The 144,179-nt window shown below is 36.0% G+C and overlaps 1 pseudogene; it reads right to left on the bottom strand.

Moving 5' to 3' along the window:
* Nucleotides 1–40,641: 40,641 nt before the first annotated feature.
* On the bottom strand, nt 40,642–103,001 carry LOC118927847 (vasculin-like; annotated as a pseudogene).
* Between the last annotated feature and the right edge of the window lie 41,178 nt (nt 103,002–144,179).

Below are 144,179 nucleotides of genomic sequence, written 5' to 3'. Positions count from 1 at the left end.
AAGTCACCACGCTAGAAGTTGCTGGGGATTCAAAAAAAAACAACAGTAATATGCTCCCTGTGCTCAGGAAACTGTTAGAAAGTATAAAATGAATACACATAAGGACAATGGAGGTCACATCAAAATAGTCTATTTTTTATGTTAATATGATTATGAGATTGATAGATGATACCATAGATATATTTTACCTTTATATTATTAAGACACTTAATAAAGTGTCTTATGAATCTTCTGTCAATAAAATGACAAAATGTGGCTGAAAAGGGGATTAACAGGTGATTGAAAGTTTCATCTCAGAGAGTTGGTTAGCATAGTGGTGAAATAGGGCAAGGACATGGGACAAGTATCATAATTAACTTTTCTTGCCTATGATGAAAAATTTCAAGACATAAATAGTATAGTAAGAACACCCTACTTTCTTCAAGTGTGTACCTTTTAAATAAAACCTCACTGCTCAACTTACCATGTTTTGTCTATGTGCTCTTCCACTTACCAGTGTCTTTGTCATTTTGTTATTTCATTCTATTTTCCAGATACAGGTCATTCTGTCTCTGTTCTACTCCAGATAAGTGGAGAGGGGCTCCTGAGAGCTCTGATTTGGGCTGGTAAGTTCCCATTGCCTGGGTGACCCAGACAGGACTGCCGCTGTATGATCATGGTCTTTAGTAGCCTGCCTCAAAATCTCCTTTCTTTGCCTTTGGGAAGTTCTTGGAACACAATCTCACTCCATCCAGTGCTCTGTGGCTCCCCCATATTCTGGGGAGGTAGGGGCTTAGTCCCCACACTGTGCAGATCCAAGTGGACACTGGATGCCAGGTGACCCTGGCTTTAGGAGTTGTCAAGGGATTTGTCCCATACTGAGGAGGGGGTTCAATGAGCTTCCCTTTCCTTTCTCTGCTCTTGCTGTCTGCTGACTGCAAGGCAGCTGCTATTCCCTCCTACTCAGGCTTTAATGAATTCCTTCCTTACCTACACTCATTCAACCTGCTTGAGAATTCTTTCTCATTCAGAGTCAAGAACTCTTCTCCATCCAGGTTGAGGTTTCTCCTAGTGCACAGGGAGAGACCACCCCAGATGCAGCTGCCTGGCAACAGTGGTGTCAACTGAACTGAACTTTCAAGTAGAGTAGACTTTGGTAATATGTACCTCAATTTATTTGGTGGGATTTATTGTTGCTATGATTACCTTCAGTGTACCACAGCCTTCAAATTCCCTTAATAATGCCTTATACCTAGAGTAGGAATTGGGGATGAGCCTTGGGGGGTGAGATTTTTGCAGCACTCCTGCCCCTTCTGCAAACTCTATCTTGTATATGTGGCAGGATTTAGGAAAAATATCACCTAGTGTATTGTTCTCAGCCTTTTTTTTTTTTATCCATATCATCTAGTAAGGAGTCTTTTAAGACACTTTTTTTCTTTCTCTGTCTTCTTTTGAAATTTTAATACCAGAGAGATATTGTATGTCTCTTTATATATTGTGGCCCTTTGTAAGTTCATAATTTATTACTATTTTAGATTTTTCTTTTTTTTGCCTTCAACTAATGTGTTTTTGCACCTATGGGGAATATATTTATCTTGAGAATGTATGCCTCAGTGGTATATGATCTTTAGTCTAAGATCCTGGATTCAGGACTGTTTCCTATTCCTAACCCAACACAATTTTTCCTTCTATTCCTCCTGCAGCAACAATTACCCTGAGGGCAACAGACTTGGCTTTCCCTACCCCAGAGGATTAAGGCTTTTGAGAGAAGAGTTAACACAGAAGGCTGTTTCATTCCCCCCTTTCCTCATCGCTGGGTGATCCCCAACTGCATATCTGCACCACTGAGGAAAGGTTATCTGCTTTCTTGCACAGTTCCCATGCCATGGAGCTTTAAAGAAAGTGCCTACACCTGGGTATAAATGCCCTTGTTTCTGTAGTTCCTAGAGATTTTATACTTTCACACTAGCCCACACTTGGCCTTAAGAATGTTACAGTTTTATGTGACTTCTTACTTGCTTTGTATGGTGACCACTCTTTTCCAAGTCTGTGTATTCCCTCTCATCCTACATTTTCAGCTCTTTGATGGATTAAAAAAATTTGTGGTTTTATAGTTTATCTGGGTATTTCTCACTGTTTACCTTAAATTGATGCTTTCCAGCTTTTTATGTGCTAGGCAGAATTGAAATTTGATGCCTAACATTAGGGTCTTTTATGAAAAAAATGTCAAAACTGAACAGTTTTATATGAAGAAAGCCTGTAGTTCATAATCTCAATTTTCTTTTTCCTCTTTAGTTCAACAGTTTTTTAGTACGATTGAAATTATGTCTCAGATATTATTTGGGGAGGATGTGGGGTGTACTTAGCTTATCCATTTGTTAAATTCTAATTTTAAGATTTATATTTTTTAGAATTTGAATTCTCCTTTCTAGCTTTAGAAGTAACATTTAAGACTTCTGTTGGTGATTTGCCTCTCTGGTTCTAAATCTTTTCATTTTGGAAACATGTCCTATAAAGATTCATCTGCCTCATTTTTACAGCAAATCTTTATTGAGCACTTGTGCTATACCAGGCAGTATCTGGGATTTAAGCGATGATTCTTAGAGTGCTAGAATGGTGATTCAATATGGAAGGTAGTAAAAAAGATAATTAAAATGCAGCATATAATTATGTAAGGGGAAACTTGGGAACAGTACCTGGGAAAATCATGGCAACATTACCTGGGAAAAGTACCTATCTAAGCTGAGGTCTAAAGGATGAGGAGAATTTAGCTAGGCAAAAAGTTGGGGATGGAAAAGGAGAACAGTGTTTCGAGTCATAGAGGAAAGTATGCGTAAAATCCTAGAGTAGGAGAGTACAATGTGTTCAGGGGACTGAAGACAACTCAATATTGCTAGAATACAGAATGTAAGGTTGGAAAGTGGTGAGAGATACATAAGAAAAGTCACTGATGGCACAATGATGATGGACCTTACAAATAATAACCTCTTTGATTATTTGATAATTGTTTGCATATATTAGAAGTTATTATTAGTATAGATTGTAAGTGTATTGTATGAGGGCAAAATTAGAGTTCAGATACCAATTGGGAGTCTATTGCAGTAATCTGGTCAAGAGATGGTAGTGGCATGAATGCTAGCAGAGTCAAAATGGAGAATATTACATGAATTTGGAAGGTAGTTTGAGGTTTATAGTAACTGTATTTGGGTGATAAAAGAGAATAAAGTAATAAAGTTGATTCCCCAGTGTCTGGATTAGGCAACTATGATGACAGTAATATGAGTAAGTAGACAGGAGGAAGCTGGAGCTGGCAGCAGGTTTTTGAGGAGATGACTTCATTTGGGACACTCAGGGTGAGCTACCAATGACGCAATGATGTGCAGGTGTACTGTAGGTAGCTTGTTAGGTGGGCCTGAATTCGAGAATTAGATTTGCAGATATGGGAAGGATAAGTACAAAGACAGTAATTGAAGCCATAGAAGGGAGTATTGGACAGGTGCCTGAGGAAATATTGACATTCAGGAGAGATGCAGAGCCTGAGAAGCCTGTAAAGCAGATGAAGGCTTCCAGATAGCCGAGGAACAATAGGAAGTAAAAAGCCACTTGAACCAAGGAAGAGAATATCTTGAGAGAGTAATCAATAATTGTTGAAGGCTACAGAGAGATCAATTAGATAAAGACTGAGTAGGGTATATTGGATTGAGAAAATAAGGCATTGATCTTAGCAAGAGTAGTTTTAAAAGAGGGATGGGGGCAGTATGAGCTTATTGTGGGTAGTGGAGCAGTGGGAGGTGAGGGAGTAGAGATAGTGAATATAGACAGTATTTTGAGAAATTCAGCTATGAAGAAAGGAAGAGATTGATCTATCATAATGGTTAAATGTACAGGAGCTGGTAGCATATTATTTATACCTGGATTTGAATGTGGGCTTTGGCACTTACTGGTTTTATGAAGTTGAGCAAATAGGTTACTCTAATACTCAGTTTTCCTCAACTCTAAAATAGGGATAATAATATAATTACTGAAAAGGGTGGGTTAAAATTATATAAAATATGTCATACCTTTAATTATTATAAACACACAGAATAAAATAGGGCCTTTAAAGCTTGATGTATTAATTAACCATTTCTATAGTCTTTCTATGCACCAGGCACTGTTTTAAACAATTAATACTATTAATTCACTAAGTGTCAGCTATTGTTATGATTGTGGAAGCCTGTATTATTTTAGGTCCTCTGAGAAGGAGATACCAAGATGAGATTAGACATACAAGAAATTTATCAGAGGAAACACTTGTGAAGAAAAGTGGGGAGGGGGCCAGAGAACATGGAGAGAGTCTTCAGATCACTGTGCACATGTGACCACAGTCTAGAGAGAGAAAAGGAATGAGGGTTGGTTAGGGAGCATCTCAGATTGCGACATAGTGCTTATCAAGCTTTGGCCAGTTCTTAGAAAGCTGATGAGGAATGCCCAAGCCAAAGTTTCATGTCAGAATGCCACATTTCACAAGGGAGGATTGGTGTCCCTGCATCAGTATTCTCTGGTGTGCCCAGTCATTGGCTGGGAGCTGCTTTTAGGAAGTGTGGCCTGGGCATAAACACTGGTGGTGGATTCAGAGCCCAGGAGCTAGGGACTTCAGGAAATCTTCACGGCACATTTTCATGGCCTCCAGAAAGGATGAGGATTATTTTTTAATGGTATACATTTACATAGTATTAATATGCATGACTATATAACTTTTCCCCCTAGCAGATTTCAGCTGGCTGAATCTAAACATGGAAGTATATAGTTTGAATGATTGATTCAGGATTGAAGTTTTTTCCAGGAAGTAAATTGGATAGGAGGTAAGGTGAATGTAGAGAAGGCAGAAACAGAGAAACTAATTGTGGTATTTTGAGTTTAATTCTTAGAGAAATTGCAGGTCCAGAGAAGAGCTGGAAAATATCCTGCCCATACCCTGAGAACATCTGCAGGGCTCAAGTCCTGCTAACCAAGAGACAGAAATTCTTGCACCTGTGTCTGCCCAGATCCTTGGGAACGTCTTCTTGGCTAAAAACTGATTACTGTAAAACCCTAAAACTTCTTCCTTTCTCTGCTGTAGTCTCCCCGACTCAGCCCTTCACTACCTCTGTAGTGAAGACTGTCTCTGTACCTCTGTAGCAAAACTGCCTTCCACCCTCCTCTCCAGATGCCAGTTGCAAGCTCCAGACTGTTCCCTGTGCTTCTGACCTACCGGCTACAGACTGGAGGTTTCTACAACCTCCCCTTTAGGTTCGATTAATTTGTTAGAGTGGCTCACAGAGCTCAGGAAAACACTTAAATTTACCAGCTTACTGAAGAATACCATAAAGGATACAAGTTAACAGACATGAAGAGAGACATAGAGCAAGTTCCCAAATAAAGGAGCTTCTATTCTCAATGGAGTTTGGGGCCTGGCTCCATGGCATATGGAAGTGTTCCCCAAGCAGGAAGCTCTCTCCGAAAGAGAAGCAGGATCCAGAAGATCAAAAAGCTCTTCTCAGGGGTTTTTGTGAGGGCTTCAGTGAATAGTCACGATTGACTAAATCATTGGCTATTGGCTGATTTAATCTCCAGCCCCTGCCTTTGGGTGGGAGTCCAAAAGTCTCTCAGTAACATAAGACACCCATTTTACCTTTAAACTCTGCAGTGTTTTCAGGAACTGTGGATGAAGACTAAATATACCTGGTAAATATGTATTTGGTAATATGAATGACCAAATATGTATTTCTTATGGCTCACTATATTCCACTCTTGTTTCATTCTGGATTTAAAAAACAAACAAAAAAACTCTGGTTTGTGGTTGAAACAGTTTGAAAGTCTGTATACTAGACTACCCCTATTTTCTTGCCAAGTCATGCCACTATGATCTAGGAAACATACCTTTGAGTTGGGGTCAAAGCCTAGGGCCATAGTGTAGGGCTTGACAGGAATCCAGACTTTGATCTCATTAACTTTATGCTTTTACTTTCATTCAGCCTAGTATTCTATTATACATTCTATTTTCTTTTTAATTTTCTTCCTTCCTTTTTCATGTTCTCTCTCTCTTCTCCTCCTCCTATCTCCCTTCCTCCTCCTCCTATCCTTTGTGGCTTTGCTGGTGGACTTAGTTTTAAATAAATAAAATGATTATCACCTGCCAGGGAGTGTGATCACTCTTTTTTCCTGATTAGTGAAATCGATAGATACATCACTTCAGTTGTTTCATTTTTAGTTGCTTTCACTTATTTTTGTTGCTTCTCATGCTTGGGAACTCTGGGAAATATTTGTGAGTTCATGGTTTGTGCAAGTCGTTTAGGATATTGGGAAAAGTGGGATGTTACTCCATCAAGTCTGTTATGCTTTAACTTTTCCTTTGGGAAGGTAGAAGTGTTTTCATTGGCAGATGAGGAAACTGAGGTACAAAAAGATCATGAATCTGCTTCACCTTTTATAAACTAAGAAGTGTGGCCATCTCTTATGTATTAAATAGATTCCCCCAGTGCTAATCATGGTGAGTAGTATTAAGCAGAATATTCACTTGGGTTATTCCTGGAAAGGCATTTAAAGACTATCTCTGTGGATGCAGATACAATGATTCTATCCAAATCTTCTTACCTTGATTTAAATCTCTTCATTTCAAAAAGATACTCTCCCAGTGAACTGTATAGTAATTTGAGGGTTTTATTTATTTATAAATAATAAATGTTTATTTATTTATTTGTATTATATATTGTTTATTTATTATTATTTATATTGGCCAGGAAATGTTTTCTCCATTTGTCAGGTCTATGCATATCTTCATCATAAGCTCTTTACACTGTGAAATAGAATGCTCAAGCAGATGATTTTAGAAAGCTGCTTACTGCAGACTGTGTGCCTTTAGATCTCTTTAATAGCCTGACATGAACTGCTGTCACTGGGCATTAAGGCAGCTGCAATATTGCCTGTCATTAATAGTCTCTGCTACTCTGCCATCGTAATTGCTGACCTTAGCTTGGCCCTCTGCTATGAATTAGAATTTCCGTTAAGAGCAAATATTAATGAAACAAAGTTAAATTCCACAGCAGTTTGCAACTACAATTAAAACACTTGCCATTTCTTTTTAAAAAGAGAATGGTTTGAATCTATAAACATTGCTATTATGATTTCAAAATGATAAGCAAGATGCATGAAAATAATTATTCTTAGAAGCTTTTCTTTTTAAGGTGGTTGGGATAGGTATTTTGTTCACTTTATAAAATTTCTGGGAGAATTAAAACATTTATTCTGAAGCACTGAAATAAATAAATATATAGGGTATCAAATAAATGATATATATAAAACATCACCTGAAGAATTAATGAAAACTGTAAGAGGGAGAAATGCCCTATTTCATCACCATGTATTTTGTTAATTTGAAATAAAATAAACTAGGCCAGGACATTACTTTTCAAGAAATGCACAAATATATAAAATACAGAGCATATTTATCCTGTTTCTGAATATGGGTTTTTAAATATTTTACTCAGCTACCAAAAGGTACCATATATACAGATTAAGTGTTCATTTATATTTTTATAGTGAAAATGAAATAAAGGTTGAGTGATATGTTAACTGTACTGAGTCATGCATCAGGTCTATCCTGAGAAAGACTATCAAGCTAATGGAATTATGACTGGCTTTGGAGACTTGATATTTGTGATGTGTTAAAAATGCTCTATAGCCCTTTTTAGGGGCACTGTAATTTCAGAAGTTAAAAACTTACCATTTACTTTAAATTATTTCTTATCATACTGTCATATGGGATACCTGAGACTGTGGAATCCATAATCATAGAATCTAGAAACTGGAAATCTTCTCAATCATATATTTTAATGACCTCATTTTCAAAAATGAGAACTTTTTTTTTGAAATTATAGCTAATTTCTAGTAATTTATTTCAATAAAAATCATTTTTTAATTTATTGCTCCAAATATATGTTTTGCTTTTAAGATTATTTCCTTATGTTGGACCTCTTTGCTGCTGTGTTTCCTAGGTTTGAAGGCCATACTGCTTCACTTATCTTCTCATTAAGGATATTTGCTAGGGTAGCAAAGGTTAGTAGCAAGAGGAATTATGCAATTCACCTGGCATTTTGAGTTTCATTTAATACCTCAACATGATTGTATTACTTCTGAATATGCTGTGAACCCTCAGAAATGGCACTGGGGCTCATTATATAAATTTAAATATATACATGTATATATTTTTAAAATTGATTGATAATCCCAGAAGTGTCCAGAGGACCCCAAAACTGCCATTCTCATTGTATTGCCTACCTTCTATTTTTTTTTTTTAAGTGGAAAATTGATTTGCAAGCTGAATAAAATTTTACTTCATGGCTATGGGCAAAGCAATAGGTTTGAGTATAAGATAGTGGGGATAGTGGACTCTAAGTGAAGGGAATTTAACTAGAAGATTTTATTTGACTATCTACTATCACCCATTCTCTCAGAAGTCTACTGAGAAAAGGTTTCGGAAGTAGTCATCTGGGTCAGGACATTATCATTGGTCTGATATCTGTGTTTACTTGTCTGGCAAGAAAACTCTCATTTCCAACTCCAGTTAAAAGGATATGTGGTTTCAGGACAGATATGGAACAAAAATTAATATTAGAAGATAAAAAATAAGAAGACATGTCAAGCTATGTAATTATCAGGGCAGCTCATAATAATTTGGAAATCATTTTATAAACACAGAGCTATTTTTCCTCTCCTCAATCTGGCAACTGTAAGGGGAGCCAAGGAGAAAATTAAAGAAACTTTAGCAAGGTTAATTAAGTCTGATCTTCCTGCTCAGACTCAGTGCAATCCCCTTAGAAATTAAATTGCTATTTGGTCTTTTTTCTGGGTAGGCAGTTGGGGTAGCTATAGTTCAATTTGAATGTAAAAACAAACAAACAAAAAATCAATGTTTAAATTCTTGTTAAGATGATAGTAAAGTTAGGCTGTTTCAGTAAAACCTAAAAAGAAAAGACATTTCATTTTGCTTTCAAAGTATAAGCATTTTTGACATAAATTTTACTCTGGAAAAATGCACATTAATCACTAACAAAATTATTTTTAGTTTAAAAAAACTTGGAATATTCAGATAGAAACTCGGCTGAGGTTTGTTTTGATCAGCTGTGAAAATGGAATAATCAAGCAACTTAATATAAATAAAATTTTATAGAACTTGTTAGTGAACACAGTAAAATGAGATTGTTTCCAAATATTTTGCATATATTAATATATAAATAATTTATTGGGTTGGAAATCATTTCAACTTTTTGTTAGAATACATCCTTATGAGGTAACATTTATCTTAGTACTGCAAATTAATAAGGTTTCAATTACTTAACATAAAATAGAAAATAAAATTCATTAATTTTGTTGTTCTTCCCCTCGTTCTGAATTATGAGGTATGGTAAAGTATGTGATTATTCTTAAGTTATTTTGGGTATTTTAAATGAACAAATAACTTCTTGTAATATTGTGTTGGTAGCAAAGAAATAGGGCATATATAGTAATATCCCAAACATAAATAAAAGAGAGATAAGGTGACCTAAAGGTATCAAAATGCACCCCATGACGAATGAGGACTTTGGGTCAAAACAGAAACAATTTCTGATAATTCCAAGTGTATTAACTATTCTTAGCTAATGGCTTTAGCTAGAAAGAATGTATCAGTACATATATCTGTTTACTCTCAAATTACCTTCTAAGCCAGGGAGGTGGTCAGATAAGAAAAGGGTACTAAATTTCTGGGGAAGAAGTAGGAGGAGGTGACAGGTGAAGTCAAGGTTGACCCAGGGTGAACACGTCACAGGTGAAGTTTGCTTATTTTGCATTTTGACTGACTGGGTGTGTATTGATTGTGTGGGTAAAGTGTTAGAAAGTGGGATGAAATTATGCTATTGTACCTTTCAAACCTATGCTGTGTCAAACTATTGCCATGGTGAATATTTTTTCCTTTAAGTGACTGCTTAATGCTAACTTCAGGTCATAAAGTAATTCCTAAAATTATGGTTACAATGTAAAACATCCTGTACTTTTAGCAGAAAGTTACTGTGGCTCAGATGCAAATCAGTATCAGATGTAAACAACTTTGTGCTGTTTGACTCTTATTCTAAGACCTATAGCTTGACTTGAAATAAACACATCCTTTTTGTTTTGTAACCCTATTGAAGCAGCAGAAGAATTTAGACCCAGTTGACAACCAAGTCATTATTTGCGAGTGAATTCTGTTACCTAATAACACTTCTGCACATAGAGAAATTATTTAATGGAAACATTAACCTAAGTTATAAATGAAATTAAACATTGAGAAAATTACTTGCAATAATTCAGACCTAGAGCAATCTTCATCAAAACTTTGAGATAATGGAGAAAAAAAAATATTTGAAGTTTTTATTTTGCTTAGATTATCTGTATAATTACCTTCTCTACTGTGTGTGAATCTGGATGCCACCCATTCATTCATCTTCTCTTACATAACTGTATATTGAATACCTACTCTGGCTAAGAACTGAGAATGTGAGGTGAAATGAACTGTACCAACCCTCCCAAAACTTACTATATTGAGGAACTGTTGGTCATTTAATAAATGGTTTTTATTACTTTGTACAATATAAACATAATACAGATAAATCTAAGTAGCTTTAACCCTTACTCTTGATATACTAGTTATCAGTAACAAAACCAGACCTATAAATATTCTGCAAAGCAACTTAAAATATTCAGTTCAGTGAGATAGCAATAACAAAGCCGAGCTAAGTGTCCCACTGTTTCTCAGCAGTGGACTTTGTTCAGTACATCTCTGAGCTTCTTTACTGGGTATGTCCTAAAACTCTCTCTAGCTCTTGATTTCTGCCTTCTGTATCTCCATATTCTCTTCTCTAGTAGCTCTGCCTTTTAGAGCTCCTTAGTTCTCCCCTCACTCACTTCCCTGACTCCATTCAACAAAGTCCACATTACAGAGACAGAATACACACACACAAAAAAAACATACTTTTTTTTCTGTGATGTAAAATTTATGAAAGAGTATTTAAGTTAGATTTTTAGGATATCCAAACATCTCAGAAAAATATAAATCTAAATACAAAATCTATCATGTCAATTTGTTTATCATTTCAGTCACTTAGTATTGAGTTGAACACGATAATTTTGTATATTTTTTTGCCTGGATCTTCATACGTTTGGCCCACAGAGGCATACATAGGACAAACCATTTTTGCAGTTGTAGAGAAGCCAAGTAGACTATGATAAATGTGTTATGATTTTTCCATAAATATATTAAAGTAGTTATCTTCTTCTCACACTGACACCACAGTCTGGTGGATGGCAGTGTCCCTTGGTCTTTTAAAACCAAAATGTTTTTAAAAGCCTCAACTGTTTATATTTGGGAAAACTGCTACTTTGTGCAGTAGCTTGAGTATGTCTCATAAAAATTTTATCTCTAGTGCTAGCTGTGTCTATAAGATGTTATGGCAGCATTGAAATCATAATAGTTCTATTGATTTCATAATTGCTCTGAAGGATTATTACAGTGTAGATATGCAAGTGCTCCTGACAAGCTACACTGTTAAATGAAGACACCAAAAAGAAGCTAATATAACAATGCAGGCATAACAAGCCTGGGAAAGAATTGTCAGAGAGAGCTTCTAACTTCTTAGCTAAATGGGTAGGCACTAAGGAAACAGCTTGTTCGTATTTTAGTTTTAAGAATTAAGGTAGAAACACAAACCCAGAAAAGGCCTAAACAGTCATTTAGCTCAACTCTTTTGCTTTTGAGAAGAGAAGAGGCAAAGAGAGGTTAATGATTTATTTGAGGTTTCATAGCTAATGGCTTAACCGTAACTAGAGTTTAAGGCCTGATTTCTGTTCAGCATTTCTTTCACTACATAGTTTCTACTCAGTGACAAAGTAACTTCAGGTAAATATACTTATTTTAACTATAATTTGTTTCTCCAATTTGTGGAATGTGCTTCCTGTTCCCATTTTGAGATCTTGATCACCATCTATGACTGTTCTTAAGATGGGCTGGAGTATTAGCTAATTCAAACAAAGAGTAGAACACACTTTGCATATAAGTAAGATTTTTTTCAGGGAAGAAGGAAATGCTCTCTGAAACAGGATGGAATATCACCCTTTCTAGAGGATAATTAAGTGAGTGTCTGGTAGCATGTTCTTTCTCTGTATTTCAGGGTAGAGAACAAGATTGGTGAGCTCAGGCAGCAGTGCCTACTAGCCTGGGTACTTGACTAATGTGGGAATTAGGAGGTGGCCTGCTTGGAGATCCTAGGTCATCTTTGCAGTGAAAGAACTAAAGAGTTTGGAATGTTGGATTTCATTTTATAGGACAGTATAGATATTATTTAAACATTTCATCCAGAAACTGTCAGACTTCTGATTTATGCTTTATTGCTTGCATCTCTTTTCCATAAAATTAAGGATAAGTAAGCAACTCCAGGAGAAGGGGCAGCATCTTAGTTTAGGGATTCTTAATTAATGATTTAAGTTAGTTATTCTTTTTAAATTTTATTTTGCTATCATTAATGTACAATTATATGAATAACATTATGGTTACTAGACACCCCCTATTATCAAGTCCATACCACATACCCCATTACAGTCACTGTCTATCAGCATAGTAAGATGCTATAGAATCACTACTTGTCTTCTCTGTGTTACACTGCCTTCCCCGTGTCCATCCCCCATACATTATGTGTACTAATCGTAATGCCCCTTTTTCTCCCTTATACCTCCCTTCCCACACATCCACCCCAGTCCTTTTCGCTTTGGTAACTGTTATTCCATTCTTGGGTCTGTAAGTCTGCTGCTGTTTTGTTCCTTCAGTTTACTTTGTTCTTATACTCCACAGATGAGTGAAAGCATTTGATACTTGTTTTTCTCCACCTGGCTTATTACCCTCAGCATAATACCCTCTAGTTCCATCCATGTTGTTGCAAATGGTAGGATTTGTTTTCTTCTTATGGCTGAATAATATTCCATTGTGTATATGTACCACATCTTTATCCATTCATCTACTGATGGACACCTAGGTTGCTTCCATTTCTTGGCTATTGTAAATAGTGCTGCAATAAACATAGGGGTGCATATGTCTTTTTCAAACTCGGCTGCTGCATTTTCAGAGTATATTACTAGGAGTGGAATTCTTGGGTCAAATGGTATTTGTATTTTTAGTTTCTTGAGGAACCTCCATACTGCTTTCCACAATGGTTGAACTAATTTACATTCCCATCAGCGGTGTAGGAGGGTTTCCCTTTCTCCACATCCTCACCAGCATTTGTTGTTGTTTGTCTTTTGGGCATTGGCCATCCTAACTGGTGTGAGGTGATATCTCATTGTGGTTTTAATTTGCATTTCTCTGATGATTAGCGATGTGGAGCATCTTTTCATGTGCCTTGTTGGCCATCTGAATTTCTTCTTTGGATAAGTGTCTGTTCAGATACTCTGCCCATTTTTTAATTGGATTATTTGCTTTTCATTTGTTGAGGTGCATGGGCTCTTTATATAATTTGGATGTCAACCCCTTATTGGATATCTCATTTATGAATATATTCTCCCATATTGTAGAATGCCTTTTTGTTCTATTGATGGTGTCCTGTGCTGTACAGCTTTTTGGTTTGATAGAGTCCCACTTGTTCATTTTTGCTTTTGTTTCCCTTGCCCAGGATATACGTTCATGAAGAAGTTGCTCATGTTTATGTTAATGAAGACATTTTTGCCTATATTTTTTTCTAAGAGTTCTATGATTTCGTGACTTACATTCAGGTCTTTGATCCATTTTGAGTTTACTTTTGTGTATGGGGTTAGACAATAATCCAGTTTCATTCTTTTCCATGTAGCTGGCCAGTTTTGCCAACACCAGTTGTCGAAGAGGCTGTCATTTCCCCATTGTATGTCCATGGCTCCTTTATCGTATATTAATTGACCATATATGACTGGGTTTATATCTCAGCTCCCTAGTCTGTTCCATTGGTCTATGGGTCTGTTCTTGTGCCAGTACCAAATTGTTTTGATTACTGTGACTTTGCAGTAGAGATTGAAGTCAGGGAGCATAATTCCCCCTGCTTTATTCTTCCTTCTCAGGATTGCTTTGGCTATTCGGGGTCTTTTGTGTTTCCATATGAATTTTAGAGCTATTTGCTCTAGTTCATTGAAGAATGCTGTTGGTATTTTAATAGGGATTTCATTGAATCTGTAGATTGCTTTAGGCAGGATGGCCATTTTGACAATATTAATTCTTCCTACCCATGAGCACGGGATGTGTTTCCATTCATTGGTGTCTTTTTTAATTTCTCTCATGAGTGTCTTGTAGTTTTCAGTGTACAGGTCTTTCGCTTCCTTGGTTAGGTTTATTCCTAGGTGTTTTATTCTTTTTGATCCAATTGTGAATGGAATTGTTTTTCTGATTTCTCTTTCTGCTAGTTCATCATTAGTGTATAGGAATGCAACAGATTTCTGTGTATTAATTTTGTATCCTGCAACTTTGCTGAATTCAGATATTAGATCTAGTAGTTTTAGAGTGGATTCTTTAGGGTTTTTTTATGTACAGTATCATGTCATCTGCAAACAAGGACAGTTTGACTTCTTCCTTACCAATCTGGATGCCTTTTATTTCTTTGTGTTATCTGATTGCCATGGCTGGACCTCGAGAACTATGATGAATAAAAGTGGGGAGAGTGGGCATCCCTGTCTTGTTCCCAATCTTAAAGGAAAAGTTTTCAGCTTCTCACTGTTATGTATAATGTTGGTTGTGGGTTTGTCATATATGCTCTTTATTATGTTGAGGTACTTGCCCTCTATCCCCATTTTATTGAGAGTTTTTATCATGACTAGATGTTGAATTTTGTAAAATGCTTTTTCAGCATCTATGGAGATGATCATGTGGTTTTTGTCCTTCTTTTTGTTGATGTGGTGGATGATGTTAATGGATTTTCGAATCTTGTACCATCCTTGCATCCTTGGGATGAAACCTATGTGATCATGATGGATGATCTTTTTGATGTATTTTTGAATTCAGTTTGCTCATATTTTGTTGAGCATTTCTGCATCTATGTTCATCAGGGATATTGGCCTATAATTTTCTTTTTTTGTGGTGTCTTTGCCTGGTTTTGGTATTCGAGTGATGCTGGCCTCATAGAATGAGTTTGAAAGAATTCCCTCCTCTTCTACTTCTTGGAAAACTTTAAGGAGGATGGGTATTAGGTCTTCAGTAAATGTTTAATAAAATTCAGCAGTGAAACCATCTGGTCCAAGGATTTCATTCCTAGGTAGTTTTTTTATTACCAATTCAATTTCTTTGCTGGTAATTGGTCTATTCAGATTTTCTATTTCTTCCTGGGACAGCCTTGCAAGGTGGTATTTTTCCAGAAAGTTGTCCATTTCTTCTAGGTTATCCAGTTTGTTATCTTATAATTTTTCATAGTATTTTCTAATAATTCTTTGTATTTGTGTGGCGTCCATAGTGATTTTTCCTTTCTCATTTCTGATTCTGTTTATGTCTGTAGACACTTATTTTTCCTTGATATGTCTGGCTAGGGGTTTATCTATTTTGTTTATTTTCTCAAAGAACAAGCTCATGCTTTCATTGATTCTTTCTATTGTTTTATTCTCCTCAATTTTATTTATTTCTGTTCTAATCTTTATTATGTCCCTCCTTGTACTGACTTTGGGCCTTATTTGTCCTTCCTTTTCTAGTTTTGTTAATTATGATTCTAGACTGTTCATTTGGGATTGTTCTTCTTTCCTGAGGTAGGCCTGTATTGCAATATACTTTCCTCTCAGCATGGCCTTCTCTGTGCCCCAGAGATTTTGTGGTGTTGAATTATCATTGTCATTTTTCTCCATATATTGTTTGATCTCTGTTTTTATTTGGTCATTGATCCATTGGTTATTTAGGAGCATGTTATTAAGCCTCCATGTGTTTGTGGGCTTTTTCATTTTCTTTGTGTAATTTATTTCTAGTTTCATACCTTTGTGATCTGAGAAGCTGATTGGTACAATTTCAATCTTTTTGAATTTACTGAGGCTCTTTTTGTGGTCTAGTATATGATCTGTTCTTGAAAATGTTCCATGTGCACTTGAGAAGAATGTGTATTCTGCTGCTTTTGGATGAAGTGTTCTATAGATGTCTGTTAGGTCCATCTGTTCTAATACGTTGTTCAGTGCCTCTGTCTCTTTACTTGTTTTCTGTCTGTTTGATCTGTCATTTGAAGTGAGTGGTATGTTGAAGTCTCCTAAAATGAATGCATTGCATTCTATTTCCCTCTTTAATTCTGTTAGTATTTGTTTCACATATGTAGGTGATCCTGTGTTGGGTGCATAGTTATTTATAATAGTTATATCCTCTTGTTGGAGTGACCCCTTTATCATTATGTAATGTCCTTCTTTGTCTCTTGTTACTTTCTTTGTTTTGAAGTCTATTTTGTCTGATACAAGTACTGCAACTCCTCCTTTTTTCTCCCTATTAGTTGCATGAAATATCTTTTTCCATCCCTCTACTTTCAGTGTGTGTATGTCTTTGGGTTTGAAGTGAATCTCTTGTAGGCAGCATATAGATTGGTCTTGTTTTTTTATCCATTCAGTGACTCTATGTGTTTTTATTGGTGCATTCAGTCCATTTAAATTTAGGGTGATTATCGGTAGGTATGTACTTATTGCCATTGCAGGCTTTAGATTTGTTGTTACCAAAGGTTCAAAGGTAATTCCCTTACTATCTAACAGTCTAATTTAACTCACTTCATATGCTATTACAAGCACAACCTAAGTGTTCTTTTTATTTTCCTCTCCTTCCTCCTCCATTTGTTATATGTTAGGTATCATATTCTGTGCTCTTTTTCTGTCCCTTGTTTAACTTTGAGGTAGGTGATTTGATTTTACTTCTGCTTAGTAATTAATTGTTCTACTTTGCTATTGTTTTATTTCCCTTGGTGACATCTATTTAGCCTTAGGAATATTTCTGTCTATAGCAGTTCCTCCAAAATGCACCGTAGAGGTGGTTTGTTGGAGGTAAATTCTCTCAGCTTTCTCTTATCTGAAAATTCTTTAATCCCTCCTTCAAATTTAAATGATAACCTTGCCGGGTAGAGTATTCTTGGTTCAATGCTCTTCTTTTTCATTGCATTAAATACATCATGCCACTCCCTTCTGGCCTGTAAAGTTTCTGTTGAGAAATCTGATGACAGTCTGATGGGTTTTCCTTTGAATGTGACCTTTTTTCTCTCTCTAGCTGCTTTTAAAAGTCTGTTTTTATCCTTGATCTTTGCCATTTTAATTATTATGTGTCTTGATGTTGTCTTCCTTGGGTCCCTTGTGTTGGGAGCTCTATGCACCTCCCAGCATATAGCTTGAGAGAGTATCTTCTTTCCAGATTCAGCAAGTTTTCTGCAGTTACCTCCTAAATAATACTTTTTATCCCTTTTTCTCTCTTTTCTTCTTCTGGTACCCCTATAAAATAGGTATTCTTCTGTTTGGATTGTTTACACAGTTCTCTCAATATTCTTTCATTCTTAGAGATCCTGTTTTCTCTCTGTGCCTCAGCTTCTTTTCAGATATGGATTTTCTTAATAATTGAATCTCCATCTTAAATTCGTCCCTGAGTTCTTGAGTATTTTTCTGTACTACCATGAGCATGTTTGTGATTTTTATTTTAAACTTTCTTTCAGGAAGATTGGTGAGTTCAGTTTTATTTGGCCCTTTTTCTGGGGTTTGTGAGATTTTGGTCTGGACCAGATTCCTTTGACATTTCATAATTCTATATGGTGCCCTCTAGTGCCCAGAAGCTCTAGTCTCTTTAGCTGGTCAGCCCCTAGAGTGAGGGTGGGGGTAGTAGGTGAGTGTTGCTGGTGCCTCGGGGGAGGAAAGAGCTGTTTTCTGTTTCCCAGCTACAGTGCGTATCTCCAGTATCAGAGCTAGTGGGCTGAGCACACAGGTGTAAGCCGCTGTGCTTGGTGTCTCTAGCTGTTATAGGCAGGGCCTCCCTCTGGCTGGCCTGATGCCACCTCAGTGACTGCCAGTTTGTGAGCATGTGCTGGCAAGCCAGGAGGAAGGCACAGCAGGCTATGTGTCACAGTGGGGACCTCGGAGCTGAGTAGCCAGCCAGGGGGATGGAGCTCCTCAAAGTTCCCATCCGGGTGGGCAGTGGGCACCCAGACAAACTTGTCCACCTATCCCTTCTCCTTTGTAGCAAGCTCCGTGCAAACCTCACCCCTTCAGTAGCCCTCTCACTGCTAGGAAGCTCTCAGACCACCTGCCTTTCCTTTGTCACAGAGCAGCTGGATGTGGATCCCTGTTTTCCTCAAATAGCCAGAATCTCAGTCTCTCAAGCACTCCACCTGTCCCAGGTCCCCAACCCCACCAACCTCCAGAGCAATGTAGGTTTGTGTTCCAAAGCAGATCTCCAGGGCTGGGTGTTCAGCAGTCCCAGGCTTCCACCTCCTCCCTGCTCCATTTCTCTTCCTCCCACCAGGTGGAGGAATTCTCTATCTCACCTCTCACTCCACCATCTTGAATCCCCAAATTAGTTATTCTTTAGATGCTAAACAACCATTAACAATTATTTTGGAAATTACAGTTATGTGTACTTTGTAGGGGAAGGCCATCAGGCCTTGAGGACTAAAACAGGGACAATGACTTAGGTGAAGAGCATAGATAGCTTCCTTAACAAAGTGACACTTGAACTGGAGTTGGACTGAAAAAGGAGGAAGAAATAATGTGGCATAGAATAGAGGAAGAACTTTCTAAAAAGGCAAAGACCCTAAGGTAGGAAGAACATGGCATATTTGAGAAACTGAGAAAAAGTTGTTGTAGCTGGAGAGCAAAGAGTAGAGTGAGAGTAGACAGAAAAGAGATGCATGGAGAGGATGTTCAGATGATGCTTAATAATTGTATATTCAATAAACTATAAATGCATATGTATTTGATACGGTTTGGTTTGACTAAAGAATAAAATTAAGTAGGATGACATTTTAAATGGCAAGTTGTACTCTTCTGAGTATTTTTACTAAAATGATATAAAATGGGTGCATTTTAAGGAAAAATATATTAATGTGTGAAGTTAATGACAGTCTCAATAAACTAGTTAATTAGTTTTTTTATGAGTGAGTGAGTATACTTCAAATTCAAGAAAGTTCAATTATTCTATTTGGAAGTAAATGTAACATACGCCTAACTTATAATGGAATACGTTAAATAATGAAATAGATTGATTTTAGTTATCACCATCATTTTTCTAAACTGAGAGACACTTTCTTTTCCAATCATTGTTTATGATTGAATTAGCTTTGTCTTTTCATTCAGCGTTTTCCTTAATCTGGCCTGATTATAGTCTGAAAAATAGCAACTTTTGAGTTTGAAGACAATTAGAAAAGTTATTTAACCCTTAGTTGATTGACTCATTCCTTGAACTTCATGCTAGCTTGTCATTAGTGGTGACTGAGGGAAATATCCCAGCTCTGGCTACCAGAATAATGACAGAATGTGGGTTTATTTACTTGTAGATGATCAAGCAACCATAAGAATAAAACTTGTGACTGAAACTCAAACTCAATTCCTTAGTGGAAAGTTATCCATTCTGGCTATACTTGTAGTTAAATGCAATTATGAATGCATTTTATTTTCAAACTTAATATTAAACAAAAGTTCTGCACTGCTCAGCCTTAACCAGTGATAATATGGTTACTGGGTTTGACTTGAAATTTTTTTTAACAATTATAGTGATGTGGTAAAATGTCCCTTATGTACCATTATTGGAATCAAATGGAATATATGCTATTTTTTATACTTCATGTAGTAATTTATTATCATAAAAACATATGTTTTTAACTCCTTTGAGGATGGCATCACATCTCAGAAGTGCAGAAGTGCTGATGGGCTTTGCATTGAACATTGATTAAAGCCAGGTGCTCTGCTGGGCACTAAACACAGTTGGTAGCTTACCAAGACAGGCATGATATTTATGCTTATGTAACTTCTAGTCTAAGTGGAGATACAGACATTTCAAACTACTTATTTAACATACAATATGACAAGGTTTTGAGAATGTATTATAAGGGAGCTTGCCTTGTATTGAGTGGTCCTGAGGAGGTGAGGGCATTCAGGAAACCTTTCTTCTGAGTAAATGATGTTTAAACAGAAAACTGAAGGTATTTAGAAAGGAAAGTTGGGTTGAGAGGGAGGAAGAGCCCTTGAGGAAAGGTTAGGGTGAGGGGAGTTGGCATCAATTCAAGGACCTAAAAAAAGATAAGTATTTATAATAACTAATAAAAATACTTATTGGTAGAGGCCAGTAAGTGATAGGCCACAGAAAGTCAAATATTTCCTGGTTTATAATTCTACCTGAAGAGATTCTTTCTGTTGTATTACATTTATTGATAAGAATTTTTTATGGGCTTTGCTCACTTAAAGGTTAAGAAAAATAACTGAAAAAAATCATTGATTTTATTCCATTTTCTTCAAATTTTGCCAAACATTGAAGATCATGAGAATTTGCTTGCTTCCAAATAATTTTGAGTTACTGGAATTAAAATTGAGCTGTTGCACAAGAATGAAATGTAAAAAGCTTTCCAGGGTAAGTAGAAAATAGAATTATGCATTGAGGCTTGAGGATAATCTACTTGTTTGAATACCTACGTCCTTCCATGCAGTTATAATGGCAGCACAAGTCTGGAATTTGTATATTGTTTATTGCCCCACTCCTATGGTGGAGGATAAATTCTGGGGATTTAAAAATTGTGGCATAGAATAGGCTGTAGCAAAAACTAAAGTGAAAGTGCAGGGCACTAAGGTTGAAGGGAGAAGTGTAGATGGCATGCTAAAGGAAATTATCACCATTTGGCCCTGTGGTCAAACAAAGGAATGTACACATGTACAAGTGCACTAATTGGAGGTGTATCTGTGTTTGTGCAACATACGTAACCCTGCCCTATCACTCTTTATGTAAGAGGGATAAATATTGTTCCCTACTTCAAGGGTCAGTGATGAAGATTAAGTGAGAAAATATATGTAATGCACTTAGATGAGTGCCTGGCATGTAGTAAGCACAAAATAAACTTTAGTTATTGAATCAGGTTGCATCTTGAACCCTGTCTATACCTTGCTAACTTCACATACTTAAATTCAATGAATCAAGGAATGCATGCTTTTGTTCAGGAATAACATTAAACTTATACCCCATTCTCCTTTTCAGTCTTACTTTAGGATTAAAGAATAAAATGCTGATCCACAGGGGCTGCGGTTTTGTTGAATTTAGACTTAGGCAAATGAGGAAAGGTGAAATTTTTTTGACCACTGCATCCTGTCCCTATTCAATCCCTCGTATTTCTCATTTTATTATTTTTTTATTTAAAAATATTTAAAAACAAAACAGGTCATGATTTGTTATGTTCCCCCTTTTACTGCCCTTCCTTTTTCTTCTCTCAACCTTTCCCCTTGTCCTTGCTTCTTCCCACCCAGATCGCCTTCTTAGATCTCTGTACTTTCTTTCCATCTTCATCTGTGTGCTCCTTTCTCTGAACCTTGCCCATCTTTTCTTTGTGTTGGAGAGGGAAAAAGGAAAGGTTGGTTTGAGCCACAAATAGGGGGAGAGAAGAAAAGGGGAAAATGTAGCAAAAGGGTACAGGAGGTGCTAAAAGTCACAAACAATGAGTATATCATTCTTTGAGTCCTCAAATCCTCATTTAGCTGGGAGTTTCCCACATGCAAAAATGTTTAATCTTCTATTTGTTTGAGTGATGTATTTATTATTATTATTTCCAAATGGGCTGCACATTTGATTCTTTCCTTGCACCTTCCCCTTCTCCCTCTTTCTTTAAGAGAAGGAGACAAAGGGAAGAAAAGAAAAGGGAGATAAAATTATCTGAAGAGTTCTTTTTGTCTTTATTTTATAAGTTAATATTTATTTTTATTTTGCTGTTGATTGCTGTTATACTCCCAGGGGCTAGCTATGCTCCCCCACAGGGCCAGTTGCCTTTCATGCTGACTTGCTCCCCCTGGTCAACAGGGTCATACTGTGCTGCCATCTGATGGTCCAGGTTCTTGTGCTACGACACTCCATCCCAGTTTGGTGCTGAGGCTCCATGTCATGTTGCTGTGACCCAGTGCCTGGTGCCCTCTGGAGCTACAGGTTCCCAGCTCTCTTCCATGAACCTTCTTATGTTAAAACCCCTCCTGAGTTCTGCAGAAAATGTCATGGACTGTGCATATTACTTCTGAGAGGACTAGAACCATAGCAAATTTGGCTCTTTCCCCTGCTTGTTGCTTTGTATTTGAGCAGTGACTTCCAGGGACCTTAAGCTTGCCCCGTTGTCTCAGGGAAGAACAGTTAATAAAAAGTTCTATGACCTAGTCTAGAGTCCAATCATACAGGTGGCTCTCAGAGTGCCAGCTTTCTCCTGCTGTTCTTTGTTTTTGCTTCCCGCTCCTTCTTCCAGGAGTTCTTTTCCTGTCCTTTAATTGTCAGTACCTAACCTACATGACTTTCTTGATACTCTGGTAGGTCAGAAATGTGGTATGATTTCTGTTGCAGAGAACCATATATATTCCTCTATTACAGGTCTTTGCACATCTGAATCTTATTTCTTTTACACTATTTACTTATGCAAATGCATAATACTTTAAACAACTACAAGGTGGTCCCACATCCTATTAATTTTGAATCACCAGCATTTTGCACATTACTTGGCACATTGTAGGTAATTAACACAATATCCACATGTTATCTGTGGTGCAAAGACTAATATGGGGAATTTTGGGCCAGGTGATATGAGAGAAGGACAAGAACTGTGTGTGGACCCTGCAGTAGTATCTCCACGTGGCATCATTTAAGGCAGCTGTTTCCAGGGTCTATTCCTAAGGCAGATAATTTTTCTTTGAAGGCATAATTTTGTACATATCCCCACATAGACAACCTGAATTACTGTGTCTTTTTTTTTTATGTGAGTAGTATAAGAAGCAATGTGACTGATTTTCTGTGAATAAGCACTTCAGTTTTATATTTCTAAATTTGAAATTTTTATCCTTAAAATACTAATTTTGAGTTAGATGGTTTGGGCTTCCATTTTTATGAGCTAATGTTTTATTAAAGTTTCAATCTCGACTTTTCATCATTGTCTCTCACTATTTTAGCTTGCTTGCAAAGTTGTGGGTGAAGAAGGTCCATATAGAGAGGTCATCTGCTCTGTCCCCTTGCCCCGGGTGGGACAGCTGTGTCAGCAAGACAGTTGGCCAGAATCTTGTAGAGGGACACAATGAAAGCTTGACAATCTGTTTGTCAGTCTGTGTTGTGAAGCAAATGGCTAGCTAGAAATGCTGATATAAAAGTCAGTGCAAATACTACTGCCTTGTTGCTTAACCTCAATTCTGAACTGCGCAGAAACAATCTTAAGCCCTGGTGACCTAAATTGGTGTAAGTAAGAAGTATGTCATCATTTCTTGTGTACACCCTAAAATGTACCCATTTTCTAATATTTATCTTATCTGTAGTTTGAACTTGGATAAGAGTCACCTTCACAATGTTTAACTGTTTGTTTTTTGTATCTTTAAACCAGATTTATCAAATACATAAGTTTGTAACATTTCTGTTAATTGCCTCTGAAAAACTGCTGTGTTGTGTAGAATTGTTGCACAAATAGGACTGAAGGCCTGTAGAGCAGATTGTGAATTTTGCAATTGCATTTTTAGAGCCAACTCAATCTAGCCTATAACTATTTTCTTGGTTTGTATTCATACAATAGATAATGGGTGCTTTCTATGAGGTAAGCAGATTGAAATGAATATTGAAGTTTATATTTCTTTGCTTGAGAAAGCTGGCTTTTTAAGTTAGGTCCAAACTTCAGCAGTCCTTATGGACAAAAATAACATCCTCAATAAGTGTATTTTAGCATATCATCTTAGTAACAATGGAATGACTGCAGAAAACTGCTCCTTGAAGAAGTGGTTCTTCAAGTTCAGATGTGAATTTCTACCGTGTAGTAAAGTGGCATAATTGCTTCCCCATCTTGTTTCCCTCCTTCTGCCCTATCTTCTTTCTTTCATTTCCCTTTCTTTTGTGAAATTAAATAGCTGTAAAGAAAAATGTAAAAAATGAAGCCAAATTCTCTTTTCCTTACTTTACATTAATGTAATATCTAAGAAGCTATACACAATATATAAATTCCAGCATATGTACCATTTTGCATTCCATAACATCTAACAGTGTTATTGTATACATACTTCAACATATTGGAATCTTTGAAATGTTTATTTATATAAAAAACGTAATTTTTTTAGAGCAGTTTTAGGTTCATAGCACAATTAAGCATAAAGTACAGAGTTCCCACATACTCCCTACCCCCACAGCCACACCTCTTCCACCATAGAATCCCACACCAGAGTGGTGCATTTGTCACAACTGACGAACCACATCATTATTACCCAGGACCCATAGTTTACATTAGGGTTTGCTTTTGGTATTGCACATTCTGTGGGTTTTGACAAATGTTTAATGATATGTATCCATCATTGTACTGTCATACAGAAAAATTTTAAGCCCTGAACATCCCCTGTACTCCACATCCCTGATATGTTTATTTTTAATAATTCCATAGTATTGTATGTGTGTCTTAGACAATTCCCTATTCTTGTGCATATAGAATTTCAACATTATCACTAACTTATTGGAGAAACTGACTTTTTCTTTGCTTTTGGATAAATCTTTAAGGTACACTGTGTGAAGAACTAGGTGAGAGTATATTAGAAAGTTATAGTACTTGCTTCTTTCATCTAATGAGTATTTTCTGAACACTATCTGTACCTAGATACTAGGTTATGGAGGTGAATAAAACACAATTCCTTCTTTCAATTTTGAGTATGTGGGGTGAGGATGAGAGAGTAGATATATAAGTTATAAAATAAATATATAATGCAAAATGGTAAGTGGCATAACTGAGATATGAAAAGTGCCTTTTGTTTTCCAATGAGGTGTATAGCAGAGTACAAAAAAGTGAAAAAAATGTTTAAGAAAAAGGAAAGGACTTTTTTCAGGCATATTTTGAAGGATGAATATGATTTTCTAGGCAAAAAAGTACAAAAACGATTTTCCAAGATTAGGGAATCATATTTGCAAAGCAAAGATCCAATAGCATTAGCTAAATTTTGGGAATAGTAAAACAGTAGGTGAAGCTGTAGTATGTGTTTGATTGGGTTGGGAGAACAGTGAAAATTCCAGGAATTGTGGAGAGTGGAGATTGAGTTACGTATTATACTCTCACCTAGACTGTGAAAAGTCCTGTGTCCCCAAAGGAATTTGAGCTTTATCCTTTTGACAATAGAAAGGAAGCAGAGTTTACTCTGATTATCTGGATTTGACAGGCAAGTGTTTTGAGTGACAGCTGCAAATATTATGTAGCCCAGTGGTTCTCAATCTTTTTGTGATTCAGAATCACTTGGAGAGCTAATAAAGCCTAGGAAGGACCAGGCTTGTTGAAGTAGAACGTGGCTCAGCCTCTGGAATTTTACCCAATTCTGATAGCTGTTAGGTGATTCTGATAAATGCCAAAGTTGTAGAATCACTGTTGTAATCATATATAATAGCGACTGTTTGACTCATTTTAAGTAGCAATCTGAGAAACATCCTTTCACAGGAATAGTATAAGACAATTTAATTATTTAACAGTCTATGAGATAACACCAAAGTAGAATACCCTTTATAACTTTTTGGATTCTGTTTCCCTCACCTCTCTTTTTATATGCATTTGAGTTGTAATTTAAACATTCTGTGTAATTTACTTGTACCTTTCATGGTTTTGTTATGGTGATTAAAAATGTCAATATATATAAGTCCTTAGAATTGTGTCTGGTAAATAATTAGATTCTATACACTTCAGCAATCAATGTTATATCTCACTTTTACAGCAATTGTCATGAAAATATCTCAATTAATTTTCTCTAAACACTTTCTCTATGCAACATTTTCTGAAACTAGTTTTCCTAGAGTCTTGAATTTTTCATGTCCCATCTCTCATTTTCTGTACCAGTTCTGGTTTTTGTTTTATTTTCCTTTGTTTCCTGTAGCTTCTATCTGTTCTGCCCAGTGTAAATCTTAGAAACTCCTTTGGCTTTTCCTAAATTTTAGCTTCAATAATCAAACCTTATTAACACCACATAAGATCTAGAGTAGAATTTGCCTGAGCTTCAAAGACTGTCTTAAAGAAGAGAATAAAAAAAGTCGTAACAATCTTTTTTCATTTGCCAAAAGTGTCTTTAACATCAAACATGTCATCCAATTAGATTGCTTTCACTGATGGGTTTTCTGGTGATCACATTCTTCATGGTGATCCCTAAAGTCCTACCCCCGTTAATGCCTCCTTGGCATAAGCCTGAACTTTACATATTGTCCATATTGACACTGATATTTGGTCAATAGTAATGATGATAATTATAATAATTATTAGTATGTATTATGTGCTTATGATATATATGCAAAGCATATAATGTACTAAACCTTTTATGTGCACTAAACATACAAAGAATTTGATACAGTCCCAAAGCTCTTTGGAAAGATTACTCGTTGGTTGGATTTGACACAGAAGCAGAGACAACAACAGCGAAAATAAACAAGTGGGATCCCATCAAACTAAAGGCTTCTGCACAGCCAAGGAGGCCATCAACAAAATGGAAAGATGATCTTTGTAAATCATATATCTGGTAAATGGTTGTTCAAAGTACATGAAGAACTCATACAACTCAGTAGTTGAAAAACAGTCTGATTTAAAAGATGGCAGTGGATCTGAAGACAGAATAGACAAAAGACATACAGATGGCCAATAGCTACATGGAAAGATGCTCAACATCACTAATCATCAGGGAAATGCAAATCAAAACCACAATTAGAAATTACCTGTTAGAATGGCTATTATCAGAGACAAGAAGAAATAACAAGTGTTGGTGATGATGTGCAGAAAAGGGAACCTTCATACACAGCTGATGGGAACATAAACTAGTGTAGCCACTATGGAAAACAGTATGGAGGTCCCCCCAAAATTTAAAAATAGAACTACCATATGATATAGCAATTTCACCTCTGGGTATCTATCTTTAGAAAATGAGAAAGCACTAAGTCAAAAAGATATATATATATATACCACCACATTTGTTGCAGCATTATTTACAATAGCCAAGATATGGAAACAATCTTAAGTGTCCATTGATGGATTAATGCACAAAGAAAATAGGAGAATACACACACACACACACACACACACACACTCTGAAATATTATGCAGCCATAAAAAAGAATGAAATCTTGCCTCTTTTGAACAACATGGATGGAACTTAAGGGCATTAAGCTAAATGAAATAAGTCAGGTGGATAAAGACAAATACACTATGATCTCATTTATATGTAGACTCTAAACAAACAAAAAAACCAAGCTCATAGGTATAGAGAGCAGATTGGTGGTTGCCAGAGGCAGAGATTTGGGGTGCATGGGGGCAAATTGGGTGAAAGGAATCAAAAGGTACAAAATAAGTCATGGGTGTGTAACATATGGCATGACAATTACAGTTAATAATACTGTATTGCATATTTGGAAGGTGCCAAAAGAGTAAATCTCAAAAGTTCTCATGACAAGAAAAAGATTCTGTAACATTGTGTGGTGATGCATGTTAACTAGACTTATTGTAGTGATCATTTTGCAATATATACAAATATTAAATCATGTTGTATGTCAATTATTCCTGAATTTAAAAAAAGATTACTCATTTAATCCTTACAACTGTTATGAGATAGATCCCATTTTGCTCTGGTTTGGTAAAAGAGGTCAGGTAATTGACAAGTTTACCTAATGAGTAAGAAAGGGGCAGGAAATGTTTCCCATCAACCAAAAACTCAGCAGCTTCCATAAAAATGGATATTTACAGAAGCCTGGGTACCACATTTTTGTTAAAAGTAAGGATTAAAATTACCATGTGAGCAGATTGTTCTGGAAATGCTTACCTGGCACTATGTATAATTGCTCATGCATGTTTGCATGTTTGTGAACTGGCAGACAATTAACTTGTTTCATGTCAGAGATTCCTCTTCCTCCCAGATTTTGAGCAGTGGAATAGTAGAATCAGCATAGTCTTTAAAATCATACAGACCTGAATTTAGAATCCAATTTAGAATCTACATCTACCAGTCACTTAGTGGAATGATCACAGGCAAACGGTGCCTTGATTGTTTTATTTGTTTGTAAAACACAAAAATGGTAACAATGTATATATACCTTACAAAAATTGTTGTGAGATGTGAAGATGTGTAGTATAGTGCCTGACAAGGAGTAGGTTCTTGATCAGTAGTGAGTAGTTAAAACTGGAATCTGGAAACAAAGCCCCTGGGCTGGAATGCAGCTTCTGCCATTTACTGGCTGTGATTTGGGGAAAGTTTTTAATTATTCTGTGCCTCAGTTCCCTTTCATTGTAAATTGATACAATAATCCTATTATTGGATACAATAATATTCATCTTGTAGAGTTTTTAAAGTACTTAGAATAGTACCAGGTATGGAGTAAGAGCTTATAAGACAGGGTTTTCTTTATCAATCAATCAATCAATCAATCAATCAATCATAAAGTAGATAAATTAGTCAATGTTAAATTGTTCTTACATTTTTTGTGCTGGGCCATTAGACATTCAAGTGACACTGAAAAATGTCATAATAAACAGTGTTTTTTAATACCTCTGGCCAAAACCTGCAAAACCCACAGAACTCTTCATAAGAGATTAGATTGTTCTTTGATATTTTTTCATTATAGCTTTAATTTTGGTTTAATGGTGATGTTAATTCAAAACTTTCTTCTCTTTACTTTTATTACTGGGTGTTACATATTTAGATTTCCTACAGAAAACCAGTGTATTGAATCTGTGCTATCTATCTAGCCATAGTTTTTACCTTAAAGTCAACTTTATCTCTTGTTAATGTAGCCTTACTGGCTTTCTTTTGGTTGCCATTTGCACACTGTAACATTTCCATTCTTTCATTTTTATTTTATCTATGTCCTGAATGTTTTAGAAGTGTCTCTTATAAGTAGTATTTTGTTAAGTCTGACAATAATTTACTGTTGTTGGAGTTTATGTATTTGCTCTGCTTGCATTTAATGTAATTTGTGGTATATTTGGGTTTAATCTTATCATCTGCTTCAGCATGTTCTATTTCTCTGGCCTGTTGAATTTCCTCTCCTTCTTGCCTTCTTTTGGATTGAGGAATTATTATTTCATTTTTTTCCTCAATTACTTTCATTCTCATTTAGAGTTATAATAGATTGCTATTATATTTCTTCTTTCTTTAGTTATCAAAGTCTAATGTTATATTCACTTTTATCTTCTTCCCAGACAATGCATGTACTTAAGAATATATGTTGACTTTATTTACCTCCCTTCCATCTGTGTGCTTTGCTGTATTTAAAATTTTATCTGTATTTAAACCCCATGAGACAATTGTTGTCCAATGAATATTTATTTATTTTACCCATGTCTTTATATGTTTCATTCTCTTTTGCATCTCTTTCCTTTCATCCGAGATAATTTTTCTTCTGCTTGAAGGACACTCTTTAGTATTTATTTTAATATATATTAAATGAAATCTCTCAGTTTTTGTTTTTTTGAAACTGGCTTCTTTTATCTTCATATCTAAAGTATGGTATTTTCCCTAGGTGAAAAATTTCTAGGTGGCAACTATTTTCTTTTAGGACTTTGAAGAGATCTTACATTGAAAGAGAAAATCAGCTAATCTGTTTTTTCTGTTGAGCAGTTAGCATACAGTCATTGAAGATAATCTGTTTCTTTATTGTTGCTGCTATAAGGACTTTTTCTTTGCTTTTCTGTTACTTTAGTATGAAATATTTAGTTGTGAATTCCTTTCATGTTTTTCTTCTGGTTGGGCTTACATGGATTTTTGCATTTGTGAAGTTGATGTATTTCAACAGTTTCAGAAAATTCTTAGCTATCTATCGTCTTTTCAAATATTGATTCTATTCTCTTTTTTTGTCATTTTCTCATGGCCATACAATTAACCATAATGTGTATTATTACTTATCACCATGTCTTCTCTCTTACCAGGTCTTCCATATTTTTCATGCTTTTCCTCTGTGCTTCATTATGGATATTCAGCATGTCTTCCATTTAACAAATTCTCACTTGACCAGTGTCTAATCTGTTTTTGAACCATCCACAAAATTCTTAATTTTAGTTATATTTTCCAGTATTAAAATTTCTATTTGATTTTCTTTCAAAGTTTTGTGCTATTTTTATGACTTCTAGATCTTTGCTTAAATTTGAATCTAATGTTTTATTTCTTTGATGCATAGTTAATTTTAAATCTATACTGAAATTTTTTATTTGGTTGCTGTATAGTTTTAAATCTGGGATGAATATCAGTAGTTTTAGTGATTCTGTTTTTAATGGCCTGTTGATTCTACTTATTCTTATCCATGTTGCCTTGATCTTCCCATTTACCAGTTTATTTTTATTGTTTGCCAGACATTGTATGGAAAAATAGTTTGTAAAAAAATTTAAGGCATATGATAACATTTTCCTTCAAGGAAGACTATTTAATTTTGCAAAAATGTCTGAGGGCAGTAGCAATATGGACAGTCAATAATTGTTTTTCTTGGGTCCATGAAAATGACTGAAAGTTGAATTGCAGTCTGTTCAAGGATTATATTACTTCTGATTCACTCTAATACCTTTGGAGCTCCCAGATGAAATTGTGAGGGCTTTATTAGGGCTTCAACACTTCATGGATTCTGACTTCCAACTTGAAGCTTTCAAAAGTACTGCTTAACCTCTCATCTGTCTCTTCTGGAATTGGCAAATGCCCTCAGGGGTCAAGCAACCCCAAATGCTGTGTTTGCTTTTCTGGATCTATCTGTCAAGATCTTGGCTATGTAATTCTTCACTATGATATTAGCTTTTCCATGCATTCAAGTATGTAATTTTTGTATAGTTTATATTATGGCAAGCTTTTCTAATTGGCCTACATGGGAGAGTTGATCTGATTCACTTGCCATTACTGGATATGGAAGTCCAATTTTCCTTTCTTTCTTTTCTCTTTTAAAAAACATTTTAAATAGGGAAACAATTTTTAAAGCAGTGTGAGTAACAGAATAGGGGAGAGGAGGGACATATACTTACCACCAAATTGATTCCAAAGTGCTTGTGCCAGGTGACATTTTCAGTAGTATATGAGAGTCCCAGTTGTTCCTTGAATATGTTTCTTTAGCCCTGTTTGCCTGGAAAGGAATTCCTGAGAAATTTGCAAGGCAATGAATTTTATCTTCGTTATAGGAGCTGTGCATCTGATGTGTGGATGGGGTAGGATCTGGCCTGATTGGAGGAGTAAGTAGCTTTTATTTTCTTTTCATCGTGGAGGTTCCCCGCTTCTTTTACCAGCTATAAGAATGCTTGCCATTTTTCTCGCCCCAGTGAACAATCCAAATGTATTTTCAGTTAAAACTCCCTCTTCAAATTTATTTGTAACATTATCTGGGGGGAAAATGGAATTAGCTGCAAATACTCTGCTCTTCAATAATTACCTGGTGGAATCCCCGTGGCCCTTCCCTTTGCTAAGCCGTCATATCTCTAATCTTCTCACCATTGCTCTGTTCTGCTGGGGTAATTTCCATGTGTGGAAGGTTGTACCTGTCACTTGAGTGTGGTTGTAGGTTTTTGGAAATGTTGGATTTCCCCATCAATTTATTCTCATCTGTTATATATTTTTCAGGAATGCCTTATTGCTTTTCTTGATATTCTTCCTGCTGTTTCCAGTACTTTTAAAATGTTAATTATTTCATTTTGAAGGAGAGGAAAATTTGTGTACCTAGTCAGCCACCTTGACTAGAAATGCCATAAATGTCTGACGTTATTATCATTGATGTATTTCAAAATAATTATTTTCATAACTTCTGTTATTTATACTGTCACCAAGCAAATAATATACTCCTCCAAGAAGATCTAAAAATAATAATTACTTGGATTTTTATCTCCAATCCCTTTTCTTTTCTTCATTGTTTTATTTTGATAGTTTGAAATCCATCTGAAATCCCATATTCAAAGCTCATATTGGCAAAGCTGTGTCATCTAATAAAGTAGTATTTATGCTTAGCCTTCTTCATTTTCATTCAATTTATTTTGTGAAATGTTTTTTTATCTTCTAACACCCATAATTTCTTGTTCTGGTCATTATAGGAATTTTGTTGACAAATTATTCCAGGTTTTGAAATATTTTTCTTTTGTTTTAAAGGGAAAAATGTCTTGCTTTTTACTCTTTTGTGCTATCAATTCTGTTCCTTTTAAACTTTTGTAAATTTTCCTCAAGCTTTTCTTTTAAATCTATAATCTTAGGGCAAGGGAAAAAATCATTCTTACTGTTCTTAACTTAAATATTAGGGATTATTTTCTTTTGGGTGTATTGTTGAAGTCTTAGTACTGGCAATCAGGTATTCAGGGTGGGCTAGCAAGGTTTTGGGGACTCCCTGAAAACAGCTGCTTACTGGCATCACATTATACACTGGGGATACAGTGGTAAATAAGGCAGATATTACCTGCTTTTGTAAAGCCTACTAGTGGAGAAGGGAGAAAACCATCTAAGTAATAGTATTTAAGTATGATGAGTTTTATGACAAAGCAATTACTGGGATTTATCAGAATATACAGTAGAGTTTACTGTCTTAATTTAGAGATGGGGGAAAGTCGGTTGGGATATTATGATATCCCTAATAGGACTGTAATTACAGATCAGCAATATTGTCTGAAACAAATACATTAATTATAAATTGAATTTTGTTTTTGTTTTCTATTTTATCAGAGACTTTTTGTAATTCTTATTTGTTTATTTCAGTTCTGTGCTTCTTAAACTGATATAACTATCAAAGAGATACTAGAGAAAACACACATACCTTGTTTTCCCAAATTAATTGGTTGTAAAAAACAAAATTTATGTAAGTTATTTTAAGAGAAAAAATGTGATTTCAAAGAGAGTTCTTCCTTGTGAAGAGCTTGGGGAACACATTCATTGTCCTCTGTCATTATTTCAGAAGAAAAATTGGAGAAGCACTAATTTGAGTATTTCATGTTATTCCTTATTATCCATTGTCTTACTTGTTTTCCATCTGATCTATTCTACTCTACTTAAATATAGTATTTCCCTTAATTTCATATCAATTATACCTCTCTCATGTGTAAATATTTAAAAATTGTAATGAACCTAAAGTCAGTAGTTGTGGAATGTACAAGATGGAGGCTGTTATATTAACTCTTAAGTGGTTTTATTGTTACTCTTTGTTGAATGAATGAACAAGCAACCAAGGAGGCTGCTATATTAACTCTTAAGTGGTTTTATTGTTTGGTCTGATTCCTGACTTGCTAAAGATGAAGTGGGGTGACTAGGGTAGTGCATTGATGACTTATTGTTATAGGATTCTAATGACCTGTTTTTCTAGCAGCTGTATAGTAAATATTAAATTCTAACATTCAGTAATTTCGCATCTCAAATTGCACTGTGTACTTGGAATCAAGGCTGATTTTAGAGTTCTTTCTTTGGGATTAGGTTTTTCATTTCAGTTTATATCTTGAGATAACTGGGAATATTGTTCAAGTCTGGATTTCTGAGTCCATTGGCCTGCCTGAGATCCTCAGGGGGGCTTCCAGCACAGTAGACTGGGCACTCCAGATTGTAGAACTAACCCACTTAAAATTTTTTTTTAAGTCAAGGTAACCTAGGTGTTTAAATTAGAATGGGAGTCAAAACCTTGAGGATCTTGAGACCAAAAGGTAACTTGCACTTTTGCTGGAATATTAAGGGAGGAGTGCATTTCAGATGTTGAGAATAGCTAGTCATACAAACAGAAGGCTTTAGAAGAACTTAGATTTGGTTCAACATTCTCCTGTAGAAGGTGAAGATATTTATAGGCTCAGCAGGTTTGAGAGACTTGTTTAAAGTTGAGGGATTTACTAAAGGAAGGTAAGTTAATGAGAGACTTTAAATTAGGCTCCAGGTCTTCTGAGTACTAGGATGCTTTTTGTCCATTTAAAACTGATCTTCTGCCAAAAGTCTCAGTGGCATGCATGTCAGAACATTCTGGTAACTGGTTTCTTGGCATCCTGTATTCAGCCCTTAGAATTAGGGTCCATTTCTTCTCTACCCATGAGAGAAAGATACAGGGAAAAGTCTGCTGCAGATGGTTAAAAACAAATTTTAAACTTTAAGAGACAGAGAGATAGACAGGAAGCTGATGAGCACCCATGAATGCTTAATTTTATTCTTATCATTAAAAGTTATTTTTCAATATTGTTAATGGGCAAGGTAAATTTTTATAATTAAGGTGTTAATATTATTTAGTTTTTTTAAAAACATGGAATTCTGTAAAAGAAATTCTATATATTTCACAATTTGTTTAATTCTACTTATACTGTAATTTGGGATTAAAATTTTCTCTTTATTATAAGTGGTGACTGAATTATTTTGTAGAAATTATTCTTTTAAACTCCTTCCTAGACTGAGAAGGAAAAAAAAAGTCCAACACAAAATTTTTATGTCATTATGAATCTTCACTCTTTTGGTATGACTTCCTTTATTTGGAAATGACTCTTCATTAATGTTATTATTTCAATGTTATAGTAGGTAGTTTTATTTTAGAATAATTTATTATCTAGTTGGCAAGTGAGTTCTAAAATAATACTGGAAATACACATAATTCTTGTTCTTAAGCTTCTACTTGATATTTTCTTCAAAATAATGTTAATTTCAATTTTATTAAAAAATCTACCAATACTTATTTATTGATGAAGAAAATTCAAAATGAACTTAATCTAATAATTTTTTATTATGCACCATTACAAACAACTTTAGGATATATGGGGATGAGAAAAGAAACATAAGGCATATTATCAGTTTGCAATTTTTAAAAGGTGATGTTCACATAGACACAGAATAACAATTTTTGGCTTTCTCATTCATCAAGTAGTAGCTCCAATAGTCTATACAATTTCTAGCCAAATTGGATATCATATAGTTGCTTTAATATACTATATTTTAATGCAACTGGATTCCTTTCCTTGTTATGTTCTGTCTGTCTGGAATGTCACTTTTCCCTTTCTCTCCTGATTTACCTCTGTGTTTGCTTACTTATCTGTGAAGATTCAATTGAAAGGTCATTTCCTCTATGGCACTCCTCCCCAGTAACTCCTTCCCTTAATGCACCATCAAAAATAGTCCTTTTCTCTCTTCTCCTTCTGTACTGTGTACCTATACCTTTTCTTAGAGAACACATGATTGCTCTAAAAATAAGCAACAAAAACAAAACTAAGAGCACTATTTGCAATAGCCAAGAAATGGAAGCAACCTAAATGTCCATCAGTAGATGAATGGGCTAAAGAAGATGTGGTACATATACACAGTGGAATATTATTCAGCCATAAGAAGAAAACAAATCCTACCATTTGCAACAACATGGATGGAGCTAGAGGGTATTATGCTCAGTGAAATAAGCCAGGCAGAGAAAGACAAGTACCAAATGATTTCACTCATCTGTAGAGTATAAGAACAAAGAAAAACTGAAGGAACAAAACAGCAGCAGAATCACAGAACCCAAGAAAGGACTAACAGTTCCCAAAGGGAAAGGGACTGGGGAGGATGGGTGGGAAGGGAGGGACAAGGGCAGGGAAAAAGAAAGGGGGCATTATGATTAGCATGTATAATGTGGGCGGGGGGCATGGGGAGGGCTGTGCAACACAGAGAAGACAAGTAGTGATTCTACAGCATCTTACTATGCTGATGGACAGTGATTGTAATGGGGTGTGTGGGGAAGACTTGGTGAAGGGGGAGCCTAGTAAACATAATGTTCTTCATGTAATTGTAGATTAATGATAACAAAATAATAATAATAATAATAATAAAAAATAGCACTTTGTGGAAAAAAAGAGCTATATGATTATATATACTCTTCATTATGTGAGTATTAGGTTATTTTCTATATGGAACATTTGCTTTTCAAAATCTATAGGGAAAAATACAAAATATTCATTTAAAAACTGCTCCTGAATTCAACTTTTAATGTGTTCATTGCCCTTTTGAAAAAAAGCGTCAGTCTCTTTTTTCTTGGCTGGGCTTTTGAGAGCAGGAACAGGGTCTCATTCATTTTTATATTATCCCTATTTAGAAATGTGTCTTGTACATACAAGGACATAACTGTTGTTTGTTAAATGAATGAACAAGCAACCAAGGATAGGTTGGTACAACATACATTTGTCCTGCTTGCCCAGGGTTGTATATTTTCCATTTGTCTCTCCAGATTCATTCTCTGGCCTTACTTACCCTATAGTCTGCCATGTGGCCTGACTTTTAAGGCTTACACCAGTGGCCTCTCATGTCCTCTGGATCTTGGCTGAGTTTAATCACTGGAGAGTCCCTGGAAGAAGATTGGGGCTAGAGAGTTTATTTTCCAGGCTCTCTACTTGTGAGGGGTCACTTTGTGTTAGTTGTGTGCCTCACTGAAGATCTTTGTTCCTCTTGAGGTGGTTTCTGCACAGGACTCTTTGCTTTTTGGTTTTAGTAACTGTTCCTTTCTTTTACCCCTGTGGACAACTCTTCTAAGCTACTATACTATCTCTTGTGGTTCCCCTACACGTCACTGATACCTTTGTAATTCATCTCTTCAAAAATTATGTTCTTGAATTATGCTAATTTCAATGTTCCATTTATCTCCTGTTGGAGCACTAATTGATAAGCTCAGCAACCATTCTTCCTTTTCCTTGAACGAAATTCCTCTTTTGCTTTCAAGAATACCGTTCCTTCATATGTAGCTCATGTGGCTGATCCCATCCTCTGCTCCAGGTTTTGGCACGTGACTCAGGCTTGCCAGGTTATCTGTGCCTCTAACTGATGTTATTGGTTTATGGATGAGCTCAGGACTAGAATCATTTATCCTCTTGCCATTTTTCTCTAGTACTGCTGGGAAAGAGGCACTCTCTCCTGAAATTATGGTAAACCTTGATTATCTGGGAGTTCTTTGCCTTCATCTTAAGAATCTTCATAAAAATGAAGCCAATTTAAAGGAATTGTGGAAGAGGGAAAAGGCTCAACTAGTTTGAATTGAGTCTCTGTCCCTTGTAACTGAAAAAATTTCAGTTAATACATGGTATCACTAACATCAATAAACGATGACTGTGTGTTAGGAGCTGGGCAAAGGAAGATGACTGTATTTGAGGGATATGTGCTAATTTATGATAAAAGCATCTGGAGATAAAGGTCATTTTGTTTCTGTAGGGGGCTACATACCTATTAACTTGTAGTTGTCAAATTTAAATACTAATGATTCCAATTCTAGTGATTGTAAGAAATTCATCTGCACGATATTAAGAAGCTCAATACTTAAAAATTTTTCAGAACCTTGTAAAATGGATCTTTTCTATCCTTTTTCTTATACATTTTGGGTTTCCAGTAAATTTCTTATTTCCATCCTGAAAAATATTTGTAAGCTTAGTTTTATTTATTCCTCTGTAGGTGTATGGTTCCCAAATAAAGATTTCTGGGTTTAGCTTTAGTTTGAAGGAACCCATCAGATTGATTTTGCTATGATCTAAGTTTTCATTTTCACTTAAATCTCCAGAGCAGGAAAACTACCTGTTGCACTAACTCTTCTTTTAGTGAGAATTCTGAATGGAGCAGAGAGAAAATTGCCGAAGGAAAATAGAATACATTGTTGAAAAATGTTCTGTTTCTGGATGCATCTTAAAATAATTCAAATGTGGTAATTTTTTCAAACAGGAGTTTAAAGTACGTAAGTTATATAAGAGATATATTTCCTGAAAATTCATCTAGTTAGGTGGTTCTTAGACATCAAGTCATGGTTGTATTTTCATTCAAGTAAGTCTAAATATTTTTAAGGGTTTTGGATGAAGGGATTGCTTTGTGATCTATTTAAAAGCTAATAATGGAGTTACAAAACTGTATATGTAGGTATCAGGTTATTTTTCAGGAAAGCTTTGGCTTCTTTAAGATAACAATGACAATTGAAATTCTTTTCTCTAAAGGTTGATTCTTTGGACCTAGTTGTCAGCGTTTCTGAAAGGAAAGTACTTCAGGATCAATATACTTTGATCCAGGTTAAAGAACCACATACCTTCTGATTTAGTAGTTAAAATCCAGAAACACCTGCTGTTGAGTCTGAATGCTAATTGTTCAACCCTTTCTCCAAGTCTTAGAGATACTATTGTAACCTCCCTGCAAAACTCCTACCCTCGTATTTAGTAGGTTTTACACTTTTCTGTTAGTGCTAGCCTGACTTGATTCTGTTGCTCGAAACTAAAATATCTTGATGTGTCCACAGTGGTTGCACACTCTCTCTGTTTTATTAAGGTATCGTTGATATATAATTTTATGAAGCTTTCACATGAGCAACATTGTGGTTACTACATTCACCCATATTATCAAGTACCCCCCACCCCATTGCAGTCACTGTCCATCAGTGTAGTAAGATGCTATAGAGTCACTACTTGTCTTCTCTATGCTGTACTGCCTTTCCCATGACCTACCTATATTATGTGGGTTGCACTCTCTTTATGATAAGAGACAACGGAAGATGCCTAATTCCAACAAAACCATAAATTTCACTATTCCAAAAATATTCACAACTCGTTCAAAAGAGATTAAAATAAATTTTAGTAAATACTTGAATTACTGCTATCAGCAGTTGTTATGCCCACTTTTGTATTTATTATTTCATTTGAGTCCATATTAGTTTACTAGGGCTGCTTTAACAAATTATCACAAACTAAGTGACTTAAAACAACAAAAATTTATTCTCTCACAATTCTGGAGACCAAAATTCTGAAACCCAGATGTTGGCAAGATTGGTTCCTTCTGAAAAGTCAGGGAGAGTATGTTCCATGATCTTTTGTAGCTTGTGGTGACTGCTGACAATTCTTCATGCCCCTTGGCTGGTAGCTGTGTGACTCCATTCTCTGCCTTGGTTTTCACATGGCCTTCCCTTGTGTGTCCCTGTGTCTTCTCCCTTTCTGTCTCTTGTAAGAATAGTTGTCATTGGATTTAGGGCCGACCCTAAATCTCAGATTTTCTCATCTTGAGATTCTTAACTGTATCTGTGAAATCATTATTTTCAAATAAGGTCACATGTCACATTGAGAGGTACTGGGATTAGGAGTTGGACATATCTTTTGGGATCACTTTCCAACCTTTCAGAGTCTTTCAATAGCCTGTGAGATGGGTGACAATGTTATCATTCCCATCCTACATAAGAGTAAGCAGGGGATGAAATCTCACAGCCAGCAGAGTGGAAAGCAGTGCATCAGCCAAAACCTCATTCCAAGACCAATTCTCTTCTATGTCACAACTTCTTGCCACAACTATTTTGCTTGCCTAATCATTTAATCTTTAAGTAGGAGTACTACATGTTTTAACATTGTTCATAGATTTGATAAAGTTGTATATTTTACTGGCATGTTTGATTTCCTTAATATAAAGTGATTCTTAATAAGCTAGTCTTGTTGAAGTCAGACCACAGAGTGCATAAGGTAACATGTGAATGAAATTGAAAAAGGTCTGACACATAGCAGTAATTTGCCTGAGTGAACTAAGAAGCCTTGTCTGTCTTCCCATGCTTTTATAAGGTTTGGAATTGTCTAAGGTCTCATAAAGCGCAAAAATGCAATTCCATTGAATCAGTTATAGAAATGCAGAACATATAGGAAGAATATAACAATTGTTTGATTATCTATACCAATTCTTGACTTAAAAACAGTTTACATTCCTCTATTACTAAGCACTTACCTTATGTTAATCTGATTTCATTGCTCAAAGGGGGTTAAAAATATGATGGTAAAAAATAAGACTAGTCTCTAAAAATGTCTGAGCATGTTTTTTTTTTTTCAAATTAAACGTCTGCTCCCATATACATTCTACCTTTACAAAAATTCTTTTTTTGAAGTCAGTTCCACATTTTCCAAGGTCATAAATTCCAGGCTTCCTTAGTTTCCCCTTCTCCTCAAGTTCGATCAGCAATTGGTTTGTACCCTACAATTTAATTTTTTTTTATTTGGCTTGCACATTATAATATTGAATGCTTATCTCATGTCTTATTACCAGACTGTTAAGTTCCAGAACCTAGAACATACCTTGGTATCTGCGAGTAATTAGCTGAACATGGCCAAATATTGAGCTCTGACTGAGGCAAAGTACAGTCTGTATTATTGTAAGCCCAAATCTGACAACAGCCATCTTTCCTCCTACATTACATAATACTTAACATTATCAAGGGTTTGTGTGTACCAGGCACTGTTCCAAATGCCTTCTACATATTCACATCAGTTTATGAGAACTTTGAAGACTGAATGATTTGTTGGGAAATTACAGCAGCATTGCCATTGTCTTAAAAAATATTATTTTCATCAAAGTTGTGGTTGATATCTCTTTCTGGAGAATATTATTGCTGCCATGCAAAGACCAGTGTAACTTCCATCTTCATGTTCCTATTCTACTCTGTTCCTTTTCAGTGTTTTCAAGAATACATATTATTTATTGTTGCCCATTCAAATAGGTTTGCCTAGATAAGGCTGTGGATTATTTTGTCAACAAGTGAAGAAGAATTTGAGCAGTTATACTCTTTTGCTAAATTTTCCCACTAACATTCTTAGCAGTTGGTTTAAAAATATTAAAATGGGTAATATCATGAGTGAGAAAAGTCCCAACTTTACTTTCTTTAGTTTGGCTTTTCAATGGTGAGCTCTTGCAGGAGGAGCAGCATGTTTAGGGAGGGACTAAACCTTTATACCACATTGACCTGTCTTGTTCTTAACTGGCTATGATTGAAAATTTCCTTTTCCTGGGAATCCAGATATCTGCCAGGCTTTTTGTTGTCTTCCTTAATAACCAGCATATTCAGTACTCTAGATAGAGGTTTTGGAATCTATTCTATAAAAGAAGCTTAGGAGAACTTTTGGTTGGATATTGTGGGCTTGGGCTTGTAGGCCCCATATCACTGCAGCTAAAGACTTCTCATTTAGTTCTCTCTCTTCAGGAGTGAAAGATGCAAAATCTTCAGGCTCGAAGTATTTGCATTCTCTCTTGTCTCTCTTCTGTTCCCAGTTTCATTGCCAGGGACATTATTTCTATGGAGTCCTTGTTTTTTTTTCCAGAGTAGAAAGTACTGCTACAAGAGTAGGAGCTTCCACCATAGTATCTGCTATAGACTGAATGTTTGTGTTCCTCCAGAATTCATATGTTGAATCTCTACCCCACAGTGTGATGGCATCTGAAGGTGGAATTCTGGGAGATAATTAGGCTTAGATAAGGTCATGATAGGGTCCTAATGATGGGATTCGTGCCCTTATAAGAAGAGACTAGAGAGCTTGCTGTCTCTCTTCCCACCACGTGAGGACACGGCAACAAGATGGCCATCTGTAAGGCAAGAAGATAGCCCTACCAAACGCCTGATCATGCTGGCACCTTGACCTTGGACTTCCCAGCTTCCAGAACTATGAGAAATAATTGTCTGTTTTTTAAGCCACCCAGTCTTTGCTGTTTTGTTATAGCATCCTGAGCAGACTAAGAAAGTATGCCTTTTGATGATTCATGATTCCAGTACCATTTATTCCTTTCATACAGCATCCAATATTTCTCACCTTACAGTGTTACCTCTATCAGGATGCCCAATACCAGAATCAAAGGCATTAAAAAAATTTTGTCATCTATGATTCACATCACTACAATTTTCTGTCCAGGGAAGGTTTTCATGATGCTTCTCAAAATTCAGTGATGATTTTTGATGGTAGGGAAGAAAAATTAGCCCAAGCTGGAACAAATTCATGCTGTGCCATCTTCGATGAAGTCTCTCTGACTCAATAAAAACAGACTTCAACACCTCATGACAAGTCCAAAATCCAACAGGACTGCATAGAAAGGTGTTAGATTTTTTTTCTCTGAAATTTTTGTGTTTCCCAGTTTTTTTTTTTAATTTCTCTTCCTTTGAAAAAAATGTGCAGGCACTTTTTAAGAAATTTAGCACATATTTGACAGAGTTATTTTAAGTCAGCTACCTGTGCTTCTGTAAAAATTTGTATATGGGTATCTCCAAAATTAGCCAAGTTTCTTGTATTTAAGATTATAGTGTTTTCCGAAGCCTGTTTCTGTATTTTTCCATGTGCTTGCAGAGTTGACATATCCTCTCCAGATGAAATAGGTTTAAGAGCTAAAAAGCGAAACCAAAAGAAAATTTCACATCTGAAGGAAAAAGCATTTAGAATCATCATGTTGACATGCAGTTATCTTTGTTTTACCATGCTGCTGTGAAACGGCAACCTCTTAAGTAAATTCACACTTTTAATGTCTTCATTTAGAAAAGTTCTCCCATTGTGACATGGAACAAGCTAACATCAGAAATTCCTCTAACTTTTAAAAAAGGTAAAAGTGAAACTTCAGCAATATTTAAACAACAGTTTTAACCTGTTTATTCAGTATACAGATCAAATATATCTTACAGCTCTAGCTGAAGAATACCAACAGCAGGGAGGAGGGCAAAAATTCCACCAGCTTAACAACTACCACCTATATAACCTGCTTTGAAACTAAAAATGGAAGAAATGTCTGGGTCTTTAAAAAAATTAAAATTTCACTAAAATTTTATTTTATTTTAATAAGCTTCATATCAAAATTATCCAAAACTTGGTCTTTTAAAAATTAAATTTCCACTATTAGGAGTGGCATGAACTGACACTTTTTCAAAGGATCCCTCTGGCTGCTGGATTGGAAATGGACAGCAGAAGGGCAAAGTAGAAGTAGAGAGAACAAGTTAGGAGGCTATTGCAATAATGCAGGTGAGAAAATAGGAGGACTTATTTTCCTCCTGAGATAAAAGGTGCAGAGATGGAGGGGAAAGGAGAGTAGAAAGAGATGGTATAAGGAGAGAGGCTGTATGGAGATATGGCCAGTGGAGGTTTCCTATTGTGGGAGGATAAGGGACATTTTAAAAAGATGAATGTCAAATATACGTTTAAATTGTTGCCATATTTCTCTTTCTGCTTAAGATTTTTAGTCAAGCCTATTTTACTCACAAATGTACTGTGTGAGTTTGTGTGTGTGTGTGCATGTGTCTATATCTTTTTTTAATTAAATAAATGGTCTGGGTGTTTCAACTGGGTTGGCATATAGAACAGTGGTATACATATTAATGGTAGAGGGATCTTGAAATTAAACATAATCAGGAAAATGGAAGCTATTGGTGTTGGCAGAAATATGGGGAAGGCTTTGGATCTTGAAAGTAGGATTTGAACAAATCTTACCTAGTTGCAAGAGGCTTGACACCTCCAGCTGAATATTGACTTAAAGCAAAGCTAGAGATTTCAATTTTTTGAGCTACCCCTTGTAGAGATAATGAATAATAGAGGGACTATTGTAGGGAAAATACCAGAGAAAAAATGTTTGTACTTTAGTATTTATTTCAGATAGAAGAAAAAGATGATAGGTTTGGTAAAGACAATGAAAGATGAGATACATAAGAACCAACACTGCATGTTGTGACAGGGTCTGCTGGTTTCCCACTCAAATCCAAGCTTCCACTTCATAATTACAGAATCCTAACTTTTATTGGATAGCTGAAATACCATACATCGTATCCTCCCTGCGTAGCAAGCCTTAACTCAGTTCTGGCCAATGAGATGTTAAGTAGAAGTTGGATGGAAGTGTTGACAGAATGAGAAGGAGCCTTAAAAGTGGGCAGGCAGCTGGGCTGAGTCCTTTTTGTTTCCCCCTTTCCTCTTTTCCATCTTCAGGAAGTTGGAAATGCTATGATGGCTGGAGCTTCAGCAGTCATTATGGAAAATTAAATGCCCTTAAAGATGGACCGTGATTGCTAGGAATGATGGAACGAAAAGTAGGATTCCTGGGCTTCCAACTCTAGACTTCTTTAATGTGAAAGAAAAATAAGTTATTTTTCTTACTTAAGTCATAGCTAATTTAGGTTTTCTGTTTGTGCCAATACAACTGCCATGGAATAATGACAACTACCATTTATTGAGCACTATTATATTTCAGTCGTACTGCTTTTTATATTAGTTCAGTTAATAATGACATAGGTGCTATTATTTTCACTAATTTAAAAAATGAGGGAAGTGTACTTAGAAGTATTATATTATGTATAATACAGTGTGATGTAATCACCCAGCTAGTGTGCAGCTTCAAACTTATTTGTTTGAATTTAATGCTTGGGTCTTATCTACTCCAGTGTGCTGTCAGGTGGGAATAAAATTTAATTGAGGTGCTGAGAGTCTTATTCCAAACTACTATTTTTCTCTAAACTTAATACTTTATCATTGACCAACTATACTTTTCAGACTTGAAAAGTCTTCTTTCACACTTGGTTTTGACAATTCCCATCCCACCCAGGTCTCATTCCACTGCAGCTATGCTACAGCTCAGCATGCTGCTAAATCCTGCCAGGGTCTGCTTTGTACAGTTCTCTGTGATAGCAATCCCGAGGCAGGGGGAGAACTGTGCTCTCAGAAGGTAGGTCTTTGTTCAAAATTGAAAGGAGTAGCAGCTGGCCTAAAATTATGACGGGCATCTGGTCTCAGACTCATTATGGTAGCCCTGATGCTTTCTCAGATTCACTGAAATGTTTTTCCTCTGAGAACAAAGCTTCCAGAAACTCAAAACACCTGTATTAACTGGTGGCCTAAAAGAAGCGTTTACCTGCTAACTTCCTGGCTGGGTTTCAAGTAGCTTGGCAGAGCCTTCCCGCTGTTACTAGGCTGCTGTAAAGAATTAATTATTCTGGATAGCTAGGGCTATTTCTACAGAAACTGCCTCATTTAAAAAAATCTGTCCTTTGAAAATTTCTAATAACCATTAGGAATCCATTAGCAACATAGTAAGGAAAATAAGAAGGTTAAAACGAGTAAAGGCATCATCTCAGTCATCTCTACTGAAGACACAGCAATATTCATTATTTTAAGTGGATGTTTTTGTTTTATGGTTAATCTAGATGACAGAGATGAAAGAGCTTCAGATCTGTTTATATGTGTCTGGGGGTGGAGTATGAGAGAGTAGGTATGAACGGAAAGAATCCCCTCAATTTTTTTCACAATTGCACGAATACTTAGCATTTATTGAATGCCTGCCAGATGCCATGTGAGGTACTTCTCTCATGTAATGCAATCGTTGCATCAGCCTCTTTGAGGTAAAGCACAGTTTGTAAATATGAAAATATTCAGAGACATTGAGTGAATTGCCCAAGATCACACAGTGGGAATTCATATATATAGACTGTCGGTCCCCAAAGTGCAGACTCTTTCAGTTTTATTGTTATATTACAAAAAGCATTCAGGAAAATAGAAGAGGAGGGAATACATCCAAACTCATTCTGTGAAGCTAGCATCACTCTAATACCCAAACCAGGCAAAGACACCACAAAAAATGAAAATTACAGACAAATATCCATGATGAATATAGATGCAAAAATACTCAACGGAACATTAGCAAAGCGAATCCAAAAATATATCAAGTGGATCATACACCATGATCAAGTGGGATTCATCTCAGGGATGCAAGGATGGTACAACATTCAAAAATCCATCAACACCATCCACCACATCAACAAAAAGGACAAAAACCACATGATCATCTCCATAGATGCTGAAAATGCATTCGACAAAATTCAACATCCATTCATGATAAAAATTCTCAACACAATGGGTATAGAGGGCAAGTACCACAACATAATAAAGGCCATATGTGACAAACTCACAGCCAACATCATACTTAACAGCGAGGAGCTGAAAGCTTTTCACCCAAGATTGGGAACAAGACAGGGATGCCCACTCTCCCCACTGTTATTCAACATAGTATTCGATGTCCTAGCCACGGCAATCAGACAAAACAAAGAAATAAAAGGTATCCAGATTGGTAAGGAAGAAGTGAAACTGTCACTATTTGCAGATGACATGATATTGTATGTAAAAACCCTAAAGACTCCACTCCAAAACTACTAAAACTAATATCTGAATTCAGCAAAGTTGCGGGATACAAAATTAATACACAGAAATCTGTTGCATTCCTATACACTAATGATGAACTGGCAGAAAGAGAAATCAGGAAAACAATTCCATTCCCAATTGCATCAAAAAGAATAAAATACCTAGGAATAAACCTAACCAAGGAAGTGAAAGACCTATTCTCTGAAAACTACAAGACACTCTTAAGAGAAATTAAAGAGGACACTAACAAATGGAAATTCATCCCATGCTCTTGGGTAGGAAGAATTAATACTGTTAAATGGCCATCCTGCCTAAAGCAACCTACAGATTCAATGCAAAAATACCAATTGCATTCTTCAATGAACTGGAACAAATATTTCTAAAATTCGTGTGGAACCACAAAGACCCCGAATAGCCAAAGCAATCCTGACAAGGAAGAATAAAGCAGGGGGGATCTCGCTTCCCAACTTCAAGCTATACTACAAAGCCACAGTAATCAAGACAATTGGTACTGGCACAAGAACAGACCCACAGACCAGTGGACGAGAATAGAGAGTTCAGATATTAACCCAAACATATATGGTCAATTAGTATATGATCTAGGAACCTTGGATATACAATGGGGAAATGACAGCCTCTTCAACAGCTGGTGTTGGCAAAACCAGACAGCTACATGTAAGAGAATGAAACTAGATTATTGTCTAACCCCATACACAAAAGCAAATTCAAAATGGATTAAAGACTTGAAGGTAAGTTATGAAACCATAAAACTCTTAGAAAAAAACATAGGCAAAAATGTCTTGGACATAAACATGAGCAACTTCTTCATGAACATATCTCCCTGGGCAAGGGAAACAAAAGCAAAAATGAACAAGTAGGACTATATCAAGCTGAAAAGCTTCTGTACAGCACAGGACACCATCAATACAACAAAAAAGCATCCTACCAGTATTGGAGAATATATTCATAAATGACATATCCGATAAAGGGTTGACATCCAAAATATATAAAGAGCTCATGAACCTCAACAAACAAAAAGCAAATAACCCAATTAAAAAATGGGCAGAGGATCTGAACAGACACTTATTCAAAGAAGAAATTCAGATGGCCAACAGGCACATGAAAATATGTTCCACATTGCTCATCATCAGAGAAATGCAAATTAAAACCACAATGAGATATCACCTCACACCAGTTAGGATGGCCAACATCCAAAAGGCAAACAACAACAAATGTTGACAAGGATGTGGAGAAAGGGGAACCCTCCTACACTGCTGGTGGGAATGTAAATTAGTTCAACCATTGTGGAAAGCAGTATGGAGGTTCTTCAAAAACTAAAAATACAAAACCATTTGACCCAAGAATTCCACTCCTAGGAATTTACCCTAAGAATGCAGGAGCCCAGTTTGAAAAAGACATATGCACCCCTATGTTTATCACAGCACTATTTACAATAGCCAAGAAATGGAAGCAACCTAAGTGTCCATCAGTAGATGAATGGATAAAGAAGATGTGGTACATATACACAATGGAATATTATTCAGCCATAAGAAGAAAACAAATCCTACCATTTACAGCAACATGGATGGAATTAGAGGGTATTATGCTGAGTGTTATAAGCCAGGTGGAGAAAGACAAGTATCAAATGATTTCACTCATCTGTGGAGTATAAGAACAAAGCAAAAACTGAAGGGAAAAAACAGCAGCAGACTCACAGAACCCAAGAAAGGACTAACAGTTCCCAAAGGGAAAGGGACTGGGGAGGATGGGTGGGAAGGGAGGGATAAGGGGGGAAAATGGGCAGTACGATTAGCACACATAATGTAGTCGGGGGGCACGGGGAAGGCAATACAACACAGAGAAGACAAGTAGTGATTCTATAGCATCTTACTATGCTGATGGATAGTGAGTTTAATGGGGTATGTGGTTGGGACATGATAATGGGAGGAGTCTAGTAACCATAATGTTGCTCATGTAATTGTACATTAATGATACCAAAAAAATAAGAAAACAACATTCAGGTCTGTGGGATATTTTAAACAGAAATCTGCTTTATTGAACTTCAAAGATATTGAAAACTTAAGTGCCCTTTGTAAACAACTCTGGATGACTGATTATAGTCTGGTTTGAAGTTTCAAGATCTCACATTCTCTTTCCTACAGCTACCCTTTGATCATTTCATATATGTAAAAGAAATAATGCAGTTAATTAATTTAGTTTATTATTAATTGTCTTGGCAAAAGTTTGATGAAGAAGGAAATAGAAATTACTGATTAGAATGAGCTTTGTTTATTATTTTTAAATTTCATTTAATGGTACATTACCATTCTTCATTCCCATGATTCTTTGAATTGACTTTAGTTGAAAAACAATCTCTAAATTGCTCTCATTTAGCAAGTGAATAAGTATTGTTTTTACAAATAAGAAAACTAAATTATATTTGTTTATAATGGTTTATACTTACACTAATGGTTGTATAAAGAAACAAAAGAAATCATTAAGGTAACCAGCTTCATTTGTTACTTTGAGGAGGGCGTATAACCACAAAAAAGTAGTCATGGATCACTTTGAATGGCATATTGGTTCACTTGATGGATGACCTGACTATGTATACAGTTGATGCTTAAAATCCTTAGAGTAACTGAAAGATTTTATCACCATTAGCAGTAACCAACATCATGCAGCATATTGTAAATTTTCTGCTTAAAAGAAATTTATCATTCACTAAATTTTACATAAAGGCAAGGTAACATTGACTATTTTGGTAGCTGTGAAATGCATGCCCTTGTCAGTTATCCTCTATGGATATTTTGAGTCAGAAATAGATATTGTTATTTAATTTTCATTTTGTATATATTTCCATTTAATAAGGTCTTGAAAAAGTAATATCAAATTCTAGAGCTCTTCTCTCAGTATGTTTAAATAAGTACAGTATTTTTCAGTTTCCTTCATGGGTTGGATATTGACTAAGTCATTACTATTAGGAAATTCTGCAATCAATTGATTGTTCAGTGTATGTGAAACATTTGTTTCTTTGGAAACATGTAAAGGAAAGAGAAAATATCCAAGTATTTACAAAATATTTGACAAGATTAAATATTCTTACTACCACTAACTTGTTGCTGTATCTGTGGGTGAATGTGTAGGAAAAGAAGAGTTGATCTATGCAGTCTGATTCCATGGATTGTTTGTTTTTACCCTGTTGAATAATTTTCCTACAATTGAGGAATAAGCTGGAATCTTATATTTCCATTGGAGATGGGAAATTTGTTTGGAGTATAATTTTGCCTGGATTCTTGGTTTTGGAATGATTGTTTACCTGGCCTTCTTAGTTATGCAAGTTCAGGGGACATTTGCAGCCTCTGTTCTAGGATTAGGTTGTGACACAGTTTTTGTGGGGACTCATCAAGGTCCTTTTCCCTGTAATCCCAGGTTTGAGAAGGATGATCCCAGGGGAGAAGATGGATCAGTTTGCTTTAGGAGCTTTCCTCATCTTTAATCCCCAGAATTTGGAAATGGGGACTATCAGCTTCAGTCTAAGTCCAGTGGCAAAGGTAGGAAAGATAGCTCAAGAAATAAAATGGCCTTGCGGAAAGATAGAGTCCTCACCAGGCCGGCTAACACAAAGAACTAAAGGTTTGAAAGAGGACTTGTTTTCTTACCATGTGTGTATGTGTAAACTCATAAGAAGTTTAACATTTCAAGTTTTGAAAAAGTAAGATTAAGCAAGCTGTCAATAGAGAAGGTGAAATGAGGAAAAGCAGAGTGATTTACTGACACTCATTTGCTGTTTTTAAAAAAATTTTCCATTACAGAAAAAAAATGATGTGTGGGTGTACAGTGAGAGGGGAGTGTACATGTTGGAGTTGTGGAGACTAGAGGTGGGAATAGATCAGTCAAGCTATGTACTCATTTATATGTAGATGTAACCAGCTTACTAAATCATTCTTTGTACATGTCACAGCTGGTACCACATTTTTAGTGCAAATCAATTTATGCATATTGAAATTCTTTCTTTGGTTTATATATTGAAATTGTTTTTTTGGCTTATACATCTCTAAAGACATAATGTAATAAGTTTACTTAATTGAGTACAAATTACTACATTATTGTATTTATAGACTTTCAACCTTTGTCTTTTTTCCTTTCTCTCTATTTGCTAAATCATTTTACTCCTCCCATTTTTTTCCCTCTTAATTTGACTCTGCTTTCTAGTCAGATGTTCACTCAGTTAACAGTATGGTACCTTTCATATGTATTTTTGGTCACTTTACTGTCTAAATCTTTGCTAGATAGAACAAAGTAGACTTGTCACTCTAGGAAACTGATTGCTTCTCTTTAACCTCCACATAGCTTAATTTTTATCCACCTATTATTAGTCTCTGTAGACTTCATCTTGTGATACAACAACACTAAAACATCTTTGTCATAATTTTCTTTATTGCTAGGAAATAGTATGCTCAGCAGTGTAGCCAGTGTAAAAAAGTGTTGGTTCAGCATTTGGTAGATTGCCTTTGTTTTAATAACTACCAGTAAAGTTCTATACAACTACATAATGTTTTTAAATTGTCAGAATTGAAATCTTTGAAGATGTTGATATTATCAAAGTCCTTATGAGCTTACAGAATCATTATGAGGGGATGACATATTAAGATCCGAACAAAGACTTTGTCCAAACATGTTTCCGACCACCTTTGTAGGTTCAGATATGCCCATTTTCATACTCTTTGATGGGAACAGAATCAGGCAAAGAGTTATTCCAAAGACTTTATTTGTGCTAAAACCACCACAAAAGAGGAACACTTCTGTGGATCTGTCAAAGGTTAATTTTTCCAATTAGAGCATTTTATGCCAGGCCAAAGAGTTTAGAAAAAGGAAAAACAACTGCTTTGAGTTTCTGAGTTAGGCAGAAAAGGTCTTCACACTGGCTGTGGTCTTTGGAAATTTAGAATAAATTAAATAACTAGAAATCTAATTAAAATTCTTATGAGAGAACATCCAGATATTGCTCCTTATGTTTTTCACTAATTTCTGTGTAATTCAGAAGTTCACACTCATGTCACTGTAACTCAGAAGTTCACACTGAAATTCAGGATACCTATGCTGCTCTGCAGAGCCATCCCTTCCACATTACATTACTTCTCCTCATACTTGTAGGATTGCATTTCTCTGCCTGGTAAGAAGAGATTTAAGTTGAACCTCCAGATGGAAAACTCCCACAGGATTTAATATAAGTAAATAGCTTTGCTTGGTTATGCACCTGGAAAATTTAAGATGAAGAATAACTTAAAACTGAATTAAATCTAGGACAAGTACATTATCATTTCTCATCAATTTGCAACCAAACACAAAATAGAGGATACTCTCTTAGCTCATTTGCTGAGCAAGGTAAGAAAATAATTTGGATTGAAGCCTCAAAAAGCTTTTCTGTAGGGGAAGATGATAATGAGCAAGGAAATACTGCTTGTGTTCATGCTAGCTTATATTACAGTCTTGAACTTCCTCTGGGATAATACAGTTCATTCAAAGAACAGAAGAGACATAGAGAAGGGGGGATGAATAACTTCCGCTGCAGAAGAGGGGATAATGGAGCTTTTGCTGAGGACATGACATCAGAACTAAATTGTTCAGGAAAGAAAATGACTAAATTCTTCAGGAAAGAAAATGTTTTAGGTAGAAGATACAACTTGCACAAAGGTGGAAATCAGCATGGCAGGGCAGGGTGGTGATGTGTGTGTGTGAATGCTCATGTGTGTATGCCTAGGAAGTGAGAGGTGGAGATGGAAAGGCAAGCAGGGAATGGAACAAGAAAGACTTTTTGTGTGTATGGAACAACTTAGACATTGATCTGGGCCTGTGGTTTCAGACAATTACTCCAAGAGCCTTTTCAGGTACTTAGTAGTGGGAGTGAGTGGGGCTTTGGAACTCTCATCCTCATTAGAGACAGGGTCAATTTACATATTTTATAAATTTGGGTTCTTCCTAGTCTCTATATTAAACAAAGCTTTCTGCAGGTCTCCTATTCACCCTTGCTGGTTACGTCTTTCTTACCATTTCTGGCATAATCTTTTCATTTTTGGCATGTAGACTTTAGGACATGTGCCTACTTAAAATAAAATCTTTTTTATTGAAGTATAGTTGATAAACAATATTATATTGGTTTCAAGTATACACCATAGTGATCTGACAGTTATACACATCATTAAACCCTCACCCCAATTAGTTAGAACTGTCAATATGGAAAGATATTACAGTATTATTGACTATATTCTCTATTCTGTACTTTCATCCTCATGACTAATTTATATTATGATAGAGATTTTGTGGTTTATCCCCTTCAGTTATTTCACCCACCCACCCCAATCCCTGCCCCACGGTAACCACTGGTCAGTTCTCAGTGTCTATGAGTCTATTGCTGTTTTGTTCATTTTGTGTTGTTTTGTTTTTAGATTCCAAGGTTTGCCACATTTAAAACTATGTGCCATTGTCTCAGCTAGTCTATGAATTTCTTGGACCACCATGTTTCTTTGTTTTGCAGCTTCACTCTTTTCTCTCCTCATGAAGGTAATTTGTGATTGAATAATTGGAATTATGTCTTGTAGAGGCTCTAGCCCTTTTGACATATTTTCCTTTTTAGGATTGCATGCCATAGAATCACAAATTTTTCTCTGAACTTTTGAATTCATATCTTACTACAACCTAGATTTATATCAAGCCATCTACCTCAACCTTTTCCTTGCTAGTTATTGTAAGCCTCCAGGTGACAGGATCCTTGAATCCAAAAATCTCATCACTTTTGCTTGACTAACCAATTTTTTTTGGTCTTAAGTCCCTAGGTGTTTCCTTGATCTTATTAGAGCCCAAATTTTGAGGATCTGTCATATGCTTTTTTGAACTAGATGAGAGATAAGAACTAATTGAGGCCCTCTTTATAACGTATTTTGTGACCTGTCTCAGTTGCATATTCCAGAATTGGTTCAGGAATGTTATATTACCATCATAATATTTTTCATTTCTTCCTCCCACAAATTTTTACCAAAATTTTTATCTCCATTAATTTGCTTCTATTGTGATGACCTTTTATCTACCTAGTGAATCTTTTTTTTTAAAATACAGTAACTCCTTTTATTGTTACATTTGAAATATAGACTCATCTTAACAATTATCAATAATATCTACCTAATCATAGCTATTATCCTATGTTATAGGCTTAAGCTTTATGTTCATTTCAGTTCAGTGTTGTTGATTTTCAGGCTCTGTACATAGCTACATAGCTATGTTAACATCAATAATTGTAAGTAGCATTTCTGATCTTTAAAATTCTTTCCTCATGGTAATCATTGGACATCTGCTCTCCAGTTGTATTTTCTGGCAGGTTGATGGGAGAGACATGTTGGGCAGCACAGAACTTTCAGCTTTTCTCATTAACACTCAGAAATGATTTTCTACTCTATGGGCAGTTGTGACCATTCATAATGTTTAAGCCCAGTCAAGAGACCTCTTTTAAGAAGAGTGGCAGGATGTGTGAGGAAGAAAACGTGGAAAAATGTGCTAACCTTGCACCCAGTTGTGTATGTGGCAAGCTTTGCACAAAATAGAACTTCATTATTTTCCCTCACAGATCTCAGTTGGAGGACACCATCAGACTGAAACACACTATTGTACTCATCCATTGTAAAACATTAACAACAAAAGACCATAATGAATGTATTCAGAGAGAACTGAAAATTAAAAGGAATGAAATGTAGTATTATTTGATCCTTTCCAGGTAATATGCAGAATTTGCTTTTGCTATTATAAATAGTTCTATTAGAGTGGTTCTATAGCTACAAATGACAACTACTTGTTTTTTAATGTATAGGGAGCATGAAAGTCCCATTTATTTAAGAAAGTGAAATGATGTGAATTATTCTTGGTAGATCCTTAGTTCAGTATTCTAATTTATACTTCTGCAGATCATGATGAGTTTACTTTTAGAACAGTAATTTTTTTTCTTCCCTGTGAATCTACTTTCCTCCTTTTGATGATTCTGTTAGTTCTCACATGGGCAGAATGTTTGTTTTCATTATCTTAATATATATATATTTTTGTTTTACACACTGATTTTGGTTCCTTTGTTTGAGAATATTTGTTCATTCCCACAGCTATTTAGGGAATTGAATGAAGAAGAGGGTTTATAACCCTACAAAGTCTTGTGCCAAAATATTTAGTGGTTGAGTGGTTTCCCTGGCTATTGCCATATTATAACACTATAATACTGCTTTTCTTATTTCAGTATTTTTTCCTTCTTAACTATGGCTACAGAGTTGAGATATTGACTTCCTTATTTGGTAGGATAAGAGAGGCTTATCCCACCCAAAAAGAAGGCTACAAGACTTTGAACAATTATTTGAGGCAATGCATTATGCCAGATAGTAGTGGAAGGTTCAGAGATGAAAAACAAAAAAACATGGTCTCTGTCTTCTCAGATCTCTCAAGCTAACTGCAAAAATAGATACAGGCATAAATATGTGAGATACAAATATCTTAGTCTATTCAGGCTGTTTTAACAAAATACCACTGAATGGGCAGCTTATTAACAACAGAAATTTATTTCTCATGGTTCTGAAATATTCATGACAATATTCTGAGAATTCATGAACTCTGAATTCTCATATATGACACATAAAGCCCTTGGCTAATACCCTATTTGGTGGGATAAGAGAATGTTACATTTTTGGAGATGGAATTGAAACATTGTTACTTTAGCTGTGGAATTGATAGTGTGTATTTCCACTGGATTATAGGCAGGTCAGGGGGTAATCTGTTATAAAGCTGTTTAGGATTAGCAGTAGTTCTACTAAAAGTAAATTAATGGATTTTTTTTGGTAAGTGTTATATAGAACTCTGAGTTTAGGTACCTGAAGTTTGGAAAGAGAAGTAAAAATACAGGCAAAAAGAAGGCTACAAGACTTTGTAGTGCATATGAGAAATCAAATCTAAATTTAGGTTAAAACAAATTTACATAATAATTCTTTTAGCAAAGATAAAACAAATGGCATTTTTTTCAAAATCCTTGCTTTTGGATATTTCAGTCTAATAAAGCTATGTTGAAATTTTTGATAAAGATTCAGTGTGTGTGGCCAAGATCATGAGCACTTTTCAGACAAGCATAGGAAAGGGCTTCCATCTGCTTCCCAGGTTTTGTTTGTTTCTTCAATCATATTCCAATGACCTTTTGAACACTAGAATTTCTCTAGGTCAGCTGTGCTTTGGTTTCTCATGTTTTAACAGCACCTACTTCACCCACTAAGGAGAATAGATGGAAACCTTCAAAGGAAGGTGAACCCTGTAGTGTTTTTCATCAGGTAAAAAGCAGGACAAAGCCTTCTGATGGAACTCAAGAGAAACTAGGAATAAAAACAGTGCTGCTGCTTGTGCTTTTCCTGCAGATGGCACTGGTGTTACTTGAATAAAAAACATTTCTGTGCTCAGCAGCTTTTAGTTCATTGTTGCACACTGGAAAGGATCCTGTACTAGGAAACTAAGTAGATGTCTTGTAGTAAGTAGTCACTTATCTGTGCATGATTGAACCCCTCACGGTTCAGCCAGTTCTTGTGGAGGTCTGCTTTTCAATTAATGCATTCACATGGACAATAAAATCTGATGGAGTACTTTTTTTGACCAGGAAGAGTCCTACTACCAAAATCACATTACAAAGCTCTAGGCCCACTTTCCTAGTTACAACTGCATGATAAATCAAGTGTCGTTTGAAAATGAATCAATATCACAGGAATTTGGAAGGACGCATGGTGATCCTTTTTTTAAGTAAAAAATCCAGGAGGTTTATTCTGGTATCTTTAAAGTGAATTCAACAAAGAATTTTTGAACAATTATTTGAGGCAATGCAATGGTAGGGGCACAGAGTGGAAGGCTTCTAATGCTTGGGTAAGGGTTTCAACTTTGTTATGTGATGGGAATTATTTATGGGCAATCATGGACATTGTCTCTCTTGGCAAAGCAAGAAAGATAGTTGGTATCTGCAAAGGTCAATTAACAGGTGTCTTGAGGACTAACTGAAGGAAAATTATTAAAATATTAAATGCCTGCTAACCATTATTTATAGGTTGATGTCCTCGTCTAGGGAACATTCTTAAGGTATCAGGATGGGCTATCTGGGGAGACAGGCAAAGGATCTGAACATGGGAAAATATTTAACTTTTAGATTGAAGTTGAGGAAAAAAATTATCTGAGTGATTAGGAGATATTCTGTGTGTCATGGATCCAAATAATGGGAAAGTTTCAGGAAAGAACAGTGTTGACTGCTATAGAGTAGCTGAGCAAGGCAGAGGCTGAGAAGAAAAGGTTGGACTTCCTGGCTGGGTGGACATCAGTGATAACTGAAAGAACAGATGCAGTCCAGTGTGGGGTTTCAAACAATCAGTGAAGTACAGGGAAATTGGAAAAGTAAGTGGGCACAAGTACAGATTAGTCTGATAAGAATAAAGTTTGGAGATAACAGAAAGATATCTTTAATTTAAGGGGGATGCATTGTTGCTAAGGGGGAAGCATTATCACTGAGGGGTTTCTTTAAGTATAGAGAAAAGAGTAGGGTAGTCTACTACTCTTAGTTCAAGGGACTAAGCAGCAAGGGAGACCAAAAAGGAACAGCTGAGGAAGGTGAAGAGAAAGCAGTGGGATATTTGGATGGGCACGGACAAGAAGGGGTCAGAGAAGTCAAATAAGATCAGTGGAGGGATGAGAACTGAAGCTTGTGTGTAGAAGCTTCTTTTGAGATGCTTGGTTGTAAAGAGGAGAGAAGAAAGGAAATCCCAGAAATTTTTAATTATTTTTTAGCATAGTAGGGTGTTTATGGTCTTACAGGAAGATGCAATAAAGCTGAAGCCAGAGGAAAAGGTAAATCATGAAGTAAAGCTAGGGAGGTGATAATAGAGAATCTGATCAGGAGCTGAAAGGGATTAGTCATCCAGTGCAATGAAGACTGGAGAGAAGAGTGATGTGGATATGAGTGTGTGGCTGGGCTTGGAATGTTGAAGAAGTTCCTTATTTTTGCTTTCAAGAAAAAATAGAGTTACCAGGGCCTATTAAATGAACTCTGAATTCTCATATATGACACATAAAGCCCTTGGCTAATACCCTACCTACCCCTCCACATGTGACACAGTAATTTAGAACTCTTACCCCAATGCTATTCATATCCTGTACTTTTGCACATGATACTCCCTGTTAGAAAGTTATTTCTTGAGATAAATCTGCAGTTCAAGTAGAGTTTGATGTCTCTCTTGTGTTTTGAACTCTATAAAGCCCTCCCACCTTAGGAACAGAGACCATTTTCCAGTTACATTTTTATTTCTGGCTCCTAACACATAATAGTTGCAGAGTAAATATTTATTGAATCTAATATTTCATTTTCCAAAATAACATTTTTTGTCTTTTAAAAGTTTTTATTGCAGTTAGTGATTATTCCAGTTTATATACTTCCAATTTATACTGCTAAATTAGAGGAAGATTTGCTTTTAAAACTGGTGGAAATGCTACTTTACTAGCTAAATCACTCTCTTAAGTGCATACTGTCTTTGCTCCTTTGACTTGGTCTGTGTGTCTGCCATCTGTGTGTGGATTATGGGTCACTAATCAATGTTAAATCTTTCAAGGGCAAAATGTTTGTTTTAATTTCTGAATTTACAACATAGGCTTGCCAGAACCAGGCTCCATAGATGCCTAACAAATAGCTAGTAAATTTTATTAAATAATACACTTTATTAAATAGACTTACATGCTATTTACGGGTAGAGTGTCTTTTTGGAGAAGTATCCTTGTGTCTTAGTCACTTCCCTGCGATGGGACTTCATCTGTTAATTTATTTTTCCACAATTATAGTTCAGAATTAAGCAGGTTATATTTGATTAATGATTTTTGCATTAGAAGAAAAGCACTCTATAAATAACTATTCAACCAGGGGAAAAGTTCTTGGTCATGAGCTGACTGTGTCAGTGGATCACTATACATGGGTAATAGTATAATTTTTTTTTTTTTTTGGTGATGGCCTAGAGTAGAATATATTTAGCAAGTCTCACTGCAGAATGGGACCTTGTGATTTAGAGCAGAAGCAGGTTGGAAAAAGTGTTTTTAGAGCTATGGTTGTGTAATATAGTAACAATAACATTTACTGAATGTTTAGATCACCCCAACATTGGTCTACATATTTAGCACTTTATCTACATATTTCATACAATCCGTACAATAATCTTATGCATTAGAATACTGCTTTTTTCTCCATTTGTAAGATGAGGCAGGATGAGAGAAATTACAGATGAAGAAATTAAGGCCGAAGGAGATAGAGTGAATACATTTTCTCAACTGAAAGCTCAGGTTAGCAGTTCCTATTGGTACTCTAGTATAGTTAAACACAGCCTGGCAGAAGTTAAAAGCTCACAGCCTAATAAACTGCTCACTCTTAGGTAATGTACTCTGCAACAGCCATCTTTGTATGCAAAATCCCATAATAGATAATATAACAGACATTTTTGCTCTATTTAAATGAACATGAACATGTTGCCTTTGTTCCTTAAATGATCAGTTCTCTCTTCTCTCTCATTTAGATCACATTATAGTTCCATCTCCCTTCTTCTGTGGTTTGCTATACTTCTCATCTCAGTTCAAGATATTACTTCCTGACCTTTGTTTTTTCGTCTTCAGTTCATAGGATTTCTCATCACCTGGAGTGCAAACACTGTCAGCATGTATTGATGGCTTTCATATTATATGTTGACAGTGCTACCATTCAGGAGTGTGAATGTGGTCAAAAAGACAGATATGACTATCCATCTTTCCCAGAGAATATTGCTGTGATAAGGAACATTCACAAGAGGCTTTTCTGTTTTAGCTTCCAAGGTACTTTGCTGTCCACATTTCACTTCTTATTTTCCAAACATATACTACTGATATGTTTCTGAAGGTTATGCTTGACATATATCCTAGGGTTTTGTTTCTGTGAGTTTTGCTAAGCATGCAAGCAGAGAAATAGTGGTGTTAACATTCTCTATTTTATTTAGAATATTTTATCCAGAACCCAAGGTAAAGTGTAATTTAATTTTAAGTAATAAGTTGAATACAAATGGAAACAGTGTGCTATTTTCCAAAACACATTTCCTAGAGCCCCCCTTTTTTTTTGAGAATACTGTAACTGTGAAAGGACACCATTAAAAAACATAACTTTCTATATCTATCATGTTTGATAGATGTGTTTTGGGAGGGCAATAAACCAAGACAAAAGGCAGTGACATTGTATTTTAAGTCCTTCAGCAATATGACAAAATTGCAATGTGTCTGTAATGTGATGTTTTGTTTTGTTTTTTTCCTTTTTTTAATTGAAGTGTAGTTGATATACAATATTATATTGGTTTCAACTATACAATGCAGTGATTCAACAACTTATTTACATTATTAAATCCTCACCAACTAGTGTGGTTACTATCTGTAACCATAGAAAGATGTTACAGTACTATTGACTATATTCTCTATGTTGTACTTTCATCCCCATGACTAATTTATATTATGATTGAGATTTTGTGCCTCTTTATCTTAACCCATTTCACTCACCCACCACAACCGCTTCCCCATGGTAACTACCAGTCACTTCTCAGTGTCTATGAGTTTATTGTTGTTTTGTTCATTTTAATGTTTTTTTTTTTTAGGTTTCACATATAAGTGAAATCATATGATATTTGTTTTTCTCCACCTGGCTTATTTAGCTTTGCTAAATCCTGTTATTAGATCTAATAGTTTTTTGATGGTTTCTTTAGGGTTTTCTAGATATATAGTATCATGTCATCTGCAAATAGTGACAATAGTACTTCTTCTTTACCAATTTAGATATCTTTTATCTCTTTTCTTGTTTGATTGCTGTGGCTAGAACTTCCAGTACTGTTTTGAATAAAAATGAGAGTGGGCATCCTTATCTTTTTCCTGATCTAGAGGAAAAGTTTTCAACTTTTCACCATCTTGAGTATGATGTTGGCTTTGGGTTTTTTGTGTATGGCCTTTATTACGTTGAAGTATTTCCCTCTATTCTGACTTTGTTGAGAGTTTTTATCATAAATGGATGTTGAATTTTGTCAAATGCTTTTTCAGCATCTATTGAGATGATCATATGGTTTTTATACTTCCATTTGTTAATGTGGTTATAGTTTTTTGGTATATAAATCCATTCCATTGATTGATTTATGAATATTTTACCATCCTTGCATCCCTGGAAAAAGTCCCAGTTGGTTATGATATGTGATTCTTCTGATGTATGTTTGAATTGTTTGCTATTGTTGTGTTGAGGATTTTTGTATCTGTGTTCGTCAGGTATATTGTTGTGTAGTTTTTTTTTGTAATGCCTTTGTCTGGCTTTGATATTAGAGCAATACTGGCCTCATAATATGAGTTTGGAAGTATTCCTTCCTTTTGTATTTTTTGAAATACTTTAAGAAGGATGAGTATTAGCTACTCATTAAATGTTTGGTAGAATTCACTTGTGAAACTATCTGTACCTGAAATTGTATTTTTCTGAAGTATTTTTATTACTGATTGAATTTCATTACTGGTAATTGGTCTGTTTGATATTTTTCTTTCTGGGTCAGTCTTGGAGACTGTGTGTTTGTAGGAATTTGTCCATTTCTTCTAGGTTGCCCAATTTTTTGGCATAATGTTTTTAATAAAATTCTCTTATAATATTTTGAATTTTTGTGGTGTCAGTTGTAACTTCTCTTTTTTTCATTTCTCATTTTATTTATCTGTGGTGTCTTTCTTTTTTCTCAATAAGTCTGTCTAGGGGTTTGTCTGTTTTCATTATCTTCTAAAAAAATCAGCTCTTGGTTTCATTGATTTTTTTTTCTATTGTTTCTTATTCTCTATTTTGTTTATTTCTGGTCTGATCTTTAGTATGTCCCTCCTTCTACTAACTTTGGACTTTCTTTGTTCTTCTTTTTCTAGCTCCTTTAGTTGTGAGGTTAGATTGTTTTTATTTCTTGAGATAGGCCTGTATTGCTATGTGCTTCCCTGTTAGAATGGCTTTTGCTGCATGCCATTTATTTTGAACTGTTGTTTCTGTTTTCATTTGTCTTCTTTATTGTTTGATTTTCTCTTTGATGTGCTGATTGATCCATTGATTATTTAGAAGCATGTTGCTTAGCCTATATGTGTTTGTAGTTTTTTTTTTATGTGATTGACTTCTGGTTTTATATAATCTTGATCTGAAAAGATGCTTGATACGATTTCAACCTTTTTAAATTTATTGAGGCTTTTTTGTGGCCTATATGTGATCTATTCTGGAGAACATTCCATGTGCACTTGGGAAAATTGTATATCCTGCTACTTTTGGGTGGAATCCTCAGTAGATATCTGTAAGTCCATCTGATATAATGTATTGTTCAGTGCCTCTGTTTCTTCATTTTCTATCTGGTTGATCTGTCCATTGGTGTAAATGGGTTGTTAAAATCCTCTAATATAATTGTGTTTCTGTAAGTTTCTCCCTTTATGTCTGTTAGTATTTGTTTTGTACATTTAGGTGCTCCTATGCTGGGTGCTTAGATGTTCATAATTGTTATATCCTCTTGTGGGACTGATCCCTTTATCATTATGTAATGTCTTTCTTTGTCTCTTGCTACTTTCTTTGTTTTGAAGTCTATTTTGTCTGACATAAGTGCTGCTACTCTTTTTTTTTTCTCCCTATTATTTTCATGATGTATCTTTTTCCATTCCTTCACTCTCAGTCCATGTATGTCTTTAGGTTTGAAATGAGTCTCTTTTAGGTAGTGTATAGATAAGGCTTGTTTTTTATCTATTCTGCCACCCTATGTCTTTGGATTGGTGCATTCTTTACAGTAATTATTGATAGGTATGTACTTATTGCCATTTTAGTAATTGTTTTCTGTTGTTTTTGTAGTTCCTTTCTGTTCCTTTCTTCCTCTCCTACACTCTTTTATATATATATAGTGATTTAATGATTTTCTTTAGTGTTATGATTGGATCCTTTCTCTTTTTTGTGTGTATCTATTATAGGCTTTAGGTTTGTTTTTACCATAAGGTTCATAGATAGTTTCCTAAATATATAGCAGTCTATATTAAATTGCTGGTTGCTTGCTTTTGAACACATTTTAAAAGTAATACTTTTTTATTCTTCTGATCCATACTTTATGTATAAGATGTTATAATATACTTCCTTTATGTATCCCTTGAGTAATTTTGTGTATAGTTGATTTTACTACTTTTGTTTTTGAACTTCATACTTGCTTTGCAAGTTATTGGTCTACTACCTTTACTGTAGGTTTATTTTCACTAATGAAAAAATATTTAGACTTAACATTTCCATCCAAAGTAGTCCCTATAATATATTCTGTAAGACCAATTTAGTGGTGGTGAATTCTTTTAACCTTCATTTATCTGGAAAACTTTTAATCTCTCCTTGAATTCTGAAGCATAACCATGCTGCGTAGAATATTCTTGTTTGTAGGTTCTCCCTTGCAATACTTTGAATATTTCAAACCACTCCCTGTGGCCTGTAAAGTTTCTGCTGAGAAATCTGCTGATAGCCTTATGGAGTTTCCCTTATAGGTAACTTTCTACCTCTCTTGCTGCTCTTGTGATTGTTTCTTTTTGTTGCCATTTTAATTACTTTGTTTCTTGGTGTTATCTTCCTGGGGTTCATCTTGTTAGGTGCTCTCTGTACTTCCAAGACCTAGATGTCTATTTTCTTAGCCAGGTTTGGGAAGTTTTCAACTATTATTTCTTCAAAGAGACTTTGCCTTTGTCTCTCTCTTCTCCTATGGAATCCCTATTATGCAAATGTTGTTTCCTTTGGAGTTGTCATACAGCACTCTTAGTGTCTTATTATTACAAATTATTTTTTCTCTTTGTTCCTCAGCTTGGTTACTCTGTTCTTCCTTATCTTCCATCACACTGATTCTTTCCTCTGCTTCCTGCAGTCCTCTATTCATTCCCTCTATTATAGTTTTTTATTGCAGTTATTATATTCTTCACCTCTGAATGGATCTTTTTCATATTTTCTATGTCTTTGTTGAAATTCTCTTTGAGCTCCTGAATTGATTTCCTCACTTCAGTGTCTTTATGACTGTTACTTTGAATTCTTTATAAAGAATATGGCTAATCTCTATTTCATTTAGCCCTTTTTCTGGTGTTTTACCTTTTTCTTTTGTTTGGAATATATTCCTCTGCCTCCTCATTTTGTCTAGGTTTCTGTGTTTCTTCCTTTTTGTTAGATAGATCAACTATGCCTCCTGGTCTTGAAAGTAATGGCTTTGTGAAGTGAGCATCCTGTGGTGCCCAGAAACTCAAGACTCTCTGCTCTCCTGGTTCTCCTTTGTTGCTGAGCTGCCGTTGCTGTTGGTGGACTGTGGGCAGGTCCAGCCTCTCTGTTTGTCTGTTGGCAGTGGCTAATCCCCACAGCTTGCCTCTGTGTACCCTTTGTGTGAAGTGAGGTGCTACTGCCTTCATTAGTTGTGGGTGGGGCTACCGTCTGCCTTTTAGTGAGCAAAATCTGACTGCTGCTGGGCTGAGTGATCTGGGCAGGGCAGGTTTGCAGGGGTGTGCTGCCATGAGGCTGAGCTGCTAGAGAGGAAGATGGAGAGTTTTAGAGCTGGCTCCCACAAACCCTTTACAAGTTGTTCTGAGGGAGGGCTGGGAATGCTGGGAAAGTGTTATCTGCCCTCTGCCTGCTAGTCAGCAAAATTGGATGTTGCTGTGCTGTGTGGGCCTGGTGGAGCTGGTGTGCCGGGAAACACTTCCTTGGGGCTGAGCCACCAACGAGGGAAATGGAACATTTGGAGCTGTCTCCTCCAGAAGCCTGACCAGCTGGGCTGAGGAATGGCTGAGAAAGTGTCATCTGCCTGCTCTTTCTCCTCTGGAGAGGGCCCCCTTTGACCTTCAATCCTGTTTGCACACTTCTTCCTGCTGGCATATCTTTCAAACTGTCACCTCTGTGTTGGATCTCAGAGGGACCAATAGAGTGGGCTCATCCACCACAAGTGATGGGAGTCTTGGCCTCCCAGAGCACTCCATTATCTTCTTGATGTCCCTTCCCATTAATCACCAAAGCCCAATGTATGTGAACTTGTATTCCTGGGCACGTCTCCAGTGCCAGATATGCCTCATTCCTGAATGTTTATCCCTTCCCCACTCTGTTGCTTTCCCTTCTGCTTGTGGGCTGGGATAGGAAGGGGTTGGGTCCTGATGGATCAAGGTTCTGCCTTTTTGCCCTTCTCAGTGTGGTTCTCTCTTGTTCTGCAGGTATAGTTGGTCTATTCTGCCGTCTTTAGGTCATTTTCAGTATTAGTTGTGTTTGCTAAAGTTGCTTTGTCCACATATATGTGGGAGGAAGTTTTCATCTTGTCATCATACTCTGCCGTCTTTTCACTGCCCCTCTATAATGTCAATTTCTGTAGAAACTCACCTCATGATATTAGGAACAATCCATTTCTTGAGTAATAGATGTATTGATATAATTACTGTTTTATTTAGACTATAGACATCATTAGCCTAAAAAGGGGGTTACACTGAATAAAAATGAATAATGTAGGAAAAAACACAGAATTAAAGGGTAATAAAGAACCTGCTTATAACCTTTATTTGGAAATATAAGGTAAGAGACAAAATGTAGACTATTTAGTAGAAGCAATTGATAAGTGTGATCATACAAAAATTTAAAGCTATTGTTTAAAGTAGACACTATAAAGTCAAGAGAAGGAATACACTGGAAATTGTTACAACCTATTTATTCATTCATTTTCTTCAAACAATGCAACACAACATAAAACAAAGGAAAATCCCAATAGGAAAATGAACAAAGGAGATTCAGAGGGAAAGTAAAAATGGCCAATGAATATTGTGTCTCTTTTAAAACATCAGTAGTCACTGGAAGATACAAATTAAAACATGAGATAGCAAATTTTCCTCAAGGAACTGGGAACAAGTAAGAAAGATCAACAAGCCCAGTGGTAACGATGGTGTAGGGCAATGCATAGCTTCAAGTATTTTGGTGCTCTGGTAAGTTGTTCAGGAGACAGTCTGGTAGAACCTTCCACCTGCAAACTCCCCTCCTAGGCATATATCTACTATGAACTAAATGTTCGTGTGTCTCTAAAATCATGTGTTGAAGCTCTGACTCCCAAAATAATGATATTTGGAAATGGGGCTTATGGAAGTAATTAAGGTTAGTTGAAGTCCTGAGGGTGAACCTTTTTTAGATAAGACACCAGAGCTTCCTCTCTTTGTCTCTGTCATGTGAGGACACAGTGAGGACCCTATCCACAGTCCAGAAAGAGAGTTCTCACCAGAACCTGACCACCCGGGGACCATAACCTCCGACTTCCAGTCTTCAGAATGATGACAAAATAAATCTCTTTTATTTAAACCATCACTCATGGTATTTTGTGATGGCAGTCTGAACTAATACAATATCCTAGAAAAAAAAAACAATGCATAGCCATGTTTGTTGAGTTTTTGTAGCATTTCTTCAATGGCAGACATGGAGGTTGGGTGACAGAGGGGTGAATAGATGGAGTACAGAAGATTTTTGATCAATAAAAATGAGAGATGCCCTCTCAAAAAAAACATACTCTATATGATACTATAATAGTGGATACATGTCCGAGAACATTTGTCTAAACCCACAGAATGTGTAACACCAAGAATGAACTCTAATGTAAACTACGGATTTTGGGTGATAATGATGTGTCAATGTAGGTTTATCAATTTGTAACATGTGTACCACTCTGGTACCAGATATTGATAATGGGGGAGGCTATGAATTTGTGGGGGCAGGGAGTATATGGGAAATCTCTGTACTGTCTGCTCAATATTGCTGTAAACTTAAAACTGCCCTTAAAAAAATAAACTATTTAAAAAAACAGGAAAGAATAAAACAAAACAAAATGGAAGTAATCCAAATATCTGTAGTGGATAGATTATTAAATAAAACATGACCTATTCACATTTGGACTATTATAGCAGAACTCTATTACTAACATGAAAAGATATTTAAGAAAATGAATAAGGAAAAAGTTATAACAATATGGGGATGTGATCCTGTTTATGTAAGATAAACATATAAATACATAAAACTAAGCCACATATTTTTATATGTGTTTATGTATTTATATATTTTATGTGTGTAGATATGTCAATACATGTAAAGAGTTATGCTAACAGTGGATGTCCCTTTAAGAATAGAAGGAAATTTGGATAGAAATCTAGGGGAACTTTACCATCACCTAAATTATTTGAAATTCTATATAAGCATTAATTAATTCAATAATTGTTTAAGTAAAGTTGGTTTAAATAAAGACAATTGCAGAAAAAAAGTCCATAAGCAGAAAAGAAAATTGATAGCTGAGAGTATTACAGGAAATGAGTTCTCCCTTTACAAGAACACGGTGCCTAGTCAGGTTTGTCTGAAGTGCAGGTCATATGTTGAAGAGATGAGAAAAATACTGAAAAACTGAACTGGAAGTGTTTGCATATGGTTTTTAGGATTGTACTGCATATTGTGGGTTGTTTTAAGCAGAAGTATGAGATTATTGGAGCATTACTTTATGAAGTTTTATCTGTTGTACAGGATGGATTGGAGTGACTAGAGATAAGAAGATTAAAGTGTGTGTATGTGAGCATTTCAAGAAGAAAACACATATTACTGTATTACATCTCATGGAACTTACTGGTGGTAGATAGTAGAAACTTACTGGTGGTAGGTAGTAGAAACAACTTGGACACACTTATATACTAATGTATCCACATAACTTTTCCATCTTAGCTATTGTTATCTTCTGTATAAGTTAAGGCAATTTCAAGATCCTATCGAAAGGATCTTGCAAAAGGAGTTGGCAAAATTTTTTATCTGTTTTTTTCAAGAACACTTGTTCTGCTTTTTTCAATTCCTTTGACTTCAATTCTCAGGAAACCTGAACCTTATATCAAGTCAAAAAGACAGATGATGCCTACTTTAGCATTTATCTTAAGATATCTTTCTGACTTCTTAAAGTAAAAAAGATGGATATTGAGAAAGTCATCAGTCACCACTGCCTTTTCTTTTACTGGTGATAGGGATAGAGTCAATCAACCTGAGGATCTGCCTGAGTCAGCAGATCACAAGAGACTTTTGACATGGGAATAACTTTTATGATATAACTCTCTCTCCAGAATGGATACTAATTTTAACAATGGATTCCTCTCACAGTTTTAAGAGGGAAAATTGATGTTCTTATCTGGGGCAAACTGTCTACCTTCTCTCCTGTTTTTAGATACCAAGGCTTTTAAAAGCTATCTCATAATTTTAATACAAAACCACACCTCTCAACTGCATTCCCACCTCCTCCATGGTTTAAAAAAAAAAAAGTTAAAAGGGAAAGAAAGTTATCTATCTTCCGCAGGACACAGCACAAATTTGGTGCTGCCTACTTGTCCAGTCTTAAGAAGTGAAATTAAAATGGGGATGATAAATGAAGGTAGTGTTCCCATGTTCTCTTCTCTTTTCAAGTCCACTTCATTCTCCTCATCCCTCCATTATCAGTCTCCTACCTCCAACAACACCAGTTCCTATTGTTCACACTATATTTAATTGGACAGACATTTGTCCAGTGCCTACTAAATGCAAGTCCCAGAGCAAATGAGCAGACTTGTCTTAACTGTGGGTAGGAATTCACATTAAAAAGAATTAAAAGGAAATGAAATATAGTAGCCATAAGTTTCTTGAGCACAAGATTCTTTCGTCCCACAAATATCAAACAGTAGGTGCTTTAGATGGCAATTCTGCCTTAGGTGGACTCAGTTTAGTAGGGAAGGCCTAGAGGTAAACATGACATTATAATACAATATCATAAGTGATCACAGAGATGAAGACCCTGAACCCATGTGCAGAGAGGTAAGAGAAGGCATTGTGAAGGAGATGACACCCACGTGACCGAAGGAGGAGTGCAGCGAAAAGAAGGGAGTAAAGGCTGCTCCAGGCAGTGTGCATGTCATGTGTGAAGGGGCAGAGGGGGAAAGCACTTCTTCCTTCCAGAGAGGGAGAAAATTGTTTAATGTGGTTAGAGAACAAGGTAAGTAGAATGGAGCTTGGGGAAGAACTGGGAGTGGGAAAGGGCTGGATGGGGTGCTGTGCCACCAGGAATGACCAGTCACTGTTCTCAGTGTCTTACACGTTCTCTAACATTTACTCCTCACAAAAATCCTGTACCAAATATTATCACCCCTATTCTGCACAAAGGAAATCTAAGCCCAGGTAAGGGAGAAGCAAAACCAAAAATATCTTAAATTTACACAGGCAGAAAGTGGCAGCAGGAGGATTTGAATTCAGATATAACCAGGCTTTAAAGCCTGTTTCCTGATTTATAGAAGAGTGGACAGTAAAGGAAAATCTACTTGTGAAGAGCCTTGTATGCAATAGGAATTTAAATTTTATGTATATGCAATAGGAATTCAAAGAAACATTTTAAGCAATAAGAAAGGAGCAGTTCCATCATATAGGAAGAGGAAAGTAATGGTGTTTCCAGTTTCTTTTGCTAACATTAGTGGCATGCAGTCATTAGTATTACTTAAAGACTTGCCTCAAGTCAGTAATTGGGTAGGACCAAAATATAATTAAGTTGTCCTGTGGTAACTGGATATAGTCATCTTTATGGAATTAATCTAAAATATAATTTAATTTAGGAAAGCATCCTGGAAAGGTCAGAAAGCTAAAACTAGCTGCCTGCATGATTTTCACTACATTCTCAGCTCATCTCATTTAAATTAACTAAGTACAAAGCCTAGCTCAAATACATCTGTAAAAGCACCGCTTTCATGATTATTTAGGGTTGATATCAACACAGGATCCAAACAAACCGGTATGACATAGTGACTGTCTTGGCTAGGCTTTTCAGACTTGGTGATAAATTCAAAATCTGTTTAAATTTGAAGTAAATCTATATACATTTCTTAGCATTAGATGGAGGACAGTACATCACTGCTTTATTTGTCCTGATTTTATCTGAAACAAAAGGTATACTGTAATCTGTTGTTCTACAGGAAATAAAGTATAAATCAAGAAGGGTCCCTATATTAGGCCCTATGATGTCCTTGAACTACGTACACAGAAACTCAACTGATGCTAAAAGCATAACGGTCTGTTATGTGGAAATGCCTCTATTTATTTCCTTTCCTTTTTAAAAAAATGAGTGAAACCACTAATAAGCCAGACAGATTGATGCATTCTTTGCTCATATTATCCTTTATTGCAAAGTATGTGTGTGTTGTAAAGAAAGCTTCACTATATAAACTTGAAAGGTGGTTTTCAAAATATAAAGATGAGGAATAATACTTTTTCCTCTGAATTCTGTATATTTAAAGATGATGCCTGTAGGTTGAGTGGTGTCATTCAAGCTGATTCTTCTACTTTGAATTATTCTTTCACTTACTAGCTGGATGATCTAAACAAGTACTTAACAGCTCTGAATCTCAGTTTCCTCAACTGAAAAATGGGAATTAAACTCCCCTCCTTCTATGACTGATATGAAGATTACATGTGATAATATGTATGGTACAAGTAGGTGCTTGGCTTATGGAGGCTTTCCCTATGGCCCTGCTTGCAGAAGGTCACATATAAATTGCTTTGGTTTCAACATCTGGTTGCTACCAAAGTAGATAGTCCTGATGAAAAATCTATTTGTTTGTCCAAAAATAAATTAAAGGTACTTATAGGTGTGAATCTTAGACTTTATCTGAATATTTAAGTACTGTTTTATATTCATATTAGTTATTCATTAGAAAGTCAGAGTTCTGATGCTTCTGTCTTGATGTAATTCATCAGAAGAGATTTTTAAAAAAGACAGCAGGATGGGGTGACCTGCTCATGAAGATACCCTGGAGCATGACTTACGTAGATGCTTTCTTTCCTCTGAAAGTCTGGTTTTAAATTCTTGCTTATGAGGAGACAGCTTGGTTGCAATTGCCAATCTGCAGAATAAAACACGATCTCACTGTCTACCTGATGACAGAGCTAGTTTTGAAGCCAAACCAAAAAAGGGTTCAAAGAGGCCCAGGATGATGGTGCCAAGAAGTAAGGTGAGGGTCTTTATTTATTTTTTTTAATTTATTTTTTTCTTTCCCTTGCAGCTGACTTTGGGATCTGTAGTTTATAGGTTGCCATGGAAACAAGTCACATGTGTGACTCATATGTTAAAAGTGCCAGCCTGTGAATAGTGAATATTCAAGGTGACACCAGGCTCATCAATGCTGAGAATAGTTCAGTTCTAAAACATCAAAATCTTAGTAGTCACAGCTGCGGCAGAGAGGGCACTGTTTCAGTGAATTAGGAAACATTTGCCTAATATGTATCTCTCCTGATGGAAATGTGCCTGCTTAGACATTAAGAGTAGGTTCTTCAGTGTGGGTGTGTCATGGTACATACTTAGATTTTGACCAGGACACAATGCTTTCTTTTCACAAGTAATGAATGCAATATTAACAAGAATATTGACTTGATATTTTAGTGTTAGTTTTACTCAGTCAAAAGGCACCTAGGGTATTTTTAAAGCAGTCTTGAAATATAACACCTACTATGCTGCTTAGAAACCAATAAGTTATGTAGTTTAGTTGCCCTGTCAGCAGAAAACCCTATGCTAGAGGAATGTTAATACATTAAAAACTATTATCATCCTGAGGGTTGTTTTCCATATTTATAAAGAAGAGCTATTTAAGTTTTAGTTTTTAATGTATTTCTCTGATCCTCATTCTGCTCCCCCATTTTCCTACCTCTTTCACTAACTAAAATAGATAGCAGGCAGTAGAATAGATGAAACAGATATGGAGATTGCCAGATGGTATGCATTCTGAAGATATACAATTTCAGAGGTCCAAACATTAGGGAAGTCACTTTAAGCATTAATCAGTATTTTCATGCACTGTTTTGATACACTTTGCACTTGGATTCCCCTGATGTAACAAGCAAAATAGATTTAATTACTAAAAGGGCTTTAGTTACAGAAACAAGAAGAAATTTTCTGTTGTTTGAACTAGCTCAGATGTAAAACTTTAACTCACAATTGATATGTATGATTGGAATTCCCATGCCAACCAATTCTGTTATAATTCCAGTCTCAATTCGCCATCTCTTCCAGGATTCACAAATCTAGAAGTTATATTCTACTCTCCTCTGACCACTGTGAATAACTGTACTTACATGACTTATCTTTTATATACCATTTTCATAAGTACAACTTTTAATTCATCACCCACTACTGTATATGTGGTATGAATACATGTCTATCAGTATATTATTATCCTTCAAACTTTCATATGAATAAAACTATTTCTTCCTTGTTCTTAGCTGTTTTTTGCTGTTTCTTCGTCACAGAAGACCTAGAGATTCCACTTAAAGTTTACAGAATATGCTTAAGTAGTTTTCAGAGACAAGTGCTTAAATGTAAAGGGTAAAATGACTAACTCTCAAAGATAACATCCCAAATCCTCTACACTAACATGCAAAAAACCCTAATTCCCCAGGTCTCCCACCACTTGGTATGTGTAGAAAAGGTGCCAGAAGGAATAATTCACAGGTTTTCGTCAGTTAGTTTGCTGATTGCATGTACATGAAGCTGAAGAGTGACTGGGTAGAATCCCGGCAGAGCAAGACAGAAAAACATAACAAAAACCAAAAAACAGAATGGAAAGGGTAAATGTGAGAATTCAAGGGAAAATGCTAAAATGAAACCAGAGGGAAATGTTGAGAAGGGAGAGAAATACATTACAGAGGGAGAGAAGTAAAAAAAAAAAATGAACAGATTGCAGACAAATCATTCTAGAACTGAAATATATCTGAAGTTTCGGGCAATACAGTATTTGGGAGTATAGTCATTTCTTTTTAATACTAGGTTATTCTCAAGTGTTATGAAAGACACGTGATGTTCAGTGTCAGTTCTACTCTTGTCATTCAGTCTTTCTGTATGGACATGAAACCATGAAGCTAAAACTAAAAAGGCAGAAGCCAGTTTTTATAGAAGGGGAAAAAAGAAACAATTGATTGAGCTTTCTGGAAAAAGCATTCTGGTATATAGTATTCTTCTAATTGCTTATGCATCTGTATCATGAGGTGCAGGCATCTCTGATAGCTTTGTTGCCAAACATTGATTAGAACTTAAAGGCATTGAAAACTTTATGTTTTGATATTCTATCATGTATATGAAAAAGCTGTTTAATAAGATGAACTGGGAAATTGTGAATTGAGTTTTTCTCCATAGTAGTTGTAAAATTCGTTTACAGTGGTGACAAAAAGTTTCACCATTTTTAAACTAATAAAATATTCCTCTAAGCACAAGGTATCAGAACCTTTAAGAACCTCAATAACTGTAAAATGTTGAACAGTTCTAGTGAGGTTTTGAACTTCTTAGCAATTTTTGTTATAGAAATTTCCTATAGTTTTGGCACCAATGGCTTCTCTCAACTGCACACTTCCAATCCATTAGATTGAAGACAAGAATTTCAATTATTTCCAAGAAGGTGTTTTGTAGAAAAAGAGTGATATAATGTACCTATTGAGGATTTATTCCCTCTCAAACACATAATAAAAGCACAGTAGAACTTTATTTGATATTTGATGGATGGACAGAGATTTTAGACTTTTGAGTGCCTCACCAACAATTAAAACAAAATAACTGTTTGGAGATGTGTTAAGGTGAGTTGTAAATACAAAAGAGAGGTCATCAGGAGACTCCATTGTTGAGTTTGTTTCTATGATTTTTGCCTTTATATGGGCCTGGCATGACTACAGGGACACCTACAGCTAAAAATCTTACAGTGATAAGTGTGCAGCATGTGTTGCATAATGTTTTAGCTAGATTATACTCAAGGAACTAAAATGAGGGCCAAGAGTCATCAAATTCATCCAATTTTTATTTTCATTCTTGGATACATTAATATGGAACTAGCCATCCCTGAAACATTTCATTCCAAGTCCATCCTATGTCTCTAAAATGTCAATATAAGTAACAAAAAAATTGAGAATTTCAATTATTGTTACCTGTGACAATACCAGGAGTAGCTGGTAAGTGAATGACAGATTTTCCAACCAATACTTTTAATTTTATTATCGCCCTAAAAAATTTGATTCTTCTAAATGTGAAGAAATTAATCTCTCAAATACTGTTTTCTAGGAAAATTAATGATGAACTCATCAGTTTATGAACCAAAATAAATACTTCAAATATTAGCACATTTAATTAATTTTATACAAAAATATAAACTATTCTAGTATGTTTAGAATATAATTATCTTCAGAAAAATTAAGTATAAATAAACCATTCAATACTTAAATTGTATTTTGTATATTATATTTTATGTTATTATTGCTAATATATGTATATATTGGACACACACACATATATACAAATTAAGGTAATTAAGATTGAGTACTAAAATTAATTGTCTTTCCAAACTTCAGTTTGAATATTTTGTTTGATTTTTGTACTTATACAAATATCCCAAACATTGTCTCAGAGGGAATATATATTTTAAAATATGTGTCCTGAGTTATCACTGTCCCCTTACAAAACATACTAAGAAAGTTAAACACCTTTTCACTAAAAAAAAAGTTTTAAAAATCTCTTCACTTTTGGATCAATGCATTTTATTTTTTATTGTTTAGAGAATTAAATGGAAATAAAAGCAGACTTCTACATAAGGAAGATTCTTTCAATACTAAGTTTTGTTTTTTATGACAAAGCTAATTTAAAGGATAAATATGTGGGTTTGACTATTTCCTAAATAATACTAATCAGGTTGCCCAGTCTTCCATTCTTTACCAGAGCACATTGGATCCTCTGTTGTAAGATCATAGCTTAAGCTTTGTATAAAGTGATTAAGGAATAATGTAGAATGTCCTTGAAAGAAATGCCTTAAAGTTTATTTTAAAAACACTGTAAATTACTTATTAGTATCTCTCATGAACATAGAAAATATTCAACAAAATTTTGATAAATTAAACCCAACAATGTACATAGAGAATTATAAATCATGGCTAAGATTTATTGTTCAGATTTATTTCGGATGTGCCAGGCTGGTTCAACATTTAAAAATTAATCGATGTAAACTGTCATGTAAATTGACACAGCAAAAGCTTTCACAAAAGTCTGACACCAGTTCATGAAAAAAATGCTTAGTAAACTAAGAATTGAGGGGTAATTTCTTAACTTCATAAAAACATCTACCAAAGATGTACATAGAACATCATACTTATTAGTGAGATAGTGGATGCTTTCTCTTTATGATCAAGAAAGCAGGATGTCTTCTCTCACCACTTCTCTTCAACATCTTACTGGAAGTTTTACCTAGTGTAATTGGACTAGAAAAAAGAAATAAAAGGTAAACAGATTAGAAAAGAAGAAATACAACTACTTTTATTCACAGATGATATGATTGTGTAGAAAATCCCAAACAATCTACTAAAATACTTTTGAAACTAATAAGCAGGTGTAGGAAGATAGCAGTATACAAGGTTACTATTATTACTTTGAAAAAATATTTACTAGAACAATTAAGAGGAAGAAAAAGATTTTATTTTACCTTCATTTTTTCTTTATCTGATATTTGTCCTTTTTTAAAAAATGTAGATCTCAGTTTTTGATTTATGCATCTTTCCTTTTCTCTGAAGAACTTTTAATATTTCTTTTAGGGCAGATCTGCTAGTTATGAATACTTTCAGTTTTTGAGTAAGTCTTTATTTCTTCCTCATATTTGAATTGGGCTCAAATTGTTCTTTTTCCTGCTTTTTAGTATGCCTTGTCATTTCTGTTGAAATCTGGACATGATATAGGTTTATCTTTGTCTAGCTAGCAGTTGGACTGTGTTCAGCGTTTGCTGTAGCTATAGGTGTCAGAAGCTTCAAATTCCTCTAGTGTCCTTGTTTTTTGTCTCCTCTGTTGTCTTTGGGTTTCCCTAAGATCTCTTTCTTTAAATAGACTATGAACTTTACAGTTCTTTCAGGTCTAATCCACTATTATTATACCATTGTTGTGGTGGTGAGGACTGATGGAGGGGAGGCATTCTATAATATTACAGTCAAATCTTAGTCTTTTAGTGGGCCTATGTCCCTAGAGTGACCTTCATAGGTGTTTTTTTACATTCATTTTCTCCCCTGTAGATGAGACAGGGGAGCTGGAGGGGGCTAGAGATGGGTATTGTCCTTTTGCCTATGTGAGATAATAATGTCTTGTTCACTAGAGAGTAGGCCTTCATTATTGTGTATTTAGAAATGAATACTAACCCTTCTCCCCTGCCAAAGACCTGAAGTGATTTTTCTTGGCTCCTTACTGTGAGAATCTGGTGGCATTCTGAGAGGTTAAATGCTTAAAAGCATAGGGGCAGGATACAAGGTTAATATACAAAAGTCAGTTTCTTTCCTATATACCAGCAATGAACAATTAGAATTTGAAATATAGAAAATACCATTTATAATAGCACCAAAAAAGTACTGAGGTCTGTATATAACAAAATATGTTAGGATGTGTATATAGAAACCTGTAAAACTGATGAAAAAATCAAAGAAAATTTAAATAAATGAAGAGATATTCCAAGTTTATGGATTGGAAGACTCAATACTTTTCCGATGTCACTTCTTCTCAACTTGATTTATAGATTCAAAGTTAGCGCACACACGTGTATTTTCTTGCTCCTTTAGCTATGAAAGCCTAGAAACAAAGACAGATCAGCAGCAATGAACACATCCAGTGCTCAGATCTAGGTTTCTGATACCATTGTTAAATAAAAGAAACCAAGGTTTCTTAGAGAAATGGCTGATTTTAGTACTGGCTCAGGAAATATACAAGATGAGCCTGGAGGACTGTATAATGCCAAAAAGTAAGAAAATGCTAAAAAAAATAATCCTCCCTCAAAACAAATAAACCCCAGCCCCACAGTGATTGAGTATGTCAAAAAGGAGAAAAATATCAAAAGCTTCCAATTTCCAGAGCTAGGACAATTTGAGCAACTAAATAAAATAGTATTAGATTATAATAAAAAGTATAGAATAAATATCCATGAATTTATGTGATACAAATAGAATAAATAAATGGAGAATGTCAAATCTCATGCAAAAGAATTCCAAGTAATTTATAGCTATTTCACTCTCAAGGAGATGGAGGAAAATCCTCACTTTTTAAGCATGGCTGTGGATAATGGCTTCCTTCCAAAGAATGCCATTTGGAAAGGGGGAGGAAATTAACTTCATTGTGGAAAAATCTGACAACTATAAACTCAGTAAAGTGATCAAGGTTAACATCAACAATGACAAGTCATGTTACTTGTATGTGCCTTTAATACGACTTGATGATAATGGCACTCTGTTTTCTTCACAAACTCATAACCTCAGTTTAATCATGAGAATAATATTGGACAAATACCAGTTCAGAGATATTCTATAAGATACTTGACTAGCCCTCCTCAAACTGTGAAGGTTATCAAAAAAAGGAAAGTCTGAAAAACTGTCACGGCCAAGAGCAGCCTAAGGAGATGTGACAACTAAACGTAATGTGGAGATCCTGAATCTGATTCTAGAACAGAAAGATCACATTAGGCAAAAACTAAGGAAACCAGATAAGATATAGACTTTAGTTAATAATAATGTATTAAGAGCGGTGACGTCAGTAAGTTGGCAGAATAGGAAGCCTTTGTCTCTCCTCCCCTCCATGGACACACTGATTTACAAACAATGCACAAACTGATTCCCTGGGTGGAATCCAGGAACTAGTTGAGAGACTCTTGTATCCCAGGTAAGCATGAAAACAACCACATCAAAGCTGATGGGAAAACTCCGAACACCCTCTCACCATGATCTCTACAGCTGTACAGTACCAATGACCAGAAGGAAACCCTCAGCTCCCAGCTTCTCCCTGGAAATGGGGAGTTGGAGCATGCTTCCAATGTTCCCACTTTTCCAAGGATGGCCCAAGCTACTGGTTTCTGTCTGTTAGGGCACTGGCATGTGTAATCTAAAAAACTAAACTTACAGAGACAGAACAGGTTGGTGACTGACAGAGGTGGGATGTTGGGGATGGGGGAAATGGATGAATGTGGTCAAAAGGTACAAATTTCCAGTTATAAGAAATAAGTTCTAAGAATGGAATTACAGCATGGTGAGTATAGCTAACAGTACTGTATGTTTGAAAGTGGCTAAGAGTAGATCTTAAAAATTCTAATTGCATGAAAAAAAGTTGTAGCTGTGAGGTGATGAATGTTAACTAAACTTACTGTAATTGTCATTTTGCAATATATATATATATGCAATCTCTATATACCTAATCATTATGTTATACACCTTAAACTAACACAATGTTTTGTGTCAATATTAACTCAATAAAACCAGAAAAAAAAATTTTTACTATAGTTAGCCAAAGTATAATTTTACGTGACAAAGAGATTCCTATATTGACTTCTACATCATTAGAGAACTGATAAAGTTTTATTTAGATGTGAGCAAGACAATTATTTCTGCCCTCCTAGGCCTGAATGTTTCTTTCTTCAGACTACAATTTCTGGTAATCCTCTTCTGAGCATACATTGAGCTTCTTGGAAAATATTATTTCATTTTGAAATAATAATAATAGCAAACATATATATAGTATTCACCATGGGACCATTATTGTTCCAAGTGTAAATCAATGCTCCTTTTGGATGACTTCTATTATTAATATTTCTGCTTATCAAATGAGGGAAATTATTCTCACACTCTATAAAGGACTATGAACTTTACTACTTACTAACAGTCTCTCTATAAAGATGTGGGTTTAGGGTTTCAGAGTCCATATTACTAGATGAATACATTTTTAGTTTGTATATGAAAGTGCTCAATTCCCAGGTTTTCAATAACAATTATTTTGAAAAGAAAGCTTTGTTTACTTCAAAATGCTAAAAAATGCTGCCTGTTTGCTTCACATACTATTGTGAGGAATGACTGATTTTTACTTAGTACTTTCTCTTTGCTGTCTAACCTTAGCTATCAGTGTTTCTCAGCATTCTGTCCTCTGGGTGTTCTGCCCTAGCTGCAAAGGTAGAAAGGAATTCTAACCTGTCCCTTGTAATTGGAGTATTTTCTTGTTTGAGATTTGAGGAAAACTGATTCTCAGACCATCCCTAACCCAGGCCAACTGATCTCAATGCTTCTTGATAGAGTTTTGAACTTAAAACTTTAACTTATCTAATCAAAAAATATTTGAACACAGATTTCTAAGATATCAAATGCTAATAAAAATTGTCAAATACCTAATAATGATTTTCTTTGCTTGATCAGAGGTCTCCACAGGAAGGAGATTGGCGATTCCGTAGGTGGCACATTTCCTGTGGAGCCAGAACTGAAGCAAAACCCCAGGAATTCAGCGTACCCCAGGAACAGGTATCTTTCCACTGAGAAGTGGGACAAAGGAGGTATTTATTTGTGGTATTAAAAAAATTTTTTTTGAAGTGCTCAGGTGTGCTGGTTAAAATCCAGTTTGGATAATTACATTCTTTTCACAGAAATTCCACCTACAATTATAACTGCCAACTCCAATTTCACCAACAGTTTGAATTCAAAATAATCTCTTTTTGACACACATTGTTCTTTAGTTACACTTTGCAATGGCTGGCCAACTGCCCCCTTCTGTCCTGTAGCTTACAGAGATGAAGTAGCACAAGGAAGTATTTTTGTGTATAATTAAGTGATTTGAAATGAATGGCACTATGTTAAAGTGATGTAGTACTTATTAAAACACAATCTGATAATGTAAACTCTCATAGATTTTGGAATTCCTCTGATGATGAATGCCTTTTGGCTTTTTCGTTCGTGATATCCTGCACACCAAAACTTGATGATACTTACTTAAAAAAAATGGTATATTTTATTATTCGTCTTTTAAATAGGTGAATGTGTCACCTGTCTGATGAAAACATATTCATGCTGTTGGCATTCATTCCATCCAGTATCACATTATGTAGTTGAAAGGTAAATCACTTTACCTGAGGACACAGAATAAGGACTCTAACATGTATATTAAATTACTCCTCTGAATTGAGAAATATATGAAAGTTACCTATTGTTCTCTAGGAGCTTAGGATTTTAAAACTGAAGGAACCAAAAATGCAAGAATTTTTAAAACATAATATTCAGAAGCGGGAAGTCCTATGTTACGGTGAGAGCAGTCTTGAGAACTAATCTCATTACTACCCCTCTATTTCATCCTTTCACATCACCATTCTTTTCCCCAAATTTCAGAGAAATGCATTCTTAGTTGCTTATTCTTTCTTCCTACCAGCCCCTTTTGCATTAGTGTTTCATGTTTTCCTTTCCCTACCTTGCAGCCTCCTCTAAAACTGAGTATATATGATGAATTCCAACGTTTCATCCTAAACTAAATCATTTTGAAACCCTGAGAACTTTGAAAAGTACAAATCATGAGTCATTCAGTGGAATTATTGTGCACTCATTGTAACAGACATTAGAAATGTTAGATAAAATGATTGTTACTTTTATTTTACCTAACCAAAGCTTAAGTCAAAGCCTCACAGCGTAACTAGAATAAAACCTGATTTATACATCTGCTCTTCTCATTCCCTATCTTGTTTCAGTTATCTAATGCTGAATTCCTCAGCTATCTCATTGCAATCAGCATGATCAACAATACACAAGCCTCCCTAATAGTCTGTTATTTCTCTGAAAATGTAAGTCAACCCTATTGCCAGTCTCCACTTCCAAACTGTAATTGTAGCAAGAAAGTAAAATTAAATCCCTATCAGTACCCCTTGTCATATTGTTAGGAGAGGAACAAGCACATATTAGGAAAAACATGTTACTCATATGATGATGTAATTCTGGTTATTATTATATTTTCCTTCTTCAAGGTAAAGGCAACAGGCAAGAAGATAGAAACTGAAGTTTGAATAAACAAAATCTACATTTGAAATATAGTCAGGAGGTTGTAACTGAAGTTGTCTTAGATCAGCAACTGGGACAATCACATACCGGTCTCATAAGATTTGCCTGCAAGTATCAGGAGGGCTGTTTAATACTTACAAAGTGACAAGGACACCTTGATCCTTTAAGCTTTCTTCTTGATTAGGTCCTGTCCTTGTCTGAAAGCCCAATTTTAGTATAGAATTCTGTTGAACTCAGTTTCAGCAAAAATCCTGCTAACCAGTTTAGTGAGAATCCCCCCACATTTCATATCCAATTATGATCTTCTTCCCCAACCTTGAATTAATCAAGTTCTTAGTAATTTTCTATCCAATTACTCTTTCACTCTACCCAATGGCTATAAATCCTAGCTACCCCTGTATTTGGAGTTGAGTTTGATTGTTTCTATCCAATTGCAGTAGACTCTCTCTTTTATTGGAATAATCTTGGATAAAGTATTTTTTGCTTGTTTAACTGCACTCAGTGCAATTTCTTTGACAGAATCAAAGGGTGACCTTAATCCAAGTATCTTCCATTTAGCCCACAGAATGTGAATCACCCACCCTTAGAGATAGTTTTTTAAAAATTTATTTATATTGAAGTATAGTTGACATACAATAAAAATTGGTTTCAAGTGTGCAACATAGTGTTTTGACAGCTATCTACATTATTATATTTTTACCCCAGTAAGTGTAGTTACTATCTATCCCAACATAGAAAGATATTACAGCATTGTTGACTACATTCATGTACTTTCATCCCTATGACAAATTTATATTATCATTGAGACTTTGTGCCTCTTTATCCCCTTCACATATTTCTCCCACCCACTCCACTCTACTCACTAGTCTCTTTTCAGTGTCTATGTGTCTATTTCTGTTTTGTTCATTTGTTTTGTTTTTGGTTCTTTTCTGGACTCCACAAATAAGTGAAATCAAATGACATTTGTCTTTCTCTGCCTGTCTTATTTCACTGATAATGATACTCTTCAGGTTCATCCATGTTGCTGCAAATAACAAGAGTTCTTTCCTTTTTGTGGCCAAATAATATTCCATAGTGTAAATGTATCACCTCTTCTATATACATTTATCTATTGATGGATACTTAAGTTGCTTCCTTAACTTGACTATTATAAATAATGCAGCAATACACATAGGGATGCATGTATCTTTTTGAATCAGTGATTTTTGTTTTATACAGGTAAATTCCCAGAAGTGGAATTACTGGATCATATGGTATTTCTATTTTTAGCTTTTTGAGTAATCTTCATACTGCTTTCTACAGCAGTTGCACCAATTTACATTCCCACCAACAGTGGGAAGAATTCCCTTTTCTCCATATCCTTACCAATGCTTGTTATTTCTTGTCTTATGAATAGAAACTATTCTGACAGGTGTGAGATGATATCTCATTGTGATTTTGATTTGCATTTCCAAGATAATTAGTGATGTGGAGCATCTTTTCATGTGCCTGTTGTCCATCTGTATGTCTTCTTTGGAAAAATGTCTATTTGGATTCTTTGCCCATTTTTTAATTGCATTATTTGTTTTTTTGGTGTTAAGTAGTATAAGTTCTTTATGTATTTTGGATATTAGTCTCTTATCAGATATATAATCTGTGAATATACTCTCCCATATAGTAGATTGCCTTTTCATTTTGTTGATGGTTTCCTTTACAGAAGCTGTTCAGTTTGATGTAGTTCCACCTTTTTATTTTTGCTTTTATTTCCTTTCTCTGGGGAGACATATCCTGAAATAAATTGCTAATATTGATGTTTAAGTGTTTCCAGCCTATATTTTCTTCTAGGCATTTTATTGTTTCATGTCTTACATTTAGATTTTTAGTCCATTTCAAGTTTACTTTTGTATATGTTGTAAGACAGTGATCCAGTTTCATTCTCTTGCTTGTACCTGTCCAGTTTTCCAACACGATTTATTCAAGAGATTGTCTTTTCACTAAAGTACATTCATGGCTTCTTCATCATATATTAGTTGAAACCTATGTATGCATGGGTTTATTTCTGGGCTTTCTGTTCTGTTCCATTGATCCATATGCATATTCTTGTGCCAGTACTTTTTAATCACTGTAGCTTTGTAATATGGCTTGAAACCAGGGAGCACAATACCTCAGCTTTGTTCTTGTTTCTCAAGATTGCTTTGGCTATTCCAAGTCTTCTGAGATTTCATATTAATTTTAGGATTCTTTGTTCTAGTTGATTGAAAAATGCCATTGGGCCTTTTAATGGGAATTGCACTGAGTCTGTATATTGCTTTGTGCAGGATAGCCATTTTGGCACTATTAATTCTTCCTATCCAAGAGCACGGCATAGATTTCCATTTATTTGTGTCTTTGACTTCTTTCATCAGTGTCCTACAGTTTTCAGAGTAAAAGTCTTTCACTTCCTTGGTTAGGTTTTTTCCTAGGTATTTTATTCTTTTTGATGCGATGGTAAATGGAATTGTTTTCCTGATTTTGCTTCCTGCTAGTTCATTGTTAGTGTATAAGAATGCAACAAATTTCTGCGTATTAATTTTGTATCCTGCAACTTTGCTAAATCCAGTTATTGCAGTAGTTTCTTGGTGGAGCTTTTAGGGTATTTTACATAAGGATATTATGTCATCTGCAAATAGTGAGACTTTAAATTCTTCCTTATCAATTTGGATGTCTTTTATTTCTTTTTCTTGCCTGTTTGTGTGGCTAGAACTTCCAGGACTATGTTGAATAAGTGGTGAGAGAGGAAATCCTTGCCTTGCTCATGATCTTAGAGGAAAAGCTTTCAGCTTTTCACCATTGGATATGATTGTAGCTGTGGGTTTGACACATATGGCCTTTATTATGTTGAGGTACATACCCTCTAAACCCATTTTATTGAGAATTTTTATCATGAATGGATGTTGAATTTTGTCAAATGTTTTTTCAGCATCTATTGAGATGACCATATGGTTTTAATCCTTACTTTTATTAGTGCAATGTATGCATTGATTGATTTGCAGATATTGTACCACCTTTGCATACCTGGAATAAGTCCTACTTTGTTGTGATGGATGTTTCTTCTGATACAATTTTGAATTCCGTTTGCTAACATTTTGTTGAGAATTTTTGCATCTGTGATCATCAGGGATATTGGTCTGTCACTTTCTTTTTTTGTAGTGTCTTTGTCTGGTTTTGGTATTAGAGCAATATTGGCCTTGAACTATGAGTTTGGAAGTATTCCTGCCTCTTCTATTTTTTTTTTTTGGAATGCTTTAAGAAGGATCTATATTAGCTCTTCATTAAATGTTTGGTACGATTCATTTGTGAAGCCATCTGGATATGGCCTTCAGTTTGTTGGGAGTTTATTCATTTCCAATTCAATTTCATTCCTAGTAATCAGTCTGTTCAGATTTTCTGTTTCTTTCTGAGTCAGTCTTGAGTGACTTAAGTTTCTAGAAATTTATCCATTTCTTCTAGGTTGTCCAACTTTTTAGCACATTTTTTTTGTAGAATTTTCATAATTCCTTGAATTTCTGTGGTGTCAGTTATAACTTCTTTTTTGTTTCTGAATTTATTTGTGTCCTTTTTTTTTTTCTTAAAAATGCTGGCTAAGAGTTTGTGTATTTGTTTATCTTCTTGAAGAATCAACTCTTGGTTTCACAGATTTTTTTTCTATTGTCCTTATTCTCTATATTATATATTTCTACTCTGATCATTATTATATTTCTCCTTCTAGTAACTTTGAGCTTTGTTCTTTTTTTAGTTCCCTTAATTGTAAGATTAGATTGTTTACCTGAGATCATACTTGTTTCTTGATGTAGGCCTGTATTTCTATGTATGTCTCTCTTAGAACCACTTGTAATGCATCCCACATATTTTGAACTTTTGTATTTCTGTTATTATTTGTGTCCATGTATTGTTTGATTTATTCTTCGATCTGTTCATTGATGATATAAAAGCTGTTTTTAGCCTCCATGTGTTTGTGTTTTTCTGTGTTTTTCTTGCAGTTAATTTCTATTTTCATTGTGATCAGTAAAGTTGCTTGATATAATTTCAATCTTTTTAAATTTATGAGACTTGTTTTGTGTCCTAATATGTGATATGGAGAGCATTCCATGTGCATTTGAGAAGAATATGTATTCTGCTGCTTTTGGTTGAAATGTCCTTTATATATCTGTTAAGTCCATGTAATTGAATGTGACATTCAACACCACTGTTCCTTAATGACTTTCTGTCTGGGTGATCTATCCATTGATGTAAGTGGGGGTGTTAAAGTCCCCTACTATTATCATGTTAGTGTCAATTTCTTCCTTTAGGTCTATTAGTATATCTTTACATATTTAGGTGCTCCTTAGTTGGATGCATAGATATTTATAATTGTTATACCTCCTGTTGGATAGATCCCTGTATCCTCATGTAATGCCCTTCTTTGTCTCTTGCTGCTTTCTTTGTTTTGAAGTCTATTTTGTCTAATATAAGTGCTGCTACTCCTGCTTTGTTCTTTCTTCTATTTGCATAGAATATCTCTTTCCATGTCTTCACTTTCAATATTTATGTGTCTTTAGGTGTGACATGAATCTCTTGTAGGGAGCATATTAATGGGTCTTGTTTTCTTTATCCATTCAGTTTCCCTGAGTCTTTTGATTGGTTCATTTAGTCCATTTATATTCAAGGTAATTATTGATAGGTATGTACTTATAGCCATTTTATTAATTGTTTTCCTTTGCTTTTGTGCTCCCTTTTTGTTTCTTTCTTCCTCTCTTACACACTTCTCTTGTGATTTGATGGTTTTCTTTAGTGTTTGAATTCCTTTCTTTTTATTTTTTGTTTATCTATTATAGGCTTTAGGTTTGTGGCTATCATAAGGTAAATATTTAGCTTCATATATATATATATATATATATATACAGTCTATATTAGGTTGATTGTTTCTTAATTTTGAACACATTCTAATGGTAGAAGTTTTTCATTCTTAGTCCTCAACCACATTTTATGTATAAGATATATTCTTTTGTGTATAATTTGACCAATTTTGTATATATTTGACTTTATTACTTTTGCTTTTTTTAAAACTTTATATTTGCTTAGTAAATGCTTAGTAAATGATTGGTCCACTACCTTTACTGTAGGTTTGTTTTCATTGATGAAAAATATTCAGACTTGAAGGAGGGACAAAAGATGGTTGAGTAGGAAGGCAAAGCTCTAACGTCCTCCCACACACACACCAAGGAAGCTATAACAGCAAATAAAACTAAGCCTGAAAATGACCTGGAGATGGCAGAACAGACCACATACTCCTGAGGAAGAAGAGAAGACTACACAGAGAAGGGTTAAGTGGCAGATCCACAACTGATCAGGACCCAAGCCCTTCCCCCAGCCCAGCCCACAAGCAAAAAGGAGAGGAACAGAGTGGGGAGGGGATAAGGGCTCAGAAACTCTGCACACCTGGCCCTGGAGATCTGCTTTGAGAACACGAGTCCACATTGCATTGGGCTTTGGTGATTAATGGAGCTGGATATCAGGGAGAGTTTGATCACTCTGGCAGGCATAGACTCCTGCCACTTGTGGAGGACAGGCATGCTCCAACAGTGCTGCTGATACCCCAAACAGAGGCAGGAGTTTTAAAGATTTATCAGCAACAGGAAGGGTGCTAGAGCGGTGAAAGTTGGGTAGAGCTCTCTCCACAGTAGAAAGGGTAGGTGGATGATGCTTCCCCAGCCCTCTCTCAGCCCAATTGGTTGAGCCCTTGTGTGAGCCCCAAATGCTCCATACCCCTTGCTGACTGCTCAGTCCTGAGGAGCTTCCCTGTTCATCCTCCTGTCCACCTGGCCCACTCAGACCAGGAGTGGCAGACTTTGCTGGCTGGCAGGCTGAGGGGCAGCTTTCCCAGCTTTCCTGGTCCTTTCTCAGTTCTGTCCTCCTCACTTCTGTCCCAGCCAAGCATGTTGCATGCATGCTTCCCAGCCCAATAGTTGAGCAGCACTGCTGTCTTTTCTGGGCAGGCAGGGAGGAGTCCCACCCACAATGATCCCAGCAGAAGCACTGCTGCTAAACTCACAAAATGCTGGCTGAGGTAAGCTGAAAAAAAGAGAGAGAAAGAACCTCTAGAAATGAGAGTATGCTAAGAATGCTGTGTGACAACTTCAAACCAAAAATATTCACATAATAGGGGTACCAGAAGGAGAAGAGAGAGACAAGGGAGTAGAAAGTCTCTTTGAAGAAATGGTTCCTGAAAATACCCCCAATCTGGGGAAGGAAATAGACCCCAAGATCATGGAAGTGCAGACAGTCCCTAACAAAACAAACCTGAAGAAGACAACAGCAAGACACGTAATAATTAAAATGACAAAGATTAAGGATAAGGAGAAGGTATTGAAAGCTGCTAGAGAGAAAAAATTTACTTCTATGGGAAACCTCATCAGGCTATCAGCAGATTTCTTAGCATGAAATTTATAGGCTAGAAGTGAATAGTATGAAATATTTAATGTATTGAAACAGGAGTACCTTCAACCAAGAATCCTCTACCCAGAAAGGCTATCATTCAAAATTGAAGGAGAGATTAAAAAATTCTCAGAGAAATGAAGGCTGAAGGAATTTATCCCTACTAGACAGGTGTTACAGGATATGTTAAAGGAACTTCTATAGAAGAAAGTGTTCTTAAGCCTGAATCATTTTCACCAGTAAAAATAAACCCACAGTAAAGGTGTTAGATCACTTACAAAGGAAGTATGAAGGTAAAACAAAACAAAACAAAAGTAGTAAAATCAACTATATGTAAAATTAGTCAAGGGATAAAGAAGAAATGAAGATTAGGACAATACGTAAAGTGTGGAGAAGAAGAAGAATAAAAAGAATTACTTTGAGATTGTGTTTGAAACAGAGTGATCAACTTAATATAGATTGTTATATATTTAGGAAGCTATGAACCTTATGGTAGCCACAAATGCCTATAATAGGTACACAAAAGATAAGAAATGCAAACCAAAAAATAAGTTAAGAAATCCAGCCACAACAGTAAAGAAATCCATCAAAGAACAAAAGTGTAAGAGAGGCAGAAAGGAACAGAGAACTACAAAAGCAATGAGAAAACAATTAATAAAATGGCAATAAGTACATACCTACCAATAATTACCTCAAGTGTAAAAGGACTAAATGTACCAATCAAAAGACAGGAGGGCAGAATGGATAAAGAAACAAGACCCATCAATATGTTGACTGCAAGAGACTCATTTAAACCTAAAGACATACATAGACTGAAAGTGAAGGGATAGAAAAAGATATTTCATGCAAAACATAGGGAGAAAAAGTAGGAGTAGCATTACTTATATAAGATGAAATTGATTTCAAAACAAAGAAAGTAGCAAGAAAGAAAGAGGAACATTGCATAATGATAAAGGGATCAGTCCAATGAAAGGATATAACAATTATAAATATTTATGCACCCAACATAGGAGCACCTAAATATGTAAAACAAATACAGAACTAAAGGGGGAAATAGACTGCAACTCATTAATATTAGGGGACTTTATAATGCCATTTACATCATTGGACAGATCAACCATACAGAAAATAAATAAGGAAACAGAGGTACTGAACAATACATTAGATCAGATGGACTTAGCAGGTATCTATTGACAGTCTTTCAATAAATGGTTTTGGGAAAACTGGACAGCTACATGCAAGAGAATGAAACTGGATTACTGTCTAACTCCATACATGAAAGTAAACTCAAAATGGATGAATTGAAACCATACATGTAAGACATGAAACCATAAAACTCTTAGAAGAAAACAGGCAAAAATCTCTTGAACATAAGCAGAAGCAATTTTTTTCCTGGACACATTTCCTCAGGGAAGAGAAAGAAAATAAAAAATAAAGAAGTGAGACTACATCAAATTAAAATTCTCCTGTAAAGCAAAGGGCACCATCAGCAGAACAAAAAGGCAACTTATGGTAAGGGAAAATATAGTCATAAATGATTTATCTGATACAGGGTTAACATCTAAAATATGTAATGAACTTACATGGACTCAACACCAAGAAAACAAATAACCCAATTAAAATGGGTAGAGGACCTCAACAGACCTTTTTCTGAAGAAGAAATACAAATGGCCAACAGGCATGTGAAAACACCCCCACTGCTAATCATCAGGGAAATGCAAACCAAAACCACAATGAGATATCACCTCACACTAGAATAGCCACTGTCCAAAAGACAAGAAATGACAAGTGTTGGCGGAATGTGGAGAAAAGGGCACACTCCAACACTGCTGGTAGGAATGTAAATCAGTGCAGTCACTATAGAAAGCAGTATGGAGGTTCCTCAGAAAACTAAAAGTAGAAATACCATACAAACTGATAAGAACACTTTTATGAATTTACTGGAAAAAAACAAAATTCCTGATTTGATGATATATGCACCCTTGTTTATTGCTGCATTATTTTCAATAGCCAAGATATGGAAACAACTAAATTGTCCATCAAAATGAATGAATAAAGAAGATGTGGTACATATACACAATGGAATATTATTTGCCATAAAAAAGGAAGAAATCCTGCCATTTGCAACACCTGGATGGACATAGAGGGTATTATGCTAACTGAAATAAGCCAGGCAGAGAAAGACAGTTACCATATAATTTCACTTATTTGTGGAATATAAAAACAAAACAAAATAAAACAGAATGGACAAAATAGTAATAGACTCAGACACTAATAAATGACTGGTATGAGGGAGGGTTTGGGGGTGGGTAGATTGGGAGTGTGAGGGGGATAAAAGGGCACAAAAATTCTCAATCATAATATAAGTTGGTTATGGGGATGGTAACATAGCATGTACTATATAGCCAATGATTCTGTAACATCTTCTTTGTTGACACATAGTAACTGCATTAATTGGGGTGAGGATTTAATAATATGGGTAACTGTTGAACCATTTTGTTGTATACTTGAAATCAGTATAGGATTGCATATCAACTATACTTCAATACAAAAAAAATAGATTTAAAGGATCATTCATTATGACCAAGTAGGGTTTATTCCACAGATGAAAGGATGGTTCAGTATCAACAAATCAATACCATTCACGACATGGGAAGGATAAAAGCCATATGGTCCTCTCAATACATGCTGAAAAAGCATTTGACAAATTTAACACTCATTCATATAAAAAAATCTCTCAACAAATTGGGTGTTCCCAATAGGGAACATACCTCAACAGAACAAAGTTCACAGGAAATTCACATCATACTCAGTTGTGGAAAGCTAAAAACTTTTCCTCTAAAATCAGAAACAAGACATGGGTTCCCACTCTTACTAGTTTTATTCACCATAGTACTGGAAGTTCTAGCCACAGTAATCATACAAGAAAAAGGAATAAAAGGCATTTAAATTCATAAGGAAGAAGTAAAATTGTCACTATTTACAGATGATGATACTATAGATGAGTGGAGTCCTAAAGACTCCACCAAAAAACTATTGGAACTAATAAAAGAATTCAGTAAAGTTTTAGTATACAAAGTCAATATGCAGAAATCTGATGCATTCATATATACTAACAAAGAACTAACAGAGAAATTAGGAAGTCAATCCCTTTTACAATTGCATCAAAAAGAATAAAATACCTAGGGACAAATCAAACCGAGGAGGTGAAAGACCTGTATTATGAAGACCATAAGACAATGATGAAAGGAATTGAAGAAGACACCAGTGAATGGAAATGAATGCCATGCTCATGAGTAGTAAGAATTAATATTGTTAAAATGGCCATACTGCCTAAAGTAATTTATAAATTCAGTACAATCCCCATCAGAATGCCGATGGCATTTTTCTCTAACTAGAGCAAATCATCCTAGGATTTGTATGGGACCATAAAAGACCCTGAATAACCCAAGCAATCTTGAGAAAGAAGAACAAAGATGGGCCTATTGTATTGCCTGATTTCAAACAATACTACAAAGCAGTAATCAAAAAGTGTGGTACTGGCACAAGAACAGATATATGGACCAATGGAACAAAAGAGAGAGCCCAGAAATAAACCCACACATATATGGTCAATTAACATATGATCAAAGAGGCAAGAATATACAACAGGGAAAAGACAGTCTCTTAGGTAAATGGTGTTGGGAAAACTGGACAGCTACATGCAAAAGAATGAAACTGGATCATTGTCTTACACTGTACACAGAAATAAGCTTGAAATGGATTGAAGACTTAAATATAAGACACGAAACCAAACTCGAAGAAAATGTAGTCTGTAAATGCTTGAACATTTAGCATTACTGTTTTTTTTCTGGACACGTCTCCCCTGGCAAGAGAAACAAAAGCAAAAATACACTAGTGAGAATATGTCACTAGTACATCAGACTAAAAACTTACTCAGCAAGGCAACCATCAACAAAATGAAATGGGAATCTACTGAATGGGAGAAAATATTTTCAGATTACATATCTAATAAGGGCTAATATCCAAAATGTATAAAGAACTCATACAGCTCAACAACAACAAAAAAGAAAACCAAATAATCTGATTAAGTAATGGGCAGAGGACCTGAAAAGACATTTTTCCAAAGAAGGCATACAGGTAGCCAACAGACACATGAAATGATGCTTAACATCACTAATCATCAGGGAAATGCAAATCAAAACCATAATTAGGTATTAACCTTTCAGCAGTCACAGTGGCTCCTATTCAAAAGACAAGAAATAACAAGTGTTGGCAAGTATGTGGAGAAAAGGGAACCCTCCTACACTGCTGGTAGGATTGCAGACTGGTGCAGTCACTATGGAAAGTACTGTGGAAATTTCTCAAAAACCTAAAATTAGAAATACCATATGACCCAGCAATTCCGCTTCTAAGAATTTACCTGAAGAAAACAAAATCACTAATCTGAAAAAGATATATGCACTCCTCTGTTTATCACAGCATTAGTTACAATAGCCAAAATATACAAGCAACCTAAATGCCCATCAATAGATGAATGGATAAAAATAATGTGGTACATATATAAAATAGAATATTCTTAATTATTAAAAATAATGAAATCTTGCTGTTTACTACAAATTGGATAGACTATGAGGGTATTATGCTAAATCAAATAAGACTGAGAAAGACAAATACCATATTATTTCTCCTATACATGGATTCTAAAAAACAAAACAAATTAACAAATAAACAATACTGAAATAGACATATAAACCCAGAAAACAAACTGGTGGTTGCATATGTTTTATATCTTATCTGGTTGCTGGTTACATTAATATATACACATGTCAAATTCATCAAGTTGTACACTAAGATTTGTGAAATTTATTATATGTACCTCAATATAAAAACATTTTCTAAAAAGAAAAAACATGAAGTTTTTAAGGCTTTAAAAACAGACTTTAGACTAACAACATATCCATGCTATAGAAGACCCTTTAATATATCCTGTAAGACTAGTTTAGTGGTGGAGTCCTTTTAACCTTTGTTTGACTGGAAAACTTTTAATCTCTCCTTCAGTTCTGAATGATAACTTTTCTGTGTAAAGTACACTTGGTTGTAGTTTTTTCCATTTCAGCACTTTGAATATTTCATACCACTCCCTCCTGGCCTGTAAAGTTCCTCTGGTAAATCTGCTCATAGCCTTAGGCAGTTTTCCTTGTAGGTAACTGTCTGCCTTTATTTTGATGCTTTTAAGATTCTCTCTTTATCTTTAATTTTTGACATTTTATTTACTATGGGTCTTGGTGTGGCCCTCCTAAGGTTTGTCTTGTTAGGGGCTCTCTGTCCTTCCAGGACTGGGATGTTTGTGGAGTGGAGAAGCAAAAAACCCCTGCTCATCAGAGCCTGGTTCTCTGTTGTGGCTGAGCCATGACTGCTGTTGGTGGACTGTGGGCAGGACCTTCCTTCTGCTTGTCTGCCAGCAATGGTGGATCCCCACTGCTATTCCTTTGTGTGACATCTGGCATTTATAATGGGATACACTGTGGATGGGGCTGTCCTCTGCGTGTCTGCCAGCAATGGCTGGCTACCACTAGGCTCAGCATCCTGGGTGGGGCATATTGTGTGGGGCTGGTCTGCAGGGGAATATTGGGGCTTAGCTAGTGGGGCAAGTGGATAGTTTCAGAGCTGGCTCCTGCAAGTGTCTGGCCGATTGGGCTGAAGGAGGGCTGGAAAATTTTTGTCTGCATGTCTCATCTTCTCCAGAGAAAACCCCCTTAGTATCCTGTCTCTTCAGCATGCTTCCCAAGGCTAGCAAATCATACAAACTGCTGCCTCTGTGTTGGTCTCAAAGGGATTGGTAGAGCATGCTGGTCCTCCAAGCAACTGGAGACTTAGTCCCCCCACCCCCCACATACACAGTGCCCCAACTCTCCTCCTGGAGCAGATCTCTAGGACCAGGTATTCTGGGTTTCTGAGCATTTATCACCCCCCCCCCCCACTCTGTTCCTCTCTCTCCTGTTTGTAGGCTGAAATGTGGGAAGGGCTTGGATCCCAATCAATCATGACTCCAATAAGAAGGTGGTCTTCTCTTCTTATTCAAGTGTAGATGTCTGTTATGTGGTCTCCAGGTCATTTTCAGAGTTAGTTGTATTCACTGTAGTTGCTTCCTCTGTGTGTATATGGGAGGAGGTTATCAAGGAGACCTCCTATTCCACCATCTTCCTATAGAGTTTTTGAAAGGTAGATTTACAAAAATGCAAATATGTACTGTAGTAGGAACATGTATTAACATCCATTTGCCTTTAGTAGGATATTTAAAAGATGGGACACTTGACATGTAAATTTTAATCAGGAAGGAGGATTCTAGAAAACAAAGGAAGAGAAGTTTACCTGATGAGAGTGGGTATCTAAGACCACAATAGAGGATCCCTGGGAATTTGGCTTTGGGGTGGAAATAGCTCATACATGAGGAACAAGGTACCAAATGGGAAGACAAAAAGAAGGCAACAAAGTTGGAAATGTTTGGATATATGAAGAGATGGCAAAGATATAATTGATTTGAATTCTGTTTTTCCTTAGGTTTCAATATTCTCACTACGAAGTAATCCATAGCAAACACCTCAGAGGGCCCTGAAAAGAATGTTACAAAGAAGGGATTCCCTAACAGCTTACTGAGTTTTACAAACCAAGGAGAACTTCAGTTCTCTCAGCTCTGACCCAGGAATCTTGGATGAAATGTTGCTTGTTTCTCTTAAGAAATGGGGGCAGGGTAGAACCATACTATATTGTCAAATACTGAAATTTTAACAACAAAAAATAGGCAAATAAGTAAAAGTTAATTTTTTAAAAACAATTTATAAAACATTTACAGATGCTCATTTTTTTGATACTCTATCAGTAGGATGTGCCATTTAGGTTGATTTTTCAAGGATCAATGAGTTATTTTCACTGAGCCACACACATTCCTTTCCCTTACCACTTTTAAGGCCAGGAGCATGCACTGATAAGAGTAAACTGTTTTTTCAGAGCAACCTTTCACACAGAAGAAAAGCAAAGCTAAACAGTTTGTGAGAATCTCAAACCCAAGACTTTGGCTAAGTTCTCATCTGTAATAAAAAAATAATTGAGAAGACAGCAATCATTCTCCTCAGACCATGGCTTTGAACACATTTTACAGAACCCACACCACTCTCTAAGGATCATAACATCTCTCCAGATTCACACCAGGAACACTGCAAATACAGCCTCCAAAACCTTAGAAATAACTGTTTCTTTCCTACCAAGAGAATGATCTTGCTCATTTTAATAAGGTGGTGATTTTATTCATTTTACTATGGTAGATGAGTTTCTAGAAGGAATCGGACTCTTTAATATGATTCTGTTTAATGGTGAATTTTTTCCCCCAGATATGTACAAGGACACCTTACTATAGGTTTAAAAAAAGTAACAATTAATGTTAGGCAGAAAGAAATATATGAGTGGGATGAAAAGAGGCTGGGGCCCATCAAGAACTCAGGGAGTTAATCAGATAAAGCTGGAGAGCCAGAAAGCACTCACAGAGTTAACACCCTTTGCAATGTGAGTTGATTCCACATGCTCTGAAAGTGGACTGACCTTGAGACTTGCTCTAACTAATGCAGGTGAGATAGAGCTGAAACATGGGACAAACATGATTAAATTTTCCTGCCTTTGATGAAAAATACTGAGATATAAACAGTACAGTAAGAATAGGAGGGACTCCATCTTAAGGCTAAGTTTCTATTTTAAAAACCAGGGAGTTGGGAGGTTAGATTCCTAACATATTTTGGTAATCAGCCAATGACTTATCCTAAGGCAAGGCAAGGAGTCTTAACAATGCGTTCCCAGTACTTAGGAGTGGCCATTATCTTGAAGAGGAACAAAAAGTTTGTCCTACAGAATTACCTAGAGGACTGACTATAGATAATGACATATTGTCTCTCACTGAAGACCGGCATCATGAGACCACCTGACAAGCCTATGCCCCCTGACCCTTTACCTTTATACCATTCTTAAAAATCCTTAAAAGATAGAATCTCAGCTTTTTGGCATGCCTCTTCTCTGAAGTTTCCGACACTCACCTTTCTTTGAGTGTGTCACTGTCCTACTTCAGGTAAGTAAGGAGGGGCTGCTGAGAGCTCTGATTTGGGCTTGAAAATTCCCATCGTCTGGGTGACCTGGATGAAACTGCAGCAATAAGATCATGCTTTTTAGTAGCCTCGCTGAAAATCTCCTTTCTTTGCCTTTGGGAAGTTCTGAGAACATAATCTCACTCCATTCAGTGCTTGGGGCTCCCCAAGATCCTGGGGTGGTAGGGGCTTAGTTCCCATGCCATGCAGATCCAAGGGGACACTGGACACCAGATGACACTGGCTTTAGGAATTGGTAGAGGATATGCCTTATGCTGAGCAGCAGTTCATTGTATTTCCCCTTCCTCTCTGCTTTATTCAAGTAAACCTGCCTGTGTCTGCCTGTTAGGCAGGAAAGCAGATTTGAGGTGGGTGGAAAGAGAATAAGGCCAACAAAGCCCTCTAGAGGGACTCAAAGAGTTAACCACTTACAAATAGAAAGCTCAGAAGGCCAGGAGCAACTTGGCCTAGAAGTTTGAATACTCCCCAGAAAAAGAAAAGTGTTTCAGCATAGCCTATGTTTTCACTGTGTCAGAGCATACCATTGTAAGATTTACTTTAGCACCTGCTAAAAGGCCCAGCTTATTTAGGAAGAATTCTATCTTAAAGCTAAGATGGCATTTTAATCAAATGGACAGTGGCTTAGCTGTACATGGAAATGTTTGGATATATAGGCAGTCTCGATTGATATGCTTCCAGACAAAAGCTGATATCCTGGAAAGGAATCAAAGCAGTATATTTCTTGTGTTAAGTTAAAAAAAAAAGAAGAAACTTAATGTCTTATCAAAGATGAACATTCTGGGACCACTTGGCAGGTCCACACCTGGCCCTTTGTCACTTTCCTGAAAATCTTCAACTGCCTATAAAACCCCAGACCCTAAACCCTTAGGTGCACTCCTCTCTCTGAGGTCGCTCACACTTTTCTAAGTGCGTAAATTTAATAAAACTCTTTCCCAACCTTTCAGTGCACTCCTCTCTCTGAGGTTGCCCACACTTTGTACATGCATAGCCTTAAAACTTTATCTCAGCCTTTCAGTGCACCTCTTCTGTGAGGTAGCTCACACTCCCCTCTCTCCAAGTGTGCACCTGCTCTCTTTAAATAAAGCTTAAACCTCTACGGGTACCTCTCCTCCCTGGGGTCATCCACACTTTTTCTCTCTTTTAGTAACTTTAAATAAAACTTTTACTCTGCTTCACTACTGTGTCTCTGCCCTTCAGTTCTTTGTTGTGGCCGAGACAAGAACCGAGGAAAATACATAATGCCCCCCCAACATGCCTTTACTCTAACCTGCTCCACCTATGGAGTGTATTTGAATAAAACTTTCATTCTGCTTCACGACTATGTCTCTGCCTTTCAATTTCTTGTTGTGGAGGGGACAAGAACCGAGGAGAACAAACTCAAACCTACCGCCAAAGTTTCCACAGATCATTTTATTGGTTTTAATACTAAACTACTCCAAATAATGGGGAAAAAACTAACAAAATTAGTTTTAAATCCCTTTAAAGAGATGCAAATGGATAAAAATATTAACGAGGGAAAGTGAACATTACTCCCAATTTCTAGCAATACATTTGCTTTGACAGACAGAACTGATCTTTAGGCATTGAATTTTATCTTAGATTCTACAAGTATCTGCATCAGAATCAAAAGCTGCTTTCATGGCTCATCCTGTTAAATTCAAGGGATATTTCCCAAGTACATCAAACTGGTCAGATTTTGCCAATTCCAACAAAGAGTCTGATGAGATTTGGACCATTTGGAAGTAATTAAAACAGATAACACCAAAGCTCTTCTACTCCCACAGCAGAATGCTGCTTTTCGGAATGTAAAGTGAGCATAAAGGATGATTGTGTTACAAAGGCAAGTATGAATAGAGTCAGGAAGTCACGACTTGTGTTCCTTTCAGCCAAGCACTTCAGAGGTCACCCATCAGAAATCACTCAGGAAGTCTTTTCAGCTCTGCAGGCATGTGGTTAATTATAGAGACTAAGACTGACAATTACAAAGGCTAAAAAGCTCACTGTTTTCATACTAAATTCCTTTGAGTGAGCACAGTCATCATGTGATCCCTTCCACTTTACAACAAGAATGTTTTAACCCCTATATAATATAGTTAACAATTGTCATGTACATACTAATGCAGAATCTCTCATGGACGAGTTCTACTTCATTGCTCCCACAGATTCAACAGCCCAGTCCAAACAGGAGTTTTCTTGGAAGACTGCCATCTTTCTCAAGTTGCCAGACCCATGAAATGGCTTTAACAGATTTTTAAGAAGGCTATTGATTTGTTCAGATTCGTCTGCTAGAACATGCATAGCTTCTGTCTTTTTTGCCATCTTTCTTCCAATATGTTTTTGCCTCATTTTCCCTGGGGTTTCCCTTTTACAGTGAAAAATGTTCACTGTAAAAATGAACTTCAATATATTCATTTCAGAACTTTTCCATTAGTCCCCCAAAATCCATCATAGCTTTAAAAATCAGGACTGAATCTTCATTAAAGAGCCAAGAACTTTAAAGCATGGCCACCTTAATTTTGTTCTTATTTATATGTTGTCATTGTGTTTAAAGACATTTCTATCCTTTCCTATTTCTTAAAATTAAAATGTCCATTGAGAAAAAATTACAAAATAATTTTTACTCTAACCACAACTTTCTAGTTTCTTCTGTCTTCTGCATGAATATACTACTATCTCCTGTTAGGCCAGGATCTCACCAAATTTTATGCTTAGAAATGCCACCTAAACATTACAATAATAATGATGGTTTTTACTTTTTAAATTTAATCCAGGATAATACTTTTGTCATCCAAATATTTCTTTAAGCCAAATTCAAAATGAAGCTTCTAAAGTTTTCCTACGTTTTTAAAATTAAGGTATCATTGATACGCAATCTTATGAAGGTTTCAAAGAAGCAACAATGGTGATCCATCAAAGTAGGAAGATGCTACAGAGTCATTAGTTGTCTTCTCTGTGCTATACTGTCTTCCCCGTGACCCCCCCTACATTATGTGTGCTAATCATAATGCCCCTTAATCCCAATCTCCTCCATCCCAACCTCCCTTACCCCTCCCCTATAGTAACCTCTAGTCCCTTCTTGGAGTCTGTGAGTCTGTTGCTCTTTTGTTCCTTCCGTTATTCTTTGCTGTTATACTCCACAATGAGTGAAATCATTTGGTACTTGTCTTTCCCCATATAGCTTATGTCACTGAGCATAATACCTTCTAGGTCCATCCATGTTGTTGCAAATGGGAGGATTTGGTTTCTTCTTATGGCTGAATAATATTCCATTGTGTATGTGTACCACATCTTCTTTATAATTGCAACTACTGATGGACACTTAGGTTGCTTCCATATCTTGGCTACTGTAAATAGTGCTGCGATAAACATAGGGGTGCATATGCCTTTTTGAATATGGGATCTTGTTTTCTTTGTGTAAATTCTTAGGAGTGGAATTTCTGAATCAAATGGTATTTCTATTTTTAGTTTTTTGAGGAACTTCCATATTGCTTTCCACAATGCTTGAACTAATTTACATTCCCACCAACAGTGTAGGAGGGTTCTCCTTTCTTGGCATCCACACCAGTATTTATTGTTGCTTGTCTTTTGGATGTTGGCCATCCTAACTGGTGTGAGGCGATATCACATTGTGGTTTCAATTTTCATTTCACTGATAATTAGTGATGTGGAGCATCTTTTCAGGTGCTTGTTGGCCATTTGAATTTCTTCTTCAGAGAAGTGTCTGTACAGAGCCTCTGCCCATTTTTTAATCAGATTGTATGCTTCTCTGGGTGTTGAGGTGTGTGAATTCTTTATGTATTTTGGATGTTAACCCCTTGTTAGATATGTCATTTATGAATGTTCTTCCATACTGTAGGATGCCTTTTTGTTCCACTGATGGTGTCCTTTGCCATACAGAAGCTTTTTAGTTTGATGTAGTCCCATTTGTTCATCTTTGCTTTTGTTTCCCTTGCCCAAGGAGATGTGTTTAGGAAAAAGTTGCTCTTGTTTCTATTCAAGAGAGTTTGGCTATGTTTTCTTCTAAGAGTTTTATGGTTTCATGACTTACATTCAGGTCTTTGATCCATTTTGAGTTTACTTTTGTGTAAGGAGTTAGACAGTAATCCAGTATCATTCTCTTGCATATAGCCATCCAGTTTTGCCAACACCAGTTGTTGAAGAGGCTGTCATTTCCACATTATATATCCGTGATTACTTTGTCATATATTAATTGACCATATATGTGTGGATTTATATATGGGCTCTCTATTCTGTTCCATTGATCTATGGGTCTGCTCTTGTGCCAGTACCAAACTGTCTTGATTACTGTGGCTTTGTAGTAGAACTTGAAGTCAGGGAGCATAATACCCCCAGCTTTAATCTTCCTTCTCAGGATTGCTTTGGCTATTCAGGGTCTTTTGTGGTTTCATATGAATTTTAGAACTCTTTGTTCTAGTTCATTGAAGAATGCTGTTGGTATTTTCATAGGGATTGCATTGAATCTGTAGGTTGCTTTAGGCAGGATGGCCATTTTGACAATGTTTATTGTTCCTATCCATTAACTTGGGATGTATTTTAATTTATTGCTATCTTCTTTATTTTCTCTCTTGAGTGTTTTGTAGTTTTCTGGGTATAGGTCTTTCACCTCCTTGGTGAAGTTTATTCCTAGTTGTTTTATTCTTTTTGATGCAATTGTGAATGAAATTGTTTTCCTGATTTCTCTTTCTGCTAGTTCATTGTTAGTATATAGGAATGCCATAGATTTCTGTGTATTAATTTTGTATCCTGCAAATTTGCTGAATTCAGTTATTAGTTCTAGTAGTTTTTGGGTGGATTCTTTAGGGTTTTTTATGTAGAACATCATGTCATCTGCAAACAGAGATAGTTTAACTTCTTCCCTACCAGTCTGGATTCCTTGTATTTCTTTGTGTTGCCTGATTGCCATGGCTAGGACTTCCAGTACTATGTTGAATAAAGTGGGGATAGTGGGCATCCTTATCTTGTTCGCAATCTTAGAGGAAAAGCTTTCAGGTTTTTGATTTTAAGTATGATGTTGGCTGTGGGTTTGTCGTGTATGGCCTTTATTATGTTGAGGTATTGCCCTCTATACCCATTTTCTTGAGAGTGTTTATCATGAATGGGTATTGAATTTTGTTGAATGCTTTTTCAGCATCTATGGAGATGATTATGTGATTTTTGTTCTTCCTTTTGTTGATGTGGTGTATAATTTTGATGGATTTTTGAATATTGTACCATCCTTGCATCCCTGGAATTATCCCTACTTGATTATGATGGATGATATTTTTTATGTATTTTTGAATTTGGTTTGCTCGTATTTTGTTGGGTAGTTTTACATCTATGTTTATCAGGGATATTGGTCTGTAATTTTAGTTTTTTGTGGTATCTTTGCCTGGTTTTGGTATTAGAGTAATGCTGGCCTCATAGAATGAGTTTGGAAGTATTCACTCCTCTTTCACTTTTTGGAAATCTTTAAGGAGGATGTGTATTAGGTCGTCTCTTAATGTTTGATAAAATTTAGTGGTGATGCCATCTTGTTCAGGGGTTTTGTTTTTGGGTAGTTTTTATTACCATTTCAATTTCATTGGTGGTAATTGGTCTGTTCAGATTTTCTTTCTTCCTGGGTCAGCCATGAAAGATGTATTTTTCTATAAAGTTGTTCATTTATTCTAGGTTATCCAATTCATTAACGTATGTTTTTTCATAGTGTTCTCTAATAATTCTTTGCATTTCTGTGGTGTCCGTAGTGATTTTTTCATTCTCATTTCTGATTCTGAGTGTGTGTACACTCTCTTTTTTTCTTTATAAGTCTGGCTAAGTGTTTATCTATTTTGTTTGTTTTCTCAAAAATCATCTCCTGGTTTCATTGCTTTTTTCTTTTGTTTTATTTTCAATTTTGTTTATTTCTGCTCTGAACTTTATTATCTCCCTCTTTCTACTGAATTTCAGCCTCATTTGTTCTTTTTTCTAGTTTCATTGATTGTGAGTTTAGACTGTTCATATGGGATTGTTCTTCTTTCCTGATGTAGGCCTATATTGCAGTATCCTTCCTTCTTACCACAGCCTTCACTGTGTCCCACAGATTTTGTGGTGTTGAGTTACTGTTTTCATTTTTCTCTGTGTATTGCTTGACCTCTGTTTTTATTTGGTCATTGATCCATTGATTATTTAGGAGCATGTTATTAAGCCTCCATGTGTTTGTGGGCTTTTTTGTTTTCTTTGCATAATTTATTTCTAGTTTCATACCTTTATGGTTTGAGAAGCTGTTTGGTACAATTTCAATCCTTTTGAATTAACTGAGGTTCTTTTTGTGACCTAATATGTTATCTATTCTGGAAAATGTCCATGTGCACTTGAGAATAATGTGTATCCTGCTGCTTTTGGTTGAAGTGTTCTGTAGGTGTCTGTTAATTCCATTTCTTATAATGTGTTCTTCAGTGCCTCTGTGTCCTTACTTATTTTCTGTCTTGGTGATCTGTCCTTTGGAGTGAGTGGTGTGTTAATGTCTCCTAAAATGAATGCATTACATTCTTTCTCCCTCTTCTATTCTGTTGGTATTTGTTTCACATATGTATGTGCTCCTATTTTTGGTGCATAGAAATTTATAGTGGTTATATTCTCTTGTTGGACTGACCCCTTTATCATTATGTAATGTCCTTCTTGTCTCTTGTTATTTTCTTTGTTTTGAAGTCTATTTTGTCTGATACAAGTACTGCAGCTCCTGGTTTTCCCCCCTATTGTTTGCATGGAATATCTTTTTCCATCCCTTCAGTTTTAGTCTGAGTATGTCTTTGGTTTTGATGTGAGTTTCTTGTAGGCAGCATGTAGATGGGTCTTGTTTTTTTATTCATTCCGTAACTCTATGTCTTTTGATTGGTGCATTCTGTCCATTTACATTTAGGGTGATTATTGATAGAAATGTATTTATTGCCACTGCAGGCTTTAGATTCTTGGTTAGCAAAAGTTCAAGGGTAGCTTCTTTACTATCTAACAGTCTAACTTAACTCACTTAGTATACTATTTTAAACATAATGTAAAGGTTCTTTTTCCCCCCGCCTTTTTTTTCTTCCTACTCCACTGTTTATATATTAGGTTTCATATTCTGTACTTTTTATGTATCCCTTGACTGTCTTTGTGGGTAGTTGATTTACTTTTGCATTTGCTTAGTAATTAACTGTTTTACTTTCTTTACTATGGTTTTATTTCCTGTAGTGACAGCTACTTAGCCTTAGGAGCATTTCCATCTGTAGTAATACCTCCAAAGTACACTGTAGAAGCGTTTTGTGGGAGGCAAACTCCCTCAACTTTTGCTTATCTTGAAATTATTTAATCCCTGCTTAAAATTTAAATGATAATCCTTCAGGGTAGAGTAATCTTGGTTCTGAGGCCCTTCTGTTTCATTGCATTAAATATATCATGCCACTCCCTTCTGGCCTGTAAGGTTTCTGCTGAGAAGTCTGATGATAGCCTGATGGGTTTTCCTGTGTATGTGTTCTTTTTCCTCTCTGGCTGTTTTTAAAAGTCTGTCCTTATCCTTGATATTTGCCATTTTAATTATTATATACCTTGGTGTTGTCTTCCTTGTGTCCCTTGTGTTGGCAGATCTGTGTACCTCCATGGCCTGAGAGACTATCTCCTTCCCCAGATTGGGGAAGTTTTCAGCAATTATTCCCTCAAATATACTTTCTATCCCTTTTTCTCATTTTCTGTTACCTGTATAATGCGAATATTGTTCTGTTGGATTGGTGACACAGTTCTCTTATTATTTTTTTTATTCCTAGATATCCTTTTTTCTTTCTGTGTCTCAGCTTCTTGTATTCCTGTTCTCTAATTTCTATTTCATTTATCTTCTCCTCTAAGTCTTCTAATCTGCTTTTAAATCCCTCCATTGTATATTTCATTTCAGTTAGTGTATTTTTCAAAGTTTCTATCTCTTGAAGCCCTCCCTGATATCTAGAATATTTTTCTGTAGCTCTGTGAGCATGTTTATGATTTTTATTTTGAAATCTTCATGAAGAATATTGGGGATTTCCATTTCACTTAGCCCTCTTTGTAGTGTTTGTGGGATTTTGACTTGTACCAGATTCTTTTGCTGTTTCATATTTTTAATGATTTCTATGGAATAATAACTATGTTTAGGTTAGCTCTAGTTCCCAGAAGCTCCACTCTCTGGAGCTGCCCAGGACCTGGAGCAATGGTGGCAGTTGTAGGCGTGTGGCGCTGGTTTCTGCTAGGATGAAAGAACTCTTTTCTCCTTCATGGCTGCAGTGCCTGCCACCACTGTCAGGGATGGTGGGCCAATCATGCAGGGAGGATTCTCTGCTTTATGGCGGCCCTGTACCTGCCATTGGCAGTGCTGCCCTCTGGCTGGCCTGGTTTGATAGTGTGCCCAGCAGGTTTGTGAACTGGGGCCAGCTGGGAGGAAGGAGTGGTAGGCTGTGTATTGCAGTGGGGGTCTTGGCATGCATTGTTGGACAGGGGCATGGAGCGCCTGAAGCTCCTGAAAGTTTGCAATCTGCTAGGCTGAGTGTGCTGGAACGATTTTGTCCACTTGTCCTTTCTCCTGAGCAGCAAGCTCTGTATAATTCTTGTATCTTTAGCAGCCCTCTCACTGTTGGGAGTCTTTCAGAGTGCCAACCTTTCTTTTTTCCTGGAGATGCTGGTTGTGGGTACCTGTTCTCTACATGTATTCCACCTGTCTTTGCTTTCCAACCGCTCAAATTTCCAGAGAACCATGTAATGTGGGTTTGTGCTCCCAGAGTAGTTACGTTTGGGTAATTAGCAGTCCTGGGCTTCAACTCCCTCCCCACTCCATTTCTCTTCCTCCTACCTGTGAGATGGGGTGGGGGAAGGGCTTGGGTCCTGCAGGATTGCAGCTTTGCTATTTTATCCTTTCCCATGAACAATTCTCTTTTCCCCAGATATAAGTCTTCTGTTGCAGGCATCTTTGTAGTCACTCTTTCTGGATTATTTGTATTTGCTGTATTTTTGCATTATATGTCATTTTGGTAGAAGGTTTCTCTCTCACATCTCACACTGCCATCTTTATGCCTCTTGAAATTTCCTAACTTTTGATGTTATGATGTTGTTTTAAAATATGGTTAGAGCCACAAAATAAACAATGCTTTTTAAATAGTGTTATATAATAGTTTGATGATATTGTGTATGCATATAGTTGACTTACAGGAATGATATAGGTGAGACATCTCAAGTACATACATGTATACATACACACAAACACATACTGACAGCAAATATACATCATATGAATGTATTATGGTGGGCATACATAAAGATACATAGAATGAAGTTAATAAGCCTCATATGCAAATAAGCAAACTTATATTCTGCATTTACCACGTAATTAAAATGCATTTTCTTGTTCCTCAACTGTTGTTTATAGCACTCAAGTGAAAGAATGAAACTTAACCTAAGTATCAAACTTCTCTAGAGAAGGCAAACCCTGTGTATTGTTTCTGTGAATGTAAATTGACGCCGCTACTGTGGACAACAGTAGCAAGCTTCCTCAAAAACTTAAAAATAGAACTACCATGTGATGCAGCAATTCCATTGCTGGGTATATATCTTGGGAAATGAAATAGTTATCTCAAGGAGATACCTGCAGTTCCATGTTAATTGTAGCATTATTTACAATAGCCAACACATGGAAACAGTCTAAGTGTCCATCAGTGGATGACTGGATAAAGAAAATTTGACATACACACACTTATTATTTAGCCATAAAAAAGAAGGAAATCCTGTCATTTGTGACAATATGGATGAACCATGATTCTAAATGAAATAAATCAGAGAAAAACAAATGCTGTATGATCTCAGTTATATGTGGACTCCATAAAAACCTGAACTCATAGAAACTGAAAACAGATTGATGGTTGACAGAGGCAGGGGATAGGGAAGGGGGGATTGATGAAGGTGGTCAAAAAGTACAAATTTTAATTATTAGATAAAGAAGTTCTGGGGATATAATGTATAGCATGGTGACTGTAGTTACAATACTACATTGTATATTTGTTGCTAAGGGAGTAGATCTTAATAGTTCTCATCACAAGAAAAAAAATTTGTAAAAATGTGTGGAAAAGTAGATCACTTTGATTGGTCCTTATTCTGGGGTCAACGATTGTTGGGTTGTTGATTGTATAGACTTTTCCTAGTCATCGTACTTGGTTGGAGAATCTGAGACACTAATAAAACAAACACTGTTGATTTACAAAAACAGAACAGAACAGAAACCCAAAGCAAACCTTCTCTACTAAAATGCCATTCATTCCTTAAAACTTCCTTGATCACTTACCACAACCTATCCCAGGAACTGAATGTATTTTCTACTTTAAATTTTCAAAGCAATATGAATCTCTACCATCAATCTGTCATCATCCATTTTCTTACTAATTCAATTCATAAGTGTCTTCTAACACATTGCTGGAACTATAGCAGGCATTTTAGAAAACATACACAGTGCTCCAAAGCTGCTCATAGTCTATCCCTGGGGATGGACAGTAATTTCACAGCAATAAAACACATTTTAATTAAATCATTTGATATTATTTCTTTTATTCTTCTGCTAGAATACAAGGACATTCAGAGAAAGTGCTTTGTTTTATTTCATCTCTATATCCTCTTACAGCATCTAAAATATGACTTGTACCAAGTAGCTATTTAAATATTCAACATTTGCAAGGCTTTGTATCTAATTTCAACATGATTTTAGAGACAGTTTTTCTTTTAATCATCTTTATTCTTCCAGAGCCATTGCTTTACTTGAGAATTCTTATTGTTAGGAAATTCTGTTGGGTAGATATTCCGTTGGTCTAATTTCAGAGTAATATATGAAGATTTCCTTTGAAATAACTGTGGAAGTCAGGAAAAAAACCTCTAACTATAGTTAAAGTTTCAAGCAGTTATATTTTCTGTGGATTAAAACATTTTTTAAAAATTTTATCAACTGTACATCACAGTGGTTCAGTAGTCCCCCTCCCTGCCCATTCCCCTCCCCCTTGGTTACCATTAGTCACGTCTCAGTGTCTATGAGTATAATGCTCTTTTCTTCCTTCAGTTTTGCTTTGTTGTTATACTCCACAAATGAGTGAAATCATTTGGTATTTGTGTTTCTCCACCTGCCTTATTTCACTGAGCATAATATCTTCTAGATCCATCCATGTTGTTACAAATGTCAGGGTTTCTTTTCTTTTTATGGATGAATAATATTCCATTGAATATATGTACCACATCTTCATTATCCATTCATCTACTGATGGACACTTAGGTTGCTTCCACATTGTGGTTATTGGAAACAGTGTGGTGATAATCATAGGGGTGCTTATGTCTTTTCAAATCAGGGATTCTGTTCTCTTCAGGTAAATTCTTAGAAGTGGAATTACTGGGTCAAATGTTATTTCTAGTTTTCATTTTTTGAGGAACCTTCATACTGCTTTCCACAGCAGTTGCACCAATTTGCCATTCCACCAACAGTGTGAGAGGGTTCCTATTTCTCCACACCCTTGCCAGCATTTGTTATTTATTTTCTTTTGAATAGTGGCCATTCTAACTGGTATGAGTGATATCTCATTGTGGTTTTAATTTGCATTTCTCTGATGATTAGTGATATGGACCATCTTTTCATGTGCCTGTTGGCCATTTGTATTTCTTCTTTGGAGAAATGTCTGTTCAAGTCCTCTGCCCATTTTTGATTGGGTTATTTGTTCTTTGGGTGTTGAGGCATGTGAGTTCTTTATATATCTTGGATGTTAACCCCTTGTCAGATCACTATTTTACAACTATATTCTCTCATACTGTAGGATGACCCTTTGTTCTGCTGATGATATCTTTTGCTGTGTAGAAGCTTTTTAGTTTGATGTAGTCGCATGTGTTCATTTTTGCTTTTGGTTCCCTTGCCCAAGAGATGTGTTCAGGAAAAAGTTGCTCATGTTTATATCGAAGAGATTTTTACCTATGTTTTCTTCTAAGAGTTTTATGGTTTCATTTCTTTCCTCTTAGAACTGCCTTTGCTGCATCTCACAGATTTTGGGCTGTTGTGTTTTTGTTTTCATTTGTCTCCATGTATTGCTTGATTTCTATTTTAATTTGTCATTGATCCATTGATTATTTAAAAGCATGTTGGTTAGCCTCTGTGTGTTTGTCTTTTTTATTTCTTTGTGTAGTTTATTTCCAGTTTCATCCATTGTGGTATGAGAAGCTGATTGATACAATCTCAATCATTTCAATTTATTGAGGTTCTACTTGTGCCCAGTATGTGATCTATTCTGGAGAAAGTTCCATGTACATCTGAGAAAAATGTGTATCCTGCTGCTTTTGGATGGAGTGTTCTGTAGATATCTGTTAAGTCCATTTGTTCTAATGTATTGTTCAATGCCCCCGTTTCCTTATTTATTTTCTGTCTGGTTGATCTGTCTATTAATGTGAGGGTTGTGTTAAAGTCTCCTATAATGAGTGTGTTGCAATCTATTTCCTCCTTTAATTCTGTTAGTATTTATTTTACATATTTAGGTGCTCCTATGTTGGGGGTATAGATATTTATAATGGTTATATCCTCTTCTTGGACTGACCCCTTTATGATTATATAATGCTCTTCTTTGTCTCTTGTTACATCTTTTGTCTTGAAATCTATTTTGTCTGATATAATTACTGCTAATCCTGCTTTTTTCTCCCTCTTATTTGCATGAAATATTATTTTCCATCCCTTCACTTTTAGTCTGTGTATGTCTTTGGGTCTGAAATGTATCTCCTGTAGGAAGCATATAAATGGGTTAATGGGGTGCGTGGACCAATGTGCCCCAGCCAGATGCACATTATAGGGTTTTGGCACCCACATGGAGGAAGGAGCTCTTGGGCTGGCTCCTCTCCGTTTGGGTTGCAACAGAGCCAGGTAAGCTGGGAGAGCCTCCCTCTGCCTGCCAGGTATTAATATTTGATGCTGCCGCTAGGCCAAGTGGGTTGGTTCGTGATAGCACACAGGGAGGAGCCTCAGGGCTACATTGTCTGCAAGGGGCACGGAGCTTCTTGATCTCCTGAGAGTTCCTGATTTGTTGGGCCAAGGAAGGGCTGGGTAGGTATCCTCCACCTATGCTTTTTCCTGAGGAGAGAGTTCCATCCAACCCGCACACCTCTGGTAACCCATCCCACTTCTGGCAAATCTTTCAAACTACTGCCTTTGCTTTGGGTCTCATTACTGGTGGATTGTGCCTGCCCTCTACACTGCTGGATTTTCAGCCTCCCAGAGTGTCCCACCTGACCCTGGTGTCCATGAATCATTAGAATCCAGTGTAATGTGGGCTTGTGCTCCTAGAGCACATCTCCAGGGCCAGGACTGCAGTGCTCCTGGGCTCCTACCCACTCCCCGCTCCATTCCTCTTTCTCCCACCTGTAAACTGGTATGGGAGGATGGCTTGGGTCCTGCTTGATCTCACTTTGCCACCTCATGCTTTTCTGTGTGGTCGTCTCTTCTTCCTCCGGAGTAGCAGGTCTGTTCTACAGTCCTCATGTTGTTTTCAGGACTAGTTGCATTTGCTGTATTATCCTCTTTTATTTGTTTTTTGGAGGAGGTTTCCATCTTGCCTTCTTATTCTGCCATCTTTAATCCAATAATCCTTCTGTGAATATTTTTTAAAAAGAATTTTGTTTTATTGGAGAATACAAATATATAAATATATACAGAACATTTCTCCAATCATAAGTATAGAGTTACATGTTGCAGAAAGCAAATATCTAGAATGAACACCTAGAAAAAGAAATTGAATTGTAAATCCCTATACAAATGCAAAATCATGTGATAATTTTTATCTTACTTGGCAAAACTCAATTTATGTGGTGACTATCACTTTGGCCTATATATGTACTTAATATTTTATACAATTTTCCTGGGTTTCTTTTAGGTAAAGGGGCTGTGCTTATTGTAATGGTTATACTATGAAGTAAAATAAGAATGTGCTTCTCATAGTAAATGCTTTTCCACAAATACATACCAGTTTAACATTCAGATCCCCCCTGGAATTCTTTGCCCTCTTGGCCTTCTGTTGTTTCTGTTTTATCAACTCCCATGCCTAAGTGAGACTCATTCTGTTTCTGTTCTCAGAGCTTCTAACTATTGCTGGATCCACTATAACTTCATGCATGGATGTTCACTGGTGCTGAGAAATCATGTTTCATCTGTTGATTTTTTTTTCTTTCTGAAAGTGGCAGTTCCAGTTGGCTTGAATTCTATTTCAGCACTTAACTCTAACTTATAGCAATTGATTTTGTTTGTATTTATGGAGAAATGTAGATTCTTCTAATTTTCTAATTTTATTCTCACTTTTCTTTTCAGTGCTAATGTTCCACTTGACCTTTTATTCTCCAATTACTCAACAATGTTCTTTACTCAGTGTTGGTTCCTTTAAAATCTCTGCAGCATTCTACACTGCTATGCCTCTACAGGACCTGTAGGTATTGGGTATAAAAGGAAATGTTCCTCTCTTTTCTCTCTGCATCCTTTCTTTCATATTTCTCTCCTTGGCTTCCATCATATCTCACATATTCTGTTTTTTTCTAAGAATCCTTCTTATATCTTCATAGCTAAGAATTGTTCTTGTATCTTCATACTGAGTCTTCTCCCTTCCAAGTTAAAATATTTGTAGAACTGTGCTTTTAAACCACCTAACATATAATTGATGCTCAACAAATATTTTTGGATTAATAAATCCACAATGATTCTCTCATTTTTTTTTCTCAATCTTCTCACACGTGACTTCATTTATTTGTTTATTTCTCTGTCTCTTGTCTATATAACAGTTCTTTTTCTTCTGGAAACTTTCCAAGACCAACAAATAGGCTTAAGTCTCCTCCCTTAAAAACACAGACACAGAATAAATGTGTATAGTTAAGTTTTTCATTTGCAAAAAATGGAAACCAATGCAGGTTAAACAGTAACTTACAAGTCTCCAGAAGCACATCAAATCAAGGGAAATTGTAGAAATAGGATCTGGTTGAGACTTATTTACAAATCCCCAAAAAAGGAGCATAAAACATAAAACAAGTAACATAAAATATTTTCTTTATACCCATAAATACAACCTTAATTCCTGCTCAGTGCTCCACACATCATCCACATGCAACTTCAGAGTCTGTCTTATAATCAGCTTCCCTTCCGTTCTTTTGTGACTCTATCTGATATTCTGCAACTTATAGACGAGGTAAAGTTATATACTCCAAATAACCTTGGATAGAGTGAGAAGGGAAAGATAAAAAGTAAATTATACATATAAAGTTATTTGTGTAAGTTCAGATTTATTCTTTATTCTTTAATAACTTACCAATAAATTAACAATTTAAAATATTATGTTTATTAACTTTGTACATATATTTTATACATATTATGTATATAATTTTATATATGTACACACCCACCCACCCACCCACCCACACACACACACACACACACACACACACACACACAAGTGTGTGACTCATTACTGCACTGGCCTTACTTTCTATAACAGCAAGCTCACTTGGGCTTCCTCTTGTTAAGTATCACTAATGGGTTTATATAACCACAAATTCTTTTCCACCATATTGAAATCTTTTCCTGTACTTTCAGCCCAGACTGTTATTGTTCTCACTAAATGTCTATCCTTCACTGTTTCATAGTAGCCATTATTTTTCTGTATTCTCTTAAGAATACCAAATTATTTCTTAAAATTTTCTCCTCATTTCCTATATTATTTGCAAAAGTCTGCTGTTCTTCTGAGTCTACATATCTCATGCCAAACTTTGTTTTTCACTTCTGTTTTTCCCTTTTAGAAAAAGAAATAGCTTTTCCAGACACAGTGTTTGCCAGATTTGCTTTTCTGACCTCTTGGGTGGTGGTCAAATCCCTCTAGATCTCTAGGCAGTCATCAAGCTGATACAAATGGTTTATTACTCAACTCTTGCTGCCCAGTTGGTTTTAGTCTTGTGGTTATGCTGGCCTATGATGCTGACAGCTGCTGAATTGGACACTGTCAACATGAAAATGATAATCTTCAGTATCCACTTCTTCCAAGCCTCTTTTGATATGCATTCCCTACCTACTAAGTTTATCATAGGAAACATATCGCATAGAATATCATATGGTACTTCTAGTTATTTCTCTGTCCTTAACCGTTCTTCTGAAGCTTAATCTTGTCTTGGATATATATAGAAAGATAATGACTAAAGTTGTGGGCATAATTCTTGATGAGTCAAAAAGCTACAGCAATGGATGGCTGGGCAATATCTTCATTAGTACAGACCCTAAGTTTCTGGCCTAAAAGCAGAAGGTGAGACATAGCTTATGAATTGGCATAGCATGATGTTTAATAATCTGGTCGCATGAGGTTTGTAGTGAATAATGGGAAATCCTCTCAGAGTCTAACATTAAGCTGACTACCAATACTAATTTGTATGGATGATGTGTTTTACCATCTTTCTGGTCTTCATAGGTGTTTTAGTGAGAATTTTGGAAAGGCTGCATCAGGCACAAATGCCGTTTCCTACCAGAAGCCTTCATTCATTGAAGAGCTTGGATAAAATTTCCTAGAGCATATTTTGAAAACACTAGTTCAAAAAGTTACAATAAAAAAGAGTGTTTCACAGGACAAGCCAGGATATTTGGGTTACACTGAAATAAACAAAGCTAAACATGTGTCTTTAAAGTAAGTGTCCCCAAAGCTTTTGATATATTAATATATAGGGAATCCCTTGGTTAGGGATAGAATATACATTCTCTGTTTCCCAAACTTACTTGAACACAAGTGCTCCCACCCCTTATTTTCCATAAGTCATCTCTTGAGAATAGTGTTCCATGGAACACACTTTGGGAAAAGGTAGTTTAGAGGCCATTTTTATCTTCTGAAAGTTGCCAACATCTTATTGGAGCTATTCACTTTGTTATTGATTATCCTTTAGAGAAGAGAGACAGATGGGGACAAGAGGGCATGAATTCTTAGACAGAACTTTTTTTCCTGGGCTTTTTACTCCAAAAATCTTGCCAGTAAGTGGGGTAAATATCTAGCAGTTCTTGTCCAGCAAAAAGAAATATATTTGTCCATTTGCAAATTTACTTCTTGTGTGTTTGGTTCACATACATAGACTTGCCATGATGGCACCTTGTTTTCTCCTAGTGTGATTTCTGTTCAATCTTCCCTGATGGTTTAACTCAGCTTCTGGGCCAGGACAAAATTTTGGCATCTTTGGGAAAGGGAGTCAAATAGAGAAAGGTCAGTATTCCTGTATTTTGTTTTCTGATCCCTGACTTTTTTTTCAGAATCCCAGCCATTTGTCTTTGTGACTAGACCAGGTAGGTCAGTTCTAGGAAATGCTTATCAGGTCTCAGCTTTGCTGCCTTTAGAGGCTGTATATCCTGAGCATTAAGAAGGATTCACTGTCTGGCATAGCATTTATCTACTTAAAGTATACTGTGGGCTATTAGCCTCATTAACCAAGGGCTACAAACTTTAGGCAATATATAGTTAATAACACTGTGAAAAAGGCCATTTGTTCTATTACCAAGCATATTATCTGTCTAAATATGATGCCTTTTAAAACACTGTGAGGTACATCAAAATGGCCCTGTCTATGCCCCTTATTAAAGCTTAAAGTCACTAGTTGACAACCTTGATCTGAACACAAAAGAGTGAAATACCAAGAACAGGGAGAGAGGAGGAACTGGGTAACAATAAGTATAAAGTGTAAAGGAAAAGAGTTAGTAGGTGGTTTAAGGTGGTTTAAATTTTCTTCACCAGCAACTGGGAGCTGCCAGTACAGAATATCCTAGGCAAGACCATTCGCTTTCCAGATGGATCTTGATGAATTTGAGTCTGTGTCTTTGGAAACTTTGCCAAGACTATAGCAACCATAAGACTAAGAAATATTTACAACAGGGCAGGTGCCATCACTGTAGTACTAAAAAAAGTTTTACAGGTGCCAGTGGTTTATGTTTGAATGCCATGTCTTAGATCAAGCTCGTATCCCTAATGTGTCAAAGATTGTCAGATGCTTTCCAGAGCCTTTAACAAGATTATCAACAGCAAACATTCCATCTGGTGTTTACCCAGTAGTTATAATTAATTTGTAAGTCTCTTGATGTAAAGGATTGTATTAGTCAGGATTTTTAGTTGCAAACAAAAATTCAAAGCAGCTTTATTTCAACCAGGGGATTTATTTGAAAAATACTGGGATAGATCACAGAGTGGAGGGAAAAGCTGTAACAATCAGGAAAGTTCTAGTAGGCTACAATTGGAGATATGATTAATATTAAGATTTTATCTTTTTCATCTATTTTCTTTGATTGATGTGGGCTTGGTCACATATTTAACTTCAGGCAATCATGGTGTGTGTGAAGTGGGGTCCTATGATGAGCCAGGCTGCGCCACATTTAATTTCTGTGGCCAGGGGACAGAACTTTATGATAAACACTTCCATCAAATCCATATGACATCAGGGGGGAGCAGATATTAGAGTGAGCACTGTCTGTAGGTGTGTATGTGTGTGGAGGGGGGGAGGGAGGGGAAGAGAGAGAGAGATTTTATTAAAAGAAAGGGATGCTGGAAAAAAAAAAAACTGTGGACAGCATGTTATATCCAGTCCTAACATGGTATTGTACACATATGGCTCCTCCATAAGTATTAATTTGATTTCCTTACCTTCCATCTAGGCAAGATGCCATTCCTGGAAAGGCCTCATTGAAGCTTGTGTCAAATTCCAGCATTGATTCTAGAGGAATCCTATAAAGATGCAGGTGTTTTAGGATGACTAGGTATTTAGTTAGGAGATTTTAGTCTTTGTCAATCTGAAAGCATGCTTATGTTTAGTTGAGATTCATCACTGTCTGACCCTGGCATTAAGTAGGATAAGTAACTCAGGGACAGGGAGGGATCCAGTAGCTAATATTATTATATTACCTCTGAAGACAACTACTAATTTTTTATCTAAATGCTTCTAGTAATAGGGATTTATTTCAAAAAATGGATTTTTTAATAGATATATTGTTACATTATTTCAACATAGTGAACCACATTATTACCTTTTGGATTTATACAGACTATGCAATCAAACATTCTCTATATGATATAGTTCTTCAATATTTGAATAATTCTTTCAAGTTGTTTGAAGTCATCTCTTAAGGTTATTTGCCTTCTTTTCTGCCAACCCATCATTTATGAATAACACCTTAAAATTGCTCCACACTATTTAGTAGTCACATCCAAACCCTTTTCTAATGTTTTACCTTATTAATCCTACTTCTAAGAGTTTATCCTAGGGAAATAATCATATTATAAAATTATGACTTAAGACACTTTATGTGGAAAAAGAGATATAATAATAATGAATTGGCTAAGTTTTGAAATGCTTATGTGATGGGATATTATAATTCCATTAAAATACTGCATAAATATATCTATTGAGAGGGATAATGTTTCTTATATAAGGTTATTTCAATTATCTCTTGTTGCACAACAATAGCATATTCAGTATTTCTTGCTCCCAAATTGTAGTGGCTTAAAACAAATAAATTTATTTTTCCTGATCCTGTGAGTTAGCATGTGCTGCTTCTCTAATCTGAGATCACTTATACAGTTCTCATTATCTGATGGCTTAAGTGGGGCTGGAGAGCCCAAGATGGCCTCACTTACTGAATGGTAATTATTGTCGGTTATGATGCCTCAGTTCTCCAGAACTTAATCAGTGTCATTTCTACCACATTCTGTGGGTCAAGGCAGGTTACAAGAGTGTAACCTTGGCCTAGATCCAAGAGATGAGGAAATAGATTTTACCTCTTGATGGACAGAGCTACAAATAATTTATGCCATGTTCAAGACCTACTACAGATGACAAGTGAAAGAAACAGGTTATAAATAGCTTAACTCAGATTTTCTAATGTTATTGATACACACAGAAACACACAAATAAAATTCTTGAAAGTTACATGTGCAAATGTTAACAGTGATTTTTGATTGGTGATAGGATTATGATTATTTTGTGGGATTTTTTTAAATGAGTGATGTTATGATTATGTAATATTTTCTACAACTAATCAATAATGTAATGAATGTAAGAGAGAGACCTCAAAATATTAATCTTTGTGTCTTTTGTGTGCATCTGTAATCTTCTGCTCTCTCATAGCTGTTCCTAGGGTCATTTTGCTCTTCCTTAGCATCAAAAAGCTCTGCGATAGAGGAGATTCATATATAACTTACAGATAAGAACAGCAAGAGGCAGAGAGCAGCACAGAATACAGAGAAAGAACCGAGGGCTGCTGCACTGAGAATGGGAAAGAGAGCTCTTCACAAGAGCACCTGAGCGGCCCTGAGTGTGGACCTTCATCTGTGGCCAGCTCTCTGAGATGCTTACAGTTACTCAGTGAACAGAAAATATGGTGGAAAGGAGAGAGAAGATCAACATGTGCTTCTGACTGAGGGATTAGTGTATAAGAGGATTCAGGAATTTCCCTGTGAAGTGGGCAAAGGCGGGGGCATGGGGGCATACTGCCATTATTATATTTTTAAAAGCTTTTCAATTATTTTTTAAAATCCTGGACATAGTAGTGACTCTTTAGGAATCAGCTCAGACAAAAAAAAATATTATAGCTTCCATTTCTTGCTCCAACACGAATCTGTCTAGAGGCTAATGTCACTCATTCCAGGAATCAACATTGGCTATAGTTTAACTAGATATACCAACCTGCAAAATGATATTATTATCTAGTTCATATTTCTTCAGAAAAACATCACAAAAGATATTTTTGTTAAATTCCTTACAGAAATTAGTATGTACTCTGCTTATGGTCTTCCTTTTACTAGACTGCTAGACTTAAATAGGCTGAGGTTATTTGGCATATCTTGTTCTTTGTTGCCACATGCTAGGGTCCAGTGGTTACGACCTGCTTTTCTAAGTGTTCACAAATTACTTCTTCCAATCTCTTTAATAATTATGTCTTTAACAATTCTTACTAGAATTGTTGGGGGTCATGTTAAGCTCACTAGTAGCATTGAACAAAATTATAATTTAAGTAGGGAGACCAAACTCACCTACATGAAATAATTGTTAGTATTTAAAGGTTGATTTGCTACATAATCTCCCACTTCCTGGAGTGTCCTTCCTTCAACTTCATGTCTATAAATGCCTTCATCACATAGAACACTCTTAGGTCCAATTCCTCTTGAAATCCTGCTCAGTGTTACTAAGCCATGCTGACCCAGTATTTCCCTAAATTTTGATTGCCCTTACTGTCTGCACTTTCCAGACTAGTATTTGATATATTTTGCAATGCCCCATAAAGTAGGGACAAATATCTTCTACTATTATATCTGTACAGTAAGTTTATTATGTAGTACAAGGCACCCCTAGTAACTTAGCAAGCACTGATTGACTTTACTGATAAAAATTGTTATTTTTGCTTAAAAGTTTCCTTTTTCTGAAAATGTTTATCACCTTCTGAGCTCTGGAATATCTCTCCTTACTTTACTTTAAAGTAAGTCAAAAACAAGAACTAAATTATCTCAGTCAAGATCTGCAATGTTTATTATATTTCCTCTTCTATTTGGAAAGTTTCTACTTAAGAAACATGTAAATCTGAGAACAAAATAATTTAAACTACCAACAAATATTATGCACTGTATTTAAAAATTATAGCTAAATTTTTAGGGACTAATTTAAGCACAGCTATTATGATGAATTACTTACTAGATCAAATGTTTTATCAGATACTATCTGCTATCTGGGAGTTACACAATCCTTTTAGTTTAATCAATAATGCAAATAAGTTTGCTACCCTGGACTCTGTCCATTTTCCTTAACATCAAACAAAAAATACTTCAACAAAAGGGAGATAAAAGAATTACAAAAGTTTATCTTTTGGTCAGATTTTATAAACTAACAAAGTTCTTTCAAAAATTGTCTTCTGTTAGTTAAAAAAAATGTACATATATATATATACATATACCCAAATTCAAAATTATTTTGTTTTCTATGAAGAGTTGATGAATTAGTAATTCATTTTATACTTCTATGATAACCATTAAGCAGTGCTTAGAGAAAATAAGAATGAATTTTAGCAGTCTATTCAGCCTTCACTGACAATCATCTACAACATATAATTTTTTCAATGTGTTATCAAAAAGGCCAAACTTGAGAAAAAATAGAATTAATTCATCAAAGGAATAACAAGTTGAAATTTTTCTACTTAAGCAATAACAAAAAGGCATTTACATTTTTCCAACTTTGTTTTCAACAAATCGTCTTAATTTAGTTTAGCTATAAACAAATGCCTTTTCTAATAATTCTTGGAATTACTCTCTCTAATGACATTTCCCTGTCTCTACCAAAAGAGGTATTTAGATACCAGAAGACATGAATACTATTTTGGGAATTTATTCTTGCCTCTGAACTTTCTTTCTTGGCTGGAACACTTTTTGAATGACCTGTTAAAAAATTAGCTTTAAAGTGTTCTTGTGGGACTTTGCAGACAAACTTCTGGAATAACTTTGTCAAATCCTATGTGGCCTATGCTCATAGCTAATGAAATTAGACATCCTAAATAACAGATACTAAAAAAACCCAATTAGTGTTATTTGCTGAAGTCAATAAATAATTGATGTTCCCACCCTTTTCCTCTACCACGGGCTCTGTGCAATGACTCATTTCTCAGCATTTCCTCCTTTAGTTGGGACGATGTGTCTGATGCTGGGTACAGTGTGATGACATTGCTCTGCTCTCTGTGCCACTGGGACCAGAGCGACAGGGTTGATTCTCAGGAACCCTTCCTCACAGGGTGTGAGACATCAGTCAGTCGCTGCAGCCCTTGTCTGTAACCACTCATTCTTCTCACTGGTCCTTGTACCCCATGGAAGGATATATTAGTTAGAATATACTGGAGTAGGCTGAAGTAATGAATTAGGCCCCAAATATCACTATTTCAATAAAACAGACTTTTTTCTTGCTTACATTTCATGTCCAGTGAAAGTTGGTGATGATGGAATCAGTTTCTGCTCTGCCTGGTTGTGTCACCATTACCTGTGACACGTCCATCTCAAAATGGGGTTGGTTGTTTGATTGTTTCAGCAGGGGAAGAGCAAACTGGAGGGTTGTTGGCTTTTAAATGCTTTTGCTTAGAAGTGACACAGATCTTTTTGGTTTCAGCCCATTGACCAGAACTAGTCCCATCGATCTGCCTAAGTAACTATAAGAGGAGTGTGACATACGGAGGGACCCTTAGAGAGCAATAAATATCTCTGACATAATATTCTTTCTTGGTGATTAATACTCTCTTTTGTTTTATTTCCGTATGTAGAATATCTCCTCAAAGGAGACAAAGTCCCATCCAGTTATTGCATGATGCAAAAAATTAGGATGACACACATTAGCTCCTACATCAGGTCTGAATGTGCTCCTCTTTGTGGAGAGTCCTGTGAACTAAAAGTCAAGTTATCTGCCTCCCACAAACCCAACCTGAAGTACTGTAACATGGAAAGTGATACAATCAGCGCTTCCATTTAGAAACAGGAAAAATGGACATAGCAATCACTGGTCTTTAGTAAGTCTGAAATCCCATTGGGAGATGTTGAAAGAGCCCTTTGTCCCTACCCCGCAGTGGACAACTGTTCCCTGACTGGACTCAGCTCTCCTGGCAGAACTTCTTTGTCCACTGGCCCTGACTGTGCTCCTTATCAGATTCTTCTTTTTTTTTATTATTAAAGTATCATTGATATACAATCTTACAAAGGTTTCACATGAGCAACATTGTGGTTATTACATTCACCCATATTATCAAGTCCCCCCACCCCCCACTCCATTGCAGTCACTGTCCATCAGCATAGTAAGATACTATAGAGTCACTACTTGCCTTTTCTGTGCTATAATTCCTTCCCTGTGATCCTGCTACATTAGGTGTGCTAATCATAATGTCCCTTAATCCCCTTCTCCTTCCCTCCATGCCCACCCTCCCCAGCCCATTCCCTTTGGTAACCACTAGCCCCTTCTTGGAGTGTGTGAGTCTACTGTTGTTTTGTTTTGTTGTTATACTCTACAAATGAGTGAAATCATTTGGTTCTTGTCTTTCTCCACCTGGTTATTTCAATATTCCAAGGTGTATATACCACCTCTTCTTTATCCATTCATCTACTGATGGACACTTAGGTTGCTTCCATATCTTGGCTACTGTGAATAGTGCTGTGTTAAACATAGGGTTGCATATGTCTTTTTGAATCTGGGATCTTGTTTTCTTTGGATAAATTCCTAGGAGTGGAATTCCTCGGTCAAATGGTATTTCTATTTTTAGTTTCTTGTGGAACCTTCATATTGCTTTCCACAATGCTTGAACTAATTTACATTCCCACCAACAGTGTAGGAGGGTTCCCCTTTCTCTGCATTCTTACCAGCATTTGTCATTGCTTGTTTATTTTATGTTGGCCATCCTAACTGGTGTGAGGTGATACCTCATTGTGGTTTTAATTTTCATTTCCCTCATAATTAGTGATGTGGAGCATCTTTTCAGGTGCCTGTTGGCCATCTGAATTTCTTCTTTGGAGAAGTGTCTATTCACATACACCACCAATTTTTAATCAGATTACTTGCTTTTTTGGGTGTTGAGGTATGTGAGTTCTTTATGTATTTTGGATGTTAACCCCTTGTCAGATACGCATTTATGAATATATTCTCCCATACTGTAGGATGCCTTTTTATTCTGCTGATGGTGTCCTTTGCTGTACAGAAGCTGTAGTACAGTTTGTTCATTTTTGCTTTTGTTTCCCTTACCTGAGGAGTATGTTCAGGAAAAAATTGTTCACGTTTGTATTCAAGAGAGTTTTGCTTATGTTTTCTTCTAAGAGTTTTACGGTTTCATGACATACATTCACATCTTTGATCCATTTCAAGTTTACTTTTTTGTGTGGAGTTACACAGTAATCCAGTTTCATTCTCTTACATGTAGCTGTCCAGCTTTGTAAACACCAGTTGTTGAAGAGGCTGTCATTTTCCCACTGTATGTCCAAGGCTCCTTTATTGTATATTAATTGGCTGTATGTGTGTGGGTTTATATCTGGGCTCACTATTTTGTTCCATTGATCTCGGGTCTGTTTTGTGCCAGTACCAAATTGTTTTGATTACTATTTGTAGTAGAGCTTGAAGTTGGGGAGCATAGTACCCACAGCTTTATTCTTTCTTCTCATGATTTCTTTGGCTATTCTGGGTCTTTCGTGGTTCAATATGAATTTTAGAATGATTTACTCTTCTTCATTGAAGAATGCTTTTGGTATTTTGATAGGAATTGCATTGAATCTATAGATTGCTTTAGGCAGGATGGCCATTTTGACAATGATAATTCTTCCTATCCATGAGCACAGGATATATTTCCATTTATTGGTGTCTTCTTTAATTTCTCTCATGAGTGTCTGTAGTTTTTAGGGTATAGGTCTTTCACTTTCTTGGTTAGGTTTATTCCTAGATATTTTAATATTTTTGATGCAATTGTAAATGTAATTGTTTCCCTGATTTCTCTTTCTGCTAGTTCATTGTTAGTATATAGGAATGCAACAGATTTCAGTATATTAATTTAGTATCCTGCAACTTTGCTGAATTCGGTTATTAGTTCTAGTAGTTTTGGGGTGCATTCTTTAGGGTTTTTTATGTACAACACTATGTCATCTGCAAATAGGGACAGTTTAATTTCTTCCTTGCCAATCTGGATGCCTTTTATTACTTTGTGTTGTCTGATTGCCATGGCTAAGACCTCCAAGACTATGTTGAATAAAAGTGGGGAGAGCAGGCATCCTTGTCTTGTCTCTGATCTTAAAGGAAATGCTTTCAGCTTTTCGCTGTTAAGTTTGATGATGGCTGTGGGTTTGTCTTATATGGCCTTTATTATGTTGAGGTAACTGCCCTCTAAACTCATTTTGTTGAGAGTTTTTTATCATGAGTGGGTATTGAATTTTGTTGAATGCTTTTTCAGCATCTATGGAGATGATTGTGTGATTTTTGTCCTTCTTTTTGTTAATGTGGTATATGATTTTGATGGATTTTTGAATATTGTACCATCCTTGCATCCCTGGTATAAATCCCACTTGATCATGATGGATTATCTTTTTGATGTATTTTTGAATTTGTTTTGCTAGTATTTTGTTGAGTATCTTTGCATCTATGTTCATCAGGGATGTTGGTCTGTAATTTTCTTTTTTTGTGGTGTCTTTGCCTGGTTTTGATATTAGAGTGATGTTGACCTTATAGAATGAGTTTGGAAGTATTCCCTTCTCTTCTACTTTTTGGAAAACTTTAAGGAGGATGGGTATTAGATCTTCTGTAAATGTGTGATAAAATTTAGCAGTGAAATCGTCTTGCCAGGGCTATGTTCTTAGGTAGTATTTTGATTACCAATTCAGTGTCATTGGTGGTGATTGGTCTGTTCATATTTTCTGTTTCTTCCTGGGCCAGTCTTGGAACGTTGTATTTTTCTAGAAAGTTGTTCATTTTTCTAGGTTATCGAATTTGTTAGCATATAATTTTTCATAGTTTTCTCTCATAATTCTTTGTATTTCTGTGGTGTCCATAGTGATTTTTCTTTTCTCATTTCTGATTCTGTTTATGTTGTAGACTTTTCTTTTATAAGTCTGGCTAAGGGCTTATCTATTTTGTTTATTTTCTCAAAGAAGCAGCTCATGGTTCATTGATTTTTTTTCTGTTCTTTTATTCTTCTCAATTTTATTTATTTCTGCTCTGATCTTTATTATTTTGCTTCTAATACTGACTTTTGTTCTTTTTCTAGTTTCATTAATTGTGAGTTTGGACTGTTCATTTGGGATTGTTCTTCTTTCCTGAGTTAAATCTGTATTGCAGATTCTTCTTTTTTTCATTATCCTTTTTGACCACTTGTGAAGGAAGAATTTATTAATGTTACCTTTTGAAGGGTGTGTGGCTTTTGAAGCCTAATTCTTGACCCCTAACGTTCGGAAGCCTTTGTCATTTTGTATCTCAGTCACATGTTTGCTATTTCCTTGAACATCAACTTTCTTGAAAACTCAATCATCTTTTATTTAAATACAGTCAGTTATGTAATCCAATATCTAAATCAAGTTATGTTTGAGACTTAGTTCTCAGATCTGCTATATCTCTTTTCTCTCCAGACTTCATAACTTATTCATTGAATTCATCTAGAGCAGTAGTTAGAAAGCCACTCCCTTAACTTATTTCCCCTGAAATATTTTAATTGATTGGGAGCATTAATTGGGCATTATCTGCTCAACTTTTATTTTCATCATCTGTAGTTGGGTTTTTAAAAGCAATTGGATTGTACAATCTAGGACCCTGAATTTTTGGACATTTTATTTTTCATTTCTTCTTAAAATTATTTCCCAAGATTCTTACCTTTTTCTGGTATTTACATGCCTGTCTCAACCAAAAATAATCAAAATACACACTTGGTTTCTTTTTTTCCAACCTCTTCTCTTTTTGTTGTCTGTGCAGTACTCAGCTGTTTGCTTTCCAATTTATGGCATGTAACTGTTTACCAAATATTTTGCTATTGCTTAACAAGGATGACCATATTTTTAGCCTCTTATATCAGTTTCTTTGCCTCCTGCTATATGACTACTAAGCCAGTGACATACTTTAGGGTTTTTTTTTATGGCAACACACCACTCCTGTCATGAATTCTGTATCCATTAGATAGGCTGGACTGTGCTGTTTTAATAAAATTACTCTGAAGTGTTAGTGGTTTCACACAACACTGGTTTATTTTTTGCTCATACTAGATGCCCAACAAAACAGAAGGACCTGTACAGCATAGTTACTCACAGACCCAGGCTGACCAAGGCTCCTTCATCTTATGTGGCTCTTTCAACATAAGACCACATGGATGCTTCAGAAAGGGAAGAGACTCTATCTACCGGCTCTTAAATGTAAGGGAGGTGGGAAATAAACAGCTGAGAGGTATTTGCTTAGGAGCAAGTATCTCTGCAGAATAAATTAAAAGGAGCCCTTATTTGGTATTAGCCCAACATTGGGATACAAAAGATATTTAAGAATTAAAAATATTACTGACAAATTCTATATTATCATTGATCTTATGGTACCAATCATACCTTAAAGGTCAAAACAAATTTTATTTCTTCCTCTTCTAAGAGTATATCCTTATGTCAGTATTATAGAAAAATTTTCCATATGCAACAAGATACTGTTCTTCTTTCTTAATCCCCTTGAAGTGAAATAATTACAAACAGAACTTTATAAAATATTTTATTTTCATCTTTAAAGATAAAGGTGGTAGAGGTAAGTAGAGGGAAGACGACATCCTCTTTCAGCTACTTCCTCTTGAGGGTCAGGGAATCATAATATTTAGTTTTAGAAACATTTGGGGAGGTAATCTAATTAAAAGTCCTTATTTTAATAGGTCAGGAGGGAGAGACAGAATGGCTGAATGACTTACCAAAAATCACTCAACTAGATGCTGTCAGGAACTATGAGAAATCCAAAATTTTATCCCACTTGCAAGGCAACAAGCTGTGTTCTACTACTTCATAGATGTATTAGAAGACATGAAGATTGTCCTCATCAGAGACAAAGGACTTTATTACTTTATTGCAAAAGCAATAGCCAGAGTTTCATGTTCGCTTGAATTCATTCCCAGTGTCCCCCAAGTCCCATGTAGGTGTGCCTAGATGGATGCCTGCCCGTGCAGTGAGGTGCATTACAGGAGAGGAACACCGACCTTTGGGCTTGGAGAATTCACTACTTCTATAGTAAGCAGAAGCAAGCACGCTCATTGTCTAGAGAGAGGTATTACCTCATTTTTCAAGACTGCTTGCTGCAAACATGATCCTGATAAATGGTCCTACCTGGGCCATTAGGGACTTTCATTTTTCGCATACCTAGCAAGAAAGTGGAGAGATGCGTGGGCCTGTAGTGGGGTGATGCTTCCCACAGTTGGTCGCAGAGTTAGCACTAGAACTAGCTCTTTCAATCCTGGCTCACTAAACTGTCCATAGCACTGTCACTGAACAAAATCTTTAAAAAAATTATCTTCATTCTGTTTGAAGTATTCTTTATTAATTATCTGGCTTTTTGGAAGAGGCCCATATTTTCCAGTCCTATTTACGTATGTAATATTTTCTTCTGTCAATGATCTGATTGACAGATTAATGTTAGGATCACATGATGAAACTTAATTATTTAATATATGATAAGACCTACTCAAGGACCAACAAATTTGTGCCAGCAAGTCCTGAATTATAGGAAATTTGTCTTTTGAAAACATCATAATTTTTCTTTCAATTTGTTTTATACTTTGTTCTCACTAGTCAATATTTATGGATCTCCAACTTGTCCCAATCTATAATTGGTTTATAGGTTGTAAAACAAATACAAGTCTTGCCCTTAAGGTGCTTATAAGACCTATGTATAAGGAAGTAAAAGATAAAAATGAAGAAACATATGCGAAGAGTGGAAGGAACATACAAAGGACAAGTTTACTGGATCTCAGAAGAGTAAGACATTTCTCACTAGGTGTGGTCCAGAGAGATTCATGGAGGACATGGAGAAAGGTTTCTTAGAGAAGAGAGAGGGAGTGAGTTCTATCACACTTTACATTCTCTCAGATTTTAAAAGTAAACTTTTAAAGACACTCTTTAATGACAAGCATATGGGCATTTCCCTCATTTCTTTTACTTTGTGCTGAATCTTCAACTCTTAGAAAAATACCTTGTCCATGTTGGAAAAATTAAAACATTAGTGAATGAAGGAATTGTGGTTGAAGATGTGCATGGTTTACAAACTGTCTCCAACATTCATCTTTTACACAGCTCACACATTCATACAGCATAGAGCCCTAATATAGATACTATCTCATTTTTTGAATGGGGTCTTTAATATGGCTATGATACAATAAAATTGCAAGATACCAGCTGTGCTGTTGTCTGATCCTTGCTCCAAGAAAAAGGACCTGATTTCGGTGTGGTAGTACAGGGAGATTTTAAAAATCCAGGTCTTCCTCTGTTGTACCCAGATCTTTCTTACTATCTAAACTGCGGGGCCTCTTAGGGCATCAGTGGCTTGGCTGTTGTATACTTGTATACATAGTGATTTTTTTTTTTTTTTACCCAGACTAAATTACCTTTCCATGTACTGCTATCTGCATCCCACTTCCTCCCCAACTCACTCCTAACTGCAGACCTGGGGTTGCAGAGGCCACATAGGTGCTGGTAGAGAGCCATGCAGCAAGTTCACCATGGTGTAGTGCAGATAGCCTCCTTTTATCTTGCTCCCAGTGCAAGTGCAACTGAACCCAGCTGGCAAAGGCTTAAGGACCAGGGACAGTTTCAACACTCATGTAAAATGATACAAGACCCATGGAAAGGGAACAAGCATGGGTCAGACTTCTGCAGTTCCTTGAAACATGTGGAATTCCTTTCATGTGTTGCCATTTCCCAATAACCTCTCACGCTGCCAAAGATACTTGTCACCATGTTGCTTGGACCTGAAAAGGGCAGTATTGCCTGAACTATTATTAATATTGTATAATATATAATAATATTCTCACATATTATTATACTGCTGAAACATTATAATATTTTTTATTCTTGTGGGGATGAAAGCACCTTTAAACCATGTGCATTCAAATTTCCAACATTTGACTTTCATCTATATATTCAAAAAGAAAGAGATTGCCTAAATTTTATTCTTGACCCATGGATTATATGTCTACCACTAATGATAACCATGCAATTTTCTAGTGAAAACTTTAAATTGGGTGAAGACATTCATAACGATAATTAGTGAGAATTGAAAAAACAAATTATATTAAATTTAGTAACTATTGGGATGCCTTTGAAAATATTGTCATAAATATTATGGAGTGGTCTATTTAGAAATAAATTAATTAAAAGGAATAGCTAACTAAAAGTATAGATCATAGAAAACTTTTTTCAGGTAATAAGTACCACATTTTCACATGGCTATTTGTTAAATTTTAATTTTGCTGATGCCTTATGGATTTAGTGAATCTAACAATGATTAATATGACTCTTACCTTTCTTGGAAGGAAGCCACTAGGTTAGATGTATAATATATATTCACTTACTTATGCTAAGATACTTTTTATATAGAAATGTTCTTCTGTTTAAAAATCTTGCTATTGCAATAATGTAGATTTCTGAAGGGAAAATAAAATGTGCAGCCTGAGAGGAATGCCAGATGGTCCAGCATTGCACAGAGATGTGAAACCAGGTGTATGCCGGCATTGCTTACTAGAATCACAGCCGGGGAAGGAGCAAATCAAAGATTGTTCTCAGTCTGCATCTTTCATGTCTAGGCTAATTCTTGAGACTCAAGCTTTCTAGGCCTGTCCATAGAGTGGGAAAATGGAAACTCAACTGCAGTTTAGTTTCTCTGTTGGATTTGCTTTGGCAGCAAGTTACCTAGAGCCCAGAGGACTTGTAGGTAGAATGACTTGGTGGAATGTTATGACCTAGTCTAAGAGTGATCAGTGAGTATCAACTTCTCCAGTTGGTTAAGAGCCTATAAATCTGACAAAACTCATTTCATGAGGGAATTCCAGGTCCTGCGGTCTGAATGCTTTCCACTGAAATTCATGTGTCTAACTTTGACTCCAAAGATGATGGTGTTAGAAGGTGGGGTCTTTGCAAGTTACTTAGGTCATGAGGGCAGAGTCCTCATTAATGAGATTAGTGCCTTGTAAAAGAGTCCCCAGAGAGATCCCTAGCCTCTTCCATCTGAGGATACAACAAGAAGTTATTAACTAAACCGGGAAGAGGGCCTTTACCAAAGCATGACCATGCTGATGCTTTCGTCTTGGGCTTCCCAGCTTCCAGAACTGTGAAAAGTATATGTTTATTGTTTATAAGCCAGCCAGACTGTGGCATATTGTTACAGCAGCCTGAACTAAGACACCAGAGAAATAAAAAATCTCAATCTAGAAATTTGTTAGTAGTGCTAAGGCATTAGGAATCATATAATATCAGGGAATGCAGGAAAATAGCACTCATTATTCATTCACTCATATAGTCATCCAGTATTTATTCATTGGTCCTTAGAAGTACCAGGTATTCTGGGTCCTGGAAGAGACAAGCAGATTAAAGATATAGTCCTGGTCCTCAAGGACTTTGTGGTTTAGCTGAACAATGATTTTTTTCCTTGATATTTTTACATACACAGAAAAGGACTACGTATGTGGTACTGGGGTGTAGGGCCAGATGTTAGTTCCTGGCAAGTTCACTTAGGATTCAGAGAGAGTGAAAAACCACAATGTAACACTGGGAAAAGGGTTTACACCCTGCTTTATTTTTGCTGCCAGCTTTGTTTTGCATCCACATGCAGCAAGTCTGTGATCCACAATCCACATAGAGCACTGGGTGGAAGTCTTCACAGAGCAACACAAATAATAATAGCTCATTGCAACACATGCGCAAGCCTGCACCTGCACAGTAGGTCAAGTATTATGTAAACAGGAGATAGCATTGCACGTGCGTGGTGGGCAAGTAGATCAGGGTCAGTTGAGCATCCCAGCCATGGGAACTTCCATTTTCCCTGTGTGGGGAGTGCCCAGTTTTTGGCTTTATTATGCAGCACACATATCTGGCTGAATACTGTTAGCCAATGTACTAGTGTACAATGTACTAGTGCGCACGTGCAACCATAGTAAATTTGATTAACAACAGTTCTAAATTTCTAATATGTATTTACTGGAAGAAAGTTCAGTTTTGACAAGAATTCTTTTGTGTTCACATACCCTCCCTGATTCTTGACTATTCATCTACACCATTTAATTTAATGTAAGAGCAGGTGTCACAGTTCAGTAGCAGCAGTGCTGGGGCTAGTTGTTTGTAGGCTAGACATCCTTTCTACTCCCCTTGCCCAAGAACAAAATTACTATCAAGTTATGGAGAAAATGTTGCAAAAAAGCTTTCACAGAACTTCCCTCTAGAAAGGTAGGATTTACATCAGTGGTGGACTATTTGAAAAGATGCTGGTCACCCCTGAAGATCGAAAAGGAAAAAGGCCATTTTATTTTTTTCAAGGCAAGTGACTAAGATTTCACCAGTCCTTTTATGCAATAAGTCTAGGTGGAGGAAGCTATAAAGAGCACAGAACACACATAATGAACAATTTTTGTTGACTGTAACAAGAGTGCTAAAAGGAGAGTGAGATAAAAAATCAGAGGTTATTAATTTCTAAATATTTATTTAGCAACCACTGTGGGAAAACACTGCCCTGAGCTCTGCAGGGCATCCAGAAGTGGCCATGACCATTCCCCAGAGGCTGCGGCCCTGGGTGTTAGGGCCTGACAAGTGTTTAGCTACAGCACACTCCATAATAGGCAAAGGTTTCTATGACAAGGGTAGAAATAAAGGTTAAAAGCTCAGGAAAAGAGAGAACATCTGGTTGAGGATATGTTTGTGGTTTAAGGGCACTGTTGGTGTTAGTAAAATGCAATTTCTGCTGAGTTTAAGGATGAATGACATTTAAATCTGCAGAGATGGGCAGAGATGGGAAAACACAGTCAAGGAAATGGACAATAATTTTTGTCAGGAAATGAGGGGCACACTTTGGGGAGAAATGGCTGATAAAGCTAGAAAGATAGTATGGGCAAAGGTTTAAGATATTTCTTGTTTATGTCATTCTTTTCTCTTGTTTTTACCTATGTGTGTGTGTTTTTTTTAATCTGAATCTTCTCTTTTATCTTCTTCTTTTCTTGTGCTTATAAAGAAAAATCTGTCCTCCCAATAATCATTTAACTACCTAATTTAATCATGTAATTGTTTAATTATAAGGTCATTAAATATATTTAATCCAAGTGTCCATTATATGTGATTTTCAAAAGTCATCACAATGAAATAATACTAGTAAGTCTCTAGTGTAGCAACTCTTAGAGGATCAAAAAAGAGAAAAAAGAATAAAAGCAAAGCTTTAAATATATGGATGTGAAACCAGGTGGTTTTCCATAGCAACATTTTTCCCCGCAGGCATACAGTTTTGATGCGTTGCCTTTTAACTTCTAGTGGATTAAAGATAAAACCTCAGAGTTGAAACAGATCAGTAATTAGATTTTTTCCCAGTCTCTTTAGGAAGAAAGTACTTTAAGGAAGAAAGTAGTCTACTTTCTATCTCAAGTTGCTTTATTTTGCCTCATGTTTGTTATTTTGTTCAGCTTTGAGATATTTCATGTTTAGATTAAGCATGCCTTTGGGCAAATTTGATTTTTATCAGGGTAATTCCAAACTATGTGGCATTCACAAAGTTAGAGGTATAAAAGCTTGTTTTTGATCATTTTTAATAGGATAATACTGGTGCTTTTTGTTAATTTTTAAAAGTAAGCTCTTGGATAATGTAATGATCATTGTTCTGTCATAGATTAGTTATGTTCGAGTGCTTGCTGGTTACAATTATAAAGGCCCACAAGTGATTGAACTTGTCAAGGCTTGGTTATTACTTTTGTGGTCAATAGTAAACCTGCTTTCAAGTCCAATACCAGATTAGATTAATTTTCTTTATGATGGAATCTGTCTTTTTTAAAACAATTTTTTTTGCATGAGAAGATATTGGTAGTGTCTTTGTAATTCTTAGTTCTCAAAGTCAGTCATTCACCATGCTTGTGTTCTTTTCATTTATATTAGTGACTGTAAAATAACATGCTGGAAATTGCTGTAGTTGTTATGTACATAGCCTAGAAAGGATGCTGTTTGTGTGTAAGTATGCTTTCATATTTAAAGATCCTACAAACTCAGGAAAGAATTACAATTTTGTATGATTTTAATATACTTATTTTGTGACTTTTATGACTAAAATGAGTTTGCTATTATACTATTAATAAATTTATTAAATTTTTATTTAGTCCTGTCTCTTAGCCCTTTTTAAGCCACTCAAATGTGTTTCTCTTTTTGTTGCTCTATTCTGGTTAGGTTGTATTTTACATTTGTTCTAAACTTTTGAAATAAGAAACTTGACTTGTAATTCCCATTTTCCTTATTTTGGTTCAGTGAAAAAAAAATTCTTTAATTATTAAGATGCCATTTCAACATTATGTTCAAAAAGAAAAATTTTCATGAATTGTTCAATGTAATTATTAAGCCTGATAAAGTTTTTACAAAAGGATGCCTCCACCCAAATGAATACTCCTGATGTAAACAACATAAAGAGCAGACTGTGTCTATGGAAGGACTGAATAAGAGCGCATATGCCTTGAATATACATGAAAAATAATTTAATGGCTAATGTACTTATCTACACCAAGAAACTCAAGTCTACAGTATCCATTTAGGGGGAGGTGAATTAGATACCTCTTTAACAAAAATATAAAAAATAACTTTTTTGTCCTCTCAGATGAAATGATCTCCTCTCTTTGGCAAAAATAAAGTGAGTTCTTCTGCAAGACGAGTTCATCCAATCTTTGGTAATTAATACTCTTGTCTAAAGAATGGAAGCAACTCATCATGATTGGGTTCCTAGATTGCATTTCTTTTCTCTTCAGATTTTAGGTGGGATTCTAAAGATAGAGAAGTGCTCAGGTTTAGTGTACTTGCCAAAGCTATCGGAAGTCTCTTTCTTTGTTTTTATGTTGAAATTAGAGTGCTAAAAATTTATAATTTTAAAATTAAGCATGCACAGGGATGGTTAAAGATCTAAGAAGATACCCAGTTCATAGATACAGAATAGAATTTTTGTTGACAAAATTTATTTCATTAATACTCTTGGGTGATTCATTCCCTGGAATCGGTCTTAATGATGTACTTGTGAGAAGGCTGGCATTCCTAGAATTTTAACTATACAGTGCAACTGGTACTGATGGAAAATTACACAGAAGAAACAGTCCTGTTCTATATGGGTAAGCTCTGGTAGATAAATATTTATGAGTTCCAAGAATATCAGTCATTAGTGTTTACTATTATTGGGAGAGGACATAGCTGAAGATAGCTGAGTATTTTTGACAGAACACAGTGGAAAAAATAAACTTTGGGGTGTATTATTTTCTCCTGATTCATTTAAATTCAGAGGTATAGGTCTCTTGTCTGGGTCAGCATTCCACTGAACACAAAGATTGTTCAGTAAAAGTGCACAAGACCAGCATGTCTAACATTCCCTGCTCAGTTGAGAAAATCATGATGCAGAGAGTTGAAGAGAACTTTGCCCTTAAATATATCCTTTGGCCTTTGCCAAAATCTTATTCCTAATAATATCCAGGGCCTATGAGATACAGTCACACTTAATATTCCTGGTTGATGTAGATACCTTTAACTATGACAATAATTTTTAATTAAAGGAATCTTAGAGGGTGGGGCCAAGATGGTGGTAGGAGTAGGACAGTGGGAATCTCCTCCCAAAAACATATATATTTTTGAAAATAAAACAAATACAATTATCCCTAAAAGAGAGATGAGAAGACACAGGACCACAGTCAGACCACATCCACACCTGCGAGAACCCAGCGCCTGGTGAAAGGGGTAAGATACAAGCCGCAGCCCGGCGGGACCTGAGGCCCCTCACCCCAGCTCCCAGTGGGAGGAGAGGACTTGGAGCGGGAGGGAGAGGGAGCCCAGGACTGCTAAACACCCAGCCCTAGCCATCCTCACCAGAGCACAGACACACAGTGCATGTGTGGGGTGCTGGAAACAAGGGAAGCAGGACAGTAAGACCTGTGAGCGGGTCCCACAGCCGGCGCCCCTGTGACAAAGAAAAGCAAGTGCTTTTTGAAAGTCTTAAGGGAACACGGACCCCACAGCTGGACGGAAGCATCCTGGGTCACAGTCCAGCAGCTTGAAATTCCAGGCAACTCCGGGTGCACTAACCCCCTGGGCAACAGCTCTGAGACCCCTCACAGAGGTAAACAGCCAAACAGGCCCCCATCCATTACCCCTCCGGGGCCCTGAAATAGCAGAGTAGCAGCCTGAGGCTGGCCACGCCCACAGCAAGGGAGCTTCCTCCATACCGGCCAGGCAAGATGCAGAGACCCAGTCTACATGCAATTGCCCAACACAAGCCACTAGGGGGCGCAGTTGTCCCAGTAAAGAAATGCCAGGAGCAACTGGAAAAAGTCTAGGCTCTCCCAGCTGCACAGACGCGTCAATAGCATATGACTGCACCTATCAACATGAAAAGGCAAAAAAATTTGATCCAGAAAAGACTAACCCAGACAGCTTCGACATCTTCTACATCTTCCCCTGAGAAGGAACCTGGGGAGATAGATTTAACCAGTCTTCCTGAAAAAGAATTCAAAACAAAGTCATAACCATGCTGATGGACTTGCAGAGAAATATGCAAGAACTAAGGAAGGAGAATACAGAAATAAAACAGTCTCTGGAAGGACTTCAAAGCAGAATAGACAAGATGCAAGAGACCATTAATGGACTAGAAAACAGAGAACAGGAATGCAGAGAAGCTGATGCAGAGAGAGATAAAAGGATCTCCAGGAACGAAAGAATTTTAAGAGAACTGTGTGACCAATCCAAATGGAACAATATTCGTATTATAGGGGTACCAGAAGAAGAAGAGAGAGAAAAAGGGATAGAAAGTGTCTTTGAAGAAAAAATTGCTGAAAACTTCCCCAAACTAGGGGAGGAAATGGCCTCTCAGACCACAGAGGTACAGAGAACTCCCATGACAAGGGATCCAAGGAGGGCAACACCAAGACACATAATAATTAAAATGGTAAAGATCAAAGACAAGGACAAAGTATTGAACTCAGCCAGAGACAAAAAAAAAGGTCACCTACAAAGGAAAACCGATCAGGCTATCATCAGACTTCTCAACAGAAACCTTACAGGCCAGAAGAGAATGGCATGATATACTTAATGCAATGAAACAGAAGGGTCTTGAACCAAGAATACTGTATCCAGCACGATTATCATTTAAATATGAAGGAGGGATTAAGCAATTCCCAGACAAGCAAAAGTTCAGGGAATTTGCCTCCCACAAACCACCTCTACAGGGCATCTTACAGGGACTGCTCTAGATGGGAGCACTCCTAAAAAGAGCACAGAACAAAACACCCAACATATGAAGAATTGAGGAGGAGGAATAAGAAGGGAGAGAAATAAAGAATCATCAGACCGTGTTTATAATAGCTCAATAAGCGAGTTAAGTTAGACAGTAAGATAGTAAAGAAGCTAACCTTGAACCTTTGGTAACCACAAACTTAAATCCTGCAATGGCAATAAGTACATACCTTTCAATAATCACCCTAAATGTAAATGGACTGAATGCACCAATCAAAAGACAAGGAGTAATAGAATGGATAAAAAAGCAAGACCCATCTCTATGCTGCTTACAAGAGACTCACCTCAACCCCAAAGACATGCACAGACTTAAAGTCAAGGGATGGAAAAAGATATTTCATGCAAACAACAGAAAGAAAAAAGCAGATGTTGCAATACTAGTATCAGACAAAATAGACTTCAAAACAAAGAAAGTAACAAGAGATAAAGAAGGGCATTACATAATGATAAAGGGTTCAGTCCAACAAGAGGATATAACCATTATAAATATATATGCACCCAACATAGAAGCACCAGCATACGTGAAACAAATACTAACAGAACTAAAGGAGGAAATAGAATGCAACGCATTCATTTTAGGAGACTTCAACACACCACTCACTCCAAAGGATAGATCCACCAGACAGAAAATAAGTAAGGACACAGAGGCACTGAACAACACACTAGAAAAGATGGACCTAATAGACATCTACAGAACTCTACATCCAAAAGCAACAGGATACACATTCTTCTCAAGGGCACATGGAGCATTCACCAGAATAGACCACATACTAGGCCACAAAAAGGGCTTCTGTAAATTCCAAAAGATTGAAATCCTACCAACCAACTTTTCAGACCACAAAGGCATAAAACTAGAAATAAATTGTACAAAGAAAGCAAAAAGGCTCACAAACACATGGAGGCTTAACAACATGCTTCTAAATAATCAATGGATCAATGACCAAATTAAAATGGAGATCCAGCAATATATGGAAACAAACAACAACAACAGAAAGCCCTAACTACTGTGGGATACAGCAAAAGCAGTCTTAATAGGAAAATATATAGCAATCCAGGCATATTTACAGAAGGAAGAACAATCCCAAACGAATGGTCTAATGTCACAATTATCGAAATTGGAAAAAGAAGAACAAACGAGGCCTAAGGTCAGTAGAAGGAGGGACATAATAAAGATCAGAGAAGAAATAAATAAAATTGTGAAGAATAAAACAATAGCAAAAATCAATGAAACCAAGAGCTGGTCTTTTGGGAAAATAAATAAAATAGGTAAGCCTCTAGCCAGACTTATTAAGAGGAAAAGAGAGTCAACACACATCAACAGAATTTGAAACGAGAAAGGAAAAATCACGACAGACCCCACAGAAATATAAAGAATTATTAGAGAGTACTATGAAAACCTATATGCCAGCAAGCTGGGAAAACTAGAGAAATGGACAACTTCCTAGAAAAATAGAACCTTCCAAGACTGACCCAGAAAGAAACATAAAATCTAAACAGACCAATTACCAGCAACGAAATTGAAGAGGTAATCAAAAAACTACCAAAGAACAAAACCCCCAGGCCAGATGGATTTACCTCGGAATTTTATCAGACATACAGAGAAGACATAATTCCCATTCTCCTTAAAGTTTTCCAAAAAATAGAAGAGGAGGGGATACTCCCAAACTCATTCTATGAAGCCAACATTACCCTAATACCAAAACCAGGCAAAGACTCCACCAAAAAAGAAAACTACAGACCAATATCCCTGATGAACGTAGATGCAAAAATACTCAACAAAATATTAGCAAACCGAATTCAAAAATACATCAAAAGGATCATACACCATGGCCAAGTGGGATTCATCCCAGGGATGCAAGGATTGTACAACATTCGAAAATCCATCAACATCATCCACCACATCAACAAAAAGAAAGACAAAAACCACATGATCATCTCCATAGATGCTAAAAAAAGCATTTGACAAAATTCAACATCCATTCATGATAAAAACTCTCAACAAAATGGGAATATAGGGCAAGTACCTCAACATAATAAAGGCCATATATGATAAACCCACAGCCAACATCATACTGAACAGCGAGATGCTGAAAGCTTTTCCTCTGCAATAGGGAACAAGACAGGGATGCCCACTTTCCCCACTATTATTCATCATAGTACTGGAGGTCCTAGCAACGGCAATTAGACAAAACAAAGAAATACAAGGAATCCAGATTGGTAAAGAAGAAGTTAAACTGTCACTATTTGCAGATTACATGATATTGTACATAAAAAACCCTAAAGACTGAACTCTGAAACTACTAGAGCTAATATCAGAATTCAGCAAAGTTGCAGGATACAAAATTAACACACAGAAATCTGTGGCTTTCCTATACACTAACAATAAACTAATAGAAAGAGAAATCAGGAAGACAATTCCATTCACAATAGCATCAAAAAGAATAAAATACCTAGGAATAAACCTAACCAAGGAAGTGAAAGACCTATACCCTGAAAACTATAAGGCACTCTTAAGAGAAATTAAAGAGGTCACTAACAAATGGAAACTCATCCCATGCTCCTGGCTATGAAGAATTAATATAGTCAAAATGGCCATCCTGCCCAAAGCTATATACAGATTCGATGCAATCCCTATCAAACTACCAACAGCATTCTTCAATGAACTGGAACAAGTAGTTCAAAAATTCATATGGAAACACCAAAGACCCCGAATAGCCAAAGCAATCCTGAGTAGGAAGAATAAAGTGAGGTGGATCTCACTCCCCAACTTCAAGCTCTACTACAAAGCCACAGTAATCAAGACAATTTGGTACTCGCACAAGAACAGAGCCACAGACCAGTGGAACAGAATAGAGACTCCAGACATTAACCCAAACATATATGGTCAAATAATATTCGATAAAGGGGCCATGGACATACAATGGGGAAATGAGAGTCCCTTCAACAGATGGTGCTGGCAAAACTGGACAGCTACATGTAAGAGAATGAAACTGGATCACTGTCTAACCCCATAAACAAAAGTAAATTTGAAATGGATCAAAGACTTGAATGTAAGTCATGAAACCATAAAACTCTTAGAAAAAACATAGGCAAAAATCTCTTAGACATAAACATGAGTGACCTCTTCATGAACATATCTCTCCGGGCAAGGGAAACAAAAGCAAAAATGAACAAATGGGACTATATCAAGCTGAAAAGCTTCTGTACAGCAAAGGACACCATCAATAGAGCAAAAAGGTATCCTACAGTATGGGAGAATATATTCATAAATGACAGATCCGTTAAAGGGTTGACATCCAAAATATATAAAGAGCTCACACACCTCAACAAACAAAAAGCAAATAACCCAATTAAGAAATGGTAGAGAAGCTGAATAGACAGTTCTCTAAAGAAGAAATTCAGATAGCCAACAGACCCATGAAAAGATACTCCACATCACTTGTCATCAGAGAAATGCAAATTAAAACCACAATGAGATATCATCTCACACCAGTACGGATGGCTACCATCCAAAAGACAAACAACAAGAAATGTTGGCAAGGTTGTGGAGAAAGGGGAACCCTCCTACACTGCTGGTGGGAATGTAAATTAGTTCAACCATTGTGGAAAGCAGTATGGAGGTTCCTCAAAATGCTCAAAATAGAAATACCATTTGACCCAGGAATTGCACTTCTAGGAATTTACCCTAAGAATGCAGCACTCCAGTTTGAAAAAGACAGATGCACCCCTATGTTTATCGCTGCACTATTTACAATAGCCAAAATATGGAAGCAACCTAAGTGTCCATCAGTAGATGAATGGATAAAGAAGAAGTGGTACATATGCACAATGGAATATTACTCAGCTACCATTTGCAACAACATGGATGGAGCTAGAGGGTATTATGCTCAGTAAATAAGCCAGGTGGAGAAGGACAAGTACCAAATGATTTCACTCATATGTGGAGTATAAGAACAAAAGAAAAGTGAAGGAACAAAACAGCAGCAGAAGCATAGAACCCAAGAATGGACTAACAGTTACCAAAGGGAAAGGGGCTGGGGAGGACTGGTGGGAAGGGAGGGATAAGGGCGGGAAAAAAGAAAGGGGGCATTACGATTAGCATGTATAGTGTCGGGGGGGGCACGGCGAGGGCTGTGCAACACAGAGAAGACAAATAGTGATTTTACAGCATTTTACTATGTTGATGGACAGTGACTGTGAACGTGTATGTGAGGGGACTTGGTGAAAGGGGGAACCTAGTAAACATAACGTCTGTCATGTAATTGTAGATTAATGATACTAAAATATAATTAATAAAAAAAAAGGAATCTTAAACATTTGTACTATGGTTCAAATAGAATTTTGAATCTTAAGACAAAGATTCTAGAAATATTTTGTTTTGGACTTAAAAATCTCTCTCAACATGGACCCAGGGACTTACCAACTGGTTTAGACATTTCTGACATTTGTAATGAAGTGTCTTCATTACACTTGTAAATAATGGTGGTTTTAAGAATTTATTCAGTTTAGCACATAAAATAGCTACTTTTCTCCACTTTTCATTCAGAGAATACTTTTTAAATTTATAAATGGAAAATATAATAAAGAAGTGATGAGATTTTAGAACTCATCAGATTATGAATTCTTTAATTTGCTGTGTCACTGCTCACTGAAAAGAATTTAAGCTGAATCCTCTATCATTTGCCTCTGGTTGAGTACACTCCAGCCTCCCACTCTAGCTTTTAATGATTGTGTTTTACTTTTAATATTCCATAATGCTTGGAACAGAGCGTTGCATACAGAATAAATATTGTTGAATTGAATTAGTGTGAAAGAATCATGTTCAGCTAAAACTTCTGTTACATTCTTTGATAATGGATACATTTAGAAGAGATTGATGGACTCAACATGTATCATCATACTTGGCTTTTGCCAAGAAATTCCCAAGACTGCCATTCAGCTTCTTATTTGAAGTTAACAACTGAAAGTACTCCATCCTATATTACATATTGGCTACAAAATAAGAAATTACCTAGGTTTTAAGGAAAAAGGAAGCAATGCTTGTTTTGGACATATAATGTTCTAGGCTGCACTAGTATTACTGCCACACTAGTAAAGAAACAAATCCTGAGAGTAGTCTATTAACTTATCAAATCACCAGAAGCCTATTTTTATTGGGTTCATTCACTTGAAAATTGTGGCTAAAATGACTTACATGCTGTTGGATAATTATTCTGTTAGGGTCCTGGTTGCTAGTCTGCATATAGCAATTTTACTAGTCTATTATAGCAATTTTCAATGTGGAATGTGAGAAGACTAAATAGTAGTGCTTTAGACAAAGACAGGGCCTGTGTCTGAGCACTTAAAATACTCAGTCTAGCAAATAATGCCTTTGCTTTATCCTTTTTGTTATGGCTTTTGAATTATGATATCTTGCATGTCACTGTAAGAAGGGTTTTCACTATACTCTCTTTGTTTTGTTTTTTTTCTCAGTAGTTTAGGAAATGGCTTAAAAGTAATAACAAAGTCACTTAACTTATTATGGGGAAAGGAACTCTTCAATATTAATCTCAATGACTGCTAAATCAATAATAAAAATTACATATCATAATTGGTTGAGTAAGGTTTTTTTTTTTTGAAATGTATCTTATCCTTATTTCCATACTATACTTTTGTGGGAAGATAATATTGTCATGAACTCAAAAATAGATTTGTAAAGAAAAATTTGTCCCAGAAAATAGTCAGCAAATTGAATTTTGTCCTATTAGTATAGTAGGAAGAACAGGATTATATTTGTTTTGTCTTGTGCATAAAAACACTTTGCTTCTTCAAACGCTGTGGAGTCAATGGGATTCAGCTTTTGCATAGGTGAATCAACCACAGTGCCCATTGAAAAGAGCTTTCCCAGGCTGCTATAAGGCTTGCAGCCAATATAAATGCCTTGTAGCCAGATATAAATGCAGCCCATACATAAAAAAGATTAAAACACTTAATGGCACCAGCTTATAGATGGTATTCACGTTTCATTCAGGCTCTGTTGTCTGAAATTGTCTTAGGACTTTCCTATTTCCTTTTGCTCCAGGACATTGAAATGAGCTTGACTCAGAGACAAGATCTGCATATTTATGTACATTTTATAAGAACAACCAACCTTGAAAAAAATGCAGAATAACTTGGAGAAGGCTGAATCATGCTTACTTTTCAAAATCCCAGTAGTCTTTTATTTTCTGGAAAGTGATTTAACCTCCTTGTGAGTGAAGAGCTTTTGAAAGGTGCATTTATTAATGTGCTCAGTATATTTATTTATGACCAAATATATTTTAAAAACGGCATGTGCCCTAGATTTGGAAAATGTTGTTAGGCTTTTTTAGTGTCATTTTACTGCATTGGAAGACATATTTTCAGTAAGTATTTTAATTTTGACTGGCGAAAAAAGAAAGATGAAGAGGAAATCCACTTAAGCATTTTTTAGGTACAGTTGTTTACTCAGAATTCTCTTTACTGGAAGTCTCAAATAGCATTTCTGTAAATCACACAGGCAGTGATAATTGATTTTTAAAATGATGAGTTTTGATTATTACTACATATTGAAGAGGCTGTGAATCATTAAAGGAACACTATGATTAGATTAGTTTTAGTGTTAAGTGTTTAACATTATATCTCCTTTCAGGATACAGTGTATCATTCACAGAGATGCTTTTAAAATTTCCTCATGCCTGGGAAAGCTGGTTAAACATCCTTAAGTTAGAACACACTAGATTTAAAGGGTCTCTCTTCTCTCTCTCTATTGGCTTCATCTGTGCCATAATATGTTAGAATGAGATTGGACAGTAGTGGAGTCCATCCTGATCATAGTTGGGCTTAAGAAACCAGATCTTTGGCCCACTTTGGACTATCCTCTGCATTGATCTTCTCATGCACTTGCCTTCTTGTTTCCTTCCTTCCCCAATAAATCCTTCACAACTTTGGAAAGATAATATTTCTAAAGCATATATTTGTATTACACCTCATTTCATGAACCTGCCATGTATTCCATTTCTGCTCCCCTCTCCCACTACCATTTCAATTTCTTTTTTTGGTTGGCATCCAAGTTTGGGGTGGTGGCCAATAGGGGACAGAAAAGAGTGTCAACAGAAAAAAAAAATCGAGATGGAGAAAGAGAAGACAAAACAATTCAAAGATATTGATTCTTGGACACTCAGGACAAATGATTTGTAATTTAATTAGCTTGTATCATGCTGCAACTTGGAAATACTTTTTAAGATTCTCAAGATGGTTTTGTCTGGTTTAGAGTATGAATGGGGCTGATTTCTTATGTTAGAAATTATGGATTATTTTGCTGCTTTGGAAACAATGATGATCCAGTTAATATGTATCTTTAATATTATTGGCATTTTTTAATGTTCACTTAGGCATAATTGCATCTGATATCTAGAAAATAGATAAGGTAGTCAGAGAAACTATCCTCTAGAATCAGGCTGGGAAGGATCATTTCACTCGTAGACCCCCATGTGGCTGTGCCTCATAGAGAGAAAGCACAGTACATTCTAAAAAGGGGAATGAGTTGGGCAAGGCAAAATTGTGAGACGGAGGAAGTATTTCATTCTCACCACATTTAACTTTACCTTATGGCATTTCACTTTACTTTCCTCCCTTCCTGTAACATCTTGTTATCTCAGTTTCCTGCCTTTTACTTTTCCCATACTGGAGCTTCCCTGCCTAGAATAGGGAGGTTAAATGTTATTAAATTCTACTTTATATTAACTCTGCTTACAATTTAAACCATACTTACTGTAAAATGAAACACAGGTACAGAAATTGCCCAAATGAAATGTATGACTTAGTAAATTATTCTAAGTTAAATATCACCCAGGTCAAGAAATAGAACTTTTCCAGTCACTGAGAAAGCCCCTCTATTTGCCCCATACCAATAATAAACTCCTCCTGCTGTTATCCTGACTTCTATAGTAATGACCTCCCTGTATTTTTCTTTTTATAGTATTATCACTCAAATATGTATCTCTACACAGTCTAGTTTACATTTTGAAAGTCTGGCATGCTTTAAAATCTCTTTAAAACTCTATGCTTCTTTACCATCCATTTCATTTCCTTACAATGTGTCTGTAAAAAACAACTTGGGAAATTTGATATGTAGAGTTTCCCACCGTCTGGATTTTGATTATGTTATCCTGATGGTGCATATGCTTCTTTGTCATGGGTATTTCTTGCATATTGGCTATTAAATCCAGAGGGTTGATCTGACTCAGGCTTGTTTCCTTTGACAAAACTATACATAATATTTGTTATGATTATAGAAGGTCAATGTCTACTATTCTGACTTTTTTGTTATTTTAGCAACCATTGATGTTGAATGCCTATATCATTCATTCATTACAAAGTGGTATTTTCTATTCTATCATTTCTTTTTTCATTGGAATACTTTTATAAAGACACACTTCTCATCTTCCATTTGAATACCTAGCAGTTCAATTCATATAGAAAAAGCTAGATAAATTTTTTTTTCCATCCCTTTATTTACTACTTTTCAAAACACAAGTTAGTGCTCTGTCATCATCAGGTAACCAATATATAAAATGTTATTATAAACTCATGAATTTGAACATACTTGATAGAGTTCAACTCTTTGTACTCTGTATCATTGTTGAAGCTCACAGTACTATATGATGAACTTTTATTTAATCTTTGTTACTTAAAAATTTAGATGACTTTTAATGTATGGTGTAAATTAATGGATATTCAGATTGTTTATATTTTTCCACCAAAAATGATGTTACTGAATAATTACTGAAAATAATGCTCTAATTAACAATTATTTTTGTATTTGAAATGCATAAAATTTCCTGACCCAACCATATTGCCTTAGAAATTTCTTAATGGGCAGAGAATATAAGACAATGCATCAGCCCCTTCCCCCATAACTGGGAGATTTCAGTTCCATAACTGTGACTTACTCAAAGGTATTGGATGAGTAGTAGCAATCAGATTTCAAGCTCAACAGTTTTTAATTATTAACCAATAAGCAGTGCTAGTCACTGATAGTTTAAGTTGGGGGTTGTAGTAGCTATATTTAACTATTTGTAAACCAAGGATTAGGAAGAAATTGTGGGTACATAGTAAGAAAAAAAATGGAGCAGACATACAGAGCACCTACTATGTGCCACTCATTGTTCTAGCTGTTTGTGGTACATCAGTGAATAAAACAAAGATCTCTGCTTTTAATGCTCATACATTTAGAGGAGAGGACAAAAAACAATTAACATTTTAAATGAGCATTATAGCACATTGGAGTCCCATGGAAAGAAGAAAAAGGGGAGCAGAATAAGGGGGATGGAAGCAGAGGTTGGGTGATGTGGCTCTTGTGAGACAAATAGAGAAAGCCACTGCCTTGGTTTGGGCAATTCCAGTTAGTAGTCTCAGTCTGTATGAATGCTGCCAAGCTGTACTCTATTCATAGTACTTGGATTTTGTCACTGTGGGTAAAATTGCAATATTTCCAGAATCTCTCACTTGGCTTGAATGCATCTCCATATCAATAGGTGTTTCCAAAGGATGGAGAGAAGTAGTCCATCTCCATGTCAATAGCTGATTACATTGGGGAGTGAAGGCATATCTGGACCAGAGAGGTTGAGTGGGGTCCCTTTTTGCATCTGGGTCATGAGAGACATGGGTGAGCAGAAGTGGATGACTGCTTGTATGCAATAAATGGGTTTCTCACACTTTATTTCTCCCCTTGACTGATTTCGGTTTCAAAAGTTATTTGCCCCAGGCTGGGAAAATATTTTCTTGCCAGAGTTACAGTGATATGTATCCTTCAATAATCTCCTTTTTTATTTGAGCTAGTTTCAATCTGTTTCTTTTCTTTTAAACTTTGATAAAAACATTCTTATGTGTTTATTTCGGACACCTACCCAATTATTTTTGTAAAATAATTTTCTATAAATAGATTACTGGATTAAGGAGTGTGCACATTTAAATTTCTCATGTAACCTTTAGCTAAATTTGTGTTTTAGTCTCCTGACTCCTAGTACTATTACAGGAGATGATAAATATCCATGCAGCCTATTGCCAAACACATAGTATACCAGCAGGGTCTTGTTAGGAGTCAGAAACCACACCAGTCATTTAAGCAGGGAAATTTTGATATAAATAATTTCTTATTTATAATGTGGTTAACTACTAAAAAGGATAAAATAGACCACCAAAATCTACAGGAGGATCATCTCTGGTCACTGCCCTGTAAGTTGAGAGAAAAGTCAACAGGGAAAGAACTGAGAGGAAGGTCCTGCGAGGCTGAGATGCAGACTCTGAAGAGAGAGTGTGGTTGTCCCTGGACCATGCTGTTGATGAAGGATAAAGGAGCTTGATGGGGACTGCTTGCCTTGAAAACTTGAAAGCCATGGCTCTTCTGGTGATCCTACTAACGGGCTGTCACTGCTGAACTGCCAGGAATGCCACTGGTTACTGGGACACATGCAAATCCCTTCTCTCCCCCTCTATCCTGGCAGAGTCCCTCTAGAACTCTTGCATGGCTGTACCTAACAATGAGCCAACTGGCAAAGAAGTGTAGTCTGTGTAGGGAAAACAAGGTGGGTTTAGAGTTGGGAGGCAGTTTTTTAATACCTGCAAATGTAGTCAGTGTATTCTTTAAATCCATAAACAGAATAGTTTAAATATTAGAAAAGAATAAGGCAAAAAAAATGATCATTTGGCTTTTCTCTACACAAAATATATTTGGGTACAATCCTATTTGAGCTGAAGCTATTCTGAGCATGAGAAAAGTTTCTAATATTTTTAAAATTTCATCTTTGGGCTATCATTTTGTATCACTGTCTGGCAGAGTGATGGGATACTTTGTTTCATCATTCACTTTTACCACCCAAGTGAAGACCAGATAGTGCTTGAGTCCAGAGAGAATTTTATTGATTTGAGTTTAATACTGTGTATTAATCTTGCTGTGAACAGTCTTTCCTACTCATCAGATCCCCTATATACTGTTTACAATTATTTTCCATGTATAACCCACGAGCCTTTTCAAAAGCATTTGTCTCATGGGAATCCAGAAACTCTAGAAACATATTTTAGTGTGTATTTCAGTAGTTGCAATTTCAAGGTGTAGCAGAACATGGTGAGACCATCACAATTGATCTACTCTTACGGAATGTAGTAAATTGTCCAATGGAATAGATATTTTTCTGTATTTATTTCTCCTTTTTTTCATATTGCATCTGCTCAACAATTTATACTAATAGAAAGTTATTCTAAAATGATATTTTGGATGTAATTTATACAGAATTGTCATCACTGCTGAATTTTTTATGAACAAAAACCATCCTCTTCTTAACATCCAATATTATGCAGCCCAAGTTCAAACTACCATCGTGGCACACTGGATTAGTAGCGTAGCCTTCTGAATTGTCTCCTGGACTACATTCTTACCTATCCCAAATCTGTTCTCCATACTTTTATCTGTAAAGTCTTTCCAAAAGACCTATTCTTGTTCCATACCACCTTTCCTCTAGGGTTACAAACCCCTAATTACTCCCAGTGACTACGTTCCTTGGCAAGGCAGACAAAGTCACATCCCCAACTGCTCACCCTTTTATGCTGTACTTCAGTTTCCTGAGCCACTGGCCATTTTGAG

Source organism: Manis pentadactyla, chromosome 11, assembly GCF_030020395.1.
Source record: "Manis pentadactyla isolate mManPen7 chromosome 11, mManPen7.hap1, whole genome shotgun sequence".
In the NCBI taxonomy this organism is placed as follows: Eukaryota; Metazoa; Chordata; class Mammalia; order Pholidota; family Manidae; genus Manis; species Manis pentadactyla.
Note: the sequence above shows the minus strand (reverse complement) of the source record. Positions and strands in the feature narration are given on the sequence as shown.